This window comes from Nannobrachium achirus (assembly GCF_963921795.1).
Source record: "Nannobrachium achirus genome assembly, chromosome: 23".
Classification (NCBI taxonomy): Eukaryota; Metazoa; Chordata; class Actinopteri; order Myctophiformes; family Myctophidae; genus Nannobrachium; species Nannobrachium achirus.
In genome coordinates, this window is record NC_137830.1 from 14275886 (window position 1) to 14420064 (window position 144179).

At 42.5% G+C, this 144179-nt stretch overlaps 3 protein-coding genes across 3 annotated transcripts; all 3 read left to right on the top strand.

The window, feature by feature from the left end:
* Nucleotides 1–24149: 24149 nt before the first annotated feature.
* Nucleotides 24150–39953, top strand: pthlha (parathyroid hormone-like hormone a). The gene is made up of 4 exons (XM_080754140.1): nucleotides 24150–24181; nucleotides 33527–33649; nucleotides 38607–39155; nucleotides 39594–39953. The coding sequence occupies exons 2-3, from the start codon at nucleotides 33543–33545 to the stop codon at nucleotides 39130–39132; spliced, it is 633 nt and encodes a 210-aa protein (XP_080610266.1). The 5' UTR covers nucleotides 24150–24181; nucleotides 33527–33542; the 3' UTR covers nucleotides 39133–39155; nucleotides 39594–39953.
* Nucleotides 39954–59995: 20042 nt separating this feature from the next.
* On the top strand, nucleotides 59996–113515 carry nampt1 (nicotinamide phosphoribosyltransferase 1). Its single transcript, XM_080754159.1, has 11 exons — nucleotides 59996–60195; nucleotides 74986–75142; nucleotides 82073–82176; nucleotides 84318–84446; nucleotides 94258–94416; nucleotides 97866–98002; nucleotides 102838–103063; nucleotides 105604–105723; nucleotides 106473–106613; nucleotides 107414–107548; nucleotides 110561–113515. The coding sequence occupies exons 1-11, from the start codon at nucleotides 60127–60129 to the stop codon at nucleotides 110669–110671; spliced, it is 1488 nt and encodes a 495-aa protein (XP_080610285.1). The 5' UTR covers nucleotides 59996–60126; the 3' UTR covers nucleotides 110672–113515.
* A 7398-nt stretch (nucleotides 113516–120913) lies between these two features.
* On the top strand, nucleotides 120914–139219 carry sypl1 (synaptophysin-like 1; the record flags this gene model as incomplete). The annotated part of the gene is made up of 5 exons (XM_080754754.1): nucleotides 120914–120988; nucleotides 133126–133244; nucleotides 134348–134552; nucleotides 137293–137484; nucleotides 139088–139219. Exons 1-5 carry the CDS (start codon nucleotides 120917–120919, stop codon nucleotides 139217–139219), a joined length of 720 nt encoding a protein of 239 aa, XP_080610880.1. The 5' UTR covers nucleotides 120914–120916.
* Between the last annotated feature and the right edge of the window lie 4960 nt (nucleotides 139220–144179).

The window sequence follows — 144179 nt, forward strand, 5'->3', positions numbered from 1 at the left end:
CTGGGTGGAGCCGCCTTGCTGTCTCTTTTGCCCCCTTCACCATCTGAGAACCGGCGTCCACCGCACGCGCGCCAGCATACAAGCAAATATCATTTTCATTTCAAACCTTTATTTACGCTTATAAACGCACACGCATGCACGCGCTCGCTCGCACACACACGCGCACACACACTCACACTCACACACACGCGCACATGCACATGCACACGCACACGCACACGCACACACACACACACACACACACACACACACACACACACACACACACACACACACTCCCTTCTGTCTGATGTCAAAGAGTAGCAGGGTGTCGGGCTTGTGTGTAAACAATTCCAATACAAATCCAACATCAAGACGTGGTGATGTCACCACTGAGACTGATCTCACACGCATGCAGTTCATGCATGTGCGCGCGCACACACACACACACACACACACACACACACACACACACACACACACACACACACACACACACACACACACACACACACACACACACACACACACACACACACACACACACACACACACACACACACACAGCATAACTGACTGACAATCTACTCCCTGTGTCCTCAGTGCACGCATGCATGCACACACGCTCTCTCTCTCACACACACACACACACACACACACACACACACACACACACCTACCGTACTTCCACCTATATTATCCGTCTCAGAACTCAGACATGGACGTATAGACCTTATTCACACCGTGGCCATCTTTGATCACATGACCACGTCGGGTAGCAAGCAGCCAATCATAAGCTCAAAACAGCATTTTGGGTAAGGCAAGACCCACCCGTGGAAGCTTCTGATTGGCTGCTTGCCACCCGACGTGGTCATGTGATCAAAGATGGCCGCGGTGTGAATAAGGTCTATGGACGCGTGATTCCTCAACCCACCAGGGTTCAGTTAGGTTCTTGAACAGGAGCGTTTGTCTTCGGTGGAGATGACGGAGGTGCGGCGTCTCAGGCGACCATGAGCCACGTGCGACACCGCCGAGCGAGCGAGTCGCCATGTGGAGCGTTGCGGCGGTCGCATGAGCCGACTCAGTGCCGTTACCGAGTTATGTGCTGTTATGGACAGAATAGTAAATCTTTGTCCCCCCGACTTTCTGCAACTTCGTGTGGTCCAAGTGGATACAACGGAGCGCTCCCTACCTCCGGTTCAGCCAATCAGAAGCTTCCGCGGGGAGCATCTTAACTGAAGCCTGGTGCGTATTAGATACACGCTCTATGGATGTGTACAACTTCTTGTCTGGGATCATTAACAAACCAGCGGGTCAAAGGGTCTCCAGACAGCGATCCACCCAGAGATAGTGGGGGAGGGGGGGGCTGGCGGCAGCCTCCATGGGTGGGAGGACACACTGTTGAAGGAGGATGTTTCCGCACAAAAAAAGAAAGCAAAAAAGAAAAATCTTGCCGTTGACAGCGCTGGGCTCTCTTGGCTCACAGAGCTGTTGGGGGGAGGGGGGGGGGGGGGGGGGGGGGGATTTTCAACCTCCCCCGAAGATGCAATTGAATACAGCTGCCTGGGATTGCCAGATTGTCTCTCCCTCATGGTTGTCTGGGGGGTCCACACATGCTGCACACACAACATGCAGGCAAGGTCAACTTGACACCAACACTCTCACATTCATCTTAATATTGCCAGAGCTGAGAGTTTGCAGTGTCGTGCAGAGTTTACTCATTTAGAAGACTGCTGGCGGCAACTGCATCAATCAGTCCTGCTTCTATGACATTCATTCTGAGCCTCTGATTTCCAGGACCCGCAGTTTGATATGCAATAGGCCAGGGGTTTACAAACTTTTTTGACTCAGGGCACCCCTGTAAATAACTTTTTCATCCACAGCACCCCTGAATTACACCGTTCATTTTTAGAATCTTACATCCTATTGGAGAAATATCCATTTCCATCAGAACTGACTGAAAATAAAGTTATACTTGACGTTTAACCACTTGAACCCCAGCATGCCTATTCTGGGGGGAAGTTTCACCAAAGACACGTTGTGAGCTTGTAGATCTGCTATTTTTGGTGAAGAGAGTTGTCATAGATGGAAAAATAACTCATCAAGTACAGAGCAAATCGGGTTTGTTTTACTAAGCATAGTGAAGTGATATTGATGAATTCCAAATATTATCAAATTATCTCGCGGCAGCCCTGGACTGGCATCACGGCACCCCAGGGTGCCCCATCGCCCACTTTGAAAACCCCTGCAACAGGCCACGGATGCCCATGTGATACCATTATCTCTGCGACCTGGCTGTCCTCAGTGTTACACAGATCAGTGGTGTAAAGTAACTAAGTACATTTACTCAGGTACATTTACTGTACCGGATCTCCATATATGCCATATGGACAAATAGGTTGGATCGGCGGTTCTGGACAATCACCTATCCGACCAACTCCCCATCAGGCACTGTACTTCCTCGGGTCCTAGTGACTCAGTTTAGGGGTCCTTGACATGAAAAGGTTTGAGAACCACTGGGAGCCATTACTTGAGTCAGTTCAGTAAAACCAACCCCACAATATCTTAAAACATTATTTTGTAGCCGATATCTAAAAACAAAGGTGATTGTGCCTTTGCTTTCATGACAATCCCCCCCTCTCCCCCCCACCCCCGGTAATACCTTCCCAAACAGCCTCGGGGAGGCTAATTCGCACTCAAATAAAACCCATTTAATTACCAATAGCCTTCTCTTAATTTGTCTTGGAAAACTTTATGCTATGCATGTTGTAAATATTCTTCATTCCACATTGTTTTATTTGTTTCTACATTGTCCAATAACTGTCAAGCCTGTTTTAAAGTATTGTTTTGAAACATGTTATTGTTATATGCATATATAAATAATAAAGGATTAGTTACTTATTTGTTTGTTTTTTTAAAGTGTATAGCAACTAAGTGCTTGTCTTTTTTATTAGTAGAAGATTTATGTTCGTCAATTATTAATATACTTGAGGTGAAATGACAAATTACCAAGTATAAAAGGGCCATGTGGTACAAATCCTTTGCTTCCTTTGTGGCTAGCCTTTATCTTGATTTAATTGCGACCGTCAGGTCGCATTTACTACCAAAACCTCCACCGGCTGTCTGTCAGTCAGTCAGTCAGTTAGTCAGTCAGTCTGTCAGTCAGTCTGTCCGTCATGTCACACTTTTCCCCAACTCATATCTCCGCCACCGTTACCCCAATCCATGCCAAACTTTGCACACACACTCCTTGCCTGCCAATCCACAACCTCCACCCCACCAGGGACCCCCGGAGCTCCAGGGACCCCCAGATACCCCCTTCCACCGCCGCCAAAAAGTGCAAAAATGACCAAATGACCACCCAAACGGGGCTGTTCACGGGGAATTCCTGGGGACCACTGACTCCTCGTGCTCCAGAATGGATGCCCTGCAGCACACATAAAATGCCGTAACTCGGGCTAGGAGCGACCGGGAGAGCCGGGGCCGGTACCCACGCGTCCGCCTCGGCGGCGCCAAGAGAGACGTCAACATGAATCTGTCCCATATAGCGCCACCATCAGGCCCATTTTTTCAAACACATTTTTGGACACTGCTCCTACAGATTTTGCCCTAAAATCACGCAAATCGGTACACAGTATGTCTACACTCATGTCATCAACATGGATCTGGCCCATATAGCGCCACCATCTGGCCGATTTTTTCAAACACATTTTTGGACACTGCTCCTACACATTTTGCCCTAAAATCACGCTGCGACCTGACGGTCGCTTATCTCCCGATTAGGGAGTCTTACTGGTGACAAGTCAGGTCAGACCATAGATACCATACTGTGTGTGTCCAAACTTTAACTATAACACAATCAGGTGGTCAAGTGGTGAAGCATTATATAAGCCGGCTGCTTGTGGTCTCTGGTGACGGTCTACATCTCCTTTGGCCAAATGTAAATAGCGATCTTTATAAATACTTCACCTGTATAACTACAATAAGTTGGTGCAAGTACGTTTTTACATGCATAGATTTTCAACTACGATCCAGTTTTCACACTCACTTTCACTCATTTGCACTTTCGATTTACCAGGCACTTTCTTGACTGTTAATGACTGTTAATGGCGTGTTCGTTTATGGCCGGAGGTTCTGTTTAGCGCCGTCATGCACGTAGCGGCGTACGGTCTACTTTTGAGGGGAGGCAGGGGAAAGACATACTGTGGATGCAGTACATACACACAGACAGACAGGCAGACAGACAGACATTATGGACTTTGGCCATTCATTCTATAAAAATCTATTCAGCACCTTTTGTGAGCTAGTCTGAGGTCAATGATATTGAACTGAGATTCTTCTAGCTTAGAACACAAATGTGTAGGTCGGCAGGGGCTACAGTAGGTCTCATGAAAACTCTGAACTTTTATTTTCTTCATAAATAATGACCTTGACCTTTAGCTTTTTGCACTAGTCTGTGGTATTTGTACTAATAACTGTGAACATGGTGTTGATCTATTATAATTGCACTGGATAAGCTGTTGTTGATGCTTCAGTCAGCTAATCTGAAATGTTTTACTGTAAGTGTGGACGACAGTATGAGCCAGCCATATTTCTGATAATACTGTAAGTTTGCTGTAAGGCCACAGGGCCTCTCTTGGCAGACTCTCTGGCAGTGCTGGTAAGAACGGGCTTACTCTGAGGCCTGTGACGCGATTCAGACATGTGTTGCTTTCTACTTTGGTATCATAACAAGTGAAAACCTACGGTTTCAAACCGCCAACCACAGACCTTCTCCACAACACAGGGCTGCACTACGCCCACTGCTGCTTTTAATAGCCCGCCTGTCACATGCGTATGCTCAACAGCAAAAGCCCCCACACACGGCGCGAGTAGATTTCCCCCTCTCCCTGTTGGCTTAAAGGACAATCAGGAACACTCAGCGAGACAAGTGAAAATGGTGTGGTCAAGGCTGAGATTAATTCAGGCAAATGAGAGCTGCTGGATGTTTCATAAATCAATTACAAATATGATGTCGGTGCATGGAGTGGAGAGAAGTGTGTCCTCTGAAGTGACACGTCTGTTGTGTCTGCAAAGTCGGGTATGGATGGGATGGACGGCTGTCGATTCAACATCGAGCATGGGACAAGGGAATCCGTGGGATGGAGCTGGGCTCCATCCCAGAGTTATGACATTGTGGCCCGCGCCGAACTCCACTCTGACTCCCGCCCACGCCGTCAGCCAGCTATCGGAGCGACCGTGCCCACAGTCTGACACCGTGGCTGGCCGCCGCCGCTCCACAGACACATGGATGACATCACTGCTGCCTCAAAAACAGAAAAACTGGGGCGGATTTAGCAGCATGCGGAATCCCGCCTTCGTCAAACAATGCGCCGCCCCCGCTGACTTTACAACTGAGCTATGTTTACCAGGGCACTGTGAGGAGAGGCAAAAATAAGAGCTCAGACTGGGAGTTTTGCGCTGTGTGTTTGTTGGCAGGGAAGCAAGTCGTTTGTGGCAATGCCTGGGGTTTAGGGAGCCATGGGGGCTGGGGCAAGTAGTGAAAGAGAGAGAGAGGGAGAGTTAGAGAGAGGGCAGGCCCCTGGTGGAGTCTGTGTAGACCTTAGCCCTGCTCCAGCTGGCCGAGACCTCATGCCCAGAAGAGAGTAGACTAGGCCGGGAGCACAGAGGCGGTATGGGGAGCCGCGGTCACAGAACCACACTGATGCCCCCAGGAGTCCCAAACCAACCACTGTAGCTGGGATGAAGGCAGAGGCAGAGGTGTGCTCTACCCAAAAAAATAAGCCTTATACCCACCTAACTCCACCTGATCAGAGACCAGCCACAACTGCTGCTTGCTTTTAAAAGCCTACACACTGACAGAATAGAAACCTGACAATATGATAATGACAAATATTGATTATGATTAATGTATTTTTAAATCTGAGTATGCATACATCTAAGTAACCTGTATATATATTTTTTCTGCCTTATATCTAAAATAACATTTCTCACTGGCTGAATGAATAGCACTTTACATTCTGTGAAAATAGATCTACAAGCTCACTCACAACGCCTTGCGTTGCAATGTGTTGAAATGCATCGAAATGAGTTTTAGCCATTACTGTACGTTTAATTTAGATGTCCCCAGACATTTCAGTAGGGAGACCGCTCTAATCGTCTGGCTACTGTAGTAGGTGAGGGCTAGGGTCCAGTGTCTTGTTCAAAGACACTAGGGTGTGAGGCCAGGAGGAGCTAGGCCCGAACTGGAAACCTTGCGATTCTGTGGTGGATTTCAGATCAATCAATAATCAAACAATCGAGAAACAGAGGAGACAAGACAATTATATTAGGTGGTGCTGGTCAAGTTTATGTAAACTTGATATCATGGACAGAAGTACAGTTTAACACTCTGGGCAGCGGTAAAGTAGTTCTGCTAAGAAGAATGGTCAGACACTAGAGTTATACTGTGTGGCTTCAAGGCCTCTGGAGCGAGCTGTACCATAACAAGATAGGCTTTACCAAAACAATAGTTACTGAGGCCTACTGAAGACCTCTCGACTCCTAACTATCAAGTGTTAGTATCATCATAAAGACCTAGATATTAATATAATCAATGAATACATGATCTATTCTACTCTATAACGTCACACATAATCAATCATGATAATCTCTAATCTACTGCAATTCCCAGACGATGACCACTCTACCTTCTGGGTTATGTTAATGAGCTCCACAAAAGGCAATTAAGAATCCACCTTAAAGTGTAAACTCTGCCCACACCAAAGCCTGTCCACTCCATTTCTGAGACTGTTGATTATGCCATATTGATCTTGATCTTGATGGTGACCTTGTCCTTTGACGTTTTTTTCTTCTTTTTTTTTACCCAATGGTCAATCTCTTCAGAGCAACCAATTTTGATCTTTCCCACCAAGTTTCATGAAAACTGCCCATGTAGGCTATTGATGACATCTGGGATCTGATGTCATCAAAACATCAGATCACACCTCAGCCTGATGTCAGAACAGGTCAGCTATATCCTTCTGTTGAGCTGGGATACGGTTGTAACAAGCTACAACATGTTGTGAGATATGAGCTATTTTTGTTATTTTGAATTGCTTGAACATGTATATAGAAATGTATAAATAAATAAACGTATTGACAAATCTATAATGACATGCCCAAAATATGGATGCCAGGTTATAAGTGATGACAGTAAATCACTAGAAAGCCTTGTACCACCACAGGAGTGTGACCATGGGGACACTGTTCCCACCAGGGTGTACCATGACACAGCCCAGTGACTCACTGGACATTGATCGTCTTTGGAGAGCGTCTTTGGAGAGGCATCAAAGTAACATACTGTATGTTGTACGTGTCACAGGAAAGGAAAAAAAAACTAAATCCAGCTGTGAAATGGCTCAACTAAAATAAGCTGTACTGGCTGAGCAGCAGAAATGGTGCAATAAGTTATTGATACTTGCATGTTCTTATAACTAATCGTATTGAACTGACAGAGCAACGTGCAACAACAAATGAAGCATAGAGAAAGTTTTCATACTCATATTTACAATGTTACCGACCGTAAGGAGTATATAAAGGTTGCTACAGTAGTGATCGGGGTACATTCCTATACATCTAGAATCTAGAATGGCCGCCAAAGGTCGTCTAGGACGTGGTGCCACTGTAAAGTTGTGGAGAATGGAGATTGAATCCTTTATGGCAGGGGTCTTCAACATTTTCAGGCCAAGGACCCCTTAGCTGAGAGAGAGATGAAGCAGGGACCACCTCTACATATTGTTTAAAATTGTGTTGCAGATTTACATCGACTTGTTTGACAGCACTGTCATCAGTCTATGTTGGATTCATGTTAATGTGTTTTTTTTTCAGACATTTAACCACTTAAATCGTCAATATCTTGTAAACTTGACCTTTCACTATGTACTTGGTCTGCTTTTTTTACCTTTACACCAAACCTATTTGCAGAAAATAGCCGATCTACAAGCTCTCGACGCCTTGCAGAGATCTGCTATTTTTGGCTAAAGTTCTCCTCGGAATAGTGATGCGAGTGTTCAAGTTGTTAATTTAAAACAATTATCCTATCACACAAGGATTTGGCGGCCTCCCAGTAGTAACTCTGAGGACCCTCTAGGGGTCCCGGACCCCCTGTTGAAGACCCCTGCTTTATGGCACAGTGGCCACTCTAACACAGTGGTTTTCAACTGGTGGTCTGTGGACCACTGTTGGTCTGTGATTATTATTATTATATATTTTTTAATAAACTTTGGTATTTGTGTAATATGAGGACAGTGGAATTAAAAACATCATTGGTGGAGGCTTGCGTGTCAATTCCCAAAGTACTTCAAGCTTTACTACAGATGAGGATCAGCTCATTGTCCACATACTCTTTCAACAGACAGTACTGTATGAAACACAGTCCCTTGTCAAGTTCTGGATGAGTTTTCTTTTATTTTTATTTATTTTTTTCTTTTATTTTTTTTTGCTAAATGTAATTTACCTTTTGTACCGATGTATGGGGTTAGGGTAACTAAATGACCTGGTGACCTAAGATGACAAGTCAATGAAGTCAGTGGCTGGGAAGTCTGAGGTCAAGAAATTCCACAGAAAAGGGAGTTATCACATCTCGTGAACGGAAACTCATCATGATTAGGAAATGAGGCCATTTAATGGCATGTGTTTGCTGATTATTGAGAGGGGCGTTTCCGCGAGGCGGGTCTTAACTCAATCCTGGTGGGTTTAGGAAACACACGTGTAATCTTACTTTTTTTAAAATGGAGGTCAGTTTGTTTACTTTCGGTCCCGAAACTAAGATCATAACCGCAGCCGACTGTCACAGCCCAGTATAGCGGTGAAAAAGAGCGGCTCTCGGCCTTCTCTGAGTTATTTGCACCTTATTCAGAGATACAGTCGTTTTTATGTTACAGCATAGAACCGGAGTCAATGGAGAATAGACACAAGCGGCCGAGTTGCATGACAGGATATGTAGTGTTTTTGCTCACCAGCCGCTACCGCAGGTTCTGTTTACCTCGTAACCAGGTAAGGCGTCCCCAGACGTCTTAACGGTGAGTCGGCTCCCATTCACCTTTGACCCTAAGACGTCTGGGGACATCTTAACAACTTGGGAGCCAAACTCGTTCAGTAAAGAGATACGGCCACTGGAGGTCGCTGTGCCAAAAATGAGTCATCTCGTTGAGAGACGAGACAAAGGGTTAACTTGGTTACATGCAGCTGCATCCGTTCTGTGTACCCTGTGAAAGACCCTGGTCCATACGTCATACCGTGGCTCGCAGAGAAACAAAATGGAGGATCTAGGCTACATACACTTCCATTCTAGGCTGAAACATAAAAACAGCTTTATCTATGAATAAGGTGCAAAGAACGCCAGGGAAGCAGAGATCTGCCTGTTTTTACGGCGACACTTTACCGCGATGGTCGGCCCCGGTTTGGATTTTAGTTTCGCGAGCGTTTGTAAAAAAATGGATCTTCTTCCTCAATCGTCAGTGGACACTCACATGCACACGCACAAAGCTTCCGAGGCTCTTCAAAATTAAAGCGTAAGTGAACGACGGCAGCAGCAACAGAAATGTTAGAAACCTTGGCTTCCCATGTGTTAAGGAAAAATGGCGCCTATTGTGTTAAGCGGGGAGCAGAACTCAGTGTGATAGTGTGTGTCTTTCTTTATGCGTTATATCGTCCCAGTGACATTGCTCAGTCAGGTGTACAGAAGAGTTTGGAGACTCCACGTGTGTCAGAGAGGAGTCACATGGTTGACTGCACCAGTGGTTCTCAACCTTTTCAGGCCGCGACCCCCCAAATAATCATATTTTAACTGGGGACCCACCACCCTGACGAGCACTAAGAGTTGAGGCATTACATTTTGTATAACATGGTTCTATTGTGAAAATAGCAGATCTAGATCGGCTATTGTGTAAGAGCAGAGCATGACATAGGGCACAAGAGCATTAAAGAAGTTGTTTTTACTTTTAAATAAGTACAAATGGCTCTGGGGCAGAAAAGACACAAAAATATGAAGTGAAAAAGAAGGGTCATGGTCTTGTTTTCGCTGGCAATCTGTCACAGAGGAGTTGATACCATGGTCTGTTCAATTCTCATATCAGGGTAGGATTCATCAGTTGGATCATTAATTTGCTTCCGAGACATATACACAGTCTCTTTACTCAACTCACATTTCATACGCCGGTGATGACAAATGAACCAGTTTGCGTGGGACAAGATTTATGTTGGATAAGAATGTGGTTTAAGAAAAACTTTGTTGAGCGCCCCCCCCCCCCCCCCCCCCTGCCCCACCCGGGTAAATCCCCCTCCCACTCTCTTAAATCAACAACAATGGGATATTCTGACTCCAAAGATAAAGACTACCTTCCCAATGACAACAAAATAAACCCAGCAATTGAGGAGTGCTTCACATTTCTTTGCAGGCACGGTGTCCACACGGTGCGTCTCCTAACAAGCCCCCTGCTCGTGGTTTAGACCTAACAGTAGACCAATAGAATGGTGTGAGACAGAAGAATAATCTCATGCATCAGGATTACAAATACACTTTCACTTATCAGCTCTTTTTTCAAGTTGACACAAATTACTTCTCTCGTAGTACATTAACAGCCTCTAAGATCAGCCAACAGAAGTGTAACTACTTAGCCCCCTTTATTCCATGGTCCCCCCCCCCCCCTCTCTCTCTCTCTCTCTCTCTCTCTCTCTCTCTCACACACACACACACACACACACACACACACACACACACACACACACACACACACACACACACACACACACACACACACACACACACACAAAGAACTGTGTGCTCAAGGTCTTTTGGCAATTCATCTACGAGCTGAAACACTTTTAAGGGCTATGGGGACAAGGGTTGTTATGAATAATGGACGACACATACACACTCACACATCCATCCAGAGAGTCGTTTCCATCCACACGTCTCTCTCACCCGCCATAACACATCTCACCAGAGACTCTTTGTATGTAATGATTACGCAACACACCTGTGTGCTGGGCCCCGAGCCTAACAATATACAATTGTCAGGGCCGAGTCTCCAGAGCTGTGCAGCCTACCGTGAGCTGCCATACCGAATAAAAAATGCAAGCGCTCACCACAGCTCCACCAACAGAGTTTTTCAGAGCCTATTTATTACCTATCATCGACCATTACAAATAAAATTGTCTGAAAAGTAACTTTTGGTCAAGTAAATGACTTGTAGCGGAGGGGGGCCTACACGGCTGGACCCTGAACAAGCATTAGGTCATGCTCACAGTGTTTGCCATGTCGAAAGTAGCTGAAAGGTTTTCACTACTGCGTTGGTTGGTTGTACAGTACACTGTGTGGACCTTTTAAGACGAGTGCCGGTACTGGATCCCGGTGGCCCTAATTCATATTCATACATGTGAGAAAGCAGAGAAAATGTCTAACCTTGACATGTTTATACAGTGGCTCGCTGGATCTCCATTCTAAATGAATTATACGGAACCCGTCATATCACTGAACTAAAAGCAGCAAAACTCCTGGAACTCTTGGGGAGAAAAAATAAACACAAAATACAGCTTAGGAAAGTCTTAAGGCTACTACGACACCGTGGCTTTTAGACATAAACAAGTTCTTAAAATAGCAGGCCGGTTTCTATCTCCGGACCCCACTGACATTTGGGATTCCCGTTTTATCCAGGGGACCGGGGGAGCAGGGATAAAAAAAGGTCGAGGAGATCCGCAAAAGGCAAGACGCGTGCGTCAGTGTGGGGGCACCGTTACTCACACACTGTGTGGGTGGAGTGCTAGCCCAGGGTGCAAGGCTGTCAAACGCTTGTGAGTTGTGAAGAGACAAAACCACAGTGGTCACTGGGCACAGATAAAACTCGCTGGTTCTCCCCGCGTCGGTTGGACCCACAGATTAGTCTGACTGAGGCGGTGCGGTGTCCCTACACTGTGACTCGCAGTCTGCTGTGTTATTATAGCATTATCCAATCAGCTCTGTCTGGCCCAGAGGGATTACCCCCGTTTTACACAGCTTGTTCTGCTCCCTCCACATCACAAGAGGTCACAATCGGAGACAAGCTAACAGGGTGTAATGTAGACTAGGCAGTGCATTAATGAGGGCGCTGCGTGCACATTTACAGGAACCCGACTTTCCAGTGGAGACATGTGTCACTAATGACACGTTAGCAAAAGCAATCCTAATATCCTAATACGCCCTTTACAAATAAATGCAGAGTTGTGGCGAAGGTATCGATTTGTAACACCCATTTCTGAAACATAAGACAAAACTAATTTTCTAATTTGCCAAAAAGTCCCAGCCTGGGCTATAAATAGTGGAGCACTGCAAGCACGATGGAGATGACACTACATCTTAAACGTAAATTCAGAAGTTTACGGCTGCCCAGTTTTCCATAGTTTTAACTCTCTCTACCACCCACACTGGTTGTGTGTCATGTTCACGTCTTGAGGCCACATATTTCAGTATTTTCTCAGGCACTCAAAAAGCTGAAAATACCAAAGCGCATTTCCCAAAGTCGGCAACTTTGCAGGAGAAAGCGCACAGGGAGTCATGGAAGGGTTTTCAACACAGGCATAAAATTTGTTCCGAAACATATGCACTTTGTCAACTGGGTTCCTTATAATTCTTTTAAAAGACTTTCATTATAAACCTGAAGGGGACTTAAAATATTCTGATTCAAACGTCTCCGAGCAATATTTACTATGCATGCGTAATGAACTGTTTCTTCTTGTGGTAGGTTTACAGTAGTTTCCATGTGCAGAGGTGTCCTTAGAGATTAGGCTTGAGTAGGAATCTGTAATTCCAGCCTTTTTCTTCCACTGCTTGGCTACAGCAACATGGGGACAGCCAAGCGAGGGGTTGTGCTTGCAAGGGAAGGCGCCAGTGAAAAAATTGAGTTTTCCAGTTTAAGACGAGGAGGACTTCGAAGGCCTCTAATGAAGCCCTCTCATTGCACAGATGTAGGTCATTGGGAACCCCCCAGAATACAGATATATTCATTTTGAAGTTGAGGAATGCTGCGTTGAAGCCAAGCTATGAGTTCCAATCACAGGAGCCCCACTGATTTCAATGTCACAGATTATTCAGTTGGTTTTGTGGGAGATGTCAGAACGAGGCAGAGAAGAATGGCATGCAAGCCAATGAAATGTATAATTCTACTGTGCTGGAGCCGGCTGGCTGGCTTCACTTAAAACGCCGTCAATTAGGTTTGATTTCCAAGTTGACTTTCTGCCACACAAAGCAAATCAGACAGATCATGTAACTATTAATAGCACATAAAAATACCACTTAATAGCAGACGCCAAGAAACTATATGTTGACACACACCGTATGATACACATATGAGTGAATGTATGTGTATGTGTGCGTGCGCGTGCGTGAGTGAGTGCGTGCACTGTGTGTGTGTGTGTATGTGTGCGTGTGCGTGCGTGTGTGCGCTTTGTGTGTGTGTGTGTGTGTGTGTGTGTGTGTGTGTGTGTGCGTGCGTGCGTGCGTGCGTGCGTGCGTGCGTGCGTGCGTGCGTGCGTGCGTGCGTGCGTGCGTGTGTGGCGCGCGTGTGCGATTGTGTGTGTGCGTTTGTGTGTGGCTCATCATTGGAATCACCTGCACACAGTGCACAGTTCCTGAGTCAAACCTTTTATACATTATTATATTAACCTTTTCTCTGGCTTTTCAACAAACAAAGATAAGCGGTTCACATAGGGCCCAAAATTGGTCAGTAATAATGTTTCAGTAGCTTTAAACACTTTCAACCTGGCATTCCTGTGTGGGCATATCATTACGGGCACCAAAAATGTTCAAGGGGTTTCAGAAATTTCAAAAAATAGCACCTATTTTGGAAGATTTTTGAAAGTAAACAAAAAATAGGTTACGGTTAAAGTGGTTAAGGTTCATTTCCCTATGATGAAAAGGACCGGTTTTCAACAGTAAAAAAGTATTATCTGGGTTAGTTATTTGCTAGAATTTATTTCACAGCTAATCGGTGTGCATCAATGGTTTTGCATGCATATACGTACTGTCAGATGGTTTGTGTATTAACAGAAGTGATTAGTTAGAGGTTCATTTGTGACTGAGGTATGAAATCAGGGTTTGATTAGTAAAATAAATAAGAAAATCACACAAAAATCATGATACAAAAAATACAATTTGCCCAAAATAGGGACATCAGTAGGAAGATATCCAAGGACACACTGCGTGAAACATAACTGAAACAAATTATGTGCTCAAAGTAAAACCACATTGGCAAACATTGGAGACCTGACAGAGGGGATGAATCAAGTAATATATGTTCACTGACTCAGTGGGAAAGCAGCTCTGGGAGAAGATCATAAAAGCATGAAAGGAGAAGAAACGAGGTTACTTCTTCATGTGACTCCACTGCTTTTGATCAATATTTACTGTCCCAAACTCATAAACATGTTTTCACTCTTAAAGCTACAATCTTGGATTATTTTTATGAATACATTTGTATTTTAACCACTTAAACCCTATATCCTTTGCTGACTGGGATCCCCCAGGGGCCTCTCCTTTTTCCCCTCTACACCAAATCTAGTCGGAAATAGGCCTACAAGCTCACAGCAATCAGCAACACGCGTGTGCCTTGCCTTGTCTTTAAAGAGATGCAATTGAAGCTTAAATAATTATTGATTAGGCTACATCTGTTTTTGCTGTATTTCTATTCTTAGACAGACTAGTCGGTAGTCGACAGCATAACTATGATAATAATCAAGACCGAATTTGTTACAAATTACCATTCCTCATTGACAGTGATTAATATTCCAGTGATTTATGTGAATCGTAGCCCCAAAAACATCTGCATTGTGTTACTGGCAATCACAAGAAAGAAAAAGAAATAACAGTCATGAATATTTGTTATCTTGTACTTTGTTGACCGGGGTCTCCCATGGGTCTATACTTGGTCTCCTCATTTTCTCCCCGTCTCCATCAATTCCTTTTGCCAAAAATATCCTATTGAAAAGCTTGTTGATCTGCAATTTTTGCAGAATGTTCATTTATTATGACATGCCCAGAATAGGGATGCTAGGGTTCATCCTGACTACTGATTGAAGCCGAATTCCCCCGAATCACATGAAAGAGGTCTCACAGCACATGGTTGGTTCTACAGACTCCAACCTTCGCACGCAGATAGCTCAGATATTTGCCTACGTTCTTAGCTACTTCCCCTGCCATCACTGTACTTGCATGATGTACAGTTGTACAAAACAACTTTTTTCTGTAGAAACGCCAATCCAACCAATATGCCCGTAAAAGGGGACAAGGACTGAGAGATACAGAGATCTCCATATAGGGGCACATATCCATTTTACATCACACTGACATCACACTGACAAGGACTGGGAGATACAGAGATCCCATATACAGAGATCTTTCGCACACGGATAGCTCAGATCTTTGCCTACGTTCTTAGCTATTTCCCCTGTCGTTACTGTACTTGCATGATGTACAGTTGTACAAAAGAACATTTTTTTCAGTAGAAACGCCGATCCAACCAATATGCCCATAAAAGGGGACAAGGACTAAACATCAACACTTGGTTAAGGATATACTCTGATTTCTTACACCTTTCCTGACCTGCAAAATGGATGTATCAACAAAGACAACCTTCTCAAAGGCACTGTATACACTCCTCTGAACAATGACCGAGAAATCAACAACATATGCTTGGCTGACTTACCTACAGAAGAGAGAGTCTACAGATATATCCATATATGGGCATAAATGCACACATGCAAACAGATGGTCAAAACGGGTCCTATTACAACAGATATAATAGGGTTTGCATTAAAAGGTGGGGCATTCATTCCCTATTTACATCGTTCCTGAGTATGCCTATCAGACTCACCTCACCAGTCAAGAGTGGGGTGGCTCAGAGTAGATGACAGAGTACAGCAACTTGCAATGGGCCTGGTGTACAAGATACACTACACCACTATGATACCCAAGTACCTGTCAAAATACTTTATAAACATTAAGGATGTCCATAATTACAACACCAGAGGCAGCGCCACAGATCACTTTCAACCCAGAGTCAAAACCAACAAAGGGTCAAACTCTTTTTTCTGCTATACCACCAAAATGTGGAAAGCCTTACCGAAGGTCATAAAGTTGTGTGGATCACTAGCATCCTTTAAAATTGCCCTGAAAAATCACTTACAGGCAGCAGCCGTTCGCAACTGGTAAAAACCTAACCTAGTCCAACCCTCCCCTCCCCTGCCCCTTCTTTGTATATACTTACTGTTTGTTTAGACTTACTGTTTTCTTTTTTCTTTTTCTTTACATATCTACTGCATAGTACTGTGTTCTATTTGTCTGTCGTTCAATGTTATATGAGATACTTCAATGGTTTCCAGTGGAAATAAGCTTAGTCTTTTCATGGATCTCCTTTTAGTAGACCTTGTACCAGTGAACTGTACCGTCATGAAACTGTACCTTTTCCTATGCAAACTTCTAATAAAGTCTTCAATCAATCAATCAATCAATCAATCAATCAATGCCGGTCTCCGACCTAGACGCTCGGCCGTCCATCGGGCGGCCAAGCTTCTAGTGTATTTAATTGCTTGTTTAGTGCATGTACCAAAAATGGGATTTTATAGTGAATTCAAACACAAGCTTTTTACAACTCCTCTGCCCAGATGACACAGGAAGGGGCTAATCAGAAAGGTTTGAGCTCTGATTCAATTAGCATGTACCGTCTCGCGTAATTAGGCAACATCAAAGAAATTTGTAACAGCAAAATTATTGTGCACTTTCCACGTATACGACTTAACATCTCCACAATAAACAGTAAGACATCCACGCATGTGGAAACATTTTACAGGACAATTTACAGTTACAGATATTACAGTTTCGTAATAAAGAAGGAAAAAGGCTTCCAAATGAATGCCACATTGGAGTTCATGGTCGCAAGAGCGTGTTGTAAATTTCTTGATGGCAAATGCAAAAATCCAACTAATGATGTTTCCTCTCATGTTATCTTGTCCTTAGCTTTATTTAACGAGCCAATGCCTGAGTCTTTCTTTTTTCTCTCCTTACTATTTATAGGCATGCTTTTGATAGCAACACAATCAGACATCAGCCGGATATTTATGTGTGAGTAACTGTTTGCATTAATGCAGTTTCATCATCAGTGATTAACATTTTCCATGAAAGGAAAAGAATACAGAAATGTTCCCTTATGCTCTGCCATTATCCACTTTCAACCTGGCGTCCCCATATTTTGGGCATGTCATCTTAGGCGAAACTCACGATGCAACATATTGTGAGCTTGTATATGGGCTGTTTTCACTATTCGTTGTATGGCAAAGTATACCGTACAGTATATAAGGCTTCAGTGATTGATTGATTGAAGAAGATTGATTGAAGAATTTATTAGAAGTTTGCAATAGAAAAAAAAGTACAGTTTCATGACAGTACAAATCACTGGTACAAGGTCAACTAAAAGGAGATCCTAGAAAGCCGAGGCTTATTTCCACAGGAACCACACTTTAAGTATCTCATATAACATTGAAAGACAGACGGATAGAACATAGTACTTTATCTAGGATAATATCAGTTTCAAAAGCATAACATCAAATACAAAGGCAGAAAAAAAAGAAAAGGGGGGGAGGGGAGCATGGGGGCTTAGTCTATTGACAAGTCACGGGTAGCAGCTGTCTGAAGGTGATTTTTCATACCAATTTTGAAGGAGGCTAGGGATTTGCTCTCCTTTAAGGCTTGTGGAAGGGCGTTCCACATGTTGATGGTATAGCAGGAGAACGAGTTAGCGCCTTGTTTAGTGTTAAATCTACGTTGATGATGATTAGTGGAGCTGCCTCTGGTGTTGTGATCGTGAACATCCTTGACCTTTAAGAAGTAGTTTGCCAGGTACATGGGTATCTTGGAGGTGTAGTGAATCTTGTACACCAGGCCCATTGCAAGATGCTGTACTCTGTCAGCTACTTTGAGCCACCCCACGCTTTCGTGGTGATGATCGGTAAGGTCGGTCTGAGGTGGAAGACCAAGCACAACCCTAATTAGTTTGTTCTGGGCTGTTTGGAGCTTTCACATCAATGCTATTTTTGAAACTGGCACTAGCTATTTCAATGGCACAGGTCACGTTATTGTTTTTATAGACCCACAGCAGGCATACATGAAGTACATGTATACAAACTAGGAGCAAGCATTATGCACACAGCAACTTCAAGACCAACAAACAAACGGTTCTTACTCGCTTCTCTTTTTCTTAATAATGTTAGACTGTGTTCTTCACTTCCTTAATACTGCTGTGGTATGTGTGTGCGTGCGTATATTTATACTCATTACTTTACTATACTTGTACACAAGAGGTAATGATAAAAACACCTTGAACCTTGAAACTGCTGTAATCTGCTCAGTTCTACTGTAGTGTTTTTTTCACACTTTGATTTCCTCTTACTCTATTAGTACTTAAAATAGCGCAACAAGGAATTTCTTCTGTTCATAATCCACACTTACTGTAGAAGAACAACAAGGGGGAGGAAAGAAAAATCCCACTCATGCCCTTGGCCATGTGAATGAACTAATAGCTCCAAATTTCTGCCTGGCCACAAGTACACTAATTCCTGATGTATACTTAGTTGCACGCAGGTGTCGCGCACCGGAAGATGGTTGATCTACAAGCCTGAGAGAGAGAGAGAGAGAGAGAGAGAGAGAGAGAGGGGGGAATGAGAAAGGGAAAGAGAGAGAGAGAGGGGGGGGGTGTCTCACTGACCAGGTAGCCACAAGGTACCGCCCTGGCGCCAACACACAGTAGACCTGGGGTTTCATGGACCACCGCTGCAGCCACACACACACGCACGCACGCACGCACGCACACACGCGCACACACACACACACACACACACACACACACACACACACACACTACAGCAGCACACGGCCATAAGAGCAATGAATTATATCGGATATCTATATCGGACAGAAATATCATATCACCCATCCCTAACGAAAGTTCATCTATCTGTGTGACTGCACTGCATAACATGGGCTAAACATGTAATATAAATGTAATGCACACTGAATTTGTTCAGGTCTCCTGCATGAGATACCTACAGTAAACATCTACCCGTCCACCAGAGGGGGATCGGGATCCCTCCACCTTGGCCGAGGGAGGTATTATAGCTTCTGGGATACAGGCAGGGTACTCTGCTAAATCCACACCATGTTGATCCCCCTACACACACACACACACACACACACACACACACACACACACACACACACACACACACACACACACACACACACACACACACACACACACACACACACACACACACACACACACACACACACACACACACACAGGGAAACCAACGTAACCATCCGGATTCGAACCCTGGATCCCCCAACATGGGAAAGCAAGCGATCTACAGTGCCACTCTTCCAAAGGGGAATCCCCCTCAGCCAAGGGACACATTAAGGGGGTTCCACACTAGCCGCGGTCACCGCCTCCTAGCAATTCATTTTCAATGGGAGGCGGGCGGCTTTTTCAGCCGCGCAGCGACGTTTTGGGGCGGCGAGGAGAGCGGGCGCGGTCCCGTGAAATCCCCCGCGAGCGTGCTCGTTTGTGCATGCGTACGCGGGCGGTGAGAGATGGATTGTGTTCATCTTTGTGAAATACCGCGCGGTGTTTACTCACTGAGCGAGTGTGTTTGTGTTTCACCGCGGTGCGGCCACCCCGCTGATCCTAGCAGCAGCCCCGACGGCAACCGCCTGTAGTGTGTAGGGCACCTTAGGTTTCTGGACTTCAGGCATGGCTACAGGAAGGAGAGGGACAGGAAATCACCCCCCCCCCCCCCAAAAAAAAAAAAAGCCAAAGCTAAATTAAGGCTCACCTGAAACAGGTCCAATATCATTACCGTGAGTGGACACAGTGTGGCCTGTGCAGTTTGTGTTGGACCTGCATACAAAAGAACATGCAAAGGTGGGTTTTGGAATGACCCGATGCAATCTATCATGATAGAGTGTTTGTCGGCCGTCAAAAGGCAGAGTGTTTAAGGCTGGGCAGAGGGACAGGAAACACTACCTGCACACGATGGAAACCACAGTCGTTAGCCTACGCGTGGGAAGACCAGGGGCTCAGGAATTCCACGGATCCCTACTGGCCAGAAGCCTCCTGTCAAGCTCTTCCCCCGAAAAGAGGGAAACATGGCTAAGAAACCACCAGTAGGTAAACATAATTGGTTATTAAGTGACTCAGGTGTTGGCAGTGACAGGAATGCGGACGAGAGCAGAGGTGGGAGGGGCTGAGAGTAAACGAGCAGTCAGAGTCACATGGTCACAGAAGATGAGTAAGGTGGTTGTGGACGGAGGGTGGGCGCTGATGTTTCTAAGTGGGGGATTTTCTGAAGGGAGGTCTGCCCCCGGGCGCTGGAACAGCAGCTGTCTGGAGCGTCACTGCAGGTGGACTCTCAACCTTTCGGCCGTGACACTGGGTCATGATTTTCAAAAGCGGTTGAGGGTATAGGGCTGTCACAATTATTATTAGTAAAAAATAGTGGAAATAGCAGATCTACATGCTCACAACACGTCGCATCGCGACGCGTTGTGAGCTTGTAGATCGGCTGTCTCCACTATCAATGTTCTTTTTTAAGTATAAAGTTATCAAATATGTCAGTCATTATATTTAGGTGATGTGTCATATCTGCCATGTGCAACTTCAAAGCCTAAAAGCCAAACAGAAATGTAATTGTCAATGACAAAAACACAATTAAATCGTTAATCGCAATTATTTACGTGACAATTAATCGGCATGTAAAGTGTCATAATCGTGACAGCCCTAGTTGAGGCCGGGGGGATTTTTTACGGCGTGGCTCCTTTTAGAGGTAAAGCATTTTCATGTCAAGGACCCCCAAATGTATATGTATTAGGCAGTGAACCCCCCTTTTGAAAAGATGTTGTGCCAGGGACCCTCATGAGAGAAGATTTCTGTTACAGATATTGTTATTAGATTTGGTACAGAATTCTACTACTGCCGATACTGTAGATGGGGAGATAACATTGGAGAAAGACAAATCCCCTGTGCAGTGTGCACACTGCCAGTAGGCCAAAGTAAATCCCAGAATATATATAAATATATATATAAATATTTATATATATATATATATATATATATATATATATATATATATATATATATATTAGGGCTGGGATGCGATTCAAATTTTTAATCTAATTAATTACAGGCTCTGTGATTAATTAATCGCAATTAATCGCATTTTAATCGCACATCGATATTTGACCTGAGAAGCATTTTTTTTTCAAGTTAAACACATTTTTTGTACGAGTGAATCAACAAGTGAGTTTTTTAAATCTAAATTTCGCACCCACTGTGCCTAGCAAAGCACTCTGATCGGCTACTCCTCCCTTTGCGTTTGTTGTCTCTTCTTGGTTGGTGCATCGCTATGATCGGTATGCCCGAAACTGAAGGTTCTGTGGTGCAAAAACTATCGCGTTAATTTTCTGTAATTAATTAATCGCAATTAATCAGTTAAAGTCCCAGCCTTAATATATATATATATATATATATATATATATATATATATATATATATACACACAGTACATTCGTGTGAATATGTTTCACATTTTGTGAATTCATAATCTCTGTCATCAATACGACATCAGCATGATGTCCGAGATCCAGTTCCACATGGGGGTCAAGAAGGCCCAAAGGCAGCTTAAATAGTGTAGTCTCTGCTGGATGGCACATTTTCCTTTTAAAAAGATTGATATACCAGATATAACCAGATAAAACCGCTTTCTTATACCTTTGAATTTCCTAGAATTTGTTAGACACCAAAGGTTCAAAAGTTCAAACATTGAAGACTCTAAAGAGTGTGTTTCTACTTGGCATCAGTTAGCCTTACGACATTGGTTCTGAACATGGCGTATGCAGAACCCCAGAGGTCCTGATTTTTTAGGCAGTCCCCAACTAAATGATTGATAGAACCCGAACCAAATGGACCATTACAGGTCTGTAACACCAAGCGTGCACAAATGGAACCAAATGGACCCTCACCCTTCCATTTGCACTTTCAGAGTTAAATTAACATTAAATATTTGACATTGCACATTGATTGGGGTTCCAGCGAGAAAACAATTATCTAATGGGCGTCCGTAGCCTAATGCATAAAAATACTGGGGGCCCGTGGAATTATAACGTTTGAGGATCACTAGTTTGAGCTTCGTGATGTACTGCTTGCCAGGACCCAAACCCCTGCCAGGCTCAGATATGCAAATTAAGTTGAAATCGCTATTGCGTGGGAAACAGTAATTCAGCCCTCTCATGGGAGTGAGATCACCAGTGGAAGTGCTTCTTTAGAGCACACCTAATTCACTATACTTGAAGATAATGGCCGAAAAACAACCCTCCCTGCTGGGAAGTAATCGCCACCATTGAACTGTAGGAGAGAGATCGGCACCCGCAAAAGAATGTGAACACTATGTTGTCTGTCGTGAGATTACACGTTCAACGATCTGTGTGTCTATGTTATTCAGCAGCCTGTGAAATTACGTTTGATAGGATAATATCTTTCCAACAACCTGCAAAGCAGCAGAGATCGTGATGGCATTGTCTTATAGAAGACAAAGAGCAGGCGAAACCGTTTTGAGATCTTGTTTCCCTTACTCTCTTTGTGCCGTTGACCTGATTCACAGTTCACGCACGTCATGACCTGCTTTTAAACACCCTGAGATGACCTCATCTTTGCCCCGGGTGTTTTCAGGTACCCTGCTTCAGCTCTATACTGTCTCAGCTGCTATACAGAGAGTGTAGACATCAGTACAGTAACGGGCACTTGGCTTCGGTGTGAGCCACTTGGCAGTGGACACATGGAAGGCGAGGCAGCCTCTTTGGCCAAGGTGCAGCCCTCTCACGGGGCAAGACAAGTCTGTGACCCAGCGTGCGTGAACCCAAAACCACGACCCTTTCGGCTAAACATAGAGAACCTCAGACCAGACGACATTCAGTGGAAAGTGGAGTGCTTTTGCGCTGGAGAGACTAGATTAGGAGGGACACTACGTAAACAGGGGTGGGCGTGAGGAACAAACCACTACTACCAACTCCACTGTGTTTTGGAAAGAACTGCCTTTTCTTTCTCTTCGCTGCTGGTCAGAAGACAGGCAGCTGGGGGGCAATTATCTAATATGAGTATAATTGATTCGGGAGAGACAAAAACAGAGACAAAACTAAACCTCGGCTTTCTCTGTCTCGCAGCGCTGTTTTCGTAATGGGTTTTTAAATTATCACATTAACCTGCCTAAGTAAAGTTTAGGTAGTGTCTTGACCTCAGTAATAACAGTCATTTCTGAGGATGAATTTAACATCTACGTTTGATCGCGGCACCTCAGTGACGTGCGAGCGCGAGAACACATTAAGGGGAATCAATCTCGCACAACTTGAGACCAAAGCTCATCATTAGACAGCCCCCCCCACCCCCCCATACTCCCAAAAACCATGACTAGAGAATAACATGTGATTTGCCGGCCGTGGGACAGAACACAACAAGAACCACTGGCGTATGTCATTAGTTATGTCTATGAATTATAGCCTAAAAGATGTGGTGTGTGTGTGTGTGTGTGTGTGTGTGTGTGTGTGTGTGTGTGTGTGTGTGTGTGTGTGTGTGTGTGTGTGTGTGTGTGTGTGTGTGTGTGTGTGTGTTGTCTGTGGGTATTTGTGAGTATGTGCCTTTTTTTCTCCTTGTGTGAAACAGGGTAGGCAGGGAAAGAAAGTGGGAGAGAGGGAGGAACAGATAGAGAGACAGAGCTGAGGAGTGAGTGAGTGAGTAACTGCGTCCATCTAATTACATATGCAGCTCATGGCTTCTATTACCATACAGCGGCGATGATGATGATGATGACCAACCCGTGATGTCACCAGGAGGGCTTAACCTTACTTATATAGGTTAGCCCATAGCCAACTTCACAACAAAGCGGAGGAAGCCTCCCAGCAAGTCAGGACACACTCCAGCATCTTCAAGACAAACTTCCCGTTCACTCTGACGCCACGCCTTCAGATGACTGCACAAAGCTTGTGAAGAGGAAGAGTGGAGAAAGGAAGGGTTTATTTTCCGACAAGTCCCGAGTGGATTGCTGATAAATAACAACATCAACAGGAAGTTGAGGCTGCCATTTTAAGGTGAGTGAAACTTAGGACTAAATCTTTAAGATTTTAGTTTTCCTGTTGTTTATGTAAAATTAACATTGGTGTGTGTGTGTGTGTGTGTGTGTGTGTGTGTGTGTGTGTGTGTGTGTGTGTGTGTGTGTGTGTGTGTGTGTGTGTGTGTGTGTGTGTGTTTGTGTTGTGGTAGTGTGCCATGATTTTTGTTGTTTATTGAAGGATTAATAAAGTCAAGAGTTGATGTATAATGTTTTCGTTCCAGACCCCCTGGTATAATTAGGTCATGGCAAACATATTGATATAAAAGCAGCCTGTTTAATGTCTGAGTTTGTAAAACAAAGCTCATGTGAAAATTCCATCTGTGAGGATGAAGGATGCTGAAATGGCTGTTGAGTGCTGAGTGTTGGTTCACATGGTAACAGAGCAGCAGTTAAGGAAACCCAGGTAATGCCGGGTAAATGTTGATTAGAAACAAGATATACATGTGCCAGGATCTCATAACAAGGGCCCAAATGATCTTGAAATGGCCTTGTATATTTTTGCAGAAGGAGGATTGTATGCTTGTTGCAAAGCCTTAAGACTAATCAAATCACAGGAGCATGAAACATAAAGACTGCGCAACAAATGAGAAACTGTTTAGCGAGTCAAAACATCTCGAAACCACGCTCTATCCCTCTTCATATTCTCATGCCGTTCTCTGGCAGCTGAAGGATAACCACAATCAAATGTAATTGAGCACAGGGACTCAATTGCCTTGGTGCGATCCAAGGGTGACACACCAAACTGATTTGAGTACGCCCATTTTTGGTGACATCTGCAAAAGTCAGCCAAAGACAGATAGACAGACAGACAGACAGACAGACAGACAGACAGACAGACAGACAGACAGACAGGCAGGCCGCGGCCGGCCGGCAGTCGGGCAGATTGCAGGCGCCTTCCCCTTTACTTCCTAATGCGCAATTCACTGTATACTCCAGCCTACGACAGTGTCGCACACCAGAAATAGGCCATATACATACAGTCTAAGCTCACAGATGCGGCATGTTGTGGGCTTGTATATCAGCAATTTTCTGTACACGGCACCGTTGTACGGCCGAGTATTAATCCACATTCACAGACCTCAGAGAGACAAGTATCTTCAGCACTGCACTACCCACTGCCAGCTGGGCTTCTGTAACAAGTAACAAACACAACACCATGTGGACAACTCTGCTCACTGCCACTTTTAGGCTTTATCTTATACTGTACATCTGATACACGGGCAAATCCTCAGTGGGCCTATAGAGGGTATGCGCATGCATAAAGTGAATGGCATATCGAGTGGCAAATTGAGTGGCAAAGTGAGTGGTGAAGTGAGTTTAACGTTGTTTAACGTTGTTTAATACAATCAGATAGGACTTTTCTGTTAGGATGTATGGGCTGTCAAGGCCAGAAAGTAGTTTTTTGCCACTCAGTAGGCGTTCCTGCATAACTTCCGGGTATGATGATGATGTCACGCGCATACCCTCTATTCATTTAAATCTAAGGGTGTTGACCTGTTAAGGGTCCATTTGTGCCAATTTCTCACTCCGAATTAAATAAAAAGTGATGATTTTACTGCTCATTTGATTTGCTTGCCATCTTACAGTGTGTCACATTTTAACTCTTTATAGCCATTGACCGCTTTCAACCTGTCGTCCCTAGATTAGACATAGCATTATAGACTAAATGTTTCAAAATCTTTAAAAACGTGTGCTTTGCCTACATTTTCAACACGTCACGTCACAAAGCATTGTGACCTGTTGTGACACAGTGTGAACTTTTAGGCGCATTGTGAGACGTTGTGAGCTTGTAGATTCGTTGTGGGCTTGTAGATTCATTGTGAGCTCGTAGACACATTGTGAGACTAGACGCGTTGTGAGCTTATAGAGGCGTTGTGAGCTTGTAGATGCATTGTGAGGTGTTGTGAGCTTGAGCTTGACGCTCAACGATTTCTCAGAGCTGAAAATAACTAGAATAAGTAAATAAAGATTGAAATGCCATTTGTTGACAAAAAAAGTATAAAGGGTTATTTATTAGCAATTATCGTACATTTGGATGAGAATTATGAGGAATTGTGGGGTTCAGTTTATGTCTTCAAAATGTATTTGACATTCCTATATAGCAAACAGGTTTTGCACTGACTTTGATTAAATAGCCCGATTACGTTGAAATTCTAAATGCTTCCCTCACAATGACTAACTTCAAGTTCAAACCAGAATTTCTGCCCTGGAAATGGACCCTGGACCCTTTCTGAATTTAACTCCCACAGTAACAAGAATGAATTCCCCTCAGTGAGCTATAGCTTCATCTGCTTCCCTATAATGCAGTGTTTACGGTGAGGTTTGCTAAGCTGTCATGGTCTCCACTTTGTACATCCGTCTCCATGGTCATGGGGTCAGGCTGGGTAGCAAAAACTACAGCTATTCTGAAAATGCGAGCGCTGCGGCTTTTCCTGTACGTCTCAGAAGAATTAGTGTTTGTGGTCGCGCTGCAGTGGCGAGCATGTGTCTCCTTGCGGGGCGTGAGGCTGAGTGTGTATGCTGTGTACTGTGTACATTTTACAGCTGTGAGAAAGAAGAAAAAAGCTGGATGGAAGGGGGAGAGAGAGAGACAGAAAGAGAGAGAAGGAGACAGAGAGAGAGAAAGAGAGGGAGAGAGGGAGTTTGTGTTTGGCTCCAGTTAGAGAGGTGAATGAATGTTATGCCCCTCTCTCCTGTTCCCAGTAACCATGCCAATAAAACTGAAGCTGCTGTTCATCTCCAGCCCCCCGAAAAAGAGGAGGGTGAATGGTGCATTCTTCTCCTTTCCACAATTCAAATATGTCACCACTGAGCTAGGCTAGGGCCACAGGGAGGGAAGGGCCAGAGGTAAGCCAGAGGTTAAGGATGGGAGAGAGACAGAGAGGGAGGGAGAGGGAGAAGGGAAAGGCCACCCCTGAGAGGAATATGAGCAAGCCCCCCTCATCATCCCAAACTCCCCCACTCCCTCTCTGCTCTGCCTGCTTTACTTTTCCTACATGCTACCATACCTTCCCGTCCATTCATCCCTTGTCCTAAACACAAACATTGCTGCACACCTCGAGTGACATTGTTGTGAGTCACACACAGACACGACGTGCAATAGCACTCCCGTTACGTCGGAATATTACTGTACTATATTCACAGCAATTAAGCTCAGGTCTAGCGAGCAATGTGCCCGGTAAGGCAGTGTGGGGGGCCTAAGGGGGGGCAACACGGTGGCAAAGTGTGGACCACTAACAGAGGGAGGGTACATGCAACAGTATGTGCCTTTGTGAGAAGGATTGTTTTCAAAGGGAGAGGTACAGGCAGGGTGGTGGGGGAGGGGGGAGGTTGAAGTCGCAAGATTAAAAGCGGACATTTATTTTGTGTATGTCGTGCGCTGCCAAGACGCAGCAATTTTCTATGAATCTAAAACAGCTTTCCTGGCTTCGAATGCACATGCTGCCTCGCTGCCAGGAAAACAGTTTTTTACCTGTTTATATGCAGGTAAAGTAGCCTTTGCAGAGTGGAATCATGAGATCTTTCTTTCCAAACTGAGCGTCAATGTGCTGTATAAAAAGGTTAGGGGGGGTGAACAGAAAAGGCAGGTACAGTAGACTTTATTCGAGACTCCTTTTCCTCTTCCCTTCTTCTTTTGGCCTGGCAGTGATCTAGAATGGCTTTGGACTCTCTCGAAACTGCCCGAAACTATTCCAAACGGAGATGCTTAAAAGTGGAGGGAACCTAGCTAATTTGTGTATCTGAATGGGAAAACTGCCCCAATAATTTTCTTGGGGGCTAATCTTTCACCATTAAAATTGAACTACTCCATGATGACTTGCAAGTGAACAATGGAGTCTGTTTGCCATTACTACAACAGTAGTGAATGAAAAGAAGCCTTGAATGAGATGCTATTCAGGTGGTAGCTTTATCACATCCAGACGTCATGTTGGCAACGGCTGTTGATGGATGCCTTTCCATTCAACTGGTAATTTACCTATTTGAGTAAATAATGTCTCCATTGTGTGTTACCCAAGCAAAATGCAGTGCCCTTCATGGCAAAGCAGCTTTTGCTGGCAAATATCAACAACGCATCAATAGACCACAGTCGCCAAGCCAGAATGTTGGAGAAAATTGACTAAATTGAAAGCAAGGTCTGGCTAAACTTAGGTTCTTGGTATTGAGTCAGAACACATAGGGAACCCCCTGATAATTATCTATATCCGCACGCAAGCAGTGCAGCCTGGTAAAATGTATGTAATATATATAGGATTTCCCACCCTAAGTGAATTTGGCATTCTCTTTTGGCCCCGTTTTACTACATCCCTAATCTGGGCATGTCATAATAGGAGAATAGTCTGCAAAAACAGGCAAACATTCAGTGGAATAGCTGAGCAATTCACAACATGTTGCGCAATGTGTTGCATTGCGGCACATTGTGGGCTATTTTCACTAGGGATGGGTATCGTTCACCTTTGAATCGATACGTTACCTTTTTTGATACCTGGGAATCGATACGATACCCTTTTCGATACTTTTTATTTAAGTTTAACTTCAACACAGAAAGAGTGGTGACTCGCTGGTGCGGTAGAGCAGAGGTGATGATGATGATCACACAATGTGGCGGAGCGGAGAGTATAGACGTTGGATAATCATCATAATAATAAACATTATAGGCTATTGTCGGCTATTTTCCACAGTAAAGTTGTAGCCTACTAAAGCAGTCATTAAACTCTCAGTAGCCCAACTGTTACGGATGCGACCGGCCAGGGGTGCGTTCCAGAGTATCGAAATGAGGTATCGTTCGTTTTTACGTGAACCGATACCCGATAGTATCGACGTCATGCGATCGATACCATTAAAAGTATCGCAGACGATACCCATCCCTAATTTTCACTATTTGATGTACAATGAAGTATGTAGTGTTTATGTGGTTTATGGAACGCTGGACATTTGGAAGCCTTGGAGACCCTCCATAAGGTTACCTAAACATTTGGAAGTGTGGGCTAATCCTTCGCCTTTCACACAGCTCTTCACACATGGCGTCCTCAGAGTACAGTGAGGGACACAGGCTGATGAAGGGTGGGCTGAATTAACCATTACAAGCAGACTGATTAAAATTTCCCCAAGTTGTATTATGGCCAGCCAAGCAGGCCAAGCCCATGTGGCCCTTCTCTCTTCCCTTAGTTAACCTCAACACATGGGAGTCGTCTCCCACGCTGCTAATGAGCAAACGACAGGAAGCTGGACAAACAGTGCGGTGAGAGCTCCATTCACCTCCGCTGTTTTGATTGACGTGAATTTTAATATCAGCAATGTATTCCAGCTGTGCCCCTCAACGCACCTCTCCCCTGCCTCCTTACAGTTAAATATAGAGGTAATAAAATCTTCTAAGCCTATTGTGGACCTTATCTATCAAACATGATGATTTCTAGCAAGATTTGTTTTGGGAATCATTTGGGGAAATGTTTACATAGCTTTGCCTAAGAGTTGTGGTTGTAAATGTTAAGTATCCATCCCATACGCTGACATGTATGCTGGCCAAATTGACAAGCATACACACACGTCATATAGGCTAACACTCACATCTCTGGGAAAATGAGCAGAAATGCGAGCGTTTCCCATTGTGTCCTTAAGATTCATGAAGGTAAAACAAGGTTTTAGTGCAGGCCGCATTTTACGCATTTATTACCGGCAGCAGCACAGTAACTTGATGTATAAATGCGGCCCGATGTTAGAAATAATACAAGTCCTTTCTGCTGAGTAAGACAGCGATGGTGGTCGGAGGCCTCAGAGAGCTAAGGTATCACTCTGGCTTTCTGATCCAAGAGGCCAAAGGAATGTCTCCGACATAGCACATTTTCAAGCGCTATTAAAGGTTGATTTATCAGTGACAATACATTTTGGAGTTGACACGTGTTAATTTGAGAGCCATTTGTTCACTCAGGGAGCTGATATGGCTCCAGGCTGAGTGCTTCCTCAAGCGAGTTGTCATCAGAAGAGCTAAATGAACTCTGACGGCCTTGGCCTTACATAAACATATGGCATAGTGTTTATGTACATCTATGTGATTACACTCAGAGTGAAATTCCGTAGCCTAGGGATTTGTGCACATTATATATGAAAAAACAGAATTGATATCTGATGTTAGTTAGTGATGGTTATGGGGGCTTGGAATGTGTGGGTGAGATGGGGGGGGCGTTTCAAAGACCTAACCACTTGAACCCTGCATGACCGGAGTCCGCCAGGGGTCCAATACTAGGTGTCCCTTCCTTTTTTTCCCTCTATAGATGTGCCGTTTTCAGGAAAATAGCAGTAAGAGTTGAAATTGCACATCTGTACACCAAATCTCTTTGCCGAAAATAGCCGATGTACAAGCTTTACAAGCTTTTGAAATTAATGTTCACTCCAGAATAGGGACGCCAGGGTGCAAGTGCTCAAATCAGTAGATGAAAACATGCAGACCGGCCAACGTTTGAACGACTGAAAATGACTAGAAGGCGCGGAAGCGCTAAAGCACTGAAGTATATCAACGTCTCCATTCTAGGATCTGTTACCCTGAAAGCAAGCGGATGATAATAATATGACTCATCAGATTCTGGGCCCCTACACCAGCCCCTGCCCCCCTCAAACCCCCATCCCAGCGGTCCCTGCTGAGCTGAGCACTGGAGACGCTCTGTGTTGATGCTACAGGCCTCAGCCTGCCAGACCGTCCGTCCGTCCCTCTCTGTACAGTGTTCAAGCAATGGAAACCACCCAAAGTGGCTGCAGACTCCTCTCTAGTAGTGTCACTGCCCGACGAGACAAGGGGGTGTGGGATGGGTTCTGCAGCGGACAGCCGAGGGTGCGGTGTTAAGGCCAACCGTGGCCCAGAGTCACCACTCTGTCACCGACCTGCATCCTCGCGGTTGACACACACCTCTCCCCGCCTGTCAGTACGCATCAGACAGTGTGACGCACGCGATGATCTCAGCCAGACTAACTCTGAAGCGGAAAATAGAATGCCGGTCCAAATACTTACGGTACATAACACCCATAATCCCAGTGTAATGCTCCTGAAAGGCATCGTTTTATTAACAAATTAACACAAAAATACACGTCAGTATGAAGCCTACATTTATGTTGTTCGACAGTGTTGCACGCTGAAACTAGCAGATGCACAAGCTTCAACGCAATGTGTTGTGAGCTTGTACATCGGCTATTTTTGATGAGCGACACCATCGCACGACTGAATTATAAATCGTGCAAAATATGTCAGTCAAAAAATATGAAATAATACAAAACAGACAAAACCTCTCCAATTCTCGCACCTCTTCTCGTCTTTTCTTTAACAAGCCTCTGTTGCCAGGTCGACTCAACTAAAGAGCAGTTTATCACTTTCCTGTAAATTGCCACTTTGGCAAGTGTGAAGAATGTAATGAATTTCCCTTTAAGCATTTCCTTTGGATGTCAGAACTTAGAAGTTGGAAAGGGCGGGTATGGGTGGGGTGTTCCGCTACCCATGCCCCAACAAAACACAAATACATGCACACACACACACACACACACACACACACACACACACACACACACACACACACACACACACACACACACACACACACACACACACACACACACACACACACACACACACACACACACACCACACACCCACACACCCACACACACACACACACAACATACACACTCCTATACCTCCTCTTCCATAGCTCTATAATATCACTGGATCTCTAGTTGTGGAGTGCTACTTGGGCGCCACCTTCTTGCCATCACTGGCTATTCTTTCACTGTCTTCCCCTTTGTGCACACACACAGTCCTACACTTTAGGCACTCACTCACACACACACATACACACAAACTCAGCCCCGACCCTCACCGGTCTACCCTAAACTCTTTTAGGGTAGGGGGGAGAGAGAGAGAAAGTGGGGGTGGGGGTTAAATCACACACACATGTGCAGTGCACTGCACACACATTCACATGTAAACACGCACAAACACGCGTGTGGAGTTGACTGCGCACAAGAGAGGCAGAGGCATTGTCGGGGAGCTGCCTCTCACTTAATAACTACCCCACGAACACCCACCACCACCTCTTCCTCCCTCTCTCCCTACTTTCTTCCCTCGGACCTGTGCAGGCGGACGGACAGACAGACAGACAGACAGACAGCATGCAGCAAACTTTCCCATCACTAACTGCTACTAGCGCTCCTGCCTCTTTCGCCTCAGTTGCCGGTCCCACAGTTGCTGCGCGTCTATAACAGGCTTCAGGACAGTCTCTCGCAGCAGAGCTACTAGAGGAGCTGCCTCAGTGCAGCTACTAACAGCAGCAGCACACCTGGAGCGCTCTGACGACAGACAGACAGACAGACAGACAGGGACAGCTGGATTTCTTTTCTATCCTGTTCCATGGGAATAGTTTTTTAATTTTAATTTTTAATTTGGATTGCTTTTGGTTGTTGTGGTCCTGTTTTTTTTTACACAGGCATGCATAATCACCTGGATTGACCTAGACGCTGTTTTGTTTTAGTTTTAGTTTTAGTTTTTTTTCTTTTTCTTTTTTCTGTTGTTGCATTTTAAAATTCAGACTGGAAACTTTGAGACACTTTGATCTATTTTGGTGAGTCTGAGGACATCAAGGACAATACAGCTTTTTAGTTTCCTTTTTTTAACTTTTTGGATTGTGTGCGTGTGTGTCCAGGACAGACACTGCTTTGGGCAAGTAAGTTCCTCTCTCTCGTCGTGTTCTCCTTGGCTTGATCATGCATTATTTTCAGCTTTGTTGTGGCCAATTGAGCTCTGTGGAATTTCTTGTTCTCCTCTAAAACATGCTGGACTGGTTTTGGGTTCAATAAGGACTGCAGTCTTCCAGTCTGTGTTGGCATTACTAACTTGTCTGCAGGGGAAATCTGGGACTAGTGAAAAGCCGGATAGGCTAATCACTTCAACTGGGGCTCAAATAAATACTCACATTGTCTGTTGCCAGTTATCAGCCAGAAATAACAAAAGACCATGTTGCGTTACATCTAATGTGCAGGGAATGTTTATAGAATTCTATACACCATAAAACAACAAACATATGAATATGGATATATGACTGGAAACTAAATTGGGAAGAATAAATCATTGTGTGTGTGTGTGTGTGTGTGTATGTATATATATATATATATATATATATATATATATATATATATATATATATATATATATAAACGCGCGCGTGCACGCACACGCACACACACACACACACACACACACACACACACACACACACACAGTATGCACCAAGTCACACACGGTTTGGGGCAGACATGTTCACCTATGTGACTTTTATCTTCACAGAGATACGTTTCCCAAGATGTTGTGCTCACGGAGAGTTCTACAACAGTGGTGCTTCGCTCTCTTCTTACTGTGTTCTCCAGTTCCACATAACGGAAGGCCAATTGATGCCCTGAGCAACAGAATGTAAGTGTTATTTTTATTCAGCCTCTCTGTGATTACATTTCCATTTTATTCACATCGCCATCACTTCAATGCAGAGTGCAGCCAAGAAGAAAGGTCTGATGCAGACGGTGGAATATTTGCTCTTGGAAATCTTTCCCAAATGTTAAATAACACAAGTGCCTTTTTTGCATAATCTCTTTTCCATTATTTTGAATCTCTATTTATTTATGTATAAAGTTGCCCCTCGGTGGGTGAGCGAATGCACCGCCACTAATAGCCTGGAAAATGTGAAACGTGCCGGCAGCTGTTTTGATTAGCCTTCGCCCACCTGCTTGTTTGCCTAAGGAGAAAGGAGGGAGACACCCTTTAGTATGATAAAGAACTACTAAACTCTGGAACCCTTTCACTCCTCACGTACCCCCCCCAACTTTCCCTCTGGTTCCCAATCACATTCGTTCAATAAGGCTGCCTCTTCACACTAACCGCTGGCCTGACCGTGGATGTGTGTGTGTGTGTGTGTGTGTTGGGGGGGGGGGGGATACCACTGGGTAAAATACAGAAATGCCCTTGTTTGTTGCCCCTTCACACCTTCCCTGGTGTGCCAGCTCCATTTCTTACCACCTTTCGTACCAGCTCTGTGGGATGCCCACTGCTGGTGTCTATCAAGAAGAGAGAGAACTCAAAGAGAGAGAGAGAGAGAGAGAGAGAGAAAGACAGAGAGAGGTCTCCCTGCGAGAGAGAGAGAGAGAGACAGAGACAGAGTGCGAGAGCGAGCGAGAGAGAGAGAGAGGAATAATGCTGATGTACAGCTAGGCGGTGTACCAAGCAAAATGTACCGGTCCTGGTGAAGTATATTATGCCTAGCAGAATAAACTTTCTTTCAAGTTCTGAAGCCCACGCAGGCCAGAATGCAAAACATGCGCTGAGAGCTTTTCCCCCTTCGGAAAGATAATATCCCCACAATGAGTTTTTTTTTCCCAGCTTGTCCTCGCTGCCAGTGGTGCACTTTGGGTGAATCAGGTTTTAATGAAGCAGTAGAGTAGAGTCATTATCAGAAGATGCAGGGGGCAGGCGGTGCTATAAGCAAGTCAATTCACTGCAGCAGCAGTCAGTAAAGGCCAAGGGCTTCATTCTGATCAGTTATCATGAGCGTAAAAAGGTTTTATATACACACTCAAAGCCCCCAGATTGTTAATTTAACTCTGAGAACACTCAGGATTTTTGCAGCGTGGAGGCAGCTCTCCCTCCCCCTAACTGATATCATATTGAACTTGGGACATCTGAAATGCATTTGGGGTGGCGGCAGTTTAAGTTCTGAAACCTGGTTTCTGGAGGAAGAGAGGAGCCTGTAAAGTTATTAAAACCATGCCTCCGTGTGTCATCCCGGCGGCAAGCGATGGGAGTCTCTACACGGAGTCAGAAACAGAGCGCTAATGGGGTCCAGCGGTTTCCGAGTACAGTCCTGGCGTCAGGAGACGGTGTGTGCGTGTGCGTGCGCGCTCGCTCGCTTGCTCATTCCCCATGCAGTGTGTGGGGTCTGTTATGCTTATGTCAGGGGAAATGGAGGTACACCCGTTGTGTGATATGACCTTAATAGGATTTTGGGACCGAGTTAATGCTACCTGGGTGGAAAGCAAAACATGGACGTGATGAAAAGTGTGTGATAAAAATCACACGGGGCTGAGAAAGTACAGTATAAAACTGTTCGACTAAAATGGACAAATCATAATACATTTATTTTTTTGAAAGAACTTTTTGAAAAAGTGCAAAAGACTTTGTTGACCGTGTTGATTAAATCACACCTGTAGATGTACTTGCTTGATGCCCGATGAATCATGATGCTTTAAAGGCAGTCCTTACAGTGCACTTAGGATGGATGGGTCCCGTGAGTTCCTGTGGATGCCGTATGTTGAGTATTCAAACATACTCCTGTTGATTTCTTTTATACACTCTCAAAGTGAAATTATCTCTGACCTTACGGGTCCATTTGAGTGAAATTAACAATGAGGATTTCGCTGTGTGTCAACAGGCACGCCTGTGTATCCCTCCCCTACACAGATAAGGGAGTGTTGTGAAAGCCTGGGTACGTGCAAACTCTGAGCAATCGATAGTTCTGGCGGCGACCCAGCGAGCCTCAGGAGGCAAACCAACATTTCATTTGAGCACAGGCCAGCGTTGGGCTAGCTAGAGGTTCAATCAGCCAGCGCAGGGAAATGACATGCCTGCTGGTTAGGAATAGACATGGAGACAGAGCACACTCCTTCTTTTCATTCTCTCTGCCACCCCCGCCACCCCCACGCACAGAGAAACAATTAACATCAGGTAGGCCAAGAAGGGGGTCTGTTGGCTCGCTGCCACTTCAGGATGTATCAGGGCCCTTTTCTGTTCTCCTCCCTCCCTCCTCTCCCCCCCAACTTCTTTCCTCCTTTCGTTTCTCTGGCCGTGCCTCGGGGAGCGTTTGATGTGAGCTTATTAAAAGGTTAAAAAAAAAAAAAAAGAAGAAAAACTAGCGAGATCAGTTTTCAAAGCTGGTGTACTCCCGGTGATTTCTTTCTTTCTTCTTCTTTTTTTTTTTTTGGAGGCCTGAGAATGACAGGAAATATCTGAATGCATATAAACAAAGACGCTCTCACAAGCTTCCTCCGCAGGGGAGAGCAATAATTCTGCTGGGGATATTATTTCATTCAGGAGGAAAATATACATCATCTCAATACTTAAGAGGAGCTCTTGACAAGTGGAATATTATGTAACTTGTTGTGCATGATCTAGTGAGTGCGCTTTAGTTTTTTGGGGTTGTTTTCTTTTAAGGAAAATTCAGTATTGCATTATTGCTTCTCTGCATGAGTACAGCTTAGCCTGGAGATTCACTCATAAGCAAAGAGCTACGAATTGTCGACCAGTGTTTGTGCCGTGCATTTAGATGAGTGATGGTTTAAGCTATCCACAATATGATACTCATCCATATCTATATGCATTCAATTGTAACAATGCTATGCTATAGTTAACCCAAACATAGGTTCTAACAAAATATATTTTACAGGTAAAAGGAACCCAGCGAGAGGTTGCCTGGGAAAAAACGTAAACCCCCGTGACAGCCGAATAGCCACACATCTAGGTGGAGTCTCGCTAATCAAGCACAATATCCTCCATTGAGGCCCCTTTGTTTGTGTGCATAGACACTTGAGGCTGAGAGCGGTGTTTAGCCGGGGTGTCCACCAAAGCTTGGTGTGCTGTCGTTCCCATGCCGAGCAAAGCAGCGCTGAGCCCTGCCCTTTCCCTCTCTATTTTCCTAAGCATTAGAGGGCCTGGGTAACGGGACACCCCGGCAAAGCAGAGCATGAAAGCGCAGGCTGATCCTTCACCGTTCACACCGGTATCTGGAAAGATAACAGGTCACGCTGAATCCTCGCAAGCGGCCGTGCACGGCCACAGCGCCAGGCCAGCTGGTGGAAATCAGGGCGTTACGCAGCATGACTCCGGAGCACTAACGCTCGGCCTCTCCTCTGCACAGTATTTAACCACTTAAAACCCTATACCCTTTGTTGACCAGGCTCCCCAAGGGATCTGTCCTGGGCCCTCTCCTTTTTCCCTCTACACCAAATCTCTTTGCCGAAAGTTGCGGGTATACTGTACAAGTTCGAAACACGTCGTAACTTGCTCTGATCTGAGCTTGTGGATTATTTTCAAAGAATGTTTGCCTAGCTCTTAGTGGTCTGTTTTCTTTAATCTTCAAAAAATAATCATTACTTGAATACCGTATATAAGTTAGAAACGATGTTGAGAACAAGCTGTTACCACAGGTGAAGTACCAAGTTCCCTGCAGTTGAGAGATCTGGAAAGGTTTTGGCTCTGCTGTCACTGCCCATCTTCTTCTCCTCAATTTTGGAAGTGGACAATTGGCTTGTAGCAATTTACAGTACCAATTTACACCGGTGGAACCATAAATCTGTCACAGCTATTGGATATTAATGGAAGGTGACAGGCGTAAGGTTTTCCCAGTGCAACACGAATGCCACGGTGACAGTAAGCCGTATTTAATGGACTATCAGAGGGAAAGCTGGCTTTTTCCAAAAGAAAGGAAAACTCATCTCAAAGCCTTTGGCAGGATGGGACCTTATGTATCACTTTAACTGGCCTGGAAAAGGCTTAACTCCCATGGTCGCATGAATCATGTCATGGTGATAGCCAGTGATTTCATTGCATGGATACAGGGGCAAATTCTTGGAATACTGTACAATGGGAGCAGTGTTGTCAAACCCATTGAACTAAAGAACGATCCCTTTGCTTCTAGTTGAAGGTGAAATCCTGACGCTGCACTGTCTCCTTCGACCTCCGTGTTATTTTAAGAAGAAAACTCTATGAGCATGTATACTGTAGGATACAGAATCATATGAAAAGTAGTGCAGAGTTTGTTGTTGTCGTTTTGATTACCTGCTGAAGTTGACAACTTTGTGCTGTTATGCTTTTCAAACCAGGCTGCTCATTAGTTTAGGCCTACTGCCCTCTACTGGTCAATCAACTCTCTATAAGTCCACAATGTATTTGTGGAACCTTCTTAACTCAGAATTGATTATTCTGATAACTGATGAATGGCAAACATAATGGCTTGGGTTAGGGCTGCAGCTACGGATTCTTTTTGTGTGTGACTAATTAAATAACAAAGAAGTGTTTTTCATTATAACAAATATTAACAAATAGATTGTATACTTTGTTGTGCAACATTGTAATGCAAAAATAGTGGAAATGTGCCACAAATCTACGTATTGTGAGCTTATAGATTGTCAGTTTTCACTATTTTCCCTGTTTTTTTCCATTATTTTTAACCTTTTTCACCTATTAAGCCCAAACTACACCAGTGCAACTAGTTGCAACTCCTTGTAACAAAACAGTTTTAAGGACACTCCACACCAATGCAACTCCTTGCAACTGCCATGTCAAGTTATTCATTGTCCATATTCCATTGTGTTCTCTCTTACAGGAAACGCTCCGTGACCCATGCTCAGCTCATGCACGACAAAGGCCGAACGCTGCAGGACTTCAAGCGCCGCATGTGGCTCCAGGAGCTGCTGGAAGAGGTCCACACCGCCGAGATCCGAGACCTGCCGGGTGCCCGCAGTGGGGTGAGCAGCGGGGCCGGAGGCGGAGTGGGCGTCGGAGTGGGACTCCCGGGAGTGGGCATGACCATCAACCTGGGTACTACCAGCGGGACGCTCCACCCGAAGCCCCCCGGTGGCACCAAAAACCTCCCCATCAGCTTCCGTCTGGAGGAGGAGGAGGGCACCAACCTCCCTCAGGAGACCAACAAGTCCCAGACATACAAAGACGGCGTGCTCAAGGCCTCCGGCAAGAAGAAGAAGAAAGGCAGGTCTGGCAAGAGACGGGAGGGCGAGAAGAGGAAGAGGCGGGCGCGCTCGTTGGGGCGGCCGCTGGAACACGACGAGCCTGGAAGCGGCTACCACCTGGAGTGGCGGCCTCTCCTCGGCCTACAGGGGGCGCTTCACTAGAACACTGTCAGACTCTGACAAAGGTGAGTCCCTAAAAGCTTGACCATCATAGTGTCTATCCCAAGCTAGACCACAGACCAATGGTTTTCCCAGGGGTCCTTGAACAATTGATAATCAAGAATCAAATTGAACCTTGTTGCACTTTAACTCTGTGTATGGCACCAAACTGACCCATAGGGGCCGATTAAGTTCCATTTAAGTACAGTTTCTGAATTTCGGGGTTCGTGGCTTAATGCATACCAAACATGTGGTCCTTGTTGGTTGAGAACCACTGCCTTGGACAGACATTACGTATATAAAGGGTAGCCTCATCTTGAGAGATATCCAGCATGGGAGGGAGAAATATAAATGAATACATGTTTTATTCAAATAGGCCTACGTTTTAAATTCTATGTCGACTCCGAGTTGCCGACCACTGAACTAACTTTCCGATTGTTTTTGTTCTTCTCTTTGTCTTTCAGAGACCTAAAGGACGTTTCAAACGGACTGACACCTAAATATTCCTGTTACAGTTTTCTGTAACCGCGACTGTTTGGAGAGTAATAGGGAAATATTTATTGTCTGTAAATATTGTAAACGCACCAGAATAGTGACGAATAATGACGACAAATAATGATGATGATAATAATATGAATAATATGAATAATAATAATATGAATAATGATAAGAAATATGATAAAACATAGTTTGATGCCCTTTGGGGCAACAAATGTTGATCCTTGTGAATCCTTCCTCTTGTTTTTCCTTTTCCCAGTTATAAATGTCAGATTTGCGGTAATTTATTTTTTGTTTGAATGGTGTATTTATTTTGTAAATGTATCGAGGTGCTGCTGACCTTCTATATTTTTGTACCATAATGCACTTTAGATATATAAATATAAATATATATACCAGTACGTTTTTGTTAATTGACTATTCTTTGTGTGTGGTTTGATTGAAATGAAGAAAACAATGGTCATCCTTCTGTGTGTTAGGCCTACTTCTCAGTTAATTCTTTTAGCATTTTTTTTGTTTTTGTTTTTGTTTTGTTTTTGTTTCTGTCTATTCAGCCGTACGTTTCCGTTTCCAGTTTCTTTTTGCTGCTGTTTAGGAAGCTCCCTTGTTAGCATCTGAAGCAGCCCCCAGTGTCGAAGTGGGGGGTTGAGAGTAGGGCTCATTTTGCTCTTCGTAACTTTATGCTATAAGATGACCTGTCCTTGTTACTACAACCCCACCAGTTGCCTTTTGGTGTCTTGTCTCCTCCATGGCCACAGCTCTGCTTCGGAAATGCCAAGGTTCACTTTGTACATAAACTGAACACTCAACGAACGGCTCAGTATTGTTGTTTGGCACTTGCACTGAGATAACACCCTATAGTGGATGGATTAAACATTTGACAGTATCCTCTCTGAGTGTCCTGTGTCTTTCCTGTTACCTTCAGTTTATCTTCTGCTTAACTGCATGCACTCTAGCATCACTTTTCTACAAACTCACAATGTGTCGCAATGTCCAGTATTGTGAGCTTGTAGATCTATTTTTGCTGAAGAGATTTGGAATTGGTGTAGCGGTTGCCCGACTGCCCGTGGCAAGTAAATAAAACGTTCGGGCAAGTGGAGTTTGCTTTCAGGTTGCCCAACAGGCAAGTGCATTCTGTCTTCATTAAATATTATTGGCTATTCATTCATGAAGGACAATATTTACAACTGGCAGCATGCACTCATTCTGTTTTTCAAAGTGACTGTCACCACTATGCAGTTATAGATTGGAATTAACATTAATTTGTTCTTCAGGGCAAGTGGGCATAGCCTTTGGGCAAGTAGAACATGACCTGTACTTGACAGGCAAGTGCCTCTGAGACCTTAGTGTCAACCCCAAATGTCAAGTTTACTTGAGGGTTTAAGTGGTTAAATTAATGTCACATGGACATGAATCCAACATATAAATAGAAAGGATAATCTGTAAAGAAACAAACAAAAACATTAATTTACTGATGATAGTGTTGTCAAACAAGTCTATGAAGCCATCTATGAAATATATGAAAAATGTTTACTCTGCAACCCAATTGTATACAACTAGAGGGTCGCGGCCCTTTGGGCCGCTCACATCTAGTTAAAAAAAAAAAAAAGTAAAAAAAAAGTAAAAAAAAAAAGTAAAAAAAAAAGAAATTGGGGGGGGGGGGGAACTATTGTGGCGGAACTATTGTGCCGCAGCGCACGTTTCCGGTCGGACATATTTGACCGGCGGACTATTTTATACAGAGTCAAAATATGAGGGTAATAACGAATACAACTGTATACAGAGGTTTGGAAACGACATCTTGCAAAGGTGACATGGGTGTTTGAATTTTTAAGCTATATTTAATTATGTAGTACATCTTGGCCAAGTGGTTTGGTATTTAAGTTAGCGATACATGACCCGGAAGTAGATCACTTACTCTTTTGTAATATAAAGATAGGGATGGTCTCCGACAGCTACGGCAGACGGCTACGGCAACCTGAAATGGATCAGCGCTCCATAGATAAACCTGCTCGCCGTCGCAGCCGTCCCTACAACAATTAGTCAGGGAAAATTTGCAGAATAACTGTCAAATCTGGGAATAAATTCCTTACCAAACAATGTCTTCACCAATGTGTTTGTAATGGTGTCTAGTAACATATCAAACAAAGATTGAAATTCAACATCCCTAGCAAAATGTTTGACAGCTAGGGTAATTCTGGGTCTCATTCACTTACTATACACTGTACTATAAGGGAAAAAACTCACTCCCCCCAAAAAAAAATGCTTTAAGTGGGGTGTGAGGGGTCTAACTAGGTGTTTTTTATTCTGAATCCATTGCAAGCATTTGTTTTGCACGAAAAACATTCTTTGGGTTAAAAACAGACCCCAAAAAAAAAAACTATGCTTTAGTGATGAGTCATCACTTTTCACAGTGGTATGGGGTCAATTTTTGGCCCAAAGAATGTTTTTCGTGCAAAACAAGTGCTTGCAATGGATTCAGAATAATTAAAAACACCTAGTTAGACCCCTCACACCCCACTTAAAGCAGATTGAGAGTGATTTTTTACCCCTTATACAGTACAGTGTATAGTAAGTGAATGAGACCCAGAATTACCCTAGCTGTCAAACATTTTGCTAGGGATGTTGAATTTCAATCTTTGTTAGATATGTTACAAGACACCTTTACGAACACATTGGTGAATAAATTGTTTGGTAAGGAATTTATTCCCAGTTTTATTAAAATTCCCTGACTAAATGGGAACCAAAGAGTTCAGTAAAAGGGGTGGCTGACGGCTGTTTGCTTACGATTTTGACTGCTACGGCGATTGCGTCATAGCAGCCGAACTCCGCCTGGCGTTGCCGTCCTGAAAATCGCCTGAGCTTAAAGTCCCTAATATATGTAGTGGGGGGTCCCTGCTTCATCCCTCTCTCAGCTAAGGGGTCTGGCCTGAAAAACTCTTAAAAAGGGTTTAAGTGGCTCCTACTACAGTATTATACGATTCAGAAGAGTATATATATTGTTATTTACAGTATTCTCATTTATGAGTAGTATTATCGTTCATGACAAGACAATTGTAATTTGTGTTTTTGTATGTCTTTTATACACAAACACATGCAAAAGCCCTAGCACGGTAGAGTATATATTGTAGTATTAGTCACAATGCCACACACCTGGAGCTGCAATTCAGTGCTCTGGCAGCGTTTTCATACAACTGTAACTCGCAGATACCAGTTAGATTTTTTTTTTCTGGGGATGAAACCAGGTTATTGATCAGACAATCAAGCGTTTACTAAAGGATTACTAAAATCACAATCACTTATTCACAAAGTGCAATAAAATGCAAAGGAATTAGAACAGGTAAAGGTTTTGCTATTGTAAATATCAGCATTAAGTCCAGTATGTGGCTGATATGATAGGGAGAACCTGCAAACTCCACACAGTCAGAAAGGCCCTTTTGCAACCCCACCTAGGGTATGAGCACTGACGGAGGACAGAACACGCCCCCAGTGCCCCCTCGGGAATCGAACCCAGGACCTTCTAGCTGTGAGGCAACAGCGCTACCGACTGCACCACCGTGCCCCCCTCAACCTTCTCTGTAACTTTGTAAATATCCTTAAACTGCTGTGCTGCCCCCGGGCGACTGATTTTCCCCCTTGGGTTAATAAAGGTATCTATCTATCTATCTATCTATCTATCTATCTATCTAACCCAGGGGTCTTCAACAGGGGGTCCGGGACCCCTAGGGGGTCGTCAGAGTTACTACAAGGGGTCCTCCAAATATTTGTGTGGTAGAAACCTTTTTTTCTCCTTTTTTATATTAACCTTTTGAACCCTAGTGTCCTTATTCTGAGAACTTTAGCCAAAAATAGCAGATCTACAAGCTCACAACGCCTCGCAATGTGAGGCGTTGTGAGCTTGTAGATCACCTATTTTCGGCAAAGACGTTTGGTGTAGAGGGGGAAAAGCGAGGAGTACAGAGTGAAATGTCAAGTTATGTAATGTATTGACGATTCAAGTGGAAATCTGAAAACGCAAATTGACATGAATCCAAAATACACTGATGATTGTGCTATCAAACAATGAAAATATATGGAATCTATGAAAAGGTTGTGGGGGTCCCTGCTTCATCTCTCTCTCAACTAAGGGGTCCTTGGCCTGAAAACTTTGAAGACCCCTGATCTAACCTATTGTTACCCATATCGTTAACAGGCGATTAGCGACTGTCAGGTCGACAGACGTATGAGTGGCCCGCCGATCGATCACGCAAACGGTCTTTGTGATCATGTGATGTCAAAATGTTGTCATTTGGACAAACGGTTCCAAACGCATGTTAAGTAATAAGCAGCACAGGACAGATACCAAGTATTTGCTGTAACAAATTCCTGAAAGTGAATCAAAGACTAAAACTTGGTCAGAAAGACAGTACAGCTGGATATGTCCAACTCAGACTAAAGAACCAATGAATCAGAGTTTCAAAGACATTTTTCTTTTCTTAAGATCACCATTCTGGCAGGAATACGCCTGGAAAATAAATATAAGGTACTTTCAAACACCTCTGTCAATATCTAAGTATAATTTATACTCTGGCTGCTGGAGGGAATGCGGGGAGAGTGATGCGTATCACACCCATATATTCCTCACATGCCCCAAAATACAAACCTTCTGGTCAAGAGTCACACAAACAACAGAACAAATATTTGGGAGAGCTTTAAACTTACAAAATCATAATATACTCCTTGGAACACGCCCCCAGAGTCTGCAAAGTCGAGACTTATATCTCTTTTGGATTTTGAGAATTACAGCGCTCAAGCAAATATCAAGGAGTTGGAAAAGTTTGGAACCTCCCAAGGTAGAGAAATGGTGGGAAGTATTCTAGATATAAATATTAATTTAAACAATAGCAGCTTTCTCTTTGTTTTAATGAAATGACAACAATTACATAACAAAGTCTCTCTTTTTTTTCCTTTTTTGTAATGTTTTTGTTTACAGTTTATGTGTGGATTTTTTTTTTGCTCTATGTGGTGGTGGGAAAAGAAAAAAAAATATATAAAAATGTGTCAAAATGTCTTAAAAAAAAAAAGGACATAACATGTTAAAAGTTCTGAAGAATGATTTGATGGAAGTGTTTGACACAATAAAGTATATAAAAAAAATAAAAAATAACCAATGTAACAATGGAACAATAGATGTTCCTGACCACAGAATTCATTTTGGAAGTTCATCGGCTGTCAAATGTAAACAGAGCCTCTTCAATGCCACTGCATCAATCAGATACCAAGGTCAGTACAACTCTTGTGGGTAAAAAGCTGATTGCAATTCACATTGCAGTGAATCCTCTATCAGTTACATATTTACAGCATATTTATTGGTGAGTGACCACAAATGGATTTTACAGTGATATCGAATGAGCAACAACCATGAAAGAAACTGATTCTACATGTGTAGGATAGTAAACAGTCCTCAAGAGACAAAAGTGGAGTACTGTGGGATCGCTGGCAAGTTTTAACTACCTTGGATACATTCTCTCTCAACGGACACAGAGACACACACACACACACACACACACACACACACACACACACACACACACACACACACACACACACACACACACACACACACACACAGCAGGCTTTGTATGTCCAAAGAGAAGTAGGTGATGAAAGTAAGTAAAATGTATTAAGTTCTACTATATTTATGTTTGTAAGAGTCTTGAACATTCAACAACTACGGATAATATATTAGCATGCAGTGGTGGACCTTGGTGTCTGCTATTTAAAGGGGCTAATTGGCACTAGATTGTACCCATTAGCTTAGAGGAAAGTTCTTTACTTCTTCAGGCCAGCGCAGCATCTAGGCTATTCTCTCTCAAACGCCAACAGTAGGAAAAAATTACAACGTTCCACTCAATATAGCAAAAGTGTCAACAAATTGCCATTCCTCATCATAAATTCTATCTGAAATTCAATTACAAGTGATCCACAGCTTCAGGCACAAAAATGTGGTGTGAAGGAAGGACTTGGCTTCTTTCAGAACCATTAAAATAATTCACACCGCTGTGCTTTGCAACATGACAAGTTTGGCTTGGCGCTGCGCTGGGGAGCTGAGAGACATCTCGCAGAAGGAGCAGAGTGGTGTTGATGTTATGATTCAAACGCCGGCAGGGGGACAACTCCAAGATGGCTCTCACAGCTCAAACATCTAACCAACCAAAACAAAACCGTTATAAATACTCATAACCTCAATGCCCCAAGTGCCTCCCTGGCTGCAAGTCCAGAGCAAAGGTTGCTATAGAGGCTTCCCAAATGTGCCCACCAATGGTATCCCACCCACTGCACTACAGTGCAACTAAGAGCTTATTTTGTCACAAAACTTGCACAGTAATTATGCAGTATATTTCCATTGGAAGGATTAACATTCATTGCACAAGGCTGACCTCAAGAAAGAGAGACAGTTGGTGGGTACGCCTGCCAAAGTCAAAATGTGAGAAAAGGCAGCTAGGCCCTTAGAAGATTTCTCTCAAGTGCAAATATACATATAAGCTATTCTTGTATTGATGGGAAAGTGGTTTGAGAAGAAAGTCTTGACCAATCTCCAATGATTAGACCGAAGAGAATGTTGACTCTCTGCCCGGTATAAACAAACAGGGATAAATAATTACTCACGTTTTAGCCAGTTCCAAAAACGCTTCATCAACATGTCAACATCATGAAAAGGTGTGTGCCACCGCATTGTTAAAATCACACAGTACCTAAATGAATAGATGGCAATGGTCAATCTTTATGTTCTTTATGTTCTACTATTGACATTAATTCCACTCATTTCATTTACACTCCATGGGGACTTACAAAGTGCAGGTTCGAGTAAGAGCCATGAACCTTTGTCAACTGTGTACAAGTAAATATTACTGAACATCTATCGAAATACTAAGCTCTGTAGCTCTGTATATATTAGGCGCTGTGTCAGGTCGTTTTCTTGTAAAGCACATGGTCTGGACTCCTATGGTCAGTAATGAGAAACTGTGGTTTGTGTCTTTGTTTTAAAATGTCTGCCATTGCACACATGGCTATTGAACCTGAGGGGCCAGATGTGCCTGCAGGCAGACTGGTGTGGGCCCGCAACCTTAATCTGGTCAGTGGAGGAGCTGGCACCCGCGCTGGTGGTTTTCCTTCAAGAGGATGGAGAGGCATGAGCTAGGAGCCATCAATATTCCCTCTGGGTCCCCAGGAACACGGGATAAGTGAAACAACCCGAGACCAGGCCGGACAATTACCCAGCAGGGAAACCGATCGGCCGCAAGCGTGGGAAACATCTGCGCAATTATGATCAGCAGCTGCTCCCCTCCCATGAAAATTACCCCCGGATTTATTGGTACAAAAAGACATCCTTCCCAAGGCAGACGTAGCTTAATTTATCCTATACCTGCCCCTGTTGGCTCACTGATCTCTATAACATACTCGGAGGCTCTGACCGGTTCGTATTATGGTAGCCTGCTGCAAAATACTGAACACCACTACACAGTAAAATCCTCAGTGTTGATTTAACTCTGAGACTTTACAGATGTAACCAAATGGACCCATTTACATTTGTACCATCTCAGAAACAGTGTTGAATTAGTCTTGTCCCGCACGCCGCCGCCGCCCCATATCTTTTCTGAGCAGGGGTGACGCCTCTCACGCAAACGGACATGCATTGATGCCAAAACCCCCCAAGTTCACACCTCGACGACAACGATTTAGTGTCACAACAGGGTGTTTTAACAAAGTAATGAGCCTGTATGCATATCAATAGACCTGTATAGTAGGTGTTGAGCGACGTGCGCGTGATGTCATGAAGATCGCGTACCCCCAAACATTGAATCAGCAATGCAACACTGCTCAGAAGGTGTATCAATTAACACTTTTACTAAATAGCTCCTTGACACATATACACGTATATATACACGTATTTGTGTGAGTGTAGAGGTTAAACAAATTCAGGTTTGAGAGTCAAATTTTCAACAAAGTTCTAAGGATTGGGAAGAAAATGTATTTACTTTGAAAGAACATAAGTAGATTAAGGCAGAGAAGACAAAAAAGTGCTCAAGTTTCAGTTGCTACGAATGGTGCTAGGTGTCACAACATCAGAAACGTGAACATCAGAAACGTGAACCAGGGACACGGTCAGAAAGAGAAGGACGAGGCTTGCATCAGGAACTGGTGGCGAGCAAACTGACACAGAGTGTCTGAAACTCACCATTTTAGATGGCTTCCCTCGTCTTCTGAGGTTTTCAGGAGGTCTTCACAGCACAACAAGGATTCCACTGCCAACTGGAGAAACCAGGATATCAACCAAAACGATCAGCTTCGCCACTCTGAAGAGATGTAAAATGAATAAATGATTGCATAAGTGAACTTTTTTTTTAAAGAATTTGTATCATTGTCTCATGAATTAAACTCTCGCATATCCACAACTTAAACTTGTAGAAATACCATAATCGATGCTAATATTCACAGGTTTGAAAGAGAGATAGCTATAACTGTCTTCCACAAGTGACCATGCACCTATAACATGACAAGCTAATAGCTATAGTTAAAACACAGGAAACCTGTAAACGATGTTTTGAGAAGCGTACCTTAAAATTATTCATTCTGGAACAGTGTTGCCTATTTTGGGGGCATTTACATGAATTGTGTTGCAATGGCTTTTATTGGGCAGCAGAGGTCCCCATTGAGACTGCACAGCAAACACTCACCTGGCTTGTCTTGAAACCAGCATCTCTGTGGTGGATTTCAAGGTGATGAACTGTAGAACTCTCTTATGAATCATGACCTAATATAATAAATATACGCTGATAGACTATCAGCGTATATTTCTCAAATATTACATTTGGTCACGATTCATAAGGTGGTATAGCCTAGACCTGTAGGCCAGGGCTGCATTGGACTTGCATGCACTGCCCCCACCCCACAAGCGGGGAGTCTGGGGCCTGCTCCCCCCAGAAACGTTTTAACATAGTAGATGTAATTTCCAGTGTTCTGGTGAATTTAGGGAGTTTGATACCAAATCCAGGAGAAATTCAGGAGAAATTACAATTCAGGAGCACTGCAGGAGATGGGGTCGATATTCAGGAGACTCCTGCCGGATTCAGGAGGGTTGGCACTGGCAGCCCTGCTGTAGGCTGTGTTTTATATTTTGTATTTTCGTTTGACTGTTTGTTTGTCAAGTTTGTTTGAGTGTTTAATGGACCACAATGGAAACACACCTTTTGGCTTCTTTTGCTGTATTTGTTGAATAAAATGTAAATAAAATATTAAATCAATCTAATTCTAACCCTTTTCATTGCAGCCATAGGGTGATCAAACGTGCTACTGCAACCAATGACAATGATACTAACTATGGTTCGATTCCATTAAAGTGGAGTCTTGACTCTTTCCGGTGAGTCAACATGCACCCTGACTAGTGACTAGACTGCTAGTAGCATTCATTTGTAATTTATGTAATGTCTATTGTCACACTTTTAGACATTCACAAAACAATTACCTTCATGTAGGCCTAATTGGCAAAGAGATGACTTCCACTGCTCTGCTGCTGCATGAGTCAACATTTTTGTCTTCTCTCGAAAGGCTCTGCTGCCTGTAAATGGAAACGTTAATTAATATAATTGGTAACAGGTGCTACACTACAATTTCATGTCAAGAGACTGCCTAGAGGCTAGACTAGAGCCTAGGCTAGAACAAGGCCTAACGTAGCAATACGTGTAAAATAATATAGGCCTACCTATTAAATATTATTATACATACATGTAATTAGACAGGGCAAACTTACAACCTAATTGCAACCTGCGCACACCCTAAATTAACCCCATGCAAGTGAAGTGACTTAATTATCATCATCATGACATCATCGTCACTCATCATGACGACATTTCGCCGCGAGCGAGGCCTGCTGGGCCTGCTCCGTCATACTTCGGCGGTGTTGCGCGCCTAAAACATCATCTATCTATGCCTATGGCCTAAAAATAAACGAGCCTTTCGACGGGGTTCCTTGTCCAACGGTTCCATCTATTGGCAATATTACGCAACTGCCATTTGAAATGGTCGGGACTCGAGGGAGCAGTGTTGGAAAAACTAAAAGTAGCCTACTCAGGCCATGTAAAAGTATTCAGAGTCAGACCATACCGCAATGCAATGTAAAAATGACAAGTAAAAGTCCGGAATTCCAAATTTACTTGAGTAAAAAGTTCAAAAGTAGCCTACTGGTATCAAAATATTTTGAAAACAGCCTCAACATTGTACTTAAGTGTACACAGTACTAGAGTAAATGTACTTTAATAGTTACTTTTTAGTTTTTACACCAGTGGTTCCTAAACCTTTTTAGCTCAAGACCCAAAAAAGAAATTACCAGTCTTTCTTTCCACCTAGGCTAACGTCCCGAGACAGACGAAAACAAGCGCCCCTTGCCCTTGGCATCTCCAACGGATTCCCGCGACAAGTGTTTGGGAAACGGTGTTTTAACACACCACATTGGTCCAGAGGGGGCGGTGTCGTGCCGCGGTCAGGCGACGAGGCCGCGTACGAACGAACCGAACGTGCGCGCACGTGCCCATGTGACGTACATGGAGGAGAGCAGGAGGATTACAGCCCCGCCCCCTCTATCTATCCTCCTCTCCCTCTGGTCGGCTTCAGTCCGCTCCTCCTGTCTTGTCTGCTCTTGGCCGTTCCCCCAGCGACACCCACAGGGCGACACCACCGTCACCGTGCTGTGAGCACCCCCCTCCCCTCCATACATACACACACACATACACAAACACAGGCGACACAATACTGACAGCTTGCCGAGAACACTGTTGAAAACCATGGAGCGGGGAGAGATGGAGCACAGAGACGTCGATTTCAACATACTGCTGGCTACCGATTCCTACAAGGTAAGCCGGGGCGGCTGGCTGAGATGATCATTGTTATCATCACACAATAATGGACAATTAATGAATAAGTCAAGGAAAAAGGAGGTGGTTTTATTTCATCATCAGTCGGAGGAGGGGGAGGCCATCATCATCATCACGCTGCCCGCTGAGGGAGGCTCGTCTCCCACCCGGTTCACATTATAGGCCGAATGTGGAGGAGAGAGAGAGAGAGAGAGCGAGAGGGGCAGGTTGTAACTAGGGTACCATGGTCACAAAGCCACAGAGCACTGAATCCAGGATGGTGGGACACAATGTGACATAGCTCTGTTTACACAATGCTGTATACCCCCCAAGTTCACACCTCGACGACAAGGCTTTAGTGTCACAACAGGGTGTTTTAACAAAGAAATGAGCCTGTATGCATATCAATAGACCTGTATAGTAGGTGTTGAGCGACGTGCGCGTGATGTCATGAAGATCGCGTACCCCCAAACATTGAATCAGCAATGCAACACTGCTCAGAAGGTGTATCAATTAACACTTTTACTAAATAGCTCCTTGACACATATACACGTACACGTATTTGTGTGAGTGTAGAGGTTAAACAAATTCAGGTTTGAGAGTCAAATTTTCAACAAAGTTCTAAGGATTGGGAAGAAAATGTATTTACTTTGAAAGAACCCACGTAGATTAAGGCAGAGAAGACAAAAAAGTGCTCAATTTTCAGTTGCTACGAATGGTGCTAGGTGTCACAACATCAGAAACGTGAAGATCAGAAACGTGAACCAGGGACACGGTAAGAAAGAGAAGGATGAGGCTTGCATCAGGAACTGGTGGCGAGCAAACTGACACAGTGTGTCTGAAACTCACCATTTTAGATGGCTTCCCTCGTCTTCTGAGGTTTTCAGGAGGTCTTCACAGCACAACAAGGATTCCACTGCCAACTGGAGAAACCAGGATATCAACCAAAACGATCAGCTTCGCCACTCTGAAGAGATGTAAAATGAATAAATGATTGCAGTCTCATGAATTAAACTCTTGCATATCCACAACTTAAACTTGTAGAAATACCGTAACCGATGCTAATATTCACAGGTTTGAAAGAGAGATAGCTATAACTGTCTTCCACAAGTGACCATGCACCTATAACATGACAAGTCAATAGCTATAGTTAAAACACAGGAAACCTGTAAACGATGTTTTGAGAAGCGTACCTTAAAATTATTCATTCTGGAACAGTGTTGCCTATTTTGGGGGCATTTACATGAATTGTGTTGCAATGGCTTTTATTGGGCAGCAGAGGTCCCCATTGAGACTGCACAGCAAACACTCACCTGGCTTGTCTTGAAACCAGCATCTCTGTGGTGGATTTCAAGGTGACTGTAGAACTCTCTTATGAATCATGACCTAATATAATAAATACATGCTGATAGACTATCAGCGTATATTTCTCAAATATTACATTTGGTCACGATTCATAAGGTGGTATAGCCTAGACCTGTAGGCCAGGGCTGCATTGGACTTGCATGCACTGCCCCCACCCCACAAGCGGGGAGTCTGGGGCCTGCTCCCCCCAGAAACTTTTTAACATAGTAGATGTCATTTCCAGTGTTCTGGTGAATTTAGGGAGTTTGATACCAGGAGAAATTACAATTCAGGAGCACTGCAGGAGATGGGGTCGATATTCAGGAGACTCCTGCCGGATTCAGGAGGGTTGGTACTGGCAGCCCTGCTGTAGGCGTTGTTTTATATTTTGTATTTTTGTTTGACTGTTTGTTTGACAAGTTTGTTTGAGTGTTTAATGGACCACAATGGAAACACACCTTTTGGCTTCTTTTGCTGTATTTGTTGAATAAAATGTAAATAAAATATTAAATCAATCTAATTCTAACCCTTTTCATTGCAGCCATAGGGTGAACAAACGTGCTACTGCAACCAATGACAATGATACTAACTATGGTTCGATTCCATTAAAGTGGAGTCTTGACTCTTTCCGGTGAGTCAACATGCACCCTGACTAGACTGCTAGTAGCATTCATTTGTAATTTATGTAATGTCTATTGTCACACTTTTAGACATTCATAAAACAATTACCTTCATGTAGGCCTAATTGGCAAAGAGATGACTTCCACTGCTCTGCTGCTGCATGAGTCAACATTTTTGTCTTCTCTCGAAAGGCTCTGCTGCCTGTAAATGGAAACATTAATTTAATATAATTGGTAACAGGTGCTACACTACAATTCTATGTCAAGAGACTGCCTAGAGGCTAGAGCCTAGGCTAGAACAAGGCCTAACGTAGCAATACGTATAAAATAATATAGGCCTACCTATTAAATATACATGTAATTAGACAGGGCAAACTTACAACCTAAATGCAACCTGCGTACACCCTAAAGGGCCTAAATTAAACCCATGCAAGTGACTTAATTGTGGGCTCGCCTATAAGGCGAGCACACTTTAGATATTGTCATTATTTATCTATCAGTCAGTCAGACAGTAGACGGGAACTTCGGTTCCTTTCTACTCCTACATACTTAGTGAGAAAATGAAAATAAAAACATCAATGTGTTCAGTTTACAGTGGCGAAGTGCGCTATTATTTTTTATAGCAATCGGCCAAATGGTGGCGCTGCACGAAGCCTTCGAAAGTGCGAACTTTGAACAGGTATAGCTCATGCTGTGTTATACATACAGCCATGAAACCTGTATACACTTATGCGTCTCCTCATGCCGAACAACTTTTACCCTCTAACTTTTGACCTCTGACCTTTAGGTCTCCCACAATTCGGAATTATATGAAAAACAGTAAAAATCTATCTCCTCCTGGGATTTTCGCGATACGCGCACAAAACTTTTTTCACATGAACTTTGGACCAATGCGGTCAAACTAATCTCGGCGGATTTCTTTTAAAGTGAAATATATTTTTTTAATGATTCAATCAATATTGCGGTTTTATGCAAATTATTCTTCGGCCTCTAAATCATACATGCAAAGTTACACGTTCATGGCATTTGGCAAAGATGTGGAGGGTTAGTCAAAGTATCACTGAAACCAATTTTATTCCAATCGGCCAAAGGGGGGCGCTATACGAAGCGTTTGAAAATTCAAACTTCAAACGGGCATAAGTCATGACTCGTTTCGTTTGAAGACATGCACCTTGTTACACGCGTGCTTTGACTCGAGCGGAAGACATCTGTGTCGTTGTTAAGTAAGCTCCGCCCTTTGATTTTCCGCCATTTTGAGCAGTTTGTAAAACGCGTAAACCCGCTTTTATTCTGGAATTTTCGCTCCACGTGCACAAAACTTTTTTTACGTGAACTTTGGACCGATATCTAAAGATCTGTCAGATCGGATTTCTTTCAAATTGAAACATGCTTTTTTAAATAAATTCAATGAATATTGCAGTTTTATGCAAATTATTCTTCTGCCTCTAAATCATACATGCAAAGTAACATGTTCATGGCATTTGGCAAAGATGTAGAGTGTTAGTCCAAATATCACTAAAACCAATCTTACCCCAATTGGCCAAAGGGGGGCGCTATATCATTTTGAGCAGTTTGTGAAACGCTTAAACCCGTTAGGATTTATTTATGCAATTTGCATGAAACATTCTACACACAATCTAAGGACCTTTATCTAATATGCTTATGAAGTGCACACACACAAAAAAAAATAATAATAATGAATATAGCTGCAAGCAGCGATAAAGTTGCCAAAGCCAAAAACACCTCAAATCATGAACACAGCCTGCAATTTAGGTGAAATCTTGCAAGCACATTCCCAATAGGTCAAGGAACAGATACCACCCTTCTTACATTGGCCTATTATAGCGCCACCAGCGGGTCAACTTTTGCACAACACATTTTTGGAACAAAATGGACCAATCTTTGACGTCAGTAACGTCAAAGAGAGCACTGCCTGCGATCTTGACATTTTGTACTTTTATAGCCATTGTTTTCTGGCTTGAAGCGAGCCCACAATTGTTTCGAAGGAACAATATTTTTCTAGTTGTGGGCTCGCCTATAAGGCGAGCACACTTTAGATATTGTCATTATTTATCTATCAGTCAGTCAGACAGTAGACGGGAACTTCGGTTCCTTTCTACTCCTACATACTTAGTGAGAAAATGAAAATAAAAACATCAATGTGTTCAGTTTACAGTGGCGAAGTGCGCTATTATTTTCTATAGCAATCGGCCAAATGGTGGCGCTGTAGGAAGCCTTCGAAAGTGCGAACTTTGAACAGGTATAGCTCATGCTGTGTTTTAGGTACAGCCATGAAACCTGTATACACGTATGCGTCTCCTCATGCCGAACAACTTTTACCCTCTAACTTTTGACCTCTGACCTTTAGGTCTCCCACAATTCGGAATTATATGAAAAACAGTAAAAATCTATCTCCTCCTGGGATTTTCGCGTCAAGTGCACAAAACTTTTTTCACATGAACTTTGGACCAATACGGTCAGATTGATCAACCAGATTTTTTTTAAAGTGAAATATAATTTTTTAATAATTTTATCAATATTGCGGTTTTATGCAAATTATTCTTCGGCCTCTAAATCATACATGCAAAGTTACACGTTCATGGCATTTGGCAAAGATGTGGAGGGTTAGTCAAAGTATCACTGAAACCAATTTTATTCCAATTGGCCAAAGGGGGGCGCTATACGAAGCGTCTGAAAATTCAAACTTCAAACGGGCATAAGTCATGACTTGTTTCGTTTGAAGACATGCAACTTGTTACACGCGTGCTTTGACTCAAGCGGAAGACATCTGTGTTGTTGTTAAGTAAGCTCCGCCCTTCAATTTTCAGCCATTTTGAGCAGTTTGTAAAACGCGTAAACCCGCTTTTATTCTGGAATTTTCGCGTCACGTGCACAAAACCTTTTTTACGTGAACTTTGGACCGATATCTAAAGATCTGTCAGATCGGATTTCTTTAACATTGAAACATGCTTTTTTAAATAATTCAAACAATATTGCATTTTTATGCAAATTATTCTTCTGCCTCTAAAACATACATGCAAAGTCACATTTTCATGACAAAATAGTGTAGAGGGTTAGTTCAAATATCACTGAAACCAATCTTACCCCAAATGGCCAAAGGGGGGCGCTATATAATTTTGAGCAGTTTGTAAAACGCTTAAACCCGTTTTTATTCTAGGATTTTTTTTGCAATTTGCATGAAACATTCTACACGCAATCTAAGGACCTTTATCTAACATGCCTATGAAGTGCACACAAAAAAATTATAAAATAATAATAATAAATATAGCTGCAAGCAGCGATAAAGTGGCCAAAGCCAAAAACACCTCAAATCATGAACACAGCCTGGGATGTGCGTGAAATCTTGCAAGCACATTCCCAATAGGTCAAGGAACAGATACCAACCTTCTCACATTGGCCTGTTATAGCGCCACCAGCGGGTCAACTTTTGCACAACACATTTTTGGAACAAAATGGACCAATCTTTGACGTCAGTAACGTCAAAGAGAGCACTGCCTGCGATCTTGACATTTTGTGCTTTTATAGCCATTGTTTTCTGGCTTGAAGCGAGCCCACAATTGTTTCGAAGGAACAATATTTTTCTAGTTTATCTATCAACCAGAGCATATCAAGTTCTCCTCAATACTTTGTCCGCTTTCAACTCCTACATACTTAGTGAGAAAATGAAAATAAAAACATCAATGTGTTCAGCTTACTGTGGCGACGTGTGCTATTACTTTTGACAGCAATCGGCCAAATGGTGGCGCTGTAGGAAGCCTTCGAAAGTGCGAACTTTGAACAGGTATAGCTCATGCTGTGTTTGAGGTCCAGCCATGAAACCTGTATACACTTATGCGTCTCCTCATGCCGAACAACTTTTACCCTCTAACTTTTGACCTCTGACCTTTAGGTCTCCCACAATTCGGAATTATATGAAAAACAGTAAAAATCTATCTCCTCCTGGGATTTTCGCGTCAAGTGCACAAATTTTTTTTCACATGAACTTTGGACCAATACGGTCAGATTGATCAACCAGATTTTTTTTAAAGTGAAATATAATTTTTTAATAATTCAATCAATATTGCGGTTTTATGCAAATTATTCTTCGGCCTCTAAATCATACATGCAAAGTTACACGTTCATGGCATTTGGCAAAGATGTGGAGGGTTAGTCAAAGTATCACTGAAACCAATTTTATTCCAATCGGCCAAAGGGGGGCGCTATACGAAGCGTTTGAAAATTCAAACTTCAAACGGGCATAAGTCATGACTCGTTTTGTTTGAAGACATGCAACTTGTTACACGCGTGCTTTGACTCGAGCGGAAGACATCTGTGTCGTTGTTAAGTAAGCTCCGCCCTTCGATTTTCCGCCATATTGAGCAGTTTGTAAAACGCGTAAACCCGCTTTTATTCTGGAATTTTCGCTCCACGTGCACAAAACTTTTTTTACATGAACTTTGGACCGATATCTAAAGATCTGTCAGATCGGATTTCTTTAAAATTGAAACATGCTTTTTAAAATAAATTCAATGAATATTGCAGTTTTATGCAAATTATTCTTCTGCCTCTAAATCATACATGCAAAGTAACATGTTCATGGCATTTGGCAAAGATGTAGAGTGTTAGTCCAAATATCACTAAAACCAATCTTACCCCAATTGGCCAAAGGGGGGCGCTATATCATTTTGAGCAGTTTGTGAAACGCTTAAACCCGTTAGGATTTTTTTTTTGCAATTTGCATGAAACATTCTACACACAATCTAAGGACCTTTATCTAATATGCCTATGAAGTGCACACACACAAAACAATTATAATAATGAATATAGCTGCAAGCAGCGATAAAGTGGCCAAAGCCAAAAACACCTCAAATCATGAACACAGCCTGCAATGTGCGTGAAATCTTGCAAGCACATTCCCAATAGGTCAAGGAACAGATACCACCCTTCTTACATTGGCCTGTTATAGCGCCACCAGCGGGTCAACCTTTGCACAACACATTTTTGGAACAATATGGACCAATCGTTGACGTCAGTAACGTCAAAGAGAGCACTGCCTGCGATCTTGACATTTTGTACTTTTATAGCCATTGTTTTCTGGCTTGAAGCGAGCCCACAATTGTTTCGAAGGAACAATATTTTTCTAGTGACAATATCTAACCGTCATATCAAGTTCTCCTCAAAACTTCGGTTCCTTTCTACTCCTACATACTTAGACAGAAAATGAAAATAAAAACATCAATGTGTTCAGCTTACAGTGGCGAAGTGTGCTAATATTTTTTACAGCAATCGGCCAAATGGTGGCGCTGTAGGAAGCCTTCGAAAGTGCGATCTTTGAACAGGTATAGCTCATGCTGTGTTATACATACAGCCATGAAACCTGTATACACGTATGCGTCTCCTCATGCCGAACAACTTTTAGCCTCTGACTTTTGACCTCTGACCTTTAGGTCTCCCACAATTCGGAATTATATGAAAAACAGTAAAAATCTATCTCCTCCTGGGTTTTTTTCGTTACGCGCACGAAACTTTTTTCACATGAACTTTGGACCAATACGGTCAGATTGATCAACCAGTTTTTTTTTAAAGTGAAATATAATTTTTTAATAATTTAATCAATATTGCGGTTTTATGCAAATTGTTCTTCGGCCTCTAAATCATACATGCAAAGTTACACGTTCATGGCATTTGGCAAAGATGTGGAGGGTTAGTCAAAGTATCACTGAAACCAATTTTATTCCAATCGGCCAAAGGGGGGCGCTATACGAAGCGTCTGAAAATTCAAACTTCAAACGGGCATAAGTCATGACTCGTTTCGTTTGAAGACATGCAACTTGTTACACGCGTGCTTTGACTCAAGCGGAAGACATATGTGTCGTTGTTAAGTAAGCTCCGCCCTTCAATTTTCCGCCATTTTGAGCAGTTTGTAAAACGCGTAAACCCGCTTTTATTCTGGAATTTTCGCGTCACGTGCACAAAACTTTTTTTACGTGAACTTTGGACCGATATCTAAAGATCTGTCAGATCGGATTTCTTTAACATTGAAACATGCTTTTTTAAATAATTCAAACAATATTGCATTTTTATGCAAATTATTCTTCTGCCTCTAAAACATACATGCAAAGTCACATTTTCATGACAAAATAGTGTAGAGGGTTAGTTCAAATATCACTGAAACCAATCTTACCCCAAATGGCCAAAGGGGGGCGCTATATAATTTTGAGCAGTTTGTAAAACGCTTAAACCCGTTTTTATTCTAGGATTTTTTTTGCAATTTGCATGAAACATTCTACACGCAATCTAAGGACCTTTATCTAACATGCCTATGAAGTGCACACAAAAAAATTATAAAATAATAATAATAAATATAGCTGCAAGCAGCGATAAAGTGGCCAAAGCCAAAAACACCTCAAATCATGAACACAGCCTGGGATGTGCGTGAAATCTTGCAAGCACATTCCCAATAGGTCAAGGAACAGATACCAACCTTCTCACATTGGCCTGTTATAGCGCCACCAGCGGGTCAACTTTTGCACAACACATTTTTGGAACAAAATGGACCAATCTTTGACGTCAGTAACGTCAAAGAGAGCACTGCCTGCGATCTTGACATTTTGTGCTTTTATAGCCATTGTTTTCTGGCTTGAAGCGAGCCCACAATTGTTTCGAAGGAACAATATTTTTCTAGTTATCATCATCATCGTCACTCATCATGACGACATTTCGCCGCGAGCGAGGCCTGCTGGGCCTGCTCCGTCATACTTCGGCGGTACTGCGCGCCTAAAACATCATCTATCTATGGCCTAAAAATAAACGAGCCTTTCGACGGGGTTCCTTGTCCAACGGTTCCATCTATTGGCAATATTACGCAACTGCCATTTGAAATGGTCGGGACTCGAGGGAGCAGTGTTGGAAAAACTAAAAGTAGCCTACTCAGGCCATGTAAAAGTATTCAGAGTCAGACCATACCGCAATGCAATGTAACAAGTAAAAGTCCGGAATTCCAAATTTACTTGAGTAAAAAGTTCAAAAGTACTGGTATCAAAATATTTTGAAAACAGCCTCAACATTGTACTTAAGTGTACACAGTACTAGAGTAAATGTACTTTAATAGTTACTTTTTACACCAGTGGTTCCTAAACTTTTTTAGCTCAAGACCCAAAAAAGAAATTACCAGTCTTTCTTTCCACCTATACGTCCCGAGAGACTCCAGAGTCCAGACGAAAACAAGCGCCCCTTGCCCTTGGCATCTCCTACGGATTCCATAATAGCGTCCCGCGACAAGTGTTTGGGAAACGGTGTTCTTACACACCATTGGTCCAGAGGGGGCGGTGTCGTGCCGCGGTCAGGCGACGAGGCCGCGTACGAACGAACCGAACGTGCGCGCACGTGCCCATGTGACGTACATGGAGGAGAGCAGGAGGATTACAGCCCCGCCCCCTCTATCTATCCTCCTCTCCCTCTGGTCGGCTTCAGTCCGCTCCTCCTGTCTTGTCTGCTCTTGGCCGTTCCCCCAGCGACACCCACAGGGCGACACCACCGTCACCGTGCTGTGAGCACCCCCCCTCCCCTCCATACATACACACACACACATACACAAACACAGGCGACACAATACTGACAGCTTGCCGAGAACACTGTTGAAAACCATGGAGCGGGGAGAGATGGAGCACAGAGACGTCGATTTCAACATACTGCTGGCTACCGATTCCTACAAGGTAAGCCGGGGCGGCTGGCTGAGATGATCATTGTTATCATCACACAATAATGGACAATTAATTAATAAGTCAAGGAAAAAGGAGGTGGTTTTATTTCATCATCAGTCGGAGGAGGGGGAGGCCATCATCATCATCACGCTGCCCGCTGAGGGAGGCTCGTCTCCCACCCGGTTCACATTATAGGCCGAATGTGGAGGAGAGAGAGAGAGCGAGAGGGGGCAGGTTGTAACTAGGGTACCATGGTCACAAAGCCACAGAGCACTGAATCCAGGATGGTGGGACACAATGTGACATAGCTCTGTTTACACAATGCTGTATACCCCTCCAACTGTATATCATTCTGTTCCCCTATTTCAACAGTGTTTAATATATTTTGACACTCGCGTTGGCAATGTAAACGTATGTTTTCTTATGCCAAATAACGCTCATTTTAATTGAAAATTAGGTGGATATGCAGCCAGTTAAGTGTGCGATAGCCAACATAAATTAAGTCACCCGCCGGCTTCGCTAGTACAGTGATGCTATGTAAGCTAACTATTTTAGCCAACAGGCTAGCTGCAGGGAGCACACACACAACACACATACGCATACACACACACGGCCGAGTAGTGGTGGCTGGCTGGCTTGATATAAAGGATCGAGGTAGAGGCAGGATGATCCCATGGCCCGGTTGGACCCTCGCGCAGTGATTGGCCGGTTGGTTGTCATGTAACTGGCTGTGGCGGGGAGACAACATAGCTCCGCTCCTTTCGGAACCAGTTACACATCTCCATTCAGAAACATTGCCATTCAGATGATTGACTCCATTTTACTAAATGGAGGTGTCACCTAAACCCTAACTTCAGTGAGGGCATTTCTGAATGGGGATGTTCTAAGTGGGGGTGTTTCTGAATGGAAGTCTGCCCCCTTTGGGACTAGGGAGAGGTTCCGAATGGACAGCACGGAGATTGAGATTGGGTTTTGGTTGGACCAGATTGTATTGCTGGATTGGTGTGAATATCAATTAAACATTTTGTATTTTCCTACAGATGACTTGTCTGATGATTTAGGGAACGACTTAATAATACAGTAGTAGTAGTAATGCTTAGATTAGATTTAGCAAACAGAAGACTACTACAGTACCTCCTCCTCTAAAGTTTACGTTTACCACTCATTTGCATATCAAATTTGGACAGCACTGTATCCGTGACAACCCACTAGCCAACCACATGGTGTCCCTTCAGGAGATGGGGTGTGTAGACTTGTCATTAGGAAGGCGGCTTGCTTGGAGTGTGTGTATTAGCATACAAGCTAACAGGTTCTGGGTTCATTCATGGTGTGTTAAATTGGAACTATCTCTCACGTGAGACGATAATGCAGACACTGGGGCCAGTCTGGTTAGACTGGCAGCGTTTCATATTAAGTTCCTTAGTGACTTGAGGGAACTTTCCATTCTGAACAAATCAAAAGTGAAACTTGGAAGAAATTACCTGGGTTTACTTTCATTTCTGTGGAAATGTCCTCCATCCATTCAATCAAACCAAACGGCAGCATTCGGCAGATCGACGCGTGCGCGTCCCGTCCGTCAGTCACATGACCAGTTGACCAACAACTGAATGTGTTGTTGTGTTTTGTCTTTGTCACACAAAGTCAAAGCACACACATATTTTGAGCTTGTACTGAGCTGGAGTTGTACTGCATACTGATATAGCTAAAGAGATAAAGTACACACACAATGTAATTGGAAGACAGTATTGTCCCTACTGTACTGTAGTTAAAAAAAAAGTGTTCTGTGCAGGCTACTTGAAAGTGAAATACACTTGACCTGAAACACTGCATCAAGCTTCAAATAACACGTGCCATCATGTCACCCCACAGTGTATCTTTATTTGTGAGTACGATATTAAAGGAATAGTTTTTTGTCTGTATCAATTACTCACCCCATGGAGACCCCCATGTTTTTGTCGCATTCCTAAGCCAATAATTTGATGACCAGCAGTGGTTCCCAATGGAAACGCAAAGAGCCTGCTTTGTTCTGCATGGAGACACAAAGAGACTCCTCAAATTATTGTCATAGGAATGTGACAAAAACAAAAAGATATCCATGAATTCATTCAAGTCTCTGGGGTGAGTAATCGATCGAAAAAAGTCATTTTGGTCATTTGGGGGGTGAACTATCTTTAAGCAAAGGCAGTAGTGACAGCTTATGAGCCTACATCTAACTGGTGTAAGTGTGAGCTCACATGTGCATGTTTTCATTTCATTGCCCTTTTTTCCAGCATTCATTTAGTTCTTTCATTGATTTTGTGTGCGTGTGGGGAGGTGGGGTTCATTCACTTTTTTATATTTAATTTTAAATCGATTTGAAATGAGAGAGAGCAAGAGAACGGCTGCCTATCCTGGCAGCAGCAGAGCCAAGGTGTTTGGCTGTTTTGCATGCCGAGTCTGACCTTGATTATGTAAAATGTATATCGAAGGTTTCAGCTGATTTGTCCGGTTTTTATCAACATCTGTGCCATGTATAATCGGATGCGTGTCAACGTGATGGGGGGCGGTCGGTTGAAAGACAAGGCATAGATGGAAAGATAAAGACTTCTAGAGAAACGAAAATGAAAGGTTCAGAGTGAGTCAATAAGTATTATGTGGGAATGTTCACGTTCAGAGGTCATCTGTGCCACACCCTTGTGGCTCAACCGGTTGTCACAATATCCTCAGCTCAACTACTGTACAACTCGGGTCATCATCTCCTGTTTAATAAATAATAATGATAGTTTTATTCTTTTATTTGTAAAGCACTTTATATTTGAAACAAATCTCAAAGTATCGTACTCGCCAGCTCTCTTTACTGTAGCATATAATAAAATCCATATTGCCTCAGACAGAAACGACAACCAAAAAATCCTGAGAGAAGATGGTGTGTGCATGTGCGTGCAAAGGAGATGATAATGAAATAGGGATAGGTAGTGTTGGGCCTGTGACAGGTGCATCACTCAATGGGAGTATGGGGTTGTGCCTGTGCATGACTTCATATTATACTGTGTGTGAGTCAAGAATAGTGTGTGCATGAGATAAAATGGATAATGAAAGCAAGTGATCAGGGGTCAAAAGGTAAATTGCATTCTGTAACACATTTTTATGAAGAATTGTTGCTCAAAATAAGCATCCAAACCAGATCAAAGATTGAGTAACAGATCCATTTATGGCGTTGGTGGGTGCCAGGCTGCCAGCATGAGAACCCTGCTGATAAGCTTAGAGCCCTACCTTAGCCTGGACATGAACTAGTACACTGCAGAATATGTCTAACCGAAAGTACAGTAAATGAAGGACTACAGAAAGTCCCTGTAGGCTGGACAACATGTAGCCCTGTTAAATACACTTTACGCAGCAGTTATTTTCCATGAGATGGAGATAAAACTAGAAATGAATGAGGTACCTCTACCCTATGACCTTTGTGTACCTGAGTCTGTGTGAAACCATTTCTTAGTTCAATCCAGGTTGAACTGAGAAACAATAGATAAGTTCATCCCAGGTTCAATTGAACTGATTAGTCTCGTAAATAATACTGTCTGCTACTGTTGGCCAAGCAGGTATTTGGCTGAAATTTGCATCTTCACCATAAAGCTATTAGAACACTAATTATGCTATGCACCTGTCACAAGGTACTAGTTAAACAAAATACTCTTTAGCACACTTTTTGTCTCGATAGGACAGTTTAGAAAGACTAGTAACTAGGTAGGACTTGTGAAAGAAAAAACAACAACAAAAGTTGACAAATAAAACCTTGCAACCCGTTAGATTACTATGACATTTTGTTAGTCTTGATATCTTTATTCTGGAAAAGTATTTGGAACTATTGATTAGTTGACTTTTTTAGTCAAATGTAGTTGGTGCTGGTGGCAGTTACCCAGAACACTGCTCTGTTGTTGCGCTCTAATCAGGTAGCAGCCTAGACCTGGGGTACCATCTGGGTTCCAGAACTAGCGCTGAGAATCACTTACAACTACATGACGACATAGTAGATTTAGAATAGTTGCAGCAGGTTCCCCGTTCCGCAGAGGATGAACCCTACAGACTTTTGTAACTCTTATGTGGCTTTTCCTCGACTGTAACGCCACCCTTAGGCCAAACTAAAGTCCCTGATTGCATACAAGATACAAATCTGATGGGCAGATTGCCGTGAGACTTGCTGAGAGCGTTTACTGTACATATGCACAGCAAGGTCTTAATTAATTAATACTTCCAATTCTGGTGGCCCTATGGCCTTTCCTCTCTTGCCACCCTTTGGCAAAAAAATACCACATGCACAAAATACATCTCAAAATCCAGTGTAAGAATCAGCATGGCCTAAGTTGTGGTTAAGTATGCTTGGTTTAACAACCAGGCCAGTGTCATTATTTCAACAGTATCACACAGTATATTAATAGAATAGGAAGAACATTAAAATGACTTGTCTACTGTCAAATGAAGTGTCCTTCTTTGAGCAAGGCACTTCCCCATGCCTGTTGAACAGAATGTGCTTTGTCAATTTGATGCTGTTTAAAGGAGGAATCTCACGCTAAATGAGGGTGAACAACAAAGACAACAAAAAGTGTGTTGATGCTGATTACATTTCATGAATAGTGTCTTTCCCAGGTGAGGGGTGCTTGTTTTGTTAAACCAGGGCATGGTGATTGTACTGTACTTGGCAGTTCTCGTATCATCTTATCTTTCCTCGTCTCACCTCTCCCCTGTTGTAGAAAACTAGCCAGATTGTCACACAGTCAGTCCATCACATCAGTATGTTGTGGTGATTCAGCCAGCTTGCCTGTCAGTTGTTTAGTTAGGTCAGTCAGTCAGTCAGTCAGTGTACTCTGTAGTTGGAATGTATATCCACCCAAACAGTCAGTCAGTTAGGAAGGATTCAGTGAGCCGGTAAGTCAGTTCATGAGTCAGGCTGTCGAGATGTGTAGTTGTTATTCAGGCAACTTAAATTAACCATCTTGTAGGGCTGTCACAATTATTACATAATCGTCTAATCGTGATTATTTGACATTATCGCAATTATTTTGTCATAATCGTCATAATCGTGAATGTTGAAAAATGTCAGAAATAGTGGAAATAGCAGATCTACAAGCTCACATGCGACGCATTGTGAGCTTGTAGATCGGCTATTTCCACTACCAATGTTATTTTTTAAGTAGTAAGTTGTCAAATATGTCAGTAATGTATTTGTATATTTAGGTTATGTGTCTACCATTATGCAACTTCAAAGCCTAAAAGCCAAACAGAAATGTAATTATCAACGACAAATACACAATTAAATCGTTAATCGCCAATTATTTGAGTAAAATGTCATATCGTGACAGCCCTACCATCTTGGCCGATGGCCAGTCAACCAGTTGGACTTGGAATTTGGTTCTGAATGTAACCTGACTTATTGAGCTCTATTCTGAGTGCCGCTGCAGACATCTCTGATATCACTATCTTGTTATTGTGTCCGCTTGTCATTGTCATTAAGTATATGGTGTTTTCAGATTGTCTTTTGTCTGATTGTTCCCATACACTCTGATGGTCTTGATGAGTGTATGGGGGGAGCAGTTGGGATAGTTAATTTTCAAATAAAACAAAAAAATTATAGTCACCTGCCCGCAAGACAAAATGTTTAGTTTGTTCCCATAATGGAAGGTGAGGAACGCCCGCACACTGTTTATATGCTCCAAAGTTAGTTTGTTCAGTGTGTGTAGTAGTGTAGGCCAGGCCAGCCAAAATTGTACCTTAATTGTCTCCAGATACAACATGTAGTGAGTGATAGCACAAAATTCAACATATTCTCATTTTCATATCTTCCGATAATCTAAGGGGGGTATAAATAATTCAAGATTCATTCAAATATTTAATTTATAGCTGTATTATATATTGTTATATCAGCCACTATGGAGGCATCACGTGTAGGCTATGTGTAATTAACCTGACTTGATTCTGTATATGATTTGTGTGTGAATAGAGACCTGCAGAGATGGGTACCCACTGACAGTAGTACCCACCGTCTACTCTGTATGGACTGTATGGAGCCAGAGTTACTGTCAGGGAAAGCAGTGGCTTTCAGTTTGTTCACTGGTACAGTACATGTGAAAACAACCACAAACGCACCTGAATGTCTTTTGTCTGTCCTCTGCTTGAAAAGACGACAGGGAAGTTCTGCCTTGCCGTAACGCACACATTGTAGTGTACAGTATAAGTACAAAAAGATGCCCTAAAGTGATTATCAGACATTTTAATTTAGGCTCCCCTTTTGATATCATTTATCTCTGTTTAACTCAGATATGTACAAATATTGAACAAGTCCACTAGGCTACATTGTACGCTCTCTGAGGTACAGACCCGTTAAGGGTCCGTTTTGATTCCTAGCTATCAGTCGTTTATTTTAGCTTGGGACCCCCTGGCAGCCCCTCAAGTGCCCCTGTGGGTCCCCAGACCCCGCATTGAGAATCAGTGATCAAACCCCAACTATGGTGTGTGAGTGAGGGTTCAGAATGTCACATACAACCATAAATGCTCCCTAACAATACACAATTTTACACTTTGCACTAATAATGTTTTGGCAGAACAGAAGATAAAAGTGCAGTGATTCTTCTCAATTTCCTGCCTTTCTTCATCATTTAAGAAATTACTGCATAAACACAGACGCTTGCCATGTACCGCTGCGAGTTCCTGCGTTGTTGACCCACCCTAATTAATTACAGTATTATGTTTATGTGTGTGTTAAATAAATGCCAGTGTGTACTACTGTGTTTGTTGTGGAAACATGATAGTGTTTGATGTGTAGTACTGGACCAAAGTGTGTGTGTGTGCTGGCTCTATTTTGAGTTTAAAGCTCTGAGGGATGGACACTGGACAGAGAGGGTTAGTGAAACTAAGTAGCATGACATTTACCTCTGGACTCAACTTGGACTGACTCTATTTATAAACACATACCAAAAAGGGCTGGGACAATATATAAATGCCATGTCACGATTATTGTGGCCAAAATAATAATATCGCAATGATACAAATAAATACAAATAAATGTGCTTAAAACTCATGAAATTGCACTTTTGTCAACCATTTGTACACTAACATCCATATTCTGGGAACATTCCCTCCCAAATAGCAGATCGCATTGCGAGGCGCTGTGTGCTTGTAGATCTGCTATTTTTGGTTAAGAGACTTGCGATATGGCGTGTATGCAAATATTACACACTAGAGGTTTACATCTAGTAGCCTAAGCCCTCACATCTAGCCTACAGTATAGGCTATATACTATTACTACTGGGCCAGGATTCAAAATATACTGTATATCCTGGCTGTCTGTCCTAGCCTAGTCTGTCCCTCATCCATCCATCTGACTACATTTCTCAATAGGCTACACATTCATAGATTCTGAATAATTACAGCAATTTCAAAAGAAACTCATTTGCCTAATACCAGCCCTGTGTTCCTGTGACTTGAACTCTGCCTATCGAGTCACACGATGAAGTAAGCCACAATCTCTCTCGCTCGCTCGCTCTCTCTCACACACACACACACACACACACACACACACACACACACACACACACACACACACACACACACACACACACACACACACACACACACACACACACACACACACGCACGCTCGAGCTTCTCCAGGTCATAGATACAGATACCTTTTCTCTTAACCTCCGCCGCTCGGATCTTTTCTCAACTTGTAATACTTGAAATAATGTACTTAACACTTATGTTGCAATGATTTTTTTCGGCCAATGTCCCACGTTGCCATGGTTACCATAGACTTCCATGTAATTGTGCAAGTGTGTAAAAAGTGCACGCCCATGCCTAGATGATGCACCACGTGTGTAGATGCTGTCCACAGCTTTCAAACAAAAAAATCCGCTTGGAAATCCGTGCAGGCATTCATGATTTATCAGCCATTATGTTTTCTTCAGATGTAAACAAACATGGCTGCCATGTTTGAAAGAATGGGTTGGTATGGGGGTTAAACATGCAATGTCGCGATCGCAATCATGCCTAATACATTTCTGGAGGTCCAAAAAAAAAATTGAAAAAAAAAATTTGAAAAAAAAATTTTTTTTTTTTTTTTTCAAAAACGGCCCAAACTCGGGAAACTCGGGGTTGGCACAGCACTAGTACCAATACAAACTCGGGAAACTCGGGGTTGGCACCATATGTGTTAAACTTGTGGTGTTGTTCCGTGAGACAACAACAAAGAATGCGGATAAACAAAAAGTCAAAACTCAAGAATGTGTGTTTTATTTTAATATAGGGTGAAACCATTCATTTGGTGGAGCCTCATTCATAGGTCTACAGGTGGATGATTTTATTCACTGGAAAAATTCACCTAATTTTGAAGAATTATTAGGTTGCATCGCTGCATAATATTTGCCTACTGTGTGGATCAATAATTATACATCGGTTGGCTGTTGCCTATGACTGTATGAATGGTATATTGTACAGGCGATCAATAGTGAATATGAGAATGAATAGCCTGTAACAGTCAGTGTCAATATGCGCTCAGTATATCTGGGTGAATTTACCATCAGCACGGAATGTATGAACGTGTAGGGATGGGACCATACGCAATATCGTTTTAATCGTGATAAACACTCAAGATAATCGTATTGTGGAGATTTAATTTATCGTGATATCTATCGTCCTCCGTCATGCACTGGGATCAATTCACCTTTTTTTTTTGCCGAGCTGCATATCAGTTCCAACTTAAACCCTCTATAATTGGTAAAAGGTACTTATAATTATACGTACTTGATACAGTCTTTTTTTCACTCTATCAAATGTCGACGCATTGTGAGCTTGTAGATCGGCTATTTTTTGGCAAATGTTCCGCCCCAGGATAATGGATTTTTATTATCGTGATAATATCGTAAATCGTGATTTCTTTTGTCACAATAATCGTGATATGAAATTTTCATTTTGTCCCATCCCTAAATATGTGTACAGTTAATATGCTTTCAACTGTGAGTGAGTATCTGAATGTACAGTCTACGAAGAACATAGATACTGTACAAGGTCTAGAAGCTGACTTGGTGTCCAGTGTCTACCCCAGGAAGAAAACAAAAAATCACACCTGTGTGTGTGTGTGTGTGTGTGTGTGTGTGTGTGTGTGTGTGTGTGTGTGTGTGTGTGTGTGTGTGTGTGTGTGTGTGTGTGTGTGTGTGTGTGTGTGTGTGTGTGTGTGTGTGTGTGTGTGTGTGTGTGTGTGTGTGTGTGTGTGTGTGTGTGTGTGTGTGTGTGTGTGTGTGTGTGTGTGGATCATGTGTACCGTTTTTTGTGACATTTGAAGAAAATATGTAGGAAAAGGAGCAAAAAGTGTGTTTTGGAGAAAATTCAAGATGGCGGAAAATCTATCATGGCGCAAATGGGCGTGGCCTATATGGGGAGATGCGTCATGACCCAAGGAATCCAGAGAAAAAATATTTTTAATTTTCCGACCTACGGTTCAAGAGTTACAGGCCAAAACGTAAAGTGGGGTGTTATGGCGCCACCATGCGGCCAAATGACACAATTATTTTTTATTTAATCCTTGAAAGCATTATGAACCTCCTCTCCAAGTCTTGAAACTCTAGCCCCTATGGTTTGCGAGAGACAAATAATTGAATGTGAGTTTTTGCAATTCCCATTATAAGTCAATGGGGAAAATTAATTCACTAATAAATTAATATCAATTAAACTATAGAACCTTTCTCTTAGAAAAGTAATAGCCCACGATTCCTGAGTAAGCCGGTCGATTTGACATATGGCGTGAGTGTGTGGTGGCAAAACTGTGGGACTAGTGGCGTGCCGAAGTTTAGGAAGTTCAGGCTACATACAGACAGACAGACACACACACACACACACACACAAACTAAACTAAACTCTGTCTCTGGTTCACTTTGGAGACCAAAATGAAGAGCATTCCCTTGAAGATACAGTAACACTTTTACATTGAGCGGGTTTAAGATACATCTGTACAGCTTGCTAATTTAACCAAACACCATCAAGGCCTAGGGACAGTTTCACAGGCAGTTATACCACTGGTTTCCTAGAGTTCCTTCTCTCCTTGAGAATGTGTGTGTATGTGGGATGGGTATGTGTGTGACAGATTTGGTCTTGCCCTCAAACACAGCCTAAAACCTAATTTATTCTGCGTCACAGTACCATGCTTTGTTCTTCAGTTGAAAATCTGTTATTTTCACTCCGTGACACAAGAGATGAATTAGCTCTGATTGATTGATTGATTGAAGGCTTTATTAGAAGTTTGCATAGGAAAATGTACAGTTTCATGACGGTACAGTTCACTGGTACAAGGTCTACTAAAAGGAGATCCATGAAAAGACTAAGCTTATTTCAACAGGAAACCATTAAAGTATCTCATATAACATTGAATGACAGACAAATAGAACACAGTACTATGCAGTAGATATGTAAAGAAAAGGGGAAAAAAAGAAAACAGTAAGTCTAAACAAACAGTAAGTATATACAAGGAAGGGGCAGGGCAGGGTAGGGTTGGGCTAGGTTTTTACCAGTTGCGAACGGCTGCTGCCTGTAAGTGGTTTTTCAGGGCAATTTTAAAGGATGCTAGTGATCCACACTCCTTTATGGCCTTCGGTAAGGCATTCCACATTTTTGTGGTATAGCAGAAGAACGAGTTTGACCCTTTCTTTGAGTTGACTCTGGGTTGAACGTGATCTGTGGCACTGCCTCTGGTGTTGTAATTATGGACATCCTTAACGTTTATAAAGTATTTTGACAGGTACTTGGGTATCATAGTGGTGTAGTGTATCTTGTACACCAGGCCCATTGCAAGTTGCTGTACTCTGTCATCTACTCTGAGCCACCCCACTCTTAACTGGTGAGTAGCGGTGAGGTGAGTCTGATAGGGAAGGTTAAGCAGGACCCTAATTAGTTTATTTTGGGCTGTTTGGAGTTTAGTTTTTAGGGCTTGTGGGGCGTCACGATACCATACGTGGACTCCGTAGTCAAAGAGGGGCTGGATTATTGCTCCAGCTATGGTCTTCAGTGTGTTGAAGTTGACCATTGGGGCGATCCTCTGTAGGAAACGAGTTCGTTGGTTGATTTTTGGAGCTGTGTGAAGCACAGGCTCCCTATACGTGGCTGTGTGGGTCTGTGTGTCTGTGTGTGTGTATGTAGCCTGAACTTCCTAAACTTCGGCACGCCACTAGTCCCACAGTTTTGCCACCACACACTCGCGCCATATGTCAAATCGACCGGCTTACTCGGGAATCGTGGGCTATTACTTTTCTAAGAGAAAGGTTCTATAGTTTAATTGATATTAATTTATTAGTGAATTAATTTTCCCCATTGACTTATAATGGGAATCGCAAAAACTCACATTCAATTATTTGTCTCTCGCAAACCATAGGGGCTAGAGTTTCAAGACTTGGAGAGGAGGTTCATAATGATTTCAAGGATTAAATGAAAAATAATTGTGTCATTTGGCCGCATGGTGGCGCCATAACACCCCACTTTACGTTTTGGCCTGTAACTCTTGAACCGTAGGTCGGAAAATTAAAAATATTTTTTCCCTGGATTCCTTGGGCCATGACGCATCTCCCCATATAGGCCACGCCCATTTGCGCCATGATAGATTGTCCGCCATCTTGAATTTTCTCCAAAACACACTTTTTGCTCCTTTTCCTACATATTTTCTTCAAATGTCACAAAAATCGGTACACATGATCCACACACACACACACACACACACACACACACACACACACACACACACACAGCTCCACTTCACACGGGTGTGATTTTTTTTATTACTTTAGAAGTCATCTTTTCGCTGGAAAGATTAGCTTCAAGGATACATCCTAAGTAAGAGATTTCGTTTTTTCGTGTTATGACCTTGTCACCCACTTTGATTGAAGTTATCTACCTTTTTGAGGTTATGATTTGATCCAAAGAGGATGGACTCGGTTTTTCCCAGGTGAATTGATAATTTGTTGTCGTTAAGCCATGTGCAGATCTTACTCGGTTCAGAGTTAAGTGTCTTTTCAACCTGCAAGTGGTCCTTGCCTGATGACATGTCAGTTGAGTTTTAACACTTGGGACATATCCCTTAGGTAGGACTTTGTATTTTGTTGTACAAACGATTTCAAAGAGAATTTCTTTGTCAGAGGTTACAGTGGAGTGGGGACGGCTTTCAACATGCAGTTCAAACTTAGAGCATTGTGATGATGTGGTCAGTGCAGTAACTAGGTGAGCCAAAGCTGTTTCCTCAAATCTGGCACTCTGGGAGACCATGTTTTTTAGAAGACACTGGCAAATTCAATTTACATTTTGGTTTGGCGGAGAAGAATAACCAAACAACAAGGCTGTCATCCTGGCTCCCGTGGTAGATTGCATACTGCATACCACATAAATAAGGCTATAAGATTAGCCCTTCCTGCAGCTGGACCAGGTTCGAATCCCGTCTCTCCCGTCCCGCGCTTCCTTTCTCTGTTCACTGTATTGTAGGTCTCTATCCTAATTCTATCTAAAAAATAACAAAAGAAGAAGCAAATTTGCCCAACACCGGCAGGCTTTGAGGAGTGAATTAAAATAAAATAATACATAGCCTAATAATTGAAATTATGAAACGAGTGTTTTCCATGACCGTTGAAATTATGTTCTTAAACATGTAAACCTGAGTATCATTTCAGTGGAAATATCTAGTAAATACTGCAGTTTTATCATCAGGGGCATTTAGTGTTTTATGGGGCACAATTTGTCCTTTGCTGATGTGCTTAAACAGCTGAATCCTCAAATGACCCACATGTCGCTATGGAAATCCCTGCAGTTTGTTTAATTGGTTGGTGGACGGCTACAATCAACCCTGTGTGTTTAATGTGTGTTTATTCAATGTCTGTATGTCTGTGTGTGTGCGTCCATTATTGTGTGCAGTCTGTCTGCTTTGTTAGTGCTTGCATGTGGCCATCTTGTGTGTGCGTGCGTGCGTGCGTGCATGCAGGGCAGGTCTGGGCATGTCTTCTTAGGTTGATAGAGATTTCTCAAGCTTCGTATCACAGTAACCACTGTGATGCTATCGGTCAGCTGATTTGTGGGTGAAGAACTAACCAGAAACACACACACCGAGTGTTCAGTGATGGTGTTGCTTCTGGAATGTCACTCACCCTCGATGACCTTGAGACAAATCCCACCAAGTCCTTCCCACTGTGTACCCTATGCTGTCTCTCTCACGCTTTCATGCTGTCTGCCTTGATAAAGAAAAATGAACAGGGAGAGTGTCCATTCTGTCCACTATTCGATACAGACACAAAAGCTTGTGTAAAACATATTTTGAGAACTTGTCACCAGGCTTCGGTTGGTATCATTAAACATTAGCTAGTGCTAAGTGCACCTCGTGAAACCACTGCTGGAATGAAAAGTGTTCATATTATTGTATCACTAATTCTTAATATTTCCAGAGCTGAATATGGTGTATAATGAAGTATGATAATTTCATATTTGTATTCTGTGTGACTATATAGTCATCATGGCATAATCAGTGTCCCTGTTGTGTGAGGATCCTAGTCTTTTCCTGCAAGTGTTTTTTGAGACAGAGACAGAGAAATTAGTCATTTTACAAAAATGACTCAGTTGCCTCAAGAAATATCGAGAATGAGAAAGTAAAACCTTCCTTCCTTGTAAGTGAACTAGAAAATCTTAGTTTCCTGCCTTCTAACAGATAGAAGCTTTGTGACAGAGAATTGTGGGGAGACAGACAAATAATAGTCACAGATTTCTCAATACACGTCTGAGCAATCTCTTCTTGAAAGTGATTAAGGCTCGACTTTGGTAAACGAGATGGCTTTTCAAATCTCTTTTTGAGAAAATGGCAAACCACAATTCCTCTTCCTTGAACTACAGACATGTAGACAATCTCCTCTTGTGTAACAAATGTTTGTAGCCATTCAAAGCGCAGTTAAATGAAATTAATTCTGGAGAAAGCGCATAACGTTTGAGGCCTTGCCTGAGGCCTAGCTAGCTAAAACGCTAGTTTTCATATAACATTTTCCTGAATCCTGAGCTAGTGCATTGAGCATCCCCCTATAGCTGTCCATACCATGGAAGTTATTACTGTTCAAGACTCCCAAGTCAGTACTGTACCGTGCTGCACAGTTTATGCTGTACTTTACATCTTATTATAAAATATACAAAACTCTGTCCTCATTAATTCTTTCTCCTCACTGGGTTGACAAATCAATCTGAAATTGCACATTGGCATATGCAGAGACTAAGTAAGCTCTTTTCCCAAATTTAAGCTGTTTATTAGCATTTCTGCCACAAGCTATGGGATCTGCGTGCACCGTACGCATCTCCTGGTATGGACAATTATTTGTATATTATGTTTATTATATTATGCACAGATATACTGTACAGGTATGCCTATTTGTTATACTATATTCAACACACACATAAACTGAGTAAGGCCTTGGGCTGAAACGTCTATGTGCTGTTTTTCTGTCCCCTGCTAAAATAAAGTGCAAACCTCTCTGCAAATTTTCGGCAAAGAGCTTTGGTGTAGAGGGGAAAAAAGAGCAGACGAAGTACAGAGTGAAAGGTCAAGTTTATTAGGTATTCACGGTTCAAGTGGTTAAATATCTGAATCCAAAATACACTGATGATTGTGCTGTCAAACAATGAAACTATATGGAATCTATGAAAAAGGTTGTGGGGGTCCCTGCTTCATCTCTCTCAACTAAGGGGTCCTTGGCCTGAAAACGTTGAAGACCCCTGCTTTATTTGTTGATGCTAACATGTGTACTGTATGTGTTCTGCCCTCCCTAGGTGACACATTACAAGCAGTACCCTCCCAACACAAGTAAAGTGTACTCCTACTTCGAGTGCCGCGAGAGGAGAACAGAACCCGCCAAGAATAGAAAAGTCAAGTACCACGAAACCGTCTTCTATGGTCTGCAGTACATCCTTCACAAATACCTCAAAGGTAAGGGACTACTACACCAACCCAACTGTAATCCAACTAAAGGAGCGTTTCCTTTAATTATTTTCACAGGCAAATCGGTCCACTTGTACTCCGAGCCAACCAGTTCTAACACAAATCTAAAAATAATGTAAAGCTGGTTGCACACTGCACTGCGTGTCTGCGTGTTTTCGTTGTGTTTTGGAAATCCGAAATCTGGAGTCCAGGGAGAGAGAGAGAGGAAAGAGAGAAAGAGCAAGGGACTCAGTGCGACAGCTGCGAAAATCGTAAAAAATCAACCCTGGTCCGAAAATGAATACGAAACGGGCGGCAGTGTGCAAACGTGATTGACATAACGTGGGGTAGATCTTTTTGTTTTCGTGCTCCGAAATTCACTCCGATTTTCGGCCCGAAAAACGCAGCAGTGTGCATTACGACCAATTATTCGGTCTCGAAATATATAGATAAATAAATGACTTGCGGAGTTGCCCGTGATCCGTGAGTGAATCCGTCTGATGTTACTCGCCAAAAACAGCACATCCACAAGCATGATGACACATAGGGAGCCTGTTTATCATCTACAGTATATTCGGCAGGCGACACCATCTCATTAATAAATTAGCAGATTGATTTGGCTCTACCTAACGTTGATGAGCTGCTCTCCAGTCACCAGGAGCTCCTCTTCTTCTAATCATAAGCATAGCATCCTTAAATCCTTATGCAGAGATTAAATGTCGATGTATAAGAGCCTTAAACTAAACCTTTTTTTAGTTTTCTTTGCGACAGATATCTCCTCCCCTCTGTCCACCATTCTCTCCACAAAATGACATGATGTATTTTTTCCCCCTTGAGCATAATAATGGAAGTAGAGTTCTCAAATTATGCCCGAACCCGACCGACATTTAGGGTAGAGTAGGGCCTAAAATGTATGCTAATTAGTAGGGCCGGGTATGAATGAAAAAATATATATATTTTTTTATTATTTTATTATTATTACTCTGTTATAGACCCGACCATACCCGACACGACACAACGTTTTCGGGCCAGGTAGGGCCTAAAATGTATGCTAACTAGTAGGGCCTCGGGCCTGCCCAATTAGGGCCCAGTTAGGGCCGGGCCTTAATTTTCAGGCCCGTTGAGAACTCTAAATGGAAGGCATCAAATAAATGATATCAGGGTTTTTCTTTTCTTGAAAATAATGAAGGGCAGAAAATACTGTAATGTGTCTGAATGCTTTTCTTTACTGTACCAAAACGATGGTCCAAAAAACGAGGTTCAAACCAAACCGCAGGCTAACTGAGCCGTGGCACCCTTAGACTGGATTGTATTTCTCCATCTTGTCTCAAACGGATTTCATGATTAAATGGAGGTGCTGTGGAGACATAGAACCATGCAGGGATGAGAAGGGAAAGGCGAAGAGGACAAAACCACAGCTGCTCCTTGACCATCAGTAGAAGAACAACGATCAGCTGCCTGTTGAACGACTTCTCCCTCTGAACTCAAATATTAGGCCATGCATTCTCACATGCATTTGCATGTGTGTGTGTATGTGTGTATGTATGTATGTGTGTGTATATTCCTGTGCATGTTTCGAGTGTGGACAAGGGATGCCTTGTATGAGGGAAAGTCTAGTTTCTAAACTAATTTGATAGATTCCACTCTCTCTCTCACTCTTTGTATCTCTGTTGGCTTTCTTATCTTTGGTGTCAGTCTCTTGTTTAATACCAAAGTCTCTGTAGTTCTTGTTTCTTTCCTTGTCTTAACTGCTTTTCTTAATCTGATTGTATCTCAGTATGGTATTTTAATCCCTTCCCTCTTCTCTGTACTTTTTCGTCTATATGGATTTTTGAGAATGATACCGACTTTGAGGGGAATAATTCACAAATATGATGGCCTGTATAGTGCTTTTTTCTTTTTTTATATAACTGGGATAAAATAGAATGTGGATTCTATTATATGTGAATTTAGCACCAATGTTGCCACACATGGCTCTAGAGCTACAGGTGACCTACCTTTACCCTAGCTCTATTTATACAGGATAACTATTAACTTGGTACAAACAAAATACCGGCGTAACGTAAGCTAGCTAAACTGGAATTGCCATTCGCTTACTCGCTATCAAAAGAGCACCATCGTGACCTCATGTCAGTGTGTTAATTCTATTAATTATTGCTATCAAGCTTATCCAATATGGCAATAAAGTTATCTACAATATGGGGGTAAATCTAAATAAACCCTCTTCTCAATATATATTTTATGAGTGTTATTTTGTTTTATAACCATGTGTAAAACATAATGGTAAAGTGACCTTGATTACCATCACACACCTGTTGTTAAAACTCTCCTACTGCCAGATCATTTATTTATTTATTGGGTCTGGCGCCATCAAAAAGTGGCTTACCTTTGCGACGTTATAGTAGATAGACAGACAGACATTTATTTATTTATTTTTATTTTTTTTGGTTGTGCAATAGTGCACTTTGGTCTGCCAGGCAGCAGAGGGCGGCGTCATGCGAGAATGAATGTGAATTGTCCTGCTATGTGTTGCCGTACATTCAGAGCAGTCACTGGCTACAGAGCCTCCGGGCCAGAGGAAATCAACAAGGAAGTGAATTGTTCTCCGTTGATCTAACGCATAATGGATTTTTTACACCATCACAGCGGAAAATGTGTTTACAGTAAACAGCCGCGCGACCCCTCATCAGCTTACAGTCATCAGACGAACGAACCGAACGAGCGCCGTATTGGCATCGACGTTCTGTAAAAAATGGGGCGAGCGTTATCGTTCGAAGCGTGGGGAGAGTTAAAGTGTGCTATACAATACCTAGGGCCGCTGCAAGCTTGTAGATCTGCTATTTTTGAAAAATCGTGAAAAAAAGTCTTTGAATATTTCAAATCCTTCTAAGGTTTTTTGAAAAACCTATGTTTCCCATCTCAAAATATTTAGTTCCAGGGACCCCCCAGAAGAAAAAATGTGAGTTACAAATGTTCGCTTTAAAAATACAAATATTCAAAGATTTGCACACATTTTCACGACTTTTCAAAAGTAGCAGATCTACAAGCTCGCAGCACGGCACTCGGTGCCATGCGGTGAGCTTGTATATCTGCTATTTTTCAATAGCTAAAGTATAACATAATTCCAGGCCCCTCCACCTTGGGCCCTAATAACTCAGTCCCACTTTTCCCCCACTTGTGACGCCTCTGCCCACCTCTCCTCTTTTTCCGCACCCAGGGGTCATCAACAATCTTTTTTTTTTTTTTTTATGAAAAATATAGTCTATATACAAATTATATTTTTGGCATAATACTGTAAAAATATTCACAATATTATCTATTATCTAATTACGTTTCAGGAGATTTGTGTTATTGTACATGGTACTGTACATGATTGCCTCAGGTGAGGACCAGACAGCTAGAAGTAATGTTTGATTATACGTTAATTACCTGAAAATAGCAAAATGAGTGAGATTACAATAATAACACACCACAATCATAATCAGTGGACACCCTTGATCCCCAGCCTAGGGTCCACAATCACCATCAGAACTCCAACGTATACATTTGGAGGTCCTCCACCTCTGAATAAAGCTGGGAGCCCTTTATGCCCAGCAGCCCTTTATCACCAGTAAGACTCCCTAATCGGGAGATAAGCGACCGTTGGTCGCTTATCTCCACAAATAGGCCAAAAGTTTGTTTTACCAATTATTACACTCTATGTGAACATTTACATCAACAAATCCCAAGTACAGGGCATCATCTGGGATACAATCCCTTTTATGCCCATATATGGAGATCCCTAACATAATCCCTTTCATGCCCATATATGGAGATCCCTAACAGAATCCCTTTTATGCCCATATATGGAGATCCCTAACAGCATCCCTTTTATGCCCATATATGGAGATCCCTAACAGAATCCCTTTTATGCCCATATATGGAGATCCCTAACAGAATCCCTTTTATGCCCAGTTGGTTGCTAGGGTAAAAAAACATGGTTGCTATGGTAAACAGTTGGTTGCTAGGGTAAACAGTTGGTTGCTAGGGTAAAACCATGGTTGCTAAGGTGGTTGCTAACGTACACTAACAGACCAGCAACAACAGACTGTTGCCACAGCAACGTACACAAAGGTTTGTGTACACATGTGGTGTGATGTCATACTGAAGATATATGACATCACACCGTACACAAACAAAGGTGTGACGTGTGACGGACGGACGGACGGACGGACGGACGGCCGGTGGAGGTTTTCATAGTAAACTGCTCCCTGACGGTCGCAATTATCTAATCACTGGTCATGTACATCATGTACCATGTACAGTACATGACCTTTCTATTTCCATTGTTCCTCATATCTTACATCACAACTATGCAAGGTCTAAGACTTTCTCATCATAGAAGATTTCGCATCAAGAAATCACCGTAATGGAAATAAACCACAACTATCAAAGCTACCATACCAAAAAAATTGTTTTGGATTGATTAAGTAACCATACCAGTAAGACTCCCTAATCGCGAAATTAGCAACCGTCAGGTAGCATGTATACACATTAATGCTGTCTGCAAAAAGCAACCTCATGGTGGCGCTAGAAGAGGGGCATGTGAGAAATCATGGGCAGAGGTTGTGGTTTGCCAGCCAAGAAGTTGTGTGTGCAAAGTTTGGCATGGATAGGGCAACGGTGCCGGAGATAAGAGTAGGGCCAAAAGTGTGATGTGACCGACAGACGAAGGGACTGACTGGCTGACAATCCTAAATACGGAATAGACTTTCACCATGCCACTTGCCACATTTAATTCCTGACTTGGCCTCCTGGCAGCCTTAGGGGTTTCTTCAGAATAGGTAACCTCTTTAACCCTGGCATCCCCCCATTTTGGGCATGTCATTATAGACCAAGTAAATAAACCAGTAAGACTCCCTAATCGGGAGATAAGCGACCGTCAGGTCGCATGTATACACCGCTTTGCGACCTGATGGTGACGCTAAATGGGACAGATCCATGTTGATGACAGGACTCTAGACATACTGTGTGCCGCTTTGCGTGATTTTAGGTCAAGATCTGCAGGGAGCAGTGTCCAAAAATGTGTTTTGCAAGAAATGTGGTTTGGCAGCCAAGGAGTGTGTGTGCAAAGTTTAATTGGCATGGATAGGGGCAACGGTGGCAGAGATATGAGTAGGGGAAAAGTGTGACGTGACTGACAGCCGGTGGAGGTTTTGATAGTAACTGCAACCTGACGGTCGCAATAAATCATTAGAAACATTTCTGAAATGTTTCGAAAAAAGTGGGATGATTTTGATACTTTTTTGTTGATTTTCCAAATGATAAAGTGACTATTTCTGGTAGGCTATTGTGGCAGTCATTGTTCTAATAATTAGTGTGGGTTGTCAATATTTGGCTTTTGAAATGCAGATAATGTATAAGCATATAAATAACCACATTTATAATGTAATCCATAATCAAAATCAACAAAAAAGTATCAAAATCCTCCCAATTTAAGTTGGTATATGGCAATTTCCAGTTAAAAACGGCCATTTTGAATTTAGAAAATGTCAGAAATGGATTCAGCATCCTCAATAACCCCCAAAACCACTCCAATATTGTTCAAACCGGCCAATCAGTTTTTGACATATTATCCATTATTATTACCCGGCCTGTTTGGATTCTTGATTCTGATTGGTCGAGCGCTGAAATCAGAGGTCTGTTATCACCCGATAACAGACCGCTCCGCTCTATAACAGACCGCTGCCTAATCAAAGACTCAGAGCACCTGCTGCAGTCAAGTAGTTGCACTGCGTGAACCTTGTGCTGTAGCCAACATGTCAGCCATGTAAACAACCACACAGCAACATTTACAACTAAACGTTGATCTCAAGAATGTTTTTAAAAATATTTTAAGCGAGAAAGAGAGGACGTAGTATCAGAAAATGGATTCTATCTAATCAGCACTTCCTTGTTTTCCAAGGCGACCGTGTCGCGCTGGGAGGACGCCCAGCGCAACACTTGTGGAACACTTCCAGCCGTCTGTAAACAAGGAAATACTTTGTTTTGTTTTTAGTTTTGAGTCAAATTATTACTTTTATTTAGTAGCCGGGTAATAAGCGGGATAATGAATGGCTCCTTGGTGAATGACGACAGATAACTTCCCTTCGGACTGATAACTCCCCTCGGCTAGCGCCTCGGGGAGTTATCAGTCCGTCGGTCAGTTATCTGTCGTCATTCACCGCGGAGCCATTCATTATCCCTTACCTATAGGGGATTATGCGAAATGAAGCGACTTATGCAAATTATGAAAATTGCTCAACATATGCAAGTTAGCATCCGGCAGTTTCTACATGATGGGGACCCTTACTCAACATTTCTAACATAAAACATTGGTGTACTCAATATGCCAGGGTTCAGATTCTGGCAAGTGGACTAATATGGCACTTTATGAGGTTCATAATGTATTTCTGGTCAAAACAAATATTGATCACTTATTTTGTATGTCTGCCATTTTAGAAAAATAGTTTGTGCATTTGTGCAAGTCTTTGAATATTTTTGACCCGATTCTAAATTATAAATGTCTTCTAAATCCTTCTAAGGTTTTTGAAAAACGCATGTTTCTACATCAGTGGTTCTCATACTTTTTCATGTCAAGGACCCCTAGAATAATATGTATTTTACCCTAACCCTCAAAATATTATGTATCAGGGACCCCCCAGAAGCTAATATTTGAGTTCGCTTTAAATATATATATATATTCAAAGATTTGCAAAAAGAAATCAAGATCTTTCAAAAATAGCTGATCTACATCATGTGAGCTTGTATATCTGCTATTTTCAATAGCTAAAGTATAAGATAATTCCAGGTCTTAATGGGTTAATCTTATTTTCCCTCTCCTCTCTTCCTTCCTGCACGGTTTTTCTTTCCTAAAAGGTGTGTGTTCAATAACATAACGCTGGCTCTCCTCTCCTCCAGGTAAGGTTGTTACTCCAGAGAAGATCCAGGAAGCAAAGGAAGTGTACAGAGAACACTTTCAGGATGATGTCTTCAACGAGAAAGGCTGGAACTACATCTTAGAGGTCAGAATCACACACACCCACGGCGCACGCATGTGCACACACACACACACACACACACACACACACACACACACACACACACACACACACACACACACACACACACACACACACACACAGAGCAAGCCTTCAATTAGATTAGCTTCATATTGAATTTAGTGGCTAGATTGAGTTTGAGATCTCCCTAAACAGCGTTTGATCATAAAACCAAAGTCATTCACATCTGACCACATTCACCAAATGGTCATAAAGTCAGGGGACCCATGTTCCCAGTCATAGGCTTGTGGTAACAGGGATCTTATATATATATATATATATATATATATATATATATATATATATATATATATATTTATATATATTTATATATAAATGTATATAACATGGCAAGGCTAGTAGCATCACTGCCCGTTGGTCACTCACCACAGGCCATACTGTAGGTATAAGAAGGAGGAGGGTGTTTGACGTGCATGCACTGTACCCACTGTTCTCCACGATATGGACAAAATGTCATAGTCTAACATTTACTTTTCTTTACAAATCATTCTTATTTTGAAGTCCGACGACCGGAAGCATGTTCATCCGACTTGATGAACACGCTAAGCTTTGCGATGGCCATGGAACGACTCACTGATCGTTCAATAAACAAACGTCAGTAATGCTGTTTTGCACCTGACATAGGGAACCAACATTTAAACAGTGAATGCAGCTGCTCGCCGCACTCTGGTATTTTCACACGTCATTTAGCAATTCATTTACAATGAGAGGCGAGCGAGCGAGTAGGGAGCCGCAGGACCGGCCTTAGGGATGGGACGATATGAAAATGTCATATCACGATTATTGTGACAAAAGAAATCTCGATTTACGATATTATTGCGATAATCAAAATTCATTATCCTGGGGCGGAACATGATTTGCCAAAAAATTGCAGATCTACAAGCTCACAACGTGTTGCGTTGCAACGCGTTGTGAGCTTGTAGATCGGCTATTTTTTGGCTAAGACATTTGATAGAGAGTGACAAAAAGACTGTATCAAGTATGTATATTATAAGTACCTTTTACCAATAGAGTTTTTAAGTGGTACCGGACATGCAGCTCGGCAAATAAAAGGTGAATTGATCCCAGTGCATGATGGAGGACGATATCGTGATGAATTCAATCTCCACGATACGATTATCGTGAGTGTTTTTTATCACGATAAACGATAATATCGCTTAGCGTCCCATCCCTAACCGGCCTTTGAACTTATGGCGGCCGTGCTCGTCTTGTGCACGCGCCCACCCGCACTAGAGTTAAATTGTCTTGAAGGGAAAGAGGCCTTGAATGAGCTGAGATTGAAATGAGCTATTTAACACTCAGAGCGTGAAGGGATGTTTGTGATTACGACTTTAGCCGTACATGCAGGCTGAACTGGTCATGCAGACTGAACTGACGGAATACCTGCACCACAATTTTGGTTTTGGTTTTGCACTTTCTTACTTACTAATACAGTTAGGGCTGTCACGATTATGACATTACATGATGATAATTGTCACTCAAATAATTGCGATTAACGATTTAATTGTGTATTTGTCGTTGACAATTGCATTTCTGTTTGGCTTTTAGGCTTTGAAGTTGCACATGGCAATTATGACACATACCAAAACCAAAATATAAAAAAATTAAATACTGACATATTTGACAACTTGATACTTAAAAAAGAACATTGATAGAAGAAATAGCCGATCTACAAGCTTGTAGATCTGCTATTTCCATTACTTTTTGAAAGTGTTTAAAACTATATTAACATTTCTAACATGGAAACGATTATGACGATTATGCGAAATAATTGCGATTAGCTCAAATAATTGCGATTAGGCGATTATGTCATAATTGTGACAGCCCTAAATACAGTGTATGCCTTGCCTCTTCAAGCACCTTGACCTGTATTATAACTTAATTTATTTATTTAATTACGCACTTGTATATTATTTTACTATATATATCACAGTATGTATAGATATTACTTGTTGCAGTCTCGCGGAGTCTGGCATATGTGATAAATAAAGGCTTTGAATCTTGTGTGTATCAAATAACCCCTAAACTAAAATGTGGTTGTCTGTGTACATTTCTTTGTGTTCTTGTGGACGTATGTTTCCCAGAAATACAATGGCCACCTGCCCATAGAGATCAAGGCTGTTCCTGAAGGCAGTGTGATTCCTCGAGGCAACGTTCTGTTCACCGTTGAGAGCACAGACCCAGAGTGTTACTGGCTGACCAACTGGGTGGAGGTAACGCACGTTTTACATTATGTCTACATAAGCACTAAACCAAAACCATGGTGTCCTTATGTTGGGCATGTCATCAATGTTAGTGAAAAATTGTCAAAGGTACAACAAAAACAACTACCGGTAATCTACTAGCTCGTAGATGAGGTGATTTTGCTATTTGACGTACAACAAAGTATTTTCAGTTGTTAAACAGTATGTGTGATTAGGTATGCAGCCTAACTATTGTTCGGACTAGGTTGAGAATGGGATGATCTGATTTTTGACGGGTTCACTGGTGTAAGAAAAGATGATGAGCACCCTCTGTTTTATTATGGCCTTGTACGCTGATCTTGGTTTTTATTTAAAAAAATTACTGTATTTTAGAAATGGCTTTAGGGCTGTTATTGCGACCGTCAGGTCGCAGTTACTATCAAAACCTCCACCGGCTGTCAGTCAGTCAGTCTGTCCGTCAAGTCACGTCACGTCACAATTTTGCCCTACTCATATCTCCGCCACCGTTGCCCCTATCCATGCCAAACTTTGCACACACACACTCCTTGGCTGCCAAACCACAACCTCCAGCCCTCATTTCTCACATGGCCCTCTTCTAGCGCCACTATGAGGCCGATTCTTGCTAAACACATCTTTGGACACTGCTCCTACAGATTTTGCCCTAATATCATGCAAAGCGGTGCACAGTATGTCTAGAGTCATGTCATCAACATGGATCTGTCCCATTTCCAATATTCCCTCTTGAATGGCTACGACTGCCTTCCAAAGTTTGTGTATGCGACGTGACGTGACGGTCGCTTATCTCCCGATTAGGGCGTCTTACTGGTGAGTTTAGTATTGTCATTTATGTATTGTTTTTATTGTATTATGGAGCACCCCAACCTATAAGATTTCCATGTGACAATAAATCTCCTGAAGCTTGAATCAACCTGTGTATTCACCATCTCGAAATAATTTAAATGGGATCAATTTATGAGCCCCAGCATTCTTGGTTCCTGTAGTGTTGTTCTGCCTTTCTTTCACTTAATTGGATAGGATATGATGGGAGGATAACAGTTTATTAATCCCCCAGGGGGAAGCAGCAGCAGCAAAGAGTAAAGGAGTTTTATCTTTATGTTTATTGCACAACAATATATAACTTATAACAATAAACTATACTCACTCGCAGGCAGACACACACGCTTTGCCCACACACACACAAATACTACATACAGTGTAATCACTAACAAACTAGGACTAGGCCCGAATGAAGGTTAGTTAGAACATTCCTTTGTTACATTGGCTGATTCAGATCTCAATTCCAAGGTTCGGACATTCGTTTCTTTCTTTTCTCACTCGCAAGGCTAGTCATTCTGCAATTTGCTAGCCATCCGGTTTAGGGAGGATACAGAAACGGTCTGTGTGTGTGCATTAGGTGCAGCCATAGCTGAAGTGATAGAGCAGGGTTCTTGTATGTTTTCAGGCCAGGGACCCCCAAACTGATGGGGCGATGGAGCAGGGACACCCCAACACCTCGTAGGGTGCGGCATTATATGCCACAGTTTTCTTACCTTTCAACGCGGGCGCGTGCGCGTCCATCGTGCACAATCCGCGCGCACGCCGTGGTCTGTTCGCGATTACAAAAGATGCTGCTGCGTGGAAATCACTCTGAGGGAACGCGGACATTATTTAATAATATATAATATTATATTAATAATAATTGCCGCGTCCTCCGACGTCTCAAAATGACACAGAGGGGTACATGACTCCTGCTGCTGTCTGCTTTGAGTAAATGAGGAGGGACATGACTCCCCCTGCTGTCTACTTTGAGTAAATGAGGAAGTGATCTGCGGTGAAAAACGACTGATAAATCATAGTGATTTTATCATTATAATGGATAAGCCTAAACGAACCAGTTCACATGAACACTGATGTAAAATAAGACATCTGAACGGCTACATTTATTTATACAATTAAAATGTCATGAGCCAGCACAGTTATAGGGGGGTTTGCCCAGACTTCTTTTTCTTCCGATCACCAAAAGAAGTCTGGGTTTCCGAGGCTACGTGGAAATAAACGCAGGAGAAAGTGGCCACAGTGGAACGTGTTGTCCCGCCCCCCAAACATGCATGTCCGGTTCCGCTTCTGGGCCCAGAATGGAAGCACTAGCTCTAGGTTAATTAGTAACCCCAGAGAGGCGATCCACTTTTGGATTGTTTTTAATCAAATCGAATTGATTAACCGAGAAACATGAGATCTTTATTTGCGTTCAAGATTGTTTTCTTTTTTTTTTTTTTTATAATTTTTGTCCCGCGATTTTGTAACCCATTTTCACCCAGTGCCAATTGCCTATGTAATCCTGGGCTCTGCTCTCCCTCTGCCGCGCCTGGGGAGACAACGGACTGACCTCATGCTCCCTTCTATGCATGAGTAGTCTAAGTTGCTTCTTTTCACCTGACATTGGCTTGGGCATTCCTGCAATCTGTGGGCCTCTCACAACACACACACACACACACACCCACATACACTGTCATACACATATACACACACATATACTCACTCATAAGCACACCCACACTCACACATACAAAAACACCTGGTAAATGGTGTATTCATATAGCCTCTTTATCCAAGGCGCTTTCAGAGATTGTGCATTACATTCACCCATTCACACACACACATTCATACACCGATGGCAGAGGAAACCATGCAAGGCACCAACCTGCTCATCGGGAGCAACTAGGGATTCAGAGTCTTGGACTCTTGGGAATTTGGCTGGTGTTCTCTTTGACACTAACTCTGGGGGAGCCCGGGATCGAACTGGGAAACCTTTTGGGAACCCTCTGTGTTCTAAAGTTTCTCTACCCCTAAGCCACTGCCGCCCCATGTGCCGCCCCAGATGTTGTACCGTATTTGCTGGACTATAAGCCGCACGTGAATATAGCTGCACCAGCTAAATTTAGCAACAAAAAAAAAAAAGATGTGTACATATAAGCCGCAGGTGTCCTGCCTGCTTCCCGCTAGAGCGCCCCTGGTGGCCGTTAGCTGTAAATATCTATATATAAATCCTTGTTAAAGACCATTGTAAAACGGTAACTAACCGGCCGTTAGCTGTAAAAATCTTTATATAAGCCGCACCGTTGTATAAGCCACAGGGTTCAAAACATGGGAAACTAGAAGCAGTGCTCTTCCGAGCACAGGTCTCCACCAGGCCACACAAATCAGCCTGTTATAGCGCCACCATGAGGCTGATTTAAAAAATGTGGGGCAGAGGTTCTGAATTAGCATCCAGGGAGTGTGTGTGCTCAGTTTGGCAGCGATCGGGCCAACGGCGCCGGAGATTAGCTGGTAACAACCAGGCCACACAAATCGGCCTGTTATAGCGCCACCATGAGGCTGATTTGAAAAATGTGGGGCAGAGGTTCTAGATTGGCATCCAGGGAGTGTGTGTGCTCAGTTTGGCAGCGATCGGGCCAACGGTGACTGAGATTAGCTGCTCACAAACTGCGAGGACGCACGCACGCACGCACGGACGGACGGACGGACGGACGCACGGACGGACGGACGGACAGACGGACGGAGGGGAAAACATACTCAAAGCCGCGGCTTATAGTCTGGCAATTACGGGTATGTTCATTTGCAAGAGAGATTGACAGAATTAAGCGTGAATTAGTTATTCAAGTTGGCCCAAATCAAATACTTGACCTAACCAATGTACTGCCAGCCAGGCTGTGTTTTCCAAGTTGACGAGTTTACATTTGCATACAGATGTAATGGTTCTTCATGTGATGCCGGATATCGTCAGATATCTCCAGCGTTGGGGGCTGTAGTTCCCCCACAAACGATCAATTACAGTTTAGGACTTCACATAGGAATATTGTTTGTTCTTAAAGTTTTAGGTGACTGGTCAAATCTTCATTTTAAAGATAAGTATTGTTTTGGGCATTTTTCATAGAGAAGAAGAGTGTCTCCAGCCGGAAATTGAACTCTCATTTAAAAATAATGCTTCTCAGCTGTGCATCATCAGGCTGAGTTCAGAGAGAGGACCAGAAGGTCTCTGGTCAAACTCACTGCTGTCAGTCGTGACTCTGCAGTATTTAACACACTTACCATGACACACATCATTTATTTTCCTCTCTGTCTGTCTGTCGGTCTCTCTCTCTCTCTCTTTCTCTCTCTCTCTCTCTCTCTCTCTCTCTCTCTCTCTCTCTCTAATCTACAGAAACATGATTCTCTTAATCTAATATTTGATTAGTGAAGTTGCATCATAGATAGGGCTGTCACGATATGACATTTTACATGACGATTAATTGTCACTCAAATAATTGGCGATAGCGATTTAATTGTGTTTTTGTCATTGACAATTACATTTCTGTTTGGCTTTTAGGCTTTGAAGTTGCACATGGCAGATATGACACAAAACCTAAATACATGAAGAAATTACTGACATATTTGACAACTTACTACTTAAAAAATAACATTGATAGTGGAAATAGCCGATCTACAAGCTCACAACGCGTCGTGATGCGACGCGTTGTGAGCTTGTAGATCTGCTATTTCCACTATTTCTGACATTTTTCAACATTCACGATTATGACGATTATGACAAAATAATTGCGATAATGTCAAATAATCACGATTAGACGATTATGTAATAATTGTGACAGCCCTAATCATAGAATCTAATAAAGGTCATCCTTCTCTCTCTCTCCCCGATACCTATAATCAGTGCAGAACGCATATAATTTGACAGTATATTTATTACTAACGCTCAATCAGATAAGGTTGGGACGGTGTGGAAAGTGATTATAATAAAGAAGGCAGTCTACATGTTCTTTTTCATAACGACAATGTCATGTTGAGTGCACTGCAATCCAGGGGGATCTGTAACTCATAGGTCACACTCTGTAACCTGAGCACAGAGAATGCAAGTGTGCGTAACACGTGCACGCACGCACGCAGGCACACACACACACACACACACACACACACACACACACACACACACACACACACACACAGACACACAGACACACACACACACCAAAGCATATACATACAGATACGACTCACAATGCAACATACACACTGTCATTCGTCATGGTCCATGTCCTTTGAGTACACTGTAAAATAATGCATGCACACTCAAATTTACAAGCTCACTGTCAGTAATTTCACTGGGTCTGATGAAAATAAGTACACATGCACGCGTGTTTCCTAAACCCACCAGGATTGAGTTAAGACCCGCCTCGCGGAAACGCGAGAACTTCCAGGAGTGGCTGAAATCCTTGCCAGACACATGGGGGGTGGATAAAGTCAGACCTAGTAAAGGCATGAAGACAATCTTGTACTGAGAAAAGCCTGCATTTGCACAATGCACAGCTATTAATTTGTCACTAAAGTGCTCAAAATAAACTGTGCTAAAAAAATTACTTTGTACTGTGCTTAAAAAAGGTAAAACCTAGTAACTTTGCTAAAGAGAAAAAACGTAGACTACTGAGAAAGCTATTAATTTGTCACTACTGTGCTCAAAATAAAAACTCTTACTGATTATCAGTTAAATTGTTATAGTTTGGATATGGCTTTGGGCATATTATGCTGCGTGTAGTATTGTAATGGATCAGTAGGTAGTAAGTATTGTATTGCTTTGCACTAAGAGCACTATATGCACTTTCATACTTAAGATTATTGAGAGAGGCGTATCCGCGAGGCGGGTCTTAGCTCAAGCCTGGTGGGTTTAGGAAACACGCCACATGCACACACACTAGGGATGGGACGATATGAAACTTCATATCACGATTATTTTGACGAAAGAAATCGCGATTTACGATATTACCACGATAATCAAAATATCCCCATCATCCATTATCCTGGGGCATAACATTTGCCACAAAATAGCGGATCTACAAGCTCACAACGCGTCGCAAGTTGTGAGCTTGTAGATCGGCTATTTTTTGGCAACGAGATTTGAAAAAAAGGACTGTATCAAGTACGTATATTATAAGTACCTTTTACCAATAGAGGGTTTAAATGGTACTGGATATGCAGCTCTGCAAATAAACAATGAATTAATCCCAGTGCATGACGTAGGACGATTTCACGATAAATTGAATCTCCACGATACGATTATCGTGAGTGTTTTTTTTTATCACGATGAATCGCTTATCGTCCCATCCCTAACACACACACACACACACACACACACACACACACACACACACACACACACACACACACACATCATACCGCGGTAAATGCCAAACAGATGAGACAAAATGCACACACATTCTTTACAACTCCTATCATTGCAGACGGAATCTTCACATCCAGTCAAATCGTGCACAAACAAAACAGGCACCCTGCTGTCCCTCAGATGTGATTTAACACACACACACACACACACACACACACACACACACACACACACACACACACACACACACACACACACACACATACACACACACACACAGAATTCTTCATGAGGGATATAAATATATACACAGCAAACACACACAGGGCTGACATAAAAATAGACCTAACTCAGCCCACTGTCCTTGGATAGTGGCTCTACGTCACCAGGTCATGCAAACACACTCTCTCACTCTCTCACTCTCTCACTCTCTCTCATCCTTCCTCGTTCTTTCTTTCTCCACCCATTTTCTAGGGATGGGACGATAAGTGATATTATCGTTTATCGTGATAAAAAACACTCATGATAATCGTATTGTGGAGTTATAAATTATCGTGATATTGTCATCCGTCATGCACTGGGATCAATTCACCTTTTATTTGCCGAGCTGCATATCTGGTACCACTTAAACCCTCTATGCAGTCTATGGGTAAAACGTACTTATAATATACCTACTTGATAGTCTCTTTTTCACTCTCTATCAAATGTCTTTGCCAAAAAATAGCCGATTTGCTATTTTTTGGCAAATGTTCCGCCCCAGGTTAATGGATTTTGATTATCACGATAATATCGTAAATTGCGATTTATTTTGTCACAATAATCGTGATATGAAATGTTCATATCGTCCCCTCCCTATCTCCACCCCTTTTCTCATCTTTTTCCTCATCCGGTCTGTTTCATTATTTCTCCCTCTCTATCTTGTTAAGTCTCTCCTCCTCTCTGTCTTGCTCTTTTTTTCTCTCCCCCCCTCATTCCTTTTCATCTCATCTATCCTCATTTCTCTCTCTCTCTCTGCACAGTTTTCCTGCTCTCTTCTCTCCCCCCCTCCTTCTTTATGTCCTTCTCTGTCATTGCTTATGGCGCTCCATTTTGTTCTGGGACATTGACCAATGTGGGACTGTGTGTGCATGTGGGTGTGGGTGTGCATGTGGGTATGCGTGCGTGCGTGCACATGTGTACAGCCCCTCCCCACCCCCTCCTGCCGCTGACATTCTTGGTTTGTCGCATTAGGATGATGCCACAAAACATTGGCTGTGTATAAATATTTGTATGTGAGTGTGTGTATTTATCTACTGTGTGTGTGTGTGTGTGTGTGTGTGTGTGTGTGTGTGTGTGTGTGTGTGTGTGTGTGTGTGTGTGTGTGTGTGTGTGTGTGTGTGTGTGTGTGTGTGTGTGTGTGTGTGTGTGTGTGTGTGTGTGTGTGTGTGTGTGTGAATCAATGCAGCGGCAGCATGGCAGAGGCAGCATGACCTTGCATGCGTGAGGGAGTGTGTATATGGAATGTGTGTTTCTGTGTCTGCCTGTCTTTCCCAGCCTCTTTCTGTGAATGTGTGCCTCTCTGTCTCTATGTGTGTGTGTGTGTGTGTGTTTCTCTGGCAGTCACATGATAGTGATGAGCGCATCAGGAAACATGTGACCTGCTCAGTGCACTACACGGTGTGATTGTGAACACTGCACGGTGTGTATATGTACACTACACTGTGTGCGTGCGTGCGTGTGTGCGTGCGTGCGTGCATACGTGCGTGCATACGTGCGTGCGTGCGTGCATACGTGCTGGAAGAGACCCGTTTTCCTCCCAAATAAAGCAGCAATACCTCATCCTGAAATTTCATAACGGCACTTCACTCTTTCAGCCATTCTCAACCTGTGAGCCGAGAGGATATATCAAGTGGCCCCCAAAATGATTGACATTTTATTGATAATATAACATAAAACATTCTTTAAAACCGTGATAAAGGTGTTTCCGATAGATAGGAACTTAAATTAATTATACTATGTTAGTTCCATTGATCCAAGCTGGAAAACAATCGATTGATTGAGATTGATTGCTCATTAAAATAAACCCGCCGGGAGACGCTGTGGGTGCTGGGGGCGTGTTCCTCCCTCTGCGTCATCAGCTCCCACACCCTAGGTGGGGTTGGCGATAGGGCCTTTCTGTGTGGAGTTTGCATGTTCTCCCAGTGTCTCCTAGGGTTGATACCCTCACAAAAACATGCAATAATCCTGGTCTCAATAATGCCTCCCCCTTGCCAGCCGGGGCACCTGATGGAGGGGAAAGGAACTGGTTGGAATAACGTGTTCCTTCCACGTGCTATGTCCATCCCAGGGAAATCCCCCCTGTCAGGTGAAAAGAAACAACTTGGTCTACCCACCCATGCATTGAAGGAAGCATGAGGTTTATCCGTTATCTCCCCAGGTGCGGCAGAGGGAGAGCAGAGCCCAGGATTACATAGGCAATTGGCACTGGGTGAAAATGGGTTACAAAATCGTGAGATAAAAATTTGAGGAAAAAAATATCTCTTTTTGACAAAAATAGCCAAGTGTTTGGCTATTTCTTCTGCGAAAGGTTCACCATGTACGTATAACATGCCCAGAATAGGGACGCTAGGATTCATGTGGTTGAGCAAGATGAGTCTTCAGAGTATGGGCTCAACCTTGTGGGTTTCTGCTACCATTTTAACTGTTCCATTGGACGTGATGAAGGCTGTTTCACTGTCGTTCATACAGTATTATTAGTATAGAGTAGATTGAATTGTACCATTGTACCATTATGGTATGTTGACTGTTATGTGTCAGCCAGGCTTCGTGTCTGGTCTATAGCTTGTTTCCATTGACACACATGCACACATACTTGGCATGCACAACTTGACCTTGCCCACACACACACACGCACACATGCCGTAATAATATTGACTTGCCCTTTTCAAGTTCATTTGGCATTAACAAAGCCACGGGCCTCCTGTCCCCTGCCAGAGGCCTCACGCTACTGTTTCTGGGCTGTATTGACTTTGTCCTGGAGTTTCTTGTAAATCCCCCGTTGAGCTATGAATGGTGCAATAAAAAAAACAAGAAATGATTATAATTTTTATCACCGTTCTGCTAGCTTTTATCTAATCATCTATATCAGGGGTATTCAACAGGGGGTCAGGGGCCCCTAGGGGGTCCCCAGAGTTACTACAGAGGGTCCTCCAAGTCTTTGTGATAGAAAAAAAATGTCTCCTTTTTTATATTATCCACTTAGCGTCCATATTCGGAGAACTTTAGCCAAAAATAGCAGATCTACAAGCTCACAACAACGCCTCACGCTGCGAGGCGTTGTGAGCTTGTAGATCGGCTATTTTCGGCAAAGATTTTTAGGTTTGGCGTAGAGGGGAAAAAGAGCAGACTAAGTACAGAGTGAAAGGTCAAGTTTATTAAGTGTTGACGGTTCAAGTGGTTAAATATCTGAAAACACACATTGACATGAATCCAAAATACACTGATGATCGTGCTGTCAAACAATGAAACTACATGGAATCTGTTAAAAAAGGTTGTGGGGGTCCCTGCTTCATCTCTCTCTCAACTAAGGGGTCATTGGCCTGAAAACGTTGAAGACAGACCACTGATCTATATTTCCTCCTCTGTGTATCTTCTTGGCTCCATGCTCAGACCATCCTGGTGCAGATCTGGTACCCCATCACTGTAGCAACCAACTCCAGGGAGCAGAAGAGGATTCTGGCCAAGTACCTCCTGGAGACGTCTGGGACGTTGGTGGGTCTGGAGTATAAACTGCACGACTTCGGCTACAGAGGAGTGTCATCACAAGAGGTATTCACAGCACACACAGACAGTAGTGAGACGGTTTACAAGATGATGGGGGGGTGGGGCTGTCACAATTATTACACAATTGTCTAATCGCAATTGTTTGACTTAATCGGAATTATTTTGTGATAATCGTTTACATGTTGAAATTTTTTTATTTATGTTCAAACATTTAAAAAATAGTGGAAATAGCAGATCTGCAAGCTCACAACGTGTCCCATGTGAGCTTGTAGATCGGCTATTTCCACTATCAATGTTCTTTTTAAAGTCTAAAGTTGTCGAATATGTCCTTCATTTCTTTGTATATTTAGGTTATGAGTCATATCTGCCATGTGCAACTTCAAAGCCTACAAGCGAAACAAAAATGTAATTGTCAACGACAAAAACACAATTAAATCGTTAAACGCAATTATTTGAGTGACAATTAATCGTCATGTAAAATGTCATAATCGTGACAACCTTTCTTTTCTGCTTGCACCCAGCAGATGGCTGCTCAGGGGGGAAGCTGTTAGGGGTTAGGTGTTAGGTGTTAGGGGTTAGGTGCTCAGGGGGGAAGCTGTTAGGGGTTAAGTGTCTTGCTCGTGGACACTTGTTCCTGTGTTAACTCTAGCGGTGCCAAAGCATCGCGGCACTAGGCTTCACAATTATTTCATAATCGCCTAATCAAATTTATTTGAAATAAGCGCAATTCTTTTTTGCATAATCAATTGTCACGGCGAGACGAGTAACAAAACTAAAAAAACGACGTTGAGCTGGCTTCAACCTTTTTCTGCGTAAACCAGTGACGGAAGTGAAGCGTCAATCAATCACATGTTTTTGTTTCACCGTTTCCACATGAATTTGTTGCCGTCAGTCAGTTCTCTGTCCTTTTGACCTTTTTACATATTTTCCTTTATGTTTCTCACGCCCATGGTCCACGCAGACGGACACTTGATGACGTCAACGAAGCGTATTGAGTAACACTTTGCGGTGACTCGGCGACAAGTGTGATCCAATATGACTGGAGCACACTTCATTCATACATCTTAAATCAAGTTCAGAAGGGTCTTCCTCCAAACTTTAATAAAGTTACGTTTGGTGGACAGTTAAACAAACACAGTGGCGTAGCGCAGTGTTTCTCAATCTCTGGCTTGAGTAGCCCTTTCCCTGATTTCTGAATCCAAGTACCCCCTTTACGCGACAACATTTTGCTTATAAAACTGCAATTAAAATATAAATAAATAGTGGTATATGATGTTATGGCTATGATAACCACCCATTTCAAGAATATAAAATCACAAATAAGAAATGGAGTGAAAGAGTTTCAAACGGTTTTCATGTCAATAACTTCAATACATTCAAACAACTTTAAAACACATCCTAATTGCATGGTACCATGTCATTTGGGTTAGCAACTCGGGCTCATATCAAGTTTCTCCATGTGTCATCATTAAACATAACAGTAGATGTTTTCCCCCTCCTAATTCAATTGTAGTCAATTAATTAACGACGAACAATATTAGCACGATTTATACTTCTATTTTTCTTTTTGTGGGGAATTTTCTTGAGTACCTCTGCGTACCCCTAGGGGTACACGTACCCCCATTTGAGAAACACTGGCGTAGCGAAGGCTGTCAGCACTGGCCATTCATGACAGGGGTTGACACTAAGGGCCTGAACTCGTCCATTAAAAAATGAATGGTAAAATTTGAATTACTGTTCAATATCTTTCTGGGGCTGTGCGATATAAAATGGGTATGGGTTCACCTTGTTATTTTATATTTTTAAGTGTAGCAACAGTGAAAACAGCAGGTAAACCGTGCTCTTGTTTTACATTCCACAGACCAGAAGACAGAGAGTGCTGGCCACGTTCAGTTGTTTAGGCAGATATCTTGTGTTGTGTTTATAGACGGTTACGTCCCCTCTCAAATGAGCCCTTGCCCGGTCGGGCAACCTGAAAGCAAACTTAAAGAGCCTTAGTGTCAATGCCTGCATGCACGACAATATACATAGTGGAAGTTTGGACGTAATGGCGATGCATAAAAGGTTTTGCTCTACTCTGCAAGCTTGGAATAACCACACGTGCAGAAAGTTAATGGTCTATATCAATTTATTTTATATGATTTTATATATATTAGGGTTGTACGATATGACTTGTTAATCGTGAACAATTAAACAGTCTCCACAGTCTTCTCTGCCTTCATAGACAGATCATTACTACCGTGATACAGTGTAGTTATGTACCTTAATTTATACTACGTAATACAGCATTAGTAGTACAACGGTAAGAAATAACACATCTACAAGCCTACAGTACCACACATCACAATGTTATACGTTGTTAGCTTGTTGGTCTGTTCTTTTTGCTCATACAGTACACAAATCAAAAGTTCCCTCCCCCCTTTTCAGTCATCTGAAACTGGTTTGGATTTTTAAGCCTGACACTGTACTATGGTGTCGTACATTTAGTTTCTAACTCAATTATATAGCTGGGGTCCTAGAACCAGTTTTTTTCTTTTGTTATCTTGCAGGGTGTAATTATGAATGTGTCCATGGAATTGATGGTAATCTAAACATGGACATTTTGGGATACAAAACACCATAATGTCGGTTCCACACAGGCCTAACAAGTTGGAGAACAATATTGTACAAGGCATGCAATCTTCACTTGTTAGTTGTTAGATAAATAAATTCAAGTTTTTTCAGTGTAGTGAAGACAGTGTTGCTGTTAAAAGTGTTTTAGATAAATCACAACTTGAAAAGAAATGGGAAAGCTTTCAGTTAAACACTTCTTTGGTGTTTATGAAAGAATGCCAGACCGTTGATTTAAAAAGTGGGGGGAGATGTCAAATGTAATAGTATCCCTGTCTCCAGTGATGTGAACATGAATGGAAGAGATACAAGTTGAATAGTTTGAATAAACTATTCTCTTGGGGTGGGAGGTTTTAAAAATCTACCTGTTATAGTGACGAAAGGTTATTCAAGAGTCAACATCGAACCATTGTTATCTGGCCTCAAAATGGGCTGCTTTGTGCAGAAGGTCTAAGCCACTGGAGGAAATCGATAATTTGATAATATTTGGAATTCATCAATATCACTACATCAATAATACTTCACTATGCTTAGTAAAACAGACCTGATTTGTACTGTACTTGATGAGTTATTTTTTCCATCTACGGCAACTCTTCACCAAAAATAGCAGACCTTCCCCCCGGAATAGGGATGCCGTGGTTCAAGTGGTTAAACGTCAAGTACAACTTTATTTTCAGTCAGTTCAGATGGAAACGGATATTTCTCCAATAGGGTGTAAGATTCTACAAATGAACAGTGTTATTCAGGGGTGCCGTGGATGAAAAGGATATTTACAGGGTGCCCTATGAGTCAAAAAAGTTTGAAAACCCCTGATCTAGAAATCCAGTCTGACTTGCTGCTAAAAGGACACATGTTTCTGTCTCCCTCTCGCTTCTCCTGTCCAGACTGCCGGTATAGGAGCCTCTGCCCACTTGGTCAACTTTAAGGGCACAGACACGGTAGCTGGTATTGGTGTCATCAAGAAATACTACGGCACTAAAGACCCTGTGCCTGGTTTTTCTGTCCCTGCTGCAGAGCACAGGTACACACACACACACACACACACACACACACACACACACACACTGTAAATTGTTCATGTACACATACTGCACACCATGGATGGATGGATGGATGGATTGAATACCGGTTTTAACAATTCCTGTAGTTTACACTGTAAAAAAATCCAGAGTGTTGATTTAACACATCAAAGCTGCCCCCACCACGACCGCGTATCTCCCGGTGAGCCTGTGCGCAAAAAGGTGGGGGCCGATGGGCAAGGAGGGTTGCGAGCTTATGAGAAACAACTAAAATAAGACCTTAAAACCTGGCGAAAACAGTTGTGTGCATTAGCGGAAGATGACGATAAAGGAAAACATTAAATGGAAAACATTAAATTAACTTCTGAAAAGCCTACACGGTCTTAAAACATGGCAAAAGCAGTTGCGTGTGCATTAGCGCAAGATTAGATGAGGATAAAGGAAATCATTAAATGGAAAACATTAAAGGAGCTATAGTCAACTTTTTCTTGAAAAACGGATGCTAAAATAAAAATAATGTTTTGAAAATATTTTATAAAAAAATAAGCTTCATATATGTGTTTCTATTAAAAAATGACCACAAAAAGTGTAAAATAATGATAAAATAATCATTTTGGCCATTGTCAGACCGACACTTGTTTACATTCTAGTCTATAGACTAGGATGTAAACAAAGTGTCGGCCCTACAATGAAAAAGTTGACTATAGCTCCTTTAAGTTAACTTCTGAAAAGGCTTCTAAGCCTACACTATAGCCTACAAAAAAACTAGTGGAACCGCGATCTTGCCACACGTGAATAATTGTGGTTGTACTTGTAAACAATAACACAGACTAGTGGGAAGAAGAGGTTATCATCATGGCCCCAAATAACTTTTAAATATCTTGCAATTGGCGACGAGTCTCTTACTAAATCGGCAAGAGTGCCTCTCATTCTCAATACATAAAGGCTAAGCTATATAACCTCTTCATCATCAGCAATAGTCAGTGGTGCGTGTTCCCCACACTCCCAAGCCCCCACCGTTGCGCTTAGGTTCACCGGGAAATACGCGGTCGCGCCCCCAGCCTCACCAGGTTTATAACCGCCCTCAAAACCCACCTTTTCAGACTTGAATCCCCCAGCTAATTAAAATGTCTATCACAGATATTCTTTTTTATCTGTGATAGACATTTTTTTTTATCTGTATATACCATCCACTTTGAATGGAAAAATATCTGGAGAAAGAGATTTTTTTATCTGTTATCTGGCCCAGTGGGAATGGGCCTTAACTTGGGAATTACAGTAAGTGTATTGCTCCGGGACACATTGCGGGGCCGGGAATCGAACCCGAGATCTTCTGTTTCCCAGGCAGGCGGCCTCTCTACACAAGCATAGACGAATCCTAGTGAACATTCAGCACAAATAGTTTGTTAAAACTGTAAAAACCCCTGTGTGACTCAACTCGGTATACTGTATCTCCTGAGTGCGCTCACGGAGTTTCATAATTCACACTGATGAATCATGATGATGATACAGTTTGTTGCTATACGTATATAAGCGGTCAGCAACCTTTTTGAAATGATGTGCCATGTTTTTAGTTTCTAGATAGTCAGTGGGCCATGTCAACATACATTTTAATGACACCCCTATCTCCCCGACTCCCTCCCCAGTCAAAATTCGGAATTTTAATGAAGGTAGAATTATGTGCAGGATGTAATTTGCTGCAAATTACGATTAAAACAATATTTGATTCTACAATATAAATCCTCTCTCACACTTCTGCCAGTATGCCAGTGATTACCCTCCCCTGTGCCAATGTCGGCATCCGTGCCTAAGGTTGCCTACCCCTGCTGTATACAGATGTAATCTTACTCTCTCTTTATATAGCTCTAATAATGGTCTCTCTGTATACAAATACAGTGCTATGGAATGAAGTATTGAACAGTTAACACATCTGGTGCCAACCCCGAGTTTCCCGAGTTTGTATTGATACCAACGCTGTGCCAACCCCGAGTTTCCCGAGTTTGGGCCGTTTTTGAAAAAAAAATATATATATATATATATTTTGGACCTCCAGAAATGTATTAGGCATGATCGCGATTGCGAAATTGCATGTTTAACCCCCATACCAACCCATTCTTTCAAACATGGCAGCCATGTTTGTTTACATCTGAAGAAAACATAATGGCCCATAAATCATGAATGCCTGAACGGATTTCCAAGCGGATTTTTTTGTTTGAAAGCTGTGAACAGCATCTACACACGTGGTGCATCATCTAGGCATGGGCGTGCACTTTTTACACAATTGCACAATTACATGGAAGTCTATGGTAACCATGGCAACGCGAGACATTGAAGAGAAAAAATCATTGCAACATAAGTGTTAAAGAATGCAACCTACTGACTTTTTGTCTTTAGTTGTCGTTCTGAAGGCAGATCTCATTCTCTCTATCCTCTTCTCTGTTCTCTTTGAGCCTTTATTTTTCTCTCTCCAAGTTCTCCATCTTCCTGCCTCATGTTTTATGGCACAGTTTATGCTAGTGGTTCTCCTTTTCAGACCACGACCCCCAAAATAAATGTGTTTTATTTTAACTGGGGACCCCCCCACCCTGCACAAGCACTTGATATTGTAGGAGTTGGCATTACATTTAGTTTGACTCGATCTATTTCATTGAAAATAGCCGATCTACATGCTATCTAGGCGTTGTGAGCATGTAGATCGGCTATTTTCACAATTTATGCCTCTAATATTTGACAGTTTTACCAATGTTTGACCAGAGGACAGAGGTACTAAAAAGTTCTTTAACTCTTCCCACGCTTTGAACGTTCACGTTCGCCCGATTGCGCAAGACCTTACCGCCAATACGGCGCTCGTTCGGTTCGTTCGTCTGATGACTGTAAGCTGATGAGGGGTCGCGCGGCCGTCTACTGTAAACACATTTTCCGCGGTGATGGTGTAAAAAAATCCATTATGCGTTAGATCAACGGAGAACAATTCACTTCCTTGTTGATTTCCTCTGGCTGTAAGGCTCTGGGGCCAGTGACTGGTCTTCTTCTTCTTCAACACATAACAGGCAAATTCACATTCATTCTCGCATGACGCCGCCCTCTGCTGCCTGGCAGACCAAAGTGCACTATTGCACAACCAAAAAAAATAAAATAAATGTCTGTCTGTCTATCTACTATAACGTCGCAAAGGTAAGCCGCTTTTTGATGGCGCCAGACCCAATAAATAAATAAATGATCTGGCAGTAGGAGAGTTAAAGTCCTTAAATTGTCACTTTAGAAATGTGCAGATACCCTCTAGACACTTATACTGTATGTGTTGGTCTGTTTAATGTTGAGTGAGAAAACAATGTTAACGTTTGGCTAAACATCTGAGGACCCCCCTAAATAATTTGGGGACCCCTCTGGGGTTCGCGACCCACAGGTTGAGAACCATTGGTTTATGCTATCCCACTTCTCTCTCTCTCTCTCTCTCTCTCTCTTTCTCTCTCTGCTCCACCACTTCTCTTTTTTCCTCTCACTCATAAAAGCGCACACGCATACACATAATGATGACTGTTTACAGCCACCAGAGCTGTTAGTGCTGCTCCAGTACACCACTCATCCCCATACCTGTGTGTGCGTGTGTAGGGGTGCTGGTGGTGGGTCCATTGTCATGGCAACCGCTATGTAATCACCCGCGTTTGGTCCCCCACCTCAGTGGGCGGAGTCTCAGTGAAATTCCGCTTCCACACTGCAGACGCGCCTACTTACCTGAAATGCATATTAATTAGGTTTTCTATTATGCTGTACACATTTCCATGAAATGGACCCGGGGCCAGGAGAACCCTGAGCATAGCTGTGGTCACACATTATTCCACTTTGTAAAGGGAGGAAGGGCAGAAACTTTAGAGACCACACACACACACACAGACCAATTCAAATGCCTAAACAGCAACAAAAATAATATGTTTATACTGTGTGTGTGTGTGTGTGTGTGTGTGTGTGTGTGTGTGTGTGTGTCTTTTTTATTTTTTATTTTGTTTTACTTTCTTTGCTGCTGTTTTTGGTAAAACTTGCTAATGAAGGAGAAATGGCTTACAAAAAAATCTTGCTATATATAAATGAAGTTATTTTTGCTGACTCAGAGTTCTAGTTCAGTTTGTCTCCTTCAGTTGAACATCTGGTCCATACTGCCCCCTCCTGGAATCGTTTGGATATTACTACTACATAAAATGAACTGCTGCTGTTCTGCTTTATCTCACTTCTTACTTCAGCCCTTCTCTCTTTTCTCCTACTCCTATTTCTCCTTCTCAAATGTGTCTTTTAGTGTTTGATTTTGAATCACTGTATGTCTTAATTTTTACTTCTTTCTCCCCTAATCTCTTTGCTTGTCTCACCCCTCTCTCTCTCTCTCTCTCTCTCTCTCTCTCTCTCTCTCTCTCTCTCTCTCTCTCTCTCTCTCTCTCTCTCTCTGAACACTGCCATCCACTTGCCATCCACTTGAATTTTTAAAACTATACCTGTACTTTTATATTTATAGTTATAGTGCTCAGTGTGAATGGCCCTTTTAGTGCTATTTTATACTTTCAAAAGTGTTAAAAAAGCTGTGAGCATGTTGACAGCTTTTTTGGAAAACGCACACACACACACACACACACACACACACACACACACACACACTCACTCACTCACTCACTCACTCACTCACTCACTCACTCACTCACTCACTCACTCACTCACTCACACACACACAAAATCACAATACAATATCAGCATTACAATATCAATATCGAGGTATTTGTTCAAAAATGTAGATATTGTACGACATTTTAATTCAATAGGTAATTGCTAAGTCTTTCTCTCCCCCCTCCAGCACCATCACAGCATGGGGTAAGGATCACGAGAAGGACGCCTTCGAGCACATCATAAAGCAGTTCCCCAGCGTTCCCGTTTCCATCGTCAGCGACAGCTACGACATCTACAACGCCTGTGAGAAGATCTGGGGCGAAGACCTGAGGAGTCTCATAGAGATGCGCACGGCAGACGCCCCCCTGGTGGTCCGACCGGACTCTGGAGACCCTCTGGACACGGTCCTGAAGGTATTAGGACCCCTCCGTGCTGGGCATTCTGAGCAGGACACCGTTTAACCACAATTAGTTTTCCCCAAGGGCCGAATCGTGTCTAGGGTACCAAGCCGAGGGCCACGACATTGCAGGGGGCGACGGTGGCGTTCCCGCTACTCCAGCGACAGTTTTCGTCGTTGTCGGGTGAACATTTTGTATGTCCAAAACCGTTAGTTTTGAATTTATCTTTTTAAAAATGATTTAAACTAGTGAAAACAGCCGTTTTCACTACTTTTGTGCCACGGCCTTGTATGATTTGCGAAAGAACGTACACATTTGGAGATACGAGATTTCCACCCGACAACGACGATATACTAGTGTTGTTGCTGTTCTTATACCACCATTATTACTGGGGTTGGTGTGGGCCAGACAGTAGCCCCCCGCGGGCCGCAAATGGCCCACGGGCCGCCTATTTGGGAACCCTGACTTAGAGCCTGGCATCCACGTGTTGGGCATGTCTTTATAGACAAGCATGTTGTACAAATAAAATGTAATTGACTGATTGATTGAATACTTTATTAACAAGCTTGTTACAGTACAGGTAGAACAGTCAAAAGTTATTAAAAGGATAACACCGAAAGCTTCCCTTTCCATTGTACTCAATCAGTAAATCATACTATACACACACATAATACAATACATACATACTAGTAAGACGCCTCAGGGCGTCATGCGACCTCGCCCTAAAGGGCCAATTCTTGGCCATCTGGCCAGTGATGTATATCGGACCAATTACTCATATATAGAGGCCACATCGGCCACATACCACACTAACAGAATCCATATATGGCCAAGACAGATGGCCAAGACAGCCCATACTGTATCTGTTTGGCTGGTTCTACAGACAGGGATCTCCATGTATGGGCATAAAAGGGTATGATGTCATATATCTTAGACGTCATAGGACTTTCACATAACGAATAACTGAGTAAGCATGTTTGGGCTCTCACAGCATACCTCCATATACAGTACATGGGCTTCATTCCCATATGAAGTCCTGTTAGATATGGCCTTAATATTGATGACATCAGGGAACTCCATGTAAGGGATTCTGTTAGTGTGACAACAGTGAAGCCAGAGCGTCATGTCAGAGCTGCAAACGCATTCTGTTAGAGTGGTTCCCCTGAAATCACAGTGACATCAGAGCGACAAACCCATAGAACCACAGTGTCAGACGTGACAGAGGACAAACTGTGATCGTTTACATACTAATATGCGACCTACGGTCGCAACAATACATACAATACTCAGCTCAGTAGGAGAAGAATACTCAGCTCAGTAGGAGAAGAGGGTATGTTTACAGAAAAGGGAGGGGTGGGGGGGTTGGCAGAGGATGCTACTACCAAGGAAATAAAACTAGGACGCCATGGGGGAGAAATGCATGTCGAGAACAATGCAGGTCGTCCCATTTACACTGCTATGCGGCACAAGTTTCTGCCTCTTTCCCAAACCCACAGGCCGACAGATATATTTGTGATTTTTCGGATTTCGGTTGCTCGGTCCGAACTGCCATTCGGCTCTGCTCAACTCGGGATCATATGAAGTAATGGGACATAGGGGTGGGCGATACGGTGATAATTATCGTTGAGACGATACAATGGCTCCACAATATGCCTTTTCAGAGGTATCGTATATATCGTGATACAATTGAGGGAGCCTTCTAAAAAATCCTGTTTAATCGTTAATGCAGAGATTCATTGCAGAATTCAATTTAAACCTGCATTTTGGTCTAAATCAGCAGTTCTCAAACTTTAAAATGTCAAGGTCTCCACTTAACTACGAGGTCCATTTGGTTTCATTTGTATACTGTCAGAGTTACATACTTGTAAAGTTCAATTTAGAATCTCCCAAAAGGAACCCAGAGGGTCCAGTTTTTGTCAAGTAACTTGAAAAATAACCATAAAAACCAACGTGAAAAAGAATCGTGATAAAATCGTGTATCGTGACACAGCTTGGGAAAATATTGTGATATTGTATTTTTCCATATCGCCCACCCCTAAAGTTTGAGACCGAATGGTTGGACGCTGTCCGAGTGATGACCGGGACAATGTCTGTGTGACACACGGACACACACACACAGACATTATCTGAGGTCGCAGTCCTACATACAGTGCAGTACAGCGGGGGTGTAAATATCATCACTGTCAGGAAGAAGCCTTGCATTTCCAAGTTTCAAATTTGTTTTCTTCGCAAAGTAAAGCCCTGCTTCATCATACAAGGCTGTCGCACAACAGTAGTGAAAACAGCCGATCTACAAGCACACAACGCCTCGCACCGCGAGGCGTTGTGTGCTTGTAGATCGGCTGTTTTCACTAGTTTAAATCATTTTTAAAATGATAAATACAATACTGGCTTTCAAGCAGTTTCAAGGGGCACACTTGACCCTTCTCAGGGGCACACCCCAGGCACAGTGGTTGAGAAACACTGCAGTACAGTACGCCGCCCACTCCTCCCTTCCTCCACGTTCTCCTCCTCATCTTTCTCTCCCCGTCTTTCTCCTCTTGTCCTTCCGTCAGGTCTTGGAGATCCTGGGTAAGAAGTTCATTCCCGTCGAGAACTCTCAAGGTTATAAGGTTCTACCTCCTTACATCAGAGTCATACAAGGAGATGGAGTTGATATCAACACCTTGCAGGAGGTATATATATATACACAAAACACACACACACACACACACACACACACACACACACACACACACACACACACACACACACACACACACACACACACACAACCTTCGGGAGAATAAACTCTGAAATGGATTAAAGTTATCAGTCGCCAGGCCCATGACTGATTTCAGTCATTTGGACTCCATAGAAGTCAGCAAGTCTTGGAAGCATTTTGCGCGTGCAAGTAGCCTACAAGCTCTCAATGTGTCGGAGACTTTATTAACTATTAACTTTCGGTTCATATTTCAAAGATCATAGCATTTGAAGTGGTCAAACTTGCAATATGTGCAAAAGCATCTTCCAATCCTAATGGTCTGGGATATTTCATAAAAAGAAAATCTGTTAAAGCCTCAATCTGTGATTTCTTCACCTGGTTGGCAGTAGTATGAACACAGTAACAAGCACTCTTAGTTTGTGTAATATGCAGTTTACTGAGTGCACGGCTCACAAAGATTCATAGTAAGAAAGAAATAGCCATAACTCCAAAGTCCTTCTAGTACTTTAATTCATTAAGCGCACAGACAGAGATACAGCGAGCCAACACGGACACATTTCGGTGTCAAGTCTTCCTCAGTGTGTACCGGTATATAAACAGCTGGAACAATATTACTAAATATTACTTACATTGTGTTAGGAAATGGCGCACATTAGGACATGAGATTTTATTTTGCTTTTATGTCTACAAATGTGTGTGTTTGTTTCCCCGTTTCGTCAGATTGTGGAAGGCATGAAGCAACACAAATGGTCCATTGAGAACATAGCGTTTGGTTCCGGAGGAGCCCTGCTTCAGAAACTGACCCGTGATCTGCTCAACTGCTCCTTCAAGTGCAGTTACGTGGTCACCAATGGCCTGGGGGTGAGAAACCTATTTATAACCTTCCTTACAGTTTACAGTTTAGGCATTTAGCAGACGCTTTTAATCCAAAGCTACTTACAATAAGCAGGTAATACATCAATATAATAAGCAAGATAATGTCAGTACCTCAACAACAATATAACAATGCATAGGAATATCAATCTAGAAAAACAATGACATAGGTAGACCACACACCTAATCAGTAAACGTTTCTAAAACCTAAAAATGCTATCTAGCTTCATGTATGGTCATTGAGGGAAGGGGAGTGTTAGGGTGGTTTAGGTGGAGTCTGACGAGGTGAGTCTAGGGAGTGAGTCTGTAGTTCTTAGTACAACAGGGAGTTTATTCCACAGTTTGGGGGCCAGGAGGGCAAATTTTCTAGGACGAATGGATTTTTGTCCTGGGGTTTTTAGCGAGGGTTCAGTCAGCATCCCTGTGTTGGCTGATCTGAGTGAACGGGTGGGGTTGTAGGGGTTGATCAGGTTTGGAGGTATGGAGGAGCCGTACCTTTCGCTGCTTTGAAGGTCAGCATGTTCCTTCATGTAACTTGCAATGTTTTGGCACAGGACATCGTCATACGGCATAAAGGGTGTATAAAATAGGCTTACAGTAAATCTTCAGCATCATCAATACATTTGATGTTGCAGTTATGTGAAGGGTTGCACCACAAAGAGGTTTTAAAATTCATCTGAACTGAATTAATTAAATGTGTGTGTGTGTGTGTGTGTGTGTGTGTGTGTGTGTGTGTGTGTGTGTGTGTGTGTGTGTGTGTGTGTGTGTGCGTGTGCGTGGTGCTCCAGGTGAATGTGTTCAAAGACCCCGTGGCGGACCCTAACAAGAGGTCAAAGAAAGGTCGTCTGTCCCTGCACAGGACGCAGAGCGGAGAGTTTGTCACCCTGGAGGAGGGGAAGGGAGACCTGGAGGAGTATGGAGTGGTGAGGGGAACACATGCACATTGCACACACATACAGTACTGGATACATGTTAGGGCATTCACCAAATATTCGAATAGTCGAATATTCAAATATCAAAGTCACTATAGTGTGTGCCAGCGGCTACGTCATTGTAGTCCTTAGCGGCCATTTCTTGGGTCAATACACAGGTGTTTCAATTGTTTGATTGCATAGAACTAATGCTATAGTCTAATCAGAACACCTGTGTAAGGCTGTGTTTACTCAAGAAATGGCCGCTCTTAGAGCTACATTTGGCACACCCTATTCGACGTTGTTTGCCGAAGTCGAATATTCGCTTTTTTAGTTCATTTTTTTGTTTGTTTTCTCTTTAAAAAATATATAGTTAATAAAGCTTGGCTAGATAAAAAGTCATAAGAATAAGAAGAGCTGTCAATGCCCCTGGTGGATGAATTTGTTAATGCTCTATACCAGGGGTTCTCAGACCTTTTTAGGCCGCGACCCCCAAAATAAACATCATTTATTTGAACTGGGCACCCCCACCCTGACAAGCACTTGGAATTGTAGGTATTACATTTAATGTGACTCGATTTAGTGTGAAAATAGTAGATCGGCTATTTTCACAATGTTCGCCTCTTGCTTACTTAATATTGGATATTGGAATATTGTTTGGCCAGTTTGGCCTGTCCTGTCGAATATTCGACTATTCGAATACTTTGAGGTCTCGAATACTACAAATCACTATTCGTGAATGCCCTAATACATGTTAGATTGCAGCCCGACCGATGCCAGATTTTTGGTTAGGATCTGATTTTGTACTGGACCATTGATTACTGATGTTTTAACTGATATATGTCCCAAAAAGGGAATTTTATAATGACTCAAGTTTCCATTTGAGATCATTTAAGCTTAAAGGGGAAGACCACCAGGGGTGAGATGCCGTGGGCTCGGTTGGGCTCGGCGAGCCCAGACTTATCAAGCTGCACGCGCGCGCGCCACATGCACGCACACACGTGCACGCACGCACGTCGTCAAGTTGTGTGACGCCGCGGTCAAAACGAACACTTCAATCCCCTACCTGGCTATCTGCTTTGCATAACAATACTCTCGGTTGGCAGTTCTCAACTATGTCCTCATTTACACTATACGGCCAGCAGCACGTTCGCCTAGCATTCTTTGCAGACTTTTAGCTCCTTTCGAAACCTGTCCCTCCGCTATGCAGCTCCGAGATGAGGTTTCTCAGCTCTTACTCTTGTCATCCACAATCGGTCCATGCGGGGAAGCTCCGCCGGTCGCGAACACTTCTTACCTTTTGTGAACATTCTATCCAAAAAGTAAAGGTCCTATACCGGTCTCTCATCTGTTTACTTCTCAAGCGTGGAAGAAAAACGAAGCAGCGTGTTGAAATAGAGAGTTTAAATCGCTCGTTTTGTCAGAGCTGCATAGCGGAGGGAGAGGTTCCGAAAGGAGCTAGCAGACTTTACTGTGTGTGGGTGAGTCTATGTAAAGTCTATGTAAAGTTATTTTATATAAAACTTAAAGTAAAATACATTAATTAAAACTAAAATAAAAACAACAGATTAATGTATCTAAATAATAAGAAATATAATTAAGAAAATGTGTCTTGTTGAATACAGTATTTCAACTAGCGCCGAGCGGCAGGCATGCGTGCACTAGTGATGCGCGGGTTAGGGTTTTTTATGGACCGCGGGCCCCCGCAATTTTAATTATCTAACCCAGCCCAGCCTGCCCCGCAACAACGCATCAATGTTCACAGCCCAGCTCAGCCCGGCCCGCCGTCATTAAATACATGTCAAATACGTCTTTGAATGTGGATTTTTAAGGCAACCAATTTCAACTGTGCAAAAACAGAACGGAGTAACTTTCAGCACTGATTTAGAGCACATAGCCTAACAGTGCAGTGCAACAGAGCCATACAAAAATATCGTTCGAACATTTAAAAGCAATGAACCGTTAATTAGCTACATGACGGCATGACGAGTGACGACATGCATGCTTATTTTAATTGATAACACTCCTGTATGACTATACACACGGAACACAGCTACTGTATCACAGAGGTATGAGGATCGAGTCACAAGCCTAGTCACTGGCACACCGCGTCGAGACACCAAAGCAACAGCTCTACGCCTCTCAACATACTATGTTGAGAAAATATTATTTTCTACAATCTATGCTCTAACCAGCAGAAGGTAATTAACCAGCTCCTTACCTAATCTGCTGCGGAGGTGCAACGTTTATCAAACTTTCAAAGGGTGTACGTTGTTTAAGTCAAAGGAGCATTGTTTTCATATCATAATATGAACTTTAGTTTAGTCAAAAGCTTGTACAATCCACACTGGTCCACACATGAGTTCTGTTTACATTGAGCTGCAGATAGGCTGTGGCAAGTGAAGTAGCCAATAACTAACACGCAGAACACTTCCTCTCAAGCGGTGCATTTCAAAATAAGATGGGTATACTCCCGTAATATGATTAGGCAACTGGTTTTATTTTCAAGTCTACTTATAGGAAGTAATGGACTTAATTAGAATTACATGACACGGACCCGTTTGGCTGACGAGCATAAGGAAGGACACTTGGTGCGCATTATAGACCTATAGTATTTGAACGAGACCGCCTCAACCCGCCCCGCCAATAAAGTGTACATTTCTTGGCCCAGCTCAACCCGGCCTGCACGTGACGTGCACGTGATGTCATGAATTTAGAGGGCCACCACTTTTTTATTTTATTTAGCGCGTCCATGAACACAAATTATGACGCAAATTGCGTCACAGTGGCCGCACTACTTCACGGTTTTACTACCCGGAAGAAGGGGTGAAAACGCCTCATGCGCTGGGTGAACAACTCAATGCAAGTGGACGGGCGGGGATATCTGGTGTCCTCTCTATTCTTCTTATAACTCTGTGGTATGTACACATGGAGACATGCGTATATACTGTACCTAATATACACACAGACAGTGACACTCATCTATCTCTCTCTCTCTCTCTCTCTCTCTCTGCCTCGCTACAGGACCTGTTGCACACGGTTTTCCAGAACGGCAAGGTCATGCAGTCGTACACATTTGACGAAGTCAGAGACAATGCCAAGCTTGGGGAGAAAGAGCTGGCCGAGGGGCTCTGAGAGCCCTTCAATGACCCCCTGACCCCTCACCCCTGACCCTCATGACCTTTTTGTCTCCGACGTCAGGTCACACACCCCGCCCCGCCCCGCCCCACCCCGCCCCTAACCACACTCCACTAGGGATGGGACGATATGAAAATGTCATATCACGATTATTGTGACCAAAGACGGTATTATCGCGATAATCAAAATCCATTATCCTGGGGCGGAACATTTGCCAAAAAATAGCCGATGTATGAGCTCGCGACGCGACGCGCTTGTAGATCAGCTATTTTTTTGGCAATGACATTTGATAGAGAGTGATAAAAAAGACTATCAAGTATATTATAAGTACCTTTTACCAAATATAGAGGGTTTAAATGGTACTGGATATGCAGCTCGGCAAATAAAAGGTGAATTGATCCCAGTGCATGACGGAGGACGATGTCAGGATAAATTAAATCTCCACGATAACTATTATCGTGAGTGTTTTTTATCACGATAAACGATAATGTCACGTATCGTCCCATACCTTCACTCCACCCATGACAACTGGAGGTAGCGTGCACTGCTAATAGAAAAAGCCCCCCACCCCAAACACACACACAAAACACAACAAAAACAAAACCTTCTCCCTTAACCACTTATGCCCTATTACTTCGCCGTACGACGAATTGCAAAAATAGTCGAGCTACAAAAGAGTTTGTAGATCATCCAATTCTGCCATTTTCTGAAATTTCTGAAAGTTTTGGGAAGTTTTCGCCTACGAGGACATGCCCAAAATAGAGTGGCCAGTTTTGAAAGTGGTAAACTAAAATCCTGAATGCCCCTGGAAGGACGCCAGGTACCGATATAAAACCGTCCGCCGGCGGTGAAGCGATAAGAGCAGTGGATGTGGGGAAAAACTCTCACAAACAAAAGCCCACCCATACACGCACCTCCAACCGACGCTGGAGCTATTCCTACACCCTCCCCACCCCACACACACACACACACATACACAAATACACAGACATGCTATTTACACACACCCACCCCCAGTTGACACGATCCATCGCCTGGAAGAGAACAAGATAAATGGAGAGAAAAAGAGAGGGAAAGATTGAAGAAAGTGTGTGTGAGAAAGTGCTAGATAATAATAATTGAAGACCGGAAAGCTCGCGACACGTTGCATCAGGCTTTAACCACTTAAACCGCATATACATTGTTGCCCGGGGTTCCCCTAGGGCAGGTCCACAAACTGGGTTATACTTGGGTATTGTAGATTGTCTATTTTCGCGGAATGTTGCGGTATTTATGACGTGCCAGAATAGGGAAGTGGTTAAAGGTTGTGCTTCGTCTGTGACCCAGTCAGGGCACGAAAGAGAACATGACCACCAGCCAGAGAGAGAGAGACAGAAAGTGAAGGAAAGAATGTGCACAGAAAAATCCATAGCGCTAATTTAACGCCAGGAGCGTTATGCATTCTTTTGGTTCCGTTTGTTAAATTAACACTATGGTTTTTACTGTTCAATTGAAGCCACACCCAACCCAATGCCCACCACCCCTCCCCCCAGTGTATTGTGTACAGAGCTGTTTTTATTTTAAAAATGTATGAATCTACTTAACTTTTGTCTTTTATGTGAAGGAAGCAAATGGTTTTGTCTAATGGTGCACCGACAGCATTTACTGGAACGGGAGTCGGTAGAAATACCAGACGTGTACTCGCTATTTGAGATTAATTTAATAATTTGAATTGGTTTACAGATTCTGGAATAATGCTAGCCTGGTTCCATTGGCATTTGTTCTCTTTAAACTTCCTCACGATGTTTCATCGACTGAAGCAGTTGTGCTCAAAAGTGATTCAAAGAAACTACTCAAATATGAGTACTTGTTCTTGTATTTGGATTGGCGAAACGAAACAAAATGTTATCGGTGCATCTGTGAGTTCATTGTGTCGTGGAGCGCTAATATTCACACAATTACCAGAGAAGCATTTTGTACACATTTTGTTAAATTAACACTGAGGATTGTACAGTGTAGTTTGGGGTTCCAGAGATTAAAAATAGGCTGTCAAATCAATCATTGGGACATAATAGTAAATAATACATTCTCAGTTATAATGTACTCAAATAAATAAATGCAGGATTGAGTCTGCAACTACAAACATTAGGGTTTGGGTCACGCAGCATTTTGGTACCCAATATTATTTTTTGTTATTCGCGGAAAGGTAAAGGTAAAGTTTTCTCTGGCGACACACATAATAATCACATAAGACATTTATGAAGTTAAAGGCCCAATCTGTAATCCCAACAATAAGGAAACGGTAGTCCTGCAGCTAAAATAGAAAAAGACATGGAACCGACCGTTTTTCTATAATCCAATTGATTGCCAGTGCTCTTTTACAAGCTACACATTTCAAATACAAGTGACTGCTGTCACAGTATTTTAAAGTTCTAAGACTGAAATAACCAACCCAAAAGGCTAATTTTCCACCAATCTATGTGATTTCAAAATGTATTTTATTTTACATTTTAAGACGTCCCTTGATTTCCCGTTGCAGGCATTTAATTGAGATTATTTACCCCCATAAATCCTGATTAGGTCTTTAGGTCAGTGAGCTGCTGTAATAAAACCCAAGCATTGCATATAGAAGCAGCTCACAGAGCCAGTCTTCACAGGAATGGAGACAAATCGTTTGCCATGTGTTTTAATGACAGCTACCGTGTGTCCATGTTCAATGTTGCTATCGATGTGTCTGCACTGGAATGAATGTGTACCCAGTATGTGCTTGCTTGGATGTTGGGTGAAAGTGCGTGCCTGTCCTGAGTGTATGATTACGTGCACTGATTTATTCCTTTATAAAAGACTGTGGTATAAATATTCCTTTCGTGTAAATGTCTTTGCCGATGGGGGGAACTTGAGGGCTCTCTTCCTTACATCGATGGCTTAATTTTTCTGCAGATGGGGATATGGCATTTATGACATACGGTAACTCTAGTGATACTTGTTGCAGGGTTCCAAAATGTCTTCAAATGTTATGAAGAAGCCCACAATTGTTTTGGGTCAAAGTCTACCCCAAACATTGCCCTTTGTATTAACTGCCTGGACAACTAATGAAGGAAAGCGACCGTCAGTAGATGTTGTTCTGGAAAGGTTCAAAATCTAATACTTTATTGCCAAAATTAGAATGTGTCTGTCTTGGTGAGCTTACTTAAACAATAACAGAATAAGACATAAAACGTTATTGCACAATTATTTAACCTGCCTAGTGGCCTGCAGAGCTTAAGGCCTGACACACTGAAAGTGTCAGATGCTTGCGTCATCAAACGCAGCCTTTGCGTCAGTGACACTCGCATCAAAGCCGTTTTCATTGTGTCGTGGCATTTACGGATGTGTACCGTTCTGGAACCAGGAGGTTCTTAATGCATCTTGTGTGAGAAGTAAGGACATACAAAATGTTTTTTTTTTTTTTTTTTGTCAACCAGGTGAGAGGGGTCTTTTGAGAACTTTAAAGCCCTTCTTTACTAATCGAGCCATATAGATCTCCACTAGGAGTGTGAGATCACACCCTCCAATAATTCTGGATGCATTGCGCACTACCTTGTCCAACTGTCTCCTGTTTTCTGCTGTCATGTTGCCAAACCACACAGTTATTGCATAGTTGAGGATGCTTTTGACTGCTGCATGCTCTATGTTATATAACTCTTCCATTCCATCCCTGGGATTACTCTACCACATTTTTGTCAGTTGTCTTAACCACTTGAACCCTGGTGTCCAATAATGGGATACATTGAAGATGGCAGATCTACAAGCTCACAACGCATCGCATTATTGTGATGCGTTGTGAGTTTGTAGATCTGCCATTTAATTTTTTCTTGCCCGTATTGATAGTTTCAGTAAGCCTGTTGGAGAGACAGAAAACGGGCAGAGAGTTGGGGAGGGGCATGCAGCATGGGTCCACCCAGCTTGGGAATTGAACTGGGGATATCAGAGCCTATGTTGGAAGTTCAACCAAGAGTGTAGAGGGAAAAGGGAGAGAGTGCCTAGAGGGCTATTCTCGCTGAATGTTTACCCACAATAGGGTCACTAGGGTTCATGTGGTTATAAAAGTGTCTGGACTCTGGAGTGTTTTATTGAGGATAGTAGTGGTGTTGTCCCCCCATATCAAGGTGGAAGAAAACAGGGCATTCCCAAGAATGGAACTATGTCAACCCTCCTAGTGATAGTATTTTCCCGACCTGGGTCAAATGGCATTTAAAACAAATCATTCACGGTTTGGGTTCGATATTGATATTCAGCCTACTTGGAGTACCTGGATGGGGTACGTGATACATTTATCTTCAATGGGTTTTGCATTTTACCATGTGTAAATAGGATCATAAGATATGCCTTCTCGAGTTGATCGTCTCTTTTATTTCTCTCTGGTGTATCACACCCAGCTCTCTAAGGAATCATCCCTCACATTGCTGAGTTGAGACAGAGAGAGAAAGCACAGGGATCAAAAAGCTATACAACCAGAAACAAATGGTAGAGATTGGTTCGATCATGGAAAAGACTCGAGAATTATGACCAGGTCTTCAAACCGGCAAGCTTCAGTATCACAAGCCCATTCCTCAGAATCGGCGGTGAAATGCCATCGTCATTTTGTGGCGTCAATTCACAAAAAAAGATTTCCCTCCGTAATGAAAGAACACTTCCAAAACACACTCGGCCAAACTGGTAGGTTTAAAATCGATAAATAATATGACAATAATCTTATTGCTGAAACATAATGATGCTATACCTTTTCTGTCTTTGTCTTTTTACTTTTGCAACTGGAATGTATTTGTGTACAATATTGAAACCCCCATTTTGTTATTACAACATTTAATTTTTGACATCAAGCAAATAGCGGATGTCCTTTTATGTATTTTTGTTTCCAGTGACGGGGTGCTTTTTAGTACAGTTTTGATTTTACTATTTTGATACAGTCCTCAGTTCTTACCTCAGAAAACAAATCTATATTATTTTGTATGACAAAGGTGAAAAAACAAAAGAAAATGTCTGAATTATTGTAGTAAAGAGCATTACTTATGTCAGATGCGACCATACTGCCTCCTCCTCATGTGTACATACAACTGATTGAAAAAGGAGTACACACGCAGGTTTAAGGAGACAGACATACTACCAGAAAATGTTATTATTTTTCGTCTAAATGACCAATTTTATACCTACAGAAAAAAAACGATCCAAACCTGCTTGGGTGAACTGGCAGTATGACTGTTTTTTTTGTGACTCTCAAAGCTTTTAGCATCTGTGTGTGTGTGATCGAGTGACATTTTTGTGAATGCCTCTCTGTGTTGGTTGGAAAAAAAAATGCTATGTGAATATTACTTATATTTTCTTTTCAGTTGTTGTTTGTTCTTGTGTGTGTATATGTTGGTTGTCCCAAAATCCTCTCCCAACACAGACGTCTCTGATATTTTAACGAACATAACTTGTTGCTATATTGTCAACAAACACAATGATTAAAGATATCACCATGTCACCATGTTCAATTCATTCAACCAATATTAACTTTTAGCCACATAGCTCAGTGGTTCTCAACCTTTTCAGGTCGCAACCCCAAAAATAATCATATTTTAACTGGGGACCCCCCCCCCTCCCCCCCCACTCTGACGAGGGAGCGTGTCTCCGTTACTACATGTCATGTTTTCGACACCCGACTCTAACCCTCACCCTAACCTCCGTGGATTGAGTCGCTAACCCTCCGGTCGAAATGATGGTCGTTCGAAAGAGCGCGATTTTCCCCTCTGACGAGCACTAAGAGTTGAGGCATTACATTTTGTATAACACGGTTCTACTGTGAAAATAGCTGATCTACATGCATGTAGATTGGCTATTTTCACAATTTCTACCTCTAACATTTTAGGGGTATTGAAAAGTCCTTAAATTGTCACTTTAGAAATGTGCAGATACCCTCTATGCACTTAAACGTTATGTTGGGTCGTTTACTGTTGAGAGAGAAAACAATGTTGCACATTAAGTTAATCATCTGGGGACCCACCAAACTAATTTGGTGATCCCCTTGGGGGTCCCGACCCACAGATTGAGAACCATTGACAGCTGACTGGAGTCCCCCAGTGGTCTATACTAGGCCCCCTCCTGTTTTCCTTCTACACTAAATATTAGGGATGCCCGATACTGAATGTTTGACCGATATCCCATAACCGATTAATTGCATTGTCAAATCAATTGATACCAATATTGCAATGCAAGTTTCCAGACGGGTTTACCATGCATTTCTGGGGGTACAGTAGATGCAGAATGCTTATAAGACTGCAATTATAGTTATAAGAACTCATAAATACACACATTGCTTTAGAACAATATATTATAAAGCATTCTATAATGACTTATAAGATCAAGTATCATAATACTTAATAATTGCTGGACACTCCGACCATAGTGTTTTAACATATTACAATCGCTTCAGTTCAGTGTCTTCCTCAAGGACACTTCGACACTAACTCTGGGGGAGCCTGGGATCAAACTGGGAACCTTCTGGTTCCCAAGCGGACCCTCTACCTCCTGAGCCACTGATTTGACCTTTGAGTCATTAATATAGCGTTATCAAGCAAAGAAAACATTCAATAATATCGCATATATAAAAACACTATGGACAGGATAGGGGAAAACAAGGGGGTGGGGCTAAGGTAAGGGGGGGGGGTGCTCACTTCTCGCCTGTCTTATGGGAGAAGTGATAACTACCTCCTTCTCTGGCCTCCTGAAAGGTGAGTTTTCAGGGCAGTTTTGAAGGATGCCAGCGAGCTACATGTTTTAAGGGAGGTAGTCAAGGAATTCCACACCTGGGTGGCAGTGTTGTAGAAGGAGAATTTACCCATATTTGTCTCATGGGGTTGTCATGAATACTGTATGATTCCTTATACTTATTATATAGTTGCGAACGTCAGGTCGCACTTACTATCAAAACCTCCACCTGCTGTCCGTCCATCAGTCAGTCAGTCAGTCCGTCCGTCCGTCCGTCCGTCCGTCAGTCTGTCTGTCACACGTCACACTTTTGCCCTGCTCTTATCTCTGCAACCGTTGCCCCGATCCATGCCGAATTTTGCATTCCCATCAATTCACAGATGACCCTCTTCTAGCGCCACCATGAGGCCGATTCTTGCAAAACACATTTTTGGACACAGCTCCCTAAAATCACGCAAATCGGTACACAGTATGTCTACACTCATGTCATCAACATGGATCTGTCCCATATAGCGCCACCTTCAGGCCCATTTTTTAAAACACATTTTTGGACACTGCTCCTACAGATTTTGCCCTAAAATCACGCAAATCGGTACACAGTATGTCTACACTCATGTCATCAACATGGATCTGTCCCATATAGCGCCACCTTCAGGCCCATTTTTTAAAACACATTTTTGGACACTACTCCTACACATTTTTTGCCCTAAAACTCTTACTGGTGTTATAAGCTGATTACATTGCATACTTGACCATAATAAGTCATTAATAGAATGCTTTATAATGTGACTCATGATTATTGTTATAAGCCATCAAAAGTATAAATCTGACCGAGCATAGTTGAGTAATAAATCGACCAGGAGTACTTTGCCTCAAGTAGGCTATACTGCAAGTCGAGTACTTTGTCAACCACTGTCAAGCAGTTAAAGTGATGTATTATAATACGTTATAAACATGATTATAAGCTTACACTTGATTATAAACATTTATAACAAGCGTTATAATGTCTTATAAGCGTATTATAATGCATTATAAATGAGCTTATAATGCATTATGAAGGCGACCTTTATATAGTGAAAACAGCCGATCAAGAAGCAGCACACAACGCCTCACACCGCGAGGTGCTGTGTGCTTGTACATCGGCTATTTCCACTACTTTTGTGCAACACTTGGAGATACAATTTACTTTTATAACATTGACTCATCCAGTGGGAAAAGTAAGCTGAGTGAGCAGAGAGACGCCCTGCTGTTCAACACATTCTGTACAACCACAGCCTTGTCCTGTCTCAGCCATCAAGCAGCTCCTGGGTAAGTTGCCTTGCCCAAGGGCAATGAAACTGAAGTCATTCTTGACATTCCTGAAGGATATTCAGTTGAAGTTGAAGGAAATGTTGAGGGGGGTGGGATTGTGATTGTGTGCCCTCCACCCAGACTTCCTACTCCTAGGAATACTGATAAGCCCCTTTTCGACTGCAGTTTTAGCACCACACTACACCACACCACACCGCACCACATAAAAATATCTACATTTTCCATTACACAAAAGTACCCCTATCGGTAAGAAACAAATTGACCCTTTTAACTGTGATTATAATACAATATAAATTTGTATTACAAATTATAATGCACTATAATGGATTATAACTGTGATTATAATACATTATAATTATATTATAAAGTATTAATGTATTACTATGATAATTATAATACACTATAATAGATTATAATAGTGGTTATAACACACTAGAATCTATTGTATTACAACTATTTCATGGTAGTCTAAATGAGAAGTCAGTGAGTGATCAGTCATTATGAAGTGTTTGGCCCTGTGTGGCCTAGCTCAGACCTACTCTAGAGTGGATACTTTTTGAGCGGTGGTCACACCGTCTCCATAGCGTGGCTGTGTGTGTAGGTATGTTTGTTTGTTTGTATGTGGGTCTGTATGTAGCCTCAAGCCTGTGGTGTAGTACCTTTTCTGACCACACATGTTAAGGGAGGGGCGCTGTTGTTCAGGCCAGGCCACACACACACACACACACACACACACACACACACACACACACACACACACGGGGGGGGGGAACCACCGCTCAGTTCACACGGGTGTGATTTTATTAGTACCCCGTTTAGTACCACTTTCACACCACTCTACCCAGGTCCTTGTAGTGGAAAACCTGGCATAAGTTGGGCAGTGTGGAGTGGTGTGGAGTTGGGCCAGTGGAAAAGGGGCTCTTGTGTGTGTGTGTGTGTGTGTGTGTGTGTGTGTGTGTGTGTGTGTGTGTGTGTGTGTGTGTGTGTGTGTGTGTGTGTGTGTGTGTGTGTGTGTGTGTGTGTGTGTGTGTGTGTGTGTGTGTGTGTGTGTGTGTACACACCCAGTGTTGGGTGAATGGTAAAAGGGGAGGGGATCATTATATGATGTCACTCTATCTGTGTTTTTGGACCGGCACTTTTGACCCACAAGGTGGCAGCCTCGTGGAAGGATCCCAAAATACAAAGGGAATACATAATTGCACAACCACACCAGGGGGTCTAATGAAATACTGTCAACCAAACTCCTAGACACATGAAAACCAGAAAAAGTACAAAACTATGGCACCACATCTTTAAGGTGTGTCTTACTGGTGAATATTCTACCAATAAGCTAATTTCAGCCATATGGATTTGTGTCAATTGCCCCATTTCCATCACTAGATTTTTGTACAGACAGTCAGACATAATCGAAGCAATACAGTTTTCTCGCTGCCCAGTCTTCCTAGTGCCCAGATTTCCCAACTCCCAAGTGCCCACTCATGTCCCTATAGTGCCCATTCTTCCAAGGTGCCCAGTTTTCCCTGCTGGTGCCCGGAATGTTTTGGTGCCCCATCTGAAGTATAGGCTGCTCTCAACATGTTTCTTCATTCTTTTTACTTTGTTGGGAGACTTGGGAGAATCCGTTCTCTGGTGTGATGCGCTGTCCTCTGCTCTGAGTCTGTGCAGAGTCATATGATATGACCGAGTCAGCACCATATAATAACACAGCACAGCTCACAAAGCAGCAGCTTCAGCAAGAAGCACAAACATTTAGAAAGGGACTTTTACAGCAAGGCCATGGAGGGAAAGCTGCGCGTGCAACAGTTCTGTTGAGTTGTTATATAGACTACTTATAGGGTTAGTTAAATCTAGCCTATGTCATTTTATCTGGTAGGTTAACTTAATCAAATTGGTCTTAAAAACTCTTGCCTAAACCGTTAAAATATACACCGATATCTAGCGTAGCCTAGTAGTTCTGCTTCTGCGATAGTAGCGCAAGTTTGGCACTTCTTTTCTCCCTGCTGTACCGCCTCCCCCGTTATTTACGTAGCCTATCGCAGCATCACCGAACGAACAGCACCGCAAGAACCTCTGCTGCTGCTGTTGCACACAGTCAGATCCACGTCATTCTGTCAAACTACTCCCTTTTATCCTCCCGGTCAAAACTTCAACCATTTGGACCCATACCGCCATTCGCACCGCGCTGATCGACAGGATAAACGTTCGATAAAAAAGGGCGAAGACATGATGACAGGATTTCGACTTAACTTCTCGCCGCTCAAAGAACCACTGGGGTTTATCAGACTTGTGGAGTGGGTGAGTATAACGCCTACAGTTAATACGTGTGCTATTGAGTTATAATAAAGCAGGAGAAAGGGGGGACGCGCACTTTTTCTTTACTTGTAGCCTATGCGTGATGCGGCCGGGGATTTTCACAGGAGGTCGTGGCTCTGGCCTTATAATCAATGAGCTAAAAGTGTTTTAGCCAATTGGTAAATTGGTAACTTAATTTTAGCCTATGTTGGGGAAGCAGGCTATTTTACTGGAGAAGAAAATAGGATGTCTATTTGTGTTCTTGATAGGGCTGTCATCCAATTTTATTCAATCCAGCTGTAGGCCTATCTGATTATTCTGATATCTCTCGCAAGTTTTGCTGAGTTTGTGACGTCTGGCGTCACGCAGATATATGCCTACCGTATTATCTGCATATGGCTAATCTACACACACAGATATATGAAAATGATTCATAATCAACACACAGGCAGGGTCTCCTGTAGCCTAGCTATCTCATAAGAGATCGTCTGTGTTTTAGATTTCCCAGCGTTAATTTGCCTTGCTCTGCATAGTTCCGTTGGTCTGTCCTTCAAATGAATGAGTTATAGTTTAATGTATTTCTCGACAATAATTTACCTGGAAGTTACCCTGAAGACGTTGACTTTGGTGCAACGTTTGGTTACAATTTAAGAGGACTGAAACCAATGTACCGGTATCTACCTGATACCGCCCCCCACATGCAGCACATCACCACCAAACTGCGATTGTGCAATTGATTGATTGATTGATTGAAGACTGTATTAGAGGTTTGCATAGGAAAAGGTACAGGACCGTACAGTTCACATGACAAGGTCAACTAAAAGGATAAAGACCACAAGAAAACTGTTAGGCTTGTTTGCATTGGGCTCTCTTTGTAGGCCTATCTCAATTCATACACAAGATTGTTTGTTTCATAGTTTGACCATGTTAAGAAGACATCATTTTGTCATTAGGGATCCATTAATAAAGTCCTGCATAACTGGGTCAAATGGCTTTGTTACAGATAACTCAATTACATCCTCTCTCTCTCAGCTGCTTTCTTTCTCAACCAAGCCACTCCTTATTCATATGTAGCCACACACACACACACACACACACACACACACACACACGCACACACGCACACACGCACGCACGCACGCACGCGCGCGCGCAAGCGTGAGGGTCAGAGAAGGCACCCAGTCATCTGTGTGTGTGAGTTTTTAAAGCTATACTTATGGGGACTAAACGCATGTGGACCTCTGACAGTGTGGGGACAAAATAGTAGGTCCCCACAACGGTTAGGGTTAGGTTTAGGGATTGAGGTTAGGGTAAGGCCACAGGACTTGCATAAAAATGAATGAAAGCCTATATGTAATGTCCCCACAAGTGATGTGTGTAATATATATATATATATTTTGTGTGTGTGTGTGTGTGTGTGTGTGTGTGTGTGTGTGTGTGTGTGTGTGTGTGTGTGTGTGTGTGTGTGTGTGTGTGTGTGTGTGTGCGCGGCAAGTGCGTGCGTGCGTGCGTAGTTTATTGGAGAAAGTGAATATAAGGTCATTTTCTCAGTATAATAACAGAAAGGGCGTGGGTGGGTGGTTATTGTTGCACCTCCAGGTAACATACAACCATAATGGAGGATCAAATGGTTTTTGGCCTAAAGGATATGCATTGGAAAGCGAGCAGAGAGGTGTGTCTTTTGACAGCATAAACAACAATAGTATCTTGTAACCACTAATATAAACGTGTAATAGGCATAATAGTGATGCATAACATAACAAGCATCGTTAGATTTTGATGTGTTAAAACAAGACTCAACCACCTTTTAAGCCCTATTTTGTGATATAGGACAATCTATTTCTACTATAGGCTCACAATCTGTTGTGAGCTTGTAGATAACCTTTTTTTGTGTGTGTTTTTGCTATATTTTGGGAAATTAAAAACAATTGTGATACATTTTGAACATTTTTGAAGATTTGCCCCGAAAATTGACGCCAGGGTTAATGTGGTAACATACAGTGCATTTCTCCATAGTCCATACATATTTCCACCAGCCATGAACATGAATGACCAGAGGATATGATATCAAAAGCCCCCCAGAAAATCCAACCTTGATCGTACAGTTATTTCTCTGTATACATTATTGACATTGTCACACACAATAGTGTATGTCACAGTCATATTGTCACACAAACATATACAGCACTAGCACTTGCACACAGTACTTGACACCTCCTAACTTAACAGCTGCAGATGTTTGGAATTGTTTTGGCAATATATCATGGCAAATACATCTTGCCTGCGGAAACCAATTTCTTCAGAATAATTTGGGGGGAATCCATCCATTTTACATGAACATGACCCACGTTTAGTTCTTGAAACATGTAGGCCATGAAACCCTATAGTCTTACAGATTGCTGTAAAATATCATTTTGCGTGTCCATATTTTTCCATCTGTCCTGTAAAGAGACTCGTGCAAGTCTCTTAGCGTGCGTGCGTGCGTGAGTGCGTGCGTGTGTGTCATTTGCAAAAGAGACTTCCTAACCACCACATTAACTTTATGACCTAGACCAGGGGTCAGCAACCTTTTTGAAATGAAGTGCCATGTTTTTATTTTCTAGAGTGTCAGTGTGCCATGACAACATAAATTTGAATGACAAATATTTTGACTTATTTTAATTGGCAGGACATTGATATAACGACAATTAGATCCACCTATCTCCCCGACTCCCTCCCCAGTCAGAGTTCAGAGTTTTAATGAATGTAGAATTTTGTGCAAGATGTAATTTGCTACAAATTAGCTAACTTCATTTAACTGACCAAGTTTAAAAAAAAAAAGATTTCTCTCTCACACTTCTGCCAGTGTGCCGGTGATCACCCTCCCCTGTGCCAATGTTGGCACCCGTGCCTAAGGTTGCCTACCCCTGACCTAGACTATGTTGCAGGCCTGGTTGATATCTAATGATAATAATTTGCTTATACTGTATGTAGGAGAGCACACATGCACACCAACTGTGTGCACTGTGCACGCAACTTTTACTCCAACTGTATTGATTAAGAAACTAGGGGTGCAACAGTTAATCAAACTAATCGATTTGACTGATTATAGAAAGATTGATTATTGATTTTAATAAAATTATTGATTTTTATAAAATTATTGATTTTTATAAAATTATTGATTTTTATAAAATTATTGATTTTTATAAAATTATTGATTTTTATAAAATTATTGATTTTTATAAAAGTATTGATTTTGCGATTTTGTAGACCAGCTATTTAAGGCCAAATGTACGCCTAGCATGTCCAGAATAGGTTCACTATAGTGTTCGAAACGCTCCTCTAAATATTGCCCGTAAAATTCCCTATTTTCATTTTGTGAAGGGAAGTGGTCAGCCCTTTGGTATTTTCTTTTTCGTTTTTGAGATGGATGAAAGCTGAGACAGCCGAGGTGACTAGCAAGGCCCGGGAGGGAGGTCTCTGGCAGGAAGGGTTCCACATGTGGGTCCAAACATGGGGTTTTTTAACAGCTCCAACACTGACTGGACCATCTGTAAAGAATCATTATTAAGCAGTTTCTGGACTCGTTTCCCAGGGAGTAACTCAATTGCTGGAGAACTTAAGAGACATTATAGCAAAAAGAATCAGTTTATACTGAATCCTGTGACATAGGCCTACATTGTGACATTGTAAAACTAAGGTCCTTACCCCCCTCTGTCCCTGGTGGTCAACAACAAGGGCTGTGTCATGTAAATGTAACTGTATGAATGAGTCATTGCCGGGTAATGCTATCACAGCAGAGCAGACGTACCAGACGGCTAACCTCGCCTCACCAGACTTTCTGAGAGAAAGCCTGGTGATCGTTAACAACGGGCGGTTTGATCCGGTCTAGGCGGAAACCACTAGCCGAAGACGCGGCGTCGCTTTGTTTTGGTTCCCTCCGTTTGTTTCCCCAATCCCTATTAATATGCTCGAGTAGTCTAATGTAGTCTTGCCAGTCGCTACGAGTTGGAATAAAAGATGCATATCCCAAACACATTTTTCAAAAGCAAAACTACGCCGCATCAAGGAGTTTATTAGGTAGGCCCTAAAAGTATGTCCTTGAGCGCAGGGAATTATTTTGGGTTAAAACTGAATCCGGTTTGATAGTTCAAATTGTAGTCCGTGGAGTACTACAACATGACGTAATGTCACGTAAAGTGGTTTCCTCTCCCGACCGGATCAAACCTCAAAAAGTTGATCCCAGACTAACCCTGGGCAACTAAAAGAAGCTTCAATCCGGGACTTATTTGTCATGATTAAAACCTTATTTTGTTGTATGGTAGTGATTTTCAACCTTTTTTATATCAAGGACCATTATTCGGGCATTTGAGCCACAGACCACCATTTGATGAGATCTCAAACCCAAATTATGTTGTAATCGTTAGATAACATTTCGTCCACAGTTCCATCCTTGCTGTATTGATATGGTGCCATTGGAGAGATAACAAGCACACGTTGATCAAAAGAAAAATTCTTCTACATTCTCTAATTGTGTAGACTTCTCGTGCATTAAGTGATGCAGATGTTTAACCAAAATATTCAACTCTTCAGAGCGTAAAATGAAACCAAATGGACTCTTGAGAGCATAAAATGAAATCAATTTGGTTTCATTTTACGCTCTCAAGAGTTAAGGATCGATATGAGTCCAATTGGTTACCAACTCTCCATTTACCTGGGGACCACCTGGAACCCCCTCAAGGACCACTGGTGGTCCCCGGACCACAGAACCACTGTGGCGTACTATAGAGTATGTTAATACAATATACAGTAAATCATATATCTGCAGTGGTTGGAGGTGGTCTCCCTTCTCTTTCATTGAGACATTTAGACCCTGTTCTCAGGTAGGGTTGACAAGTAGCCATGGCCTAAGTTCATAAGCCCAATTTCCCCTCAGGGGATTCCTTCTGGACTATCTGGAGACCTTTGGGTTCAAATCCTGGATGTTGCTGTCTGGAGAGAACATAACATTTGAAAACTTTCAAATGGCTGGTCCTGCAGCCATTTGAAAGGCTGCAGGACCAGATTTCATTTAAAGAGGGGAATACCCTTAGCGCCATTGGAGGGGTTTCTCTAACAAAGCTCTGGGTTTCTCTAACCCAGCTCTGTGTGTGTGTGTGTGTGTGTGTGTGTGTGTGTGTGTGTGTGTGTGTGTGTGTGTGTGTGTGTGTGTGTGTGTGTGTGTGTGTGTGTGTGTGTGTGTGTGTGTGTGTGTGTGTGTGTGTGTGTGTGTGTGTGTGTGTGTGTGTGTGTGTGTGTGTGTGCGTGTGTGTGACCGGTGGTGTGACAGCAGTCGGTCAGCAAATGTGTCTGTGTGCACGAGAGCATGCGATGTGTATAGGTCCGAAACAGGAAGTGGCGGGCTATCACATCTGGAGAAACATCTGGATAGGCCTGAGGGTGGGTGGGTGGGTGGGTGTGTGTGTGTGTGTGTGTGTGTGTGTGTGTGTGTGTGTGTGTGTGTGTGTGTGTGTGTGTGTGTGTGTGTGTGTGTGTGTGTGTGTGTGTGTGTGTGTGTGTGTGTGTGTGTGTGTGTGTGTGTGTGTGTGTGTGTGTGTGTGTGTATACACACACATATGAACATACAGCACAGAACAGTTACATACGTGTGGTTTCACAGAGTGCACAAGACTCAGTTTGTTTGTGCATGTGTGGGGGCATCACGTATCAATACGCAGTTCTGTTGCAAGCAACTTTCACTGTAAGATTACCACGTGGTTTTGGTAACGAAGCAAACTCTACTACAGTGCTCCTCCAAGTCCTTGAGGGGGTTTCCAAAAGGGGTTCCAAGGGCTGCTCAGCTAAATTAGTTGGTATAGCATCGTAATCAGTTTAACTACTTTAACCCTATACATCGGTTAGTTGAAAACAGGGACGTGCTGGGCCCCTGATTCAGCCCGGGAAAAAGAGTTGGAGAGGCCCTCATTTATTTATTTTTTTCGTTGTCGGGTGGAAACCTTATGTGTCCAAAACCGTTTGTTTTGTATTTATCATTTAAAAAACATGATTTAAACTAGTGAAAACAGCCGATCTACAAGCACACAACGCCTCGCATCGCGAGGCGTTGTGTGCTTGTAGATCTGCTGTTTTCACTACTTTTGTGCAACAGCCTTGTATGATGAAGCAGGGCTTTGCTTTGCGAAAACAATTATACAGTAAATGTGAAACTTGGAGATACAAGGTTTCTGCCCGACAGTGACGATTTACTTTGTTGGCCGCCCAGCCCCCAAAATGGAACGAAGGCCGACATTTTATTTTTAATTTTTTCCTAATGGCCGGCCTGGACCGGCCGGGAATGAACCGGCCGTTCGGGAGTTGTCCCGCTTTTCCCAATGGCCAGCACGTCCCTGGTTGAAAATAGATGCTCTCTTGTTCCCCTGGGTCACTTTCAGTCGGATATATCAACGTTGGTAAATTTAAATAGCACAGGTTTTATTGATGTTGATGTAATTTTCTTTTAATCGTGTTATTAGTGTGGTTGCACGCAATAATCCTTTTTTTACAGCAAAGTGAACCTGTGTTTTGTAAACTTTTTGAGTAACGTTATCCGGGTTGGGCGGCTGCACAACACAAAAGTGAAGCTTTTGGTCATGCTTCACTTGACATCACAATATCTAATATAAATGGACAGGATTCATTTCCCTGTGGATTTCTCGCAACTAGCGTCAGTGAAACTGAAACCACACTTGCAATTTCCCAGTTTTAATTATTCGTTCTTTTTATTTTTATTAGTGTGGTTGCAACCAGCAGGGCAACCAGACAGTACTTGTGCCCACAGATTTGGTGGCACACACTTGGGCCATATGTAGTTTAATTTATATACATTTATTCTTGAATTAATTTTCTCCATTGACTTTCCCAAAGATGGAGATGGCTTACATCATAGATGTCTGACATCATAGACCACATGGCATTGACACAGTATGTCCATATATGGGCTTTCCAATATATGGGCTTAATATTGATGACATCATAGGGACAAGGACTGACACAGAGATCTCCATATATGGCCATTAATGTATTAGTTAATTCATTTTCCCCATTGACTTGAATGGAAAATTCAAATGGTAAGACGAAATTCATTTGGTAAATTTGCGTCCCGGTAACCACACTTGCAATTTCTAGTTATTATTTGTTATTACTTGCACAAGCAGAGCGTGCAAGTACTCGATCGGCTGGGTATGTATGTATGTATGCATGTATGCATGTATGCATGTACTGTATGTATGTCGGTGTCCTCTCTTGTTTAAGACCGTAGCCCAGTCAGGGCAACGTCATCATTAACAGGCAATGAGGGACCAGTATTCATGGTGATCAGGGGTGAGATGCCGTGGGCTCGGTTGGGCTCGGCGAGCCCAGACTTATTGCACGCACGCACGCCTCACATGCACGCACATGAATCATCACGTCACGGATTTAGAGGGGCACCACTTCTAAAATCCATATCACACCACTGATGGTGATGCCAGTGGTGATGTCACTGGCATCGCCAGTGGGGAGCATACCTCATGGTGCGTTCTGCCTCCTAATTGTGCGCTAGGCGCTAGTTGGAACCTCGACAGAGTGCCTTTCTAGTTCATATTGTTGTTGTTTTTCTCGACTTGTAATTTTGGCAGTGCTGGAAAAGAGGGTCTCAGCCCTCAGTGTGTTTCCCGAGAATTAAATAAAGGTTGAAATTAAATTAAATGAAACTCGCAAGCACCATATAGGTTCAAACTAGCGAATGGTCATTAGTCTTCCCTACTGTCATACGGTACATTGCCTGTGTCAGTTCCATGGTTTACAGTCTTAGACATTTTTTGAAATTCTACCCATATGGCTTGATTTAATTTAGTTCCATAGCACAGCTGTCTATCGTCTTGGCAGTCTAAGGGCCAGGTTAACAAGACACAGCTATATCCATCTGCTAGCATAACTGACCACTGAAACAGTAACGGCATGTTTTATGATTATGCATGGCTGTAAAGAAAAAAATCAAACCTCGGTTCGAAGTGGAGCGGTGAATCTGAGCAGATTGAGTGTGTGTGTGTGTGTGTGTGTGTGTGTGTGTGTGTGTGTGTGTGTGTGTGCCTGCACAACAGCGCCCCTCCTTTAACTTGTGTGGCCACTCAAGGTATTGCCAGGCTACAGACATAGCCAGCCAGCCACCCACGGACATACCTGTCTATTGGGAGCGCTTTCACCGCTCCAAAAACAATCTCCTCCATTGCCTGTCACTTCCAACATGTCAGCCACCCTGTTTCCTCTCTTCATTTGTGTGATCCAACAGAGGAAAACACCACACAGGGGATGGAATAATATGGATCGTCTGTTACAGGAAAATGTACCTTCTTTTTTACTGTAACCACTTAAACTCTACAATATATATACTCAGTTGACCAGAGTTCCCCCAGGGGTCTATACTGGTTCCCCTCCCTTTTTCCCTCTACACCAAATGAAAATGGCTATAGGCCTGGACGGCTAGGGTAGCGGTCCGGGTACCTAGGCTGCTGATGCAGCTTGTTGTCAGCATGTTGCGTGTCGCAGGTTCGACTCCCGATTCCGACGACCTTTGCTGCGTGTCACTCCCCTTCTCTCTCTCTCTCCCTCTCTCTCTCTCTCTTTCTCTCTCCCCATTTCCTATAGTAGTCTACTATAATATGTCAATAAAGCCAAAAAGCCCCCAAAAGAGATATATATACAGTATATCTTTGAAAATAGCCGATGTACAAGCTCACAACCGCTCACTTGTAGGTCAACCCACAAGGCAATTTTAAAATAGGGTTGCACTGAATCATTTACGGTTTACAGTGCATGTTTTGCAGTTAGCAGTGCATCTTTAGTAGATTACAGTGCAACCACAGGAGTTTAGTTAGTAAGTAAGGACGGAGTGGCATATTGTCGATATCATGTATCACGAGGGTGTCTATCCCCTTTTCAATGGGCTAGACCCCTGGGAGATGGATTGATGAGGTGGAGCGCAACACCAACCATCAGCTCTCAGGATTTCCCACTCATCTTTTTGCCAAGCCGTTTTATTCATTATGCTAAGTTGGCATCGCAACTGTGTGGTCTAGGTTGGCTCATTCAAGTCATGTACTATTTGTACCTGAGTGAGCTACCCAGACACTGGAGTTAGTTTACAGTTGATGCTTTTACTGTTCACAGTGCAATTTGCATCAGTGCAGTCACGTTTGGGGGGAAACTAATCAAACAAACAAACAAACAAACAAACAAAAAACATTATTTTGTACACAAAATGACATTAAATCAGGATGAGAATAAAAGAAAGACATTCCTTTGAATCTTTAAACAGAGACTGTGCTCATGTTTTGTCTGTTGCATAGCAGATGCTGCTGTCTTGGATGCCTGCTTGTATTAGCTGAACAAAAGAGCGTTTACAGATTAAGTTCAGGGGTTACCTCGCTGGCTAGAGGAATTTCTCTTGCTGGTTTTAAAGAGAGCATTAGTGTCACATGGTTTCCATGCTGGTTCAGACTCCTTTATGTGGCACCGAGAAAGAATTTCAAAGGAAACACTGAATTGAAGTGCGTGTGTCTATGTGTGCAACTAGTGTTTTTACAGCTTGGCTACTTTTTGGAGCGGTGAAAGCGCTCCCAATAGACAGGTATGTCTGTGGCTGGCTGGCTGGCTATGTGGCTGGCTGGCTATGTGGCTGGCTGGCTATGTCCGTAGCCTGGCAATACCTTGAGTGGCCACACACAACACACATGTTAAAGGAGGGGCGCTGTTGTGCAGGCAGGCAGGCACACACACACACACACACACACACACACACACACACACACACACACACACACACACACACACACACACACACACACACAGAGAGAGATCTAGAACCAACATAGATCTAGAACACATAGAACACATAGCGCTTCACACACACAGGGTATAGCTGCTCAGATTCACCGCTCCACTTCGAACCGAGGTTTGATTTTTAATGAGGGTTTGTCAAAGGCCCTCCTCCTGTTCCTCTATGGCTGAAGCATTGTGGTGATAATGACTTAGCCATGCAGATGTATCATTAGAAGGTATAAAACACTGTGTGATGGCGTTTCACATTAATATTGACTTTACTAAACAAAGACTGTTTGTAATAAGGGATTTTCCTGTCCTGCTATTCCTTTATCGATAGACTGTCTAGTGAAAACACATTGTCTATCTGTGTGTCGTTTTGTTTTGTTCGTTCGTTCGTTCGTTCGTGTAGGACTACACAGGCAATTAGGACATCAGCCAAGAAGTGGTATCATCATCCAGTTCAATGAAGTCGCTGGCTCCATGTGGTGATTTGAAGGTTGGGCATTCATCAATATTGTGTTCAACAGTCTGTGGTTTTCCGCATTCACAGAGATCAGTGGCAGACCAGACAGTCTGGTGTGTCATTTGATATAGTAAGTGACTAAAGTGATGGAAATTAGGGATGGAAATCAGAACCGGCCAATATCAAAAATCGGCAGGTATGATATATCAAACCGGCCGAATCGGTGACCGGCAGGTCACTGACATAAATACCGGTTTTATGCCAATTGTGTCTATGGCACTGCACAGCATGATGCTCTGGTCCTGTGACTAAAGTAAACATTAGCAAGTAGCAGCCAGTCTACTTAGTGGCAGCCTACAGAATACAGATGGATGTAATGCAATGTAAGGATATATTCCATAATCCTGTGTCAATGTCGTCTCCAAAAAGAAGGGAAAAAAAACATACGTCACCTGCTTTCCTCCTGCCTAGTCCAGACGGTCATATTAGACTGTCTTGATTTTGGATATTGTACTATTGTGATTGATTTGGCATAGTGTTCTTCTAGCTTATTGGTACTCATGTCTTGTAGGCCTACTTGGCCTGAAAAATATTGGGGTATTGGAGCAACCCTATTTTCTAGTTCTTAGCTAAAGAAATCGGTATTGGAAAAATTGGTTTTGGCATGTCAGACCTTCATAAAACCGGTGGATCGGTATCGGACAAGAATTTTGCAATCGGTCCATCTCTAATGGAAATTGCTGTTGCCTTTTGATAATGAATCCCTGGACTGTTGAGGCATCTTATGTTCTGATACTTCTGCTTTCCACCTTGTTTTGATAACGCTGCCTCTACATTATATTTTTTGTGTTGTACCATTGACCTCTGTCTACAAGTGAAACTTTGCTCTACTGTTATGTTCCTAGGATGGAGGAATGCTGTTCTTGTGGCCTTGTTGAAATGGGAACATCTGAACCTTGATTTCATTTGCATTGGGCAATGCGAGCACTCAGGCCATTCCAAATAATTAATCACCAAGTCAGAAAACACTGACAGCTACTAAGGGTTAATTTGTTTTCTTCCTCTGTAAAACTCGTCTCAGTGTTTTTCTTTCAGTCTTGTTGACTGATGTTATCATCGCTGATGGGTGGAAAACCTTGTTGTCCAAAACTGTGACTTTTCAGGAAATATTTTCTATTTCCTAAATAATAAATAATCTGTGTAGTTATTTAGTACAATGTTGTTATTTAGTACAATGAAGTTATTTAGTGACATGTTCTGCTGCTTGAACCACTTTCAACCTCTTATAACCCATTATATTTTTGGGCATGTCATTATAGGCAACAAGAAATAATCGAACATATATTTTTAAATAGCCGATCTACAAGCTCACAACACGCAAATGTGACACGTGTGTTTGTATATCTGCGTTTTGTACTATAGCCTACTGTCATACAACAAAGTATGAATTATAACATTATTACTTGATGGAGATACAAGCTTTCTGTCCAGCACCATTACGTGGTTACTGTCTGAAAACTAAACAGTGTTCTCCCATATCAGTCTAGGGGCGGCAGTGGCTCAGGGGTAGAGAAATCGTCATTAGAACACAGAGGGTTTCCGAAGGGTTTCCATTTCGAGCCCGGGCTCCCCCAGAGTTAGTGTCGAAGAGTCCTTGAGCAATACTCTGAGCCCCTAGAGTTGCTCTTGGTGAGCAGGTTGCTGCCTTGCATGGGTTCCGCTGCCATCGGTGTGTGAACGGGTGAATGTAAAGCACAATCTCTGTAAAGCGCCTTGGATAAAGGCACTATATAAATGCACCGTTTAACAGTCTTAGGGGATTTCTCTGATCTCTCTCTCTCTATCTCTCTCTAAACAGCTCACAGCTATATTTGCCTTTGGAAGCTGTGGTGGCTACTCTGGGAGGAACATTATCTCTCTGTTCTGCGGCGATGGGAAGAATGAAACGCTCTCCGCCAGCTTTCACTACCCGTTCAGGTGACTTCACATCTTCCAGTGGTTCTCAAACTGTTTGATATGCGTTGTGCCACGGACCCTCATTTCATACAGTCTCGGCCCCAGTCAACCAAACCCTGTAAAATCCTAACTCTGAGAGTGTAACAAATTTGATTTCATTTGTACATTCTCAAAGAGTTACAGTAACTTCTCGTCGTTCTCGAAGGACCCCTGGGGGTCCACGAACCCCATAGGAAACAGTGTTTTATTATTTTCTGATATATTCTATTCAAGTGTTTCTCAAATGGGGGCTCTAGTAGCCCTAAGAGTATTCTGAGGGTCTCCTATAGGGCAGGGTTTGCAAAAGTGGGTGCCGTGGCACCTTAGGGTGCTGGGATGCCAGTACAGGGATGCCTCAGAATCATTTGATAATATTTGGAATTCATCAATTTCACAACATCAATATCACTTCACTATGCTTAGTAAAACAGACCTGATTTGCACTTTACTTGATGAGTTCTTTTTCCATCTACAGCCAACTCTCTTCACCAAAAATAGCAGATCTACAAACGCACAACGCATCACAACGGTTAAACGTCAAAGTTATTTTCAGTCAGTTCTAATATTTGTCTGTGACATAGCCGACCGCACCTCAGGTGGAAAGATGTGCATATTTATTTTGCGTAATATGAAGTAAGATTCAAACAAATGAACAGTTTAATTCAGGGGTGCTGTGGATGAAAAGGTTATTTACAGGGGTGCCCTGAGTCAAAGAAGTATTTTGTCACTGTCGGGCAGAAACCTCGTATCTCCAAGTTTCGAATTTGTTAATTGTTTCGCTAAGTAAAGCCCTGCTTCATCATACAAGGCCGTCGCACAAAACAAGTGAAAACAGCAGATCTACAAGCACAAGTGTGCTTGTAGATCTGCTCTTTTCACTAGTTTAGTTCATTTTTTAAATGATAATACAAAACGAACGCTTTTTGGACATACAAGGTTTCCACCCGACAACGACGATGTGTTAGTCTCCTGTTCATTTAATGCTCAGTGAACAAATGGAGGTGGACTCTCTCCAACCATTAACTCCGACCAAGACTTAATGCAACCATTTGGATAAATGAACACTGATGTATTTTCCTGTGCAGGTTAAGTCAGGTTCCTCTCGTCGATGGAAACGCCACTCTCTGTAACCACTCTGTCGCCGCCACGCACATGGTGGGAGACTCCGCCTCCTCGGCCGAGTTCTTTGTGGGCGTGGCCATCATCTGCTTCCTGTACACGATGGTGGCGCTGCTGGTCTACCTGGGCTACATGCACGTCTACAAGGACTCCGACTTTGGGCCCATGTTTGTGAGTATAATTGCCCGACATGCAGATTGTAGGATACTATTCAGGCCGCTGCGTGGCCCTCACCGCCGCGTGGTGTGTAATGGTCAAATATGGAGATCATATCCCGCGTGACAGTCCAATATACACTGCTCAAAAAAATAAATCTATGTGTTCTCTGGCAAATGTCAATCGGGCTGCACGGTGTTGGGCTGTGAGCACAGGCCCCACTTGTGGACGTCGGGCCCTCATACCACCATCATGGAGTCTGTTTCTCACAGTTTGAGCAGAAACATTCACATTAGTGGCCTGCTGAAGGTCGTTTTGTAGGGCTCTGGCAGTGCTCCTCCTGTTCCTCCTTGCACAAAGGACCAGATAGCGGTCCTGCGGCTGGGTTGTTGTCCTCCTACGGCCCCCTCCACGTCTCCTGGTGTACTGGCCTGTCTCCTGGTATCGCCTCCATGCTCTGGACACTGTGCTGGGAGACACAGCAAACCTTCTTGCCACAGTGCGCATTGATGTGCCATCCTGGATGAGCAGCACTACCTGAGCAACTTCTGTGGGTTGCAGATACCGCCTCATGCTACCTCTAGTGGTCAGGGCACTGGCAAAATCCAAAACTAACCAAAAATCTGCCAGAAAGGATGAGGACAGGCAAATGGTCTGTGGCCACCACCTGCAAAACCATTCCTTTTTTAGGGGTTGTCTTGCAAATTGCCTCATTTTCACCTGTTGTCTTTTCCATTTGCACAACAGCAGATGAAATAATTAGTGTTGCTTCCTAACTGGCCAGGTTGATATCCCAAAAGTGTGATTGACTTGGAGTTACATTGCAATGATTATGCGTTCCCTTTATTTTTTTGAGCAGTGGATATGCGATCATGCCTACTACATTTTTGGAGGTCAAAAAAAAGTTTTGAAAAAAAAAAGTTTTGGAAAAAAAAGTCTTGATTATTATTCTTTTTAAATAAAGTATTGGTGATGCGATGACGTGGTGTATAATGTTTGGTTTGCGTTGTAGATGAGAACTATTTGAGGGGACTATTACGGGACTGGGCGGCCAATAGTGAAATACGGACTTCCTGTGATTGAGGTGAAAGAGAAAAGCAGAAATTTGGCTAACTGTTTCCGGGTCGACTTGAGGCTACAGAGGCAAAATATGAGGGTTATAACTAATACAACTGTATACAGAGGTTTGGAAACGACATCTTGCAAAGGTGACATGGGTGTTTGAATTTTTAAGCTATATTTAGTACATAATGTAGTACATCTTGGCCAAGTGGTTTGGTATTAAGTTAGCGATACATACGGGTGATGACCCGGAAGTAGATCACTTACTCTGATGTAATATAAAAGAAGAGAAGATTGTAGAACAAGTGGTTCTGAACCTGAGGGGCCGGGGACCTCTTGTGGGCTGTGAGGATATTGCAGGTGGGCCTCCAATACCCTTTTTCTTTCTGTTCCTTTCTGTTTAGCAGGCAAGCATTGGCCTGGCATGCCCTACAGCAGGGGTTTTCAAAGTGGGTGACGGGGCACCCTGGGGTGCCGTGATGCCAGTCCAGGGGTGCCGCGAGATAATTTGATAATATTTGGAATTCATCAATATCACTTCACTATGCTTAGTAAAACAAACCTGATTTGCACTGTACTTGATGAGTTCTTTTTCCATCTACGACAACTCTCTTCACCAAAAATAGCAGATCTCCAAGCTCACAACGTGTCACGTAGTGACGCGTTGTCCCAAGAACTTGATTGGTTCAAGGGTGGGAATAGATCGTTCCTCCACATGCTTTATGCCCTTCTGGGGAAACTCCTCACTGTCAGGGGAAAACAAAGCGGCTTGCGACTTTATGTGTATCACTAGAGACGAGGTTGTCTACAACTGCGGGGTATTGGCTCAGGAGGTCGAGTAGCCGCTTAGGAGTTGGAAGGTTCCCAGTTCGATCCCGGGCTCCCCCTGTGTTACTGGCGAATGGTCCTTGAGCAAGACACTGAACTTTTGACGGCAACAAATAGTGTCGAAGCAAAAGGCTTTTGGGCTCCACTCCATGCGATGAGGGCTGTTGGGTTCTGCTTGGGAATCTGGACAACAGGGGCATTTCTGCCTAATAGACCCCTTCGACAGTCATTTGGGACCAATATAAGTAGCAAAATGAGCCAAGATGTTATTTAGTGCAGAGTAGTGCTGCCAATATTCCTCAGAAATGAAATTCGAATATTGGTCTTAGAAATTGGACGAATATCGAATATATTCGAATATTAATATTAATATATTATATATATTTTATATTATATATTAAAAAAAAAACATTTTTTTGGCCATCAACTACTAAATGGCATCAGCTGAGCTGGACACACACACACACACACACCTTCCCTCTGCAGTGCTCTGAAAGTGACTGGAGTCTCATTTCTCTCCTCCTTAATTGGCCTTGAATATGATTGAAAATGAAGGATTACTGTGATTATGGTAAGCTTACATTTCATATCCCACTCACCATTCCCGAAACTTTCACTAGCCCACCAAAAAAAAAAAGGAAAAAAAAGGAAAAAATAATAATAATAATAATTTGAATATTAATTTTCATATTCGAATTTACATATTTTTTCCATATTCGACGAATATTCGAAATTCGAATATTAATTTGGCAGCCTTAGTGCAGACTGCAGAGTTGTCCTCTAAGTGGGTAATGTAAAGTGGTAAAAGCTGTTATACCGTTCTCTGACAGGGGGGGGGGTTCCTATTATGTCATCTGTCATCCAGGACTTTGGGGTGACAGCTGCCTTGGCCTTGCTGTGGCTGGTGTGTTCGTCAGCCTGGGCTAAAGGTCTGCAGAACGTCAAGGACGCCACCGGCGAGGAGGGCATCGTCAACACGCTGTCCCTGTGCAAGGAGAGCGATGTCGTCTGCCAGGTCACCGAGTTCGCCTACATGCGCACCCTCAACATCTCTGTGGTGAGCAGAAATCACAGAACAATACAGTGCCATACCACGCAATATACAAATAACATTACATTACATTACAGTGTAAGCAGTTAACATTAAAGGGATATTCCACTTTCAACAGGGAGTAGTCGTGGTAGGGCCTCTCTCCACATACAACCCCATTGTAACTTCAAACTCCATTTTAACCATGATAGATTCATTAAAAACACCCATTATTTTTTCTGGGGACTCATTTTACCTTCCTAATACGTGAGCAGGCCGTGTTTTTTCGATAACTTTTTTCATTTATTTTTAATAATTATTTGGGAAAATGGAAAAAATGAAATACAAAAAAATAATTATTAAAAATAAATGAAAAAAGTTATCGAAAAAACACGGCCTGCTCACATATTAGGAGGGTATTATGAGTCACTAGAAAAAAATAATGGGTGCTTTTAATCTATCATGGTTAAAATGAAGTTTGAAGTTACAATGGGTGTGTGTGGGGAGAGGCCCTGGGCCTGGAGGGCCTGGTAACATTTACATCAAATATCTAAATATTCAATCAAGCTAATTAAAAACTGTTCAGGGTGTTCATAAAAGCCTGATTAGATGATAAAATATATCAAAGTTTTTTTGAAAGTGAAATATCCCTTTAAAGCTGCAACCTGGAACTTATTTTAATGAATACAATTATTATCATTTTAACCGATCTGTAGGATTGCATAACAGCTGACATTTAGACTCATCCAAACATAAAAAGATATATAGTGTGTGAGTTTGTGTATCAGCGATTTATTTAATTGTTTTGTTGAATAGGGCATAAGTGTTTAAACCTATGATCTGATCAGTCATTCTTATACGTTCTTTAAATTCGAATAGTGAAGTCAAACTGTTCCTCACTTTGCTGGGGCCCCCTCTCTAAGGAAAGGCTGTAGCTATGTTTGATTTAATGATTTGTATGAAGTACAGCAGCCTAAAAGGTTAAATACTAGGGATGGAACGATAAAGTAACTGAATCGAAACATCGATTTTAATTAGCAATGATCTACTATATCGTTTGCAGAAGCAAAATATCGTACCGTTTTGGCTTTGTATCGTATCGTTTTTAAATGCAGTAATCGGTATCGAATCGTTTTGCAATGCAAATAATTGATTGTATAGAAACTAAGTATTTGTGCCTTGTATTTGGCAATTTTAAGAGGGAAAATGAAAAAGAGGTGTCTAATTACCGCATCACGATACATGGTTAACGATACGATACATGGACAATATTGGGTCATTCATGGTGATACGATACGATTCGATTCAATGATTTAAAATCGATATAGTAACTATTTAGCAAAGAAATGAAATCTGTGTAAAACGTGTAAAAAATCTATTATGGAAGTAAACACAGTGATTATCTAGCAAATACATAGACATTACATTTCAACGCATATGGACAAACCCACCTTGACATGAACACAGAGATTACACACATTTATCAATCGACCAAGAGTAGCTATATGGAATGGAAAGTATCGTATCGCTGTTAAAATGCATCGTTACACCCCTATTAAATACGCAAGTAAACAAGATCTTCAAGTTTCATTCTTCTCTCTCGCTCACTCTCTCTCTCTCTGTTTGCCAGGTGTTTGGATTCCTCAACATGTTTGTGTGGGCGGGCAACGCATGGTTTGTGTACAAGGAGACCCGCTGGCACTCTCAGAAATACTCTGGCCAGCCAGCGTCTGGAAGACCACAGGTCCCCGCCCCCATATAATATCCCACACGCACGTGTGCATGCACACACATGCATGCATGCACACGCACGCACGCGAGCACAAACACACATCACATGCACACACATACAATGCATTCATACTTACACACCTTCATGCTTGCATGCACATACACACTGACAGTAATCGGCATACGTGAGCATGCACACATAGACACACAATCAGTATGCACACATAATGTACAAACCCTGCGTTATGTACCGTAGGTACTACAAAAAACACAAACATATGAGCTTGCATCCATATACAGTACACACCAGAATGTACACACACACACACACACACACACACACACACGCACGCACGCACGCAAGCACTCACAAACACACACACACACACACACACACACACACACACACACACACACACACACACACACACACACACACACACACACACACACACACAAAGGGGCCTATGAAGACAAGAGATCATCCAATTGAAGAAGCAGCCATCATGTGGTACAACTACAGTACAAACCTGGGTCTTGTTGAATAGAGGCCTTATCAGTACCGAAAAGATGAACATTGTAGAAGTCCCCAACCTCTGACTCCAGCTGCATTCACCAGCAGCCTTAAACCCTAAAGTCGTTCTATTTTCAGCTAAGATATTTGGTGTACAGCGAAAACAGGAGGAATGTGTCTTTCTGAACCAGATCAGGCCGTGCACAACCAAACGGTAGAAACGCTGAAAAGATAAATATAAGCATAATTCCTCCAGTGAGCTAGCCGCCAGTGTGGTAGTGCATTGTCGCATCCAGGGCTTGCTGTAAATAGTGGAACTTCTACAAAGTCTATTAGGGGCCATGTTCACAGACAGCATTTTTTGAGCTGCCAGAGCATTTATGCCATGAATTTCTGTGGCAAAAGGCAAAAATGTGCCTTATTTTGTCCTGTGCTTTAAATAGCGACAATGCAATGCATTTTGCCTACTAAAGATTGACCATGTGCCTTCTGATGCGAAGTCTTTGCATGTGTTGTGCACTTTACTGATCAGATCAACAGGAAAAGAGCCAATGGAGCCATGTCTTATTTATCAGTACCACTTCTCCCAAGCAGCCCTAGTCTTATGGGCTCCAGACAGCTGCTATTATTCCATAATTGCATTCACCTGGTGTTCCAATCCGGGGATACATTCCTCCAGCCTGGAGCCTCAAACTATATAGCAACAATTCTATACTGTAGCTATCAATCTACAGTATAATGACCATGGGGTTAATGGGTCCCCATATGGTACTTCTAGTCATAGATATAGACGTAGATACTGTATTGGCTGCTGCTGTTCATTTGAGCGATGCATCGACGCGGCTGCCATATTGGTCAGGACAAGCTGCGTCTCCTTTAGTATGTATACGTATGTCTATGGAAGCAAATCATCACCATCACATCACTGGTGGAATATTTCAACCAGTTGTCCAGGCAGTAAGGCTGGGCAGTATATCGAAAATGTATTGATATCGAGGTATCAACATGCGAGGTGTACATATCGACAAAGACAGCTTAAAATGAGGTATTGGTGTATGTGTCAAATTAATTAACAGACACACACATTGTTGGAAAATGGAATTAAGGAATTTAATTTCTTTATTCTATGTGTACTGTGCAATGTGCATACATGGATATACTATTCATTACCTGGGTTAGACCTAAAGCAGAAAAACATTAAAAAACGATATAATGCAATTGTTTTTACTAATATCATGAGTAATATCGATATCGAGGTATTCAACAACGTTATTGAATATCGAAGGTTTTCCTAATATGCCCAGCCTTACCAGGCAGTTTAGTTTAATGCCAGACATAGTTATGCTATGGAATTCAGGTCGGTTACATTAGAAATGTGTGTTTTCATGACCAAAACGCCTTATCTTACGGTACGTAGACTGTAACCGTAATGATTGTAAAACAGAAAACTAGCTTTACTCTCCTGGTACTTGTACACAACATATTTCTTGCAGTGGAGTTATGGCAAGTTGGTTGTGCTAACGTGGCAGAAACATTGTGGTATCTATATTTTTTTTATACCTCAGATAGGATACAAGTGGCACAACTTAAGGCCCTTGTGTCCATGAAGTATCTTTGAGCAAGGCACCCTGCCTGCTCATCGTAACGAGGTTTTGATGAGAACATAACCCAACGACCTAAAATGGAAATGTTTGAACCCTAACCACTTGAACCCTAACATCCCTTTTCTGGGCATGTCATAATAGGCAAACATTCAGCGAAAATGGCTGATCTGTAAGTTCACAAATTGAACGTGAGCTTGTAGATCAACTATGTGTAGAGGGAAGGGGGGGGGGGGGCTAGTATAGATCCTTTGGGGTGGTCAAATAAGTATATAATGGTGGTTCGTTTTGGGGGGTTTTGGTTGAAACTGTACAAATCCTCACTCTCCAGTTGTCCCAAGCCATTTGCACGCATTGCCTTGTTCTAGTTTAGTCAATTCCTGGCCTAACCGGTCACCCGTTTAATGCAAAGGGTGTGAAAATGCGTTGTGACTGACCACCTATACAGTATATAGTCTTGAAAGGAAAGTCTGTTGGACGGCAAAGCTGCTGCTGAGTTGCAAACGTGCCCTATGTTTGGCATGTGTCAGGTCCTGAATATATTCCAAAGTTTCAGTCTCTGCCAGAGCCAGCTTAGGTACCAGTGGGGGCTGCGTCTTTCTTTATTTGCGTCCATTTTTTGCTTTTAAATAATTGTTAGTTTTGTTTCAAATGTAGTATTTTCAATTCCATTATTCTTTCAATGTTTTCATTTCAGTTTTTGTCTGTTTGTGAGTAATGCCAAAGCAATGTTTTTTGTTCATCTTTTCTCTTCATGTGAAGTTAAACAAAATATGATTCCCTCATTGTTGTCATTGCATTTTTATTGTTTTAATTGCTCATGTGTTCTGTTGATTTCTACACACTGAACCATCAACAAATCAATCGCTGAGCTGGCTTTTGTTATTTTATGAGGTGTTAATGAGGATTATTTTCAAGTGTTGACCAAGTATTGATTGTTTGAGTCTGAAGATGATTGTGTTTGCGTTCCTGCTTTATTCATGACAAGAGTGTATAGAGAGAGAGAGGACAGTTATAGAAAGACAGGTTAGCGAGTTTCAGAGAGGGGGTGGAAATGTTGCTATGTTATGGACTGTGGTGTACAGTAAAATACGTTAATTGTGGCCTTCAGTATAGTAAAAATGTCAGGTGTCCAGACACAATGTGGTGAATAAGGTTTTTGCCTCTAGAGCTATATTTTCATCCATGCCATCCCCCTTATCCCTAAACTTATTTGACCTTTTTACTTACTATTTTGAAAAACATTTAAAAATTATTCAAATGCTGATCTACATCTGCATGTTGTGAGCTTGCAGATCAGCTATTTGAAACATTTAAAAATGTTTTTCAAAATAGTAAAAAATTGCAAAAGAGTTTAGGAATATGGGGTAAGGCATGGACGAGGATAGGGCCCTAGTCATGCACTTAACATACACTTAAATTGTCATATTACGACAGTCTACATTTACCAAATGTAAATGCAAGTACCTATTTGATTCAGTCTGATCAGAAGCAGGGATAAAAGAAAACTGAGGGGAAAAAGCAGACATGGACCTCCCCCCAACAAACTGAACACTACACCTACACCAAGTAAGCGACTGTATAAACTAGCTAGTAGCCACTACTCTGTCCTTCTCAACTTGACTGTCTCTGTTAAAGACTGCTTCCCTGTACGACATGTGCCTAAAATAGCCACATTGTGAGCTTGTAGAAATGTAGATCTGCTATGCTTGGCGTGCGAAGTCTGAGTCCAATGCCAAAGTTAAAACAGATAAATGAATGTGTATGGTGTACTGGTTATGCCTCCAAAGCCATGTAATCATCTTCAGACAATGTCTAGAGCTTGAGTCAATGATTCCTGCGTGTTTAACCGGTCAGATGGGCTGCTTACACACAAGGACACATTCTGAAATGTGCAATTTATGTATGTTTTATTGTCCTTTTTTTTACAATAAAAAACAACAAAATAATATATTGTATATTTGTATTTGTATTTGTTTTTGAAAGTCTGTGCGTACAGTAGGCCTACGTAGTGTGTGCTTGCTGTGTGTTCATTTTTCGCCTCTTGCATGCAGTCTCACCTTTGAGGGATTAAAGAAATGTAAGTGCATGTATCACTGTAAAACTATCAAAACTATCAATCACTTGCTCTTGCAGTAAAGCTGTGTATCTGTGTCCAGGGAAGACAGGAATATTGTGTAGAGGTAGATATATGATGTCTCTAGGACAGACAGACAGACAGACAGACAGACAGAGTATCCTCTGTATCCTGTTTGCTGATTCATCCTGTGATCTACAAACTGCTGTTTGTCTTCAGGGGAACAAACACAACATTATGGACGCTGCGTGCGTGCGTGCGTGCATGCGTACGTGTGTACGTGCGTGCCTGTGTGTGTGTTGTCACAAACAGGCTCAATGTAAGTGACAAGGAAGCAGTGGCGGATTCTGAGTCCACATGGGCCCCTGGACCTGAGCTGAGCCTGCCCACCATCCCACCCCACCCATGTTTACGATAATGTGTTACCCGTCCGTATCTCCATCTGTCTCTGTATTTCTGTCAGTCAGCCAGTCTGGCTAGTCTGTCTGTCTGCCTATCTGAATGGCCAACTGTGAACAGTTTATCCAGCAAGAGGCACCGCTGGTTCGGTTGGCATGTACAGTAGGGCAAGGAAGAGCCACCCAGATCTGCACTCAGAGGAGCATACTTTTCTAGTCTCCTAGCATCCCTGGAGGATGAATCCTAAACATTTGAGTGACCCGGACCTATAACCTTAGCACTACACACATGCCATATTGTCATAATGTCATAAGATATCATTTTAAACTAGAATGGCCTTTGCAGCATATCAATGGTCCAGTTGTGTTGCCTGTTTATTACTAGGGTACTACTATTTTTA

Coding starts and splice junctions, on each gene's coding strand:
- pthlha (XM_080754140.1), top strand. CDS start 33,543: ATGTTGTGCTCACGGAGAGTTCTACAACAGTGGTGCTTCGCTCTCTTC. Junction 33,650..38,606: donor GATGCCCTGAGCAACAGAAT/GTAAGTGTTATT, acceptor TCTCTCTTACAG/GAAACGCTCCGTGACCCATG.
- nampt1 (XM_080754159.1), top strand. CDS start 60,127: ATGGAGCGGGGAGAGATGGAGCACAGAGACGTCGATTTCAACATACTG. Junction 84,447..94,257: donor GGCTGACCAACTGGGTGGAG/GTAACGCACGTT, acceptor CTCCATGCTCAG/ACCATCCTGGTGCAGATCTG. Junction 107,549..110,560: donor ACCTGGAGGAGTATGGAGTG/GTGAGGGGAACA, acceptor GCCTCGCTACAG/GACCTGTTGCACACGGTTTT.